Source organism: Pogoniulus pusillus, chromosome 4 (assembly GCF_015220805.1).
Source record: "Pogoniulus pusillus isolate bPogPus1 chromosome 4, bPogPus1.pri, whole genome shotgun sequence".
In the NCBI taxonomy this organism is placed as follows: Eukaryota; Metazoa; Chordata; class Aves; order Piciformes; family Lybiidae; genus Pogoniulus; species Pogoniulus pusillus.
In genome coordinates this window covers 3,594,296-3,729,129 of record NC_087267.1, presented here as the reverse complement: position 1 = coordinate 3,729,129, position 134,834 = coordinate 3,594,296, and the positions used below count along the sequence as shown (strand labels likewise).

Sequence of the window (134,834 nt, the reverse complement as noted above, 5' to 3'; positions counted from 1 at the left end):
CAGGGGTGACCTCATTGCTGTCTACAACTACCTGCAGGGAGGCTGTAGCCAGGTGGGGTTGGTCTCTTCTGCCAGGCAACCAGCAATAGAACAAGGGGACACAGTCTCAAGTTGTGCCAGGGGAGGTCTAGGCTGGATGTTAGGAGGAAGTTGTTGGCAGAGAGAGTGATTGGCTTTGGAATGAGCTGCCCAGGGAGGTGGTGGAGGCACCGTTCCTGGAGGTGTTCAAGCAAAGCCTGGATGAGGCACTTAGTGCCATGGTCTGGTTGACTGGATAGGGCTGGGTGCTAGGTTGGACTGGATGATCTTGGAGTTCTCTTCCAACCTGGCTGATTCTATGATTCTATGAAAGGGCTTTTTTTTTATGCTGAAGAATCTTTTATATGCTTAAGGTGCTGTGGCAGTCACTGGTTCCTTTTGTTTGCACTTCAGAGAAAGTAATTTCCTGTTAGTCTGGGCCAGACAAGGAGAGCCTGCAAACTCAGAGTCTGCCAAAATATATTTGCAAATACAGGTTACTCTAAAAATACGCTGAAATAATTGCTCTGTATCAAAGAATGATACTGTCTGGGAACAGTGTAGCTTCTCAGAGGCAAAAGTCTCATCCTTCAAGAAAAAAAAAAATCACAAAACAAGGGAAAGCAATACATCACATGTGGCTTAATGAGATTAAAGCCCCTATCACAGTATCATCAGGGTTGGAAGAGACCTCACAGATCATCAAGTCCAACCCTTTACCACAGAGCTCAAGGCCAGACCATGGCACCAAGTGCCACGTCCAATCCTGCCTTGAACAGCTCCAGGGACGGCGACTCCACCACCTCCCCAGGCAGCCCATTCCAGTGTCCAATGACTTTCTCAGTGAAGAACTTTCCCCTCACCTGAACCTAAACCTCCCCATAACTGTTCTTATGCAGTAATTCCCACGTAATGTGTGATTCCCACATACCATAGCACCCAGCAGCAAGGAGTAGTTGCAGGCCACTTCGGAAAAGAGGGGAGAGCTCTTTCAGTAGCTTCCTAAAATAAATGTGCATTTGAGAGTTAACTCTGCTGCTTTTCATAGCTCCATCACGCCAGTGGCCCTGTTTAATGTCACCAGAGTAATTCCAAGGTAGCATTTTTCTGATGGAATGAATACTTTGTTTAAGCTGTAATAAGAAAACAAGGAGATGTGTGTGTGTGTTACTATAGATATGTATTTACATGCACATGTGGATATGAATGAGCAGATGCATGTGTTCCTGGTAATGCCTGTGTCTGTAAGCTGACCCAGCAGCAGCAGCAGAGTCATGAGGGGAGTGAGGCTTTGTTTTCTGCCCGGTGGGAGCAAGCTGGAAGGCAGTTGCGTAAGTGCATAGCTTAGCATGTATGGCCCCAGCTGCCACGCAGATTATGTCTGTTATGTAACCACATTCATGCAGGAAGCTAGCAGTATCTACCCAGCTAAAAATAAGCAGACTTCTATACTTTCAAAGGACAATACTTTAAACTTTGCTCATGCAGCTGCTCCTATGTCAGCACTAAATGTGACCTCTTCTGATATTTTGTTTGTTTTCTGATGATATTCTAATACACTGGCAGCTTGTTTTCTCAGGGAGACTCAGAGCTCCTTCCTCATCTTTCCATTACAGCAAGAACTCTTCTGGCTTTTGTTTAATGTGCTCTCCAATATGTGCAAGAAGCAAAGCAGCCCAGAGTATGCCCTGATTTTTCTCTTCGGATAATGAAGCAGTCTGGCATCTGTGGGCGACTTCTGGAAAAACAATGTTTGTTCACATGCTGGTAATAACCTTCTCAGTCAATTAGACAGCAGATTATTAAGAATATTTTTTATATTGTCCCTTCAGATGCTGGGTTTCCAAAGCAGAACAAAAAACATTTAGTTTTTCCCTTTCCTAAGGTTGCTCCATACCTCGGCTTTGTGTCTGCTCAGTCTATGTTCTGTAGAAACCCTATAGAGCTGATGCTTTTCTCCTCCCACAGGCAGTGGGCTGTGAACCCAGAATGCAGCTGCATTTTCTTAGGTTGACACTTGCATTCCCTTTGTGTTGTTACCCCTGCCCCTTATGTATGACTGCTTGTTCCTCTCCCCATAGGGAGTGGAATCATTTTAATGCCCAGGGATTTTCTGCACAGGGTTCTCGATAGGGATGTTTAAAACAGGCTCATGCCAGATACCACCTCCCCCATGCAGTGCTGCCTTGGTTCTCTGAGCACAAGGGGTCCTCCCAAGACACTGTTGGGAGCTCTTTGATATAGGACCCCTCTATGTGGGTGAGCACAGGCCCTGGTGGCAATGCTGTCACTTCTCACACTCAGTGGGCTACAGTGGGAGTTGGAGATGAAGGAGCGCTGCTCCCAGGTGAGATGCAGACTGGCCTTGGAGGGGACAGGATAGAGGCAGGGTCATTGCATACCACTCTACTTCTCTGTCAAAGGTGTCTCTTCAACCTTGGTGAAACTGATTCATGCACAAAGATCCTGCAAAGTACCTACAATGGTAAGTGATGCCAATCACACAGGGTTAATTAACATAAGCATGAACAGAAGCCCTTCAGAAACTTTGGACTGCTTCATGAACAAATTATCTTAGTCTTAGTATCAAAGCTTATTTTGTGGAATCTGAACAAATAACAACCTTGTCTAAACCCAGAAGAAAGGAGAAACAAAACAAGCTCTCCTTGGGCCTCTGCAGGAATTCAGGTCTCATTTCATAGGGAGGATGCTCAAGACCCCCAATCATCCTTGTGGCTCTCCATTGGACTATCTCCAGCTGGTCCCTGTCTCTTGAACAGGGGAGACCAAAACTGGACAGAGTATTGCAGGTGTGGTCTCAACAGGGCAGAGTAGAGGGGGAGAAGAACCTCCTTAGAGCTGCTGGCCACTCTTTTCTTCATGCACCTCAGGATGCCATTGGCCCTCTTGGCCAACAGGGCACATTGTTGGCCCATGAAGAACTTGCTGAAAGACCTTGCACTTTGTGAGTATATATATAAAATTTGTACTTTTTTCATTTTTATTTCTTAGTTTTCCTCTTTATTGCCTCAGTTTTTCCCTCTTAGACAGATGTGATTTCCTCTTCTTCAGTCAATATAGTGAGCCAGTGAGGGCATCTGGTTACTATTCCAAGAAGAAATGACAAAGGGTTGGTCATGAAAAGGGTGATTTCCATGCAAATATTACAGTCCATTTTTCTATTTTCACTTCCCTTCTTCCCCATCTCCCTCCTGTCCTCTCCATCTCTTATCTTTCCCCATTTTCCTTCTTTATTTCCATCTCCTTCCTTTCATCTTCATTTTCCTCTTTCTCCCCACCTTTCTCTTTTTGTCTTCCTCCTTTTCCTCTCCATCTCCCTCCTTTCAGCACCACCTCACCTTTTCCACTACATCTACTCCTTTCCCATCCCACACTGCCTTTTCCCCTTTCATCACCCAAACCCAGAGCACCTGGGTCCTGTTGGAGTCTCCTCCCACCCCAGGTGTGAGTACTTTGCCCTCCCTGCCTCTCCCCTTTATAATCTGCCCCAGGAAAGGCACCAGCCCAAAGCTTGCCTGACTGAGCAGAGGCATTCTCCTCATCTCATCACTGGTGAGTCTTCATGGTCCACACTGGGTGAATGGTGAAGGAGATTAAAGGCTGGGGGGCCTGGTGGCCCCCCAGTTAAATAGGATGCAGAGTTGATGGTTACTCTAATGTCACCCAATGGTGCTGGCTGGGTCTCCTTACTGGGGATGAGCTCCTCTATGTTTAACTGCTTCTTTCTGCTTGCTTGTGAAACTGTAGAAAGGACTGGAAGAAGTCTGTGGAATGTTTGGGAAGAATTGAATGAGTATGGAGGGAATGTCTGAGAATCCTTAACAAGGAAAAGAGATTCAAACTCAAGTCTTATTGATACACTTTTATATCAGAATAGCTAAAACGCTGTCTTGTTTTGTACCTAAGTTAAGACTGGCTTCATTCAGTATGAGGTGAGATCCTGGCTGTGTTAAGCCAAGTCAGGGCAGTCAATGACTATGACAGAGTTGAGGATTTTACTCTGTTAAGCTGCTTGGCAGCCAGGGGCTTTTACAAATTGTTATCTCAAACCCTGTGTGTTTCTGCTTCAAAGTGTACTAGTTTTCACATAGGCTAAGCAGTCATAGAATCAGTCAGGGTTGGAAGGGGCCACAAGGATCATCTAGCTCAACCACCTCCCTGGACAACCCATTCCAGCATCTCACCACTCTCATGCTCAACAACTTCCTCCTCACGTCCAGTCTGAACCTACCCATCTCTGGCTGTGCTCTATTCCCCCCAGTCCTGTCCCTCCCCAGCTTTTTTGTAGACCCCTTCAGATACTGGAAGGCCACAATAAGGTCACCTGGGAGCCTCCCCTTCTCCAGCCTCATTTCACATCCTTATGGCTGCAAGTTGCAGTTCTTGAGATGCTCTGGGTTGGTTGGAGGATACACTGCTTTGTTCCCAGGTGGATAAATGTATAATAAAGCTACTGCATGGCTCACACCACAGAACCAGGTCTTTATTAGTGACTTGTGCTGGGGATGGGGCCAGGCCCCATGATTTCTCTGCTCTTAAAGGGGCACAATCTCATCTGCTGAAAGATGATTTATCTTCATTGATTTTTCAAGAGTTGAAAAGCAGGCATAAAACATTCATGTTTGTGTTGTTCACCCTTGTATTCTTCCTTTTTAGTCCATTAGTTCCCAGCACCCACCATCTGCTGCTAGGACAGTCAGCATCACCATCCCTAGAGGTGTTCAAGAAAAGACTGTCTGAGGCACTTAGTGCCATCGTCTAGTTGACTGGCTAGGGCTGGGTGCTAGGTGGGACAGGATGATCTTGGAGGTCTCTTCCAACCTGGTTGATTCTATGATCAGTTCCTCAAAATATCCCCTCTGTGCTCCCAGTGAAGCATCAGATCCTACTGCAGCTGATGAGAGCTAGATGGAGGGGCTCAACTAGGGCATGGCCACTGAGCAAGGCTCTGTTAGGTTTGCCAAGAGTCTGTGTCCATATGTGAGGCTTCCTGAGGTTTACATGGTGCCTGTCTTAAAAGCATTGCTGCAATTCCTTAGATTGACACCAGGGAATTGATGTATTCCTTCCAACAATAACATTCGGTTCTAATTAAATACTCAGCTGGGGGCAGGGGGGCAGAATCAACTGCTTTATTATTGTTGTGTTACAGCTATTCTGTAGGAGTGGGAAGAAAGGAATGTTGCCTGAATGTGCTGGTACTGGGTGCAAGCTGTAATCACTCCAGTGTGTGCGGGGGTGTTTGTTCTGAACGGCCTAGGGGGTACCAAGGACTCAGCTGCACTCCCGGTACAGTTAGCGGGAGGGGACTCAGCTCCTTCCCATTGTGCAGGGGTAACTGTTTCATTTCTGTGCAAAGACTATTCTTAGAGCAGGATGCCAATGGCATCCTGGCCTGCATCAGGAACAGTGTGGCCAGCAGGACAAGGGAGGTTATTCTGCCCTTGTACTCAGCACTGGTCAGGCCACACCTTGAGTGCTGTGTCCAGTTCTGGGCTCCTCAATTCAAGAGAGATGTTGAGGTGCTGGAAGGTGTCCAGAGAAGGGCAACAAAGCTGTGAGGGGCCTGGAACACAAACCCTATGAGGAGAGGCTGAGGGAGCTGGGGGTGTGCAGCCTGGAGGAGGCTCAGGGGTCACCTCATTGCTGGCTACAACTACCTGAAGGGAGGCTGTAGCCAGGTGGGGGTGGCCTCTTCTCCCAGGCAACCAGCAATAGAACAAGGGGACACAGTCTCAAGTTGTGCCAGGGGAGGTCTAGGCTGGATGTTAGGAGGAAGTTGTTGGCAGAGAGAGTGATTGGCATTTGAATGGGCTGCCCAGGGAGGTGGTGGAGGCACCGTCCCTGGAGGTGTTCAAGAAAAGCCTGGCTGAGGCACTTAGTGCCATGGTCTGGTTGACTGGCTAGGGCTGCGTGCTAGGTTGGCCTGGATGATCTTAGAGGTCTCTTCCAACCTGCTTTGGCCACCACAGCATTGAGGCACAGACAGCTTTGTTTTCTTGCTACCCACTTACTGAAAAGTGCCACAATCATGCCTCTGAAGATAAAAATTCCCTGATGGAGATCTTAGCTGCAGCAACACAGCTGATCAATCTGACCAGGTCAGAGGCCACTCCCTGCATCTGTAGGCTGCCTCCAATTTTTGTTTCCTCACACCCTGAGATTCTCCTCCTTTGCAAGCATCAGGACTCTGAAAAGCCTAAGAGAAGCTCCCTGCTACTCTCCCAGGCAGACACCCAGAGTCCAGCCACAGGTTCCTCAGCACTTGGAAACAAATCCAAGTATGACAAACCTGCCACATCTGCTCTGGCCAAACTCTGCAACCTGAATGTGCCAAATGCTTTGGTGACAATACTGCCCTCTCAGAGCAGTACATTTTGCATCAGGTCAGAGGCTTGACAGCCAGCCCAAGCTCGATCTGTCTCATCACACAGCAGGAGAACAACAGGGGCCAACAGAGACAGAGAACAGCAGGTACCAAGCCCATGGAGAAGTTAATTTCCTCCAGGCAAGCTCTAAGGGAGAAGTTAAAGGTGGTCAGAGGTCAGTCCCCAAGGCTGGCACTTCACAGCAACAGAGACGTTTTTGTCCCCATTTTCCAAAGGAAATGCAATTCTGAACCACATGCAAGGAGAAATTGGGTTTCTAACAGCTCCACGTTCTGGTACCAAAGCATCTCCCACAGTCAGGGTTTGTCGCTGAGGCCAAATGCAGATCTGCAGCTTCCTTTCAGGCAAAGCAATTAAGCTCCCTAGAAAAAGCAGGGTTAAAAAACAAAGCAAGAAAAGAAAGAGACAATCTTCAACAAAACCCAACAATAAAACCCAGAGGCATTTCACAGGAAGCCTCATCCTTTAACCCATCTCATGCTGGAACTGCCACTCCCTGTGGTTCCTGGATGGCCAAGAGCTGCAAAATGTAAAGCAAGGCACCAGCCTGCTGATACCTGCTGCCCTGTGGCCACTAAATGCAGAGACCCCTCAGAAGCCCCCAAAGGAACCCCCAGAGAACCCCAAACCAATTTAGATGCCCAAGGTAACTCTTCTGATGCCTCCAAAACCTCATTTCATACCTTCAGACCCACTTTAGATGGCCCTCGACCCCACTTAGATGCTCACAGACCTACTTCAGGTGTTCCCAGACTCATTTTAGATCTACTGTCCACTGATTTAGAAGCCCTAGATAACCTCAGATGCCTTAGACCCTCTTAGATGTCCTCAAAAGACCTTTTGATAGACTCAGACCTGTTCAACATGCCCTTAGACCACCGTTGTCATCCTCAAACTCCCCTCTAGAGGCTCCCACATAACCTTTAGATGCCGGGGGTGGAAAGGTGGGGGGGGGGGGGGGGGCACAGCTGGGTCTCCTAGGCCAGCAGGGAAACTAACAACCAGAGTGAGACCCCCTTAAATCCTGTGGGACCCCTTGCCAACTCCTCCAGTACCCTCCAGGCACTCCCAGAAGCCCCCAAGGGAGGTTCCAGAGGCCGGCAGACCAGTTTAGATGCCCACAAATCCTCTAGATGCCAAATAAACCCTGACATGCCTCCTAAACCCTTCAGATACGCTCAGACCCCTCAGCAGCAAGTTGCAGCAAGCAGTACCTCGCTATGGCCACAAGAGGGCAGCAGCCACCGTGAGAGTCCATGGCGCTGGGATGCTCAGTGCCCAGCAGCGCCAGAGAAACCCCCAAAACCACACTGAGGACCCTGCAGAGACACCTTTATATGTCCCCAGAACCCTTCCGATGCACACAAATCCCCCTTTGATGTCCTCCAGACCCATTTTAAATACCCACAGATGCGCTTAAGGCCGGGCTCCCCCTGGGAGCCCGCAAGGTCTCCCAAGACTTCCTTAGATGTCCTTCTAACCCCTTTTGATATCCACACATCTACTTTGGATGCCCACAGACACCCTAAAGAGGGCCCCAGACCTGTGCTAGATACTCAGAGAACCCCTTCAGATGCCCTCAAAAGCCCTTTTGCTACCCTTAACCCATTGTAGATGCGTGCAGACTCCCCTGTCACCCTCCAAACCCCTTCAGATGCCACCAGATCCCTTTTAGATGATGGTGGGGGCAATGGCTGGCACCTTTGGGCATGTGTGGACACTAAAAACCAGAGTGAAACACCCTAAAATCCAGCAAAACCCCAAACCTGAGGCTCCACTACCCCGCAAAAGAAGCCAGAGGCCTCCATAACCCTTTTGTCGGCCCCAAAACACCTTCTGATACACCCAAACCCACTTTAGATGGACCCACACCCCCCCTTTAGAGGCTTCCAGACCCTTTCTGCAGCCCCCAGAAAAGAAAAAAAAACACAACAAAACCCTCCAGAGTCCTTTTACAGGAAGCCTCATCCTTTAACCCATCACATGCTCAAATTCCCTTCCCCTGGGGTTCCTAGCTGGCCAAGAGCCATGGAACATAAAGCAAGGCACCAGCTCGCCACTGCCAGATGCCCTGTAGCCACCAAATACGGAGCAGTTCCTCCCAGCGGCCACACGGCGGCAGCAGTGAGGCAGAGGGGGTGCGGCGCACCGCCCTATGCGCCCTGCCCATAGCAACACGACAAGTGTGGAAGCATCAGGAAGAGTCTGGGATACTGGGAGGACATTGGCGCCGCCGTGGAAGCATTGGGAAGATTTGGAGATCTGGGGGTTACTGCAAGCACTGGGAAGGAAGTTTGGGGTTACCGGCAACAGCAGGCCTGACTGTGCAATACTGGGGGTCACTGAGAGGCACTGGGCAATACTGGGAAACAGCAACGAATATTAAATACCTGCCGGGTCTGCTCTGGGCAAACTCAGCCTCAATCTGCAAACAGCTTGGGGTGAAAGTGCCCCTTTGAAAGCACGAAGCAGCGCAGCTGGCATCCGGCAGCGAGCAGTGCCCGCCCATGGCCACAGGGCGGCAGCAGTGAGGGCGAGAGCGCAAGGCAGCGGGGCGCATGCGCAGCGTTCATAGCAACGCGCCGCGTTCATAGCAACGCGCAGCGCCACGGCCGGGGCTGTGCCCATGCGGGAGGAGTGCCCGTCTGGGGCAATCGGCCCCGAGCTGGCATGAGGAAAGGAGAAGAGGGGGTTTGAAAGGATTTCGCTGTCTGGAATAGAGAGACACTTAGAGAGAAGGGTCAAGGTTTCAAATCCTTGCTGTAAATAGCATTTGTGGGTAGTTTAGAAACCTTCTTCCAATTAGATACTAGACCAGTTCTACTAGATTAGTTCTCTAGTTACACTGATCCACGGTCTCTGGGCTGCACAGAACAGCTGCTTGGGCTGACTGTGGAGCACAAGAAGTGCAGGCAGCTCCGTTTCAACTGTTGCTCTATTTAAACTAAAAGGAAGCTCTCTATGGAGCAATTGCCAACTCCACTACTTACGGGAGAGTGGTGGAACACTGGAAGAGGTTGCTCAGGGAGGTGGTTGGGGCTCCTTCCCTGGAGATATACAAGATGAGGCTCAACAGGGCTCTGGGCAACCTGATCTAGTTGAAGATGTCCCTTTTGACTGCAGAGTGGGTTGGAGTAGATGATCTTTGGATGTCACTTCCAACCCAGGTTATTCTATGATTCTATGATGTCTCATGATTGCTGGTAGAGCTGATTTCACTTGCTAGCCTTCTGACACACACAGACCAAGTTGTATGCCTTTCTCATGCTTTCTAATACAAACTTTTTCAGTCTTGCTGCAGTTGATAAATAAAGCAAAGGTAATACAAAATTGGCTTTGGACTTTTTGCCTGCTTCATTTGCTCAGGCACAGCATACATTTTGTGTTTACATTTGCAAGTTAGATTTATCTGGGCCATCATGGAAATGAATACACACAGAGAAAGATAGAGAGACTTGGCTGGTGAGCCTCTGCCTGTCTTTGCCTGATAGAGCAGTGCTCAGTTACTAGGGTCTGGTGTTGAAGCATCTATCAGGTTTCCTGCCTGCTCACTTGCTTGCTTTCTGCTGTGCTGCCCTGGAGCAAATCAGTTGTGGGAACAACTGTTTAAAGGCTATCATGTGAAATCAAGTTTTGGGTGCAGAAAAGCCAAACATCAGGAAGGGACTATTTACCTGAAATAAATGTGTCAAGGTCTTACAGTTTGCCCTTGTGAAGGCAGGAGAGAAGTAGTCTTGATTTTTTTGCTTATTTTTGTCTGACTGTGGTGCAGCCATTGTTGCAGTACAATAAGAAACGTTGCTACATCATGTCTCAGCAGCTGACCATGAACCTGTTAAAGAACACTGTTTGCATGTTTAGTAAGTACATACTTACTGTGCATTTCCTAATCTTGCAGGTCTATTATGTATATCCAGTGAGCATTGATACATCACTTCCACAAATTACTTCAAAGGACAGTCCAAGCAGTAGCAAAATAAACCTCTTAGCTTTTTTAGGTGTCAGTGAATGCTTTTATCAACTATGGCAATTTAAAGCCCCCTGACCCTTGAATTCAAGACAGCTTTCATTTCAGACAACATCAGGAGAGCACACCTTGTTCTGATTGCTTTCCAAGGAGAAACAATATGGCAATCCACAATCTCATAACCAAAACAATCTTTTTTTAAAGCTGATTTTTTAACGCGTGTCGATTTTGGGAGAGCGCCAGTAAGCAGTACCTCGCTATGGCCACAAGAGGGCAGCAGCCACCGTGAGAGTCCATGGCGCTGGGATGCTCAGTGCCCAGCAGCGCCAGAGAAACCCCCAAAACCACACTGAGGACCCTGCAGAGACACCTTTATATGTTCCCAGAACCCTTCCCATGCACACAAATCCCCCTTTGATGTCCCCCAGACCCACTTTAAATACCCACAAATGCACATAAGGCAGGGCCAGACCCCCTCTATGTGCTCCTCTAGATGCTTACTACACCCCACTTTGTCAACCTCAAACTGTTTCAGATGCCCCTACATTGCCTTTAAATAGAACCATAGAATGGTTTAAGTTGGAAGGGACCTCTAAGCTCATCCAGTTCCAACCCCCTGCCATAGGCAGGGACACCTCCCACTAGAACAGGTCACTAAAGGCCTCATCCAGCCCAGCCTTGAACACTTCCAGGGAGGGAGCAGCCACAACCTCCCTGAGCAACCTGTGCCAGTGTCTCAACACCCTCACTGGAATGAACTTCTTCCTAACATCCAGTTTCAATCTCCCCTCTGCCAGTCTAAACCCATTCCTCCTCATCCTGTCCTTACAAGACCTTGTCAATAGTCCCTCCCCAGCCCTCCTCTAGCCCCCTTCAGATACTGGAAGGCCACTCCAAGGTCTCCTGGAAGCCTTCTCTTCTCCAGGCTGCAGAGCTCTAACTCTTGTAGCCTGTCCTCATAGCAGAGTTGCTGCAGCCCTCTGAGCATCTTCGGTGCATCCTCTGGACTGCCTCCAACAGATCCATGTCCTTCTTGTGTTGGGGGTTCCAGAACTGCACACAGTACTGCAGGTGGAGTCTGGCAAGAGCACAGTAAAGGGGCAGAATCCCCTCCCTTGCTCTACTGGCCGTGCTGCTCTTGAAGATGCCAGGAGGGACATGGCTGGGGGTCCTGGGCCTGAAAGGACACCAAAAACCAGAGTTAGATTCCCTCAAATCCTGTGGAACTCCACAATGTGAGACCCTACAACTCCATAGAAGACCCCAGAGAAACCACTGAACATTACTGAGAGCACCCCGAGCTTCTTCAGGACCCTCCAGAGACCCCCTGGGAGCCCGCAAGGTCTCCCAAGACTTCCTTAGATGTCCTTCTAACCCCTTTTGATATCCACATATCTACTTTAGATGCCCACAGACACCCTAAAGAGGGCCCCAGACCTGTGCTAGATACTCAGAGAACCCCTTCAGATGTCCCCACACCCCTTTAGATGCCCTCAAAAGCCCTTTTGCTACCCTTAACCCATTGTAGATGCCCCAAGACCCTTTTAGATGCCCCCCAGACTCCCCTGTCACCCTCCAAACCCCTTCAGATGCCACCAGATCCCTTTTAGATGATGGTGGGGGCAATGGCTGGCACTTTTGGGCATGTGTGGACACTAAAAACCGGAGTGAAACACCCTAAAATCCAGCAAAACCCCAAACCTGAGGCTCCACTACCCCACAAAAGAAGCCAGAGGCCTCCATAACCCTTTTGTCAGCCCCAGAACACCTTCTGATACACCCAAACCCACTTTAGATGGACCCACACCCCCCTTTAGAGGCTTCCAGACCCTTTCTGCAGCCCCCAGAAAATTAAAAAACAACAACAACAAAACCCTCCAGAGTCCTTTTACAGGAAGCCTCATCCTTTAACCCATCACATGCTCAAATTCCCTTCCCCTGGGGTTCCTAGCTGGCCAAGAGCCATGGAACATAAAGCAATGCACCAGCTCGCCGCTGCCTGATGCCCTGTAGCCACCAAATACGGAGCAGTCCCTCCCAGCGGCCACACGGCGGCAGCAGTGAGGCAGAGGGGGTGCGGCGCACCGCCCTATGCGCCCTGCCCATAGCAACACGACAAGTGTGGAAGCATCAGGAAGAGTCTGGGATACTGGGAGGACATTGGCGCCCCCGTGGAAGCATTGGGAAGATTTGGAGATCTGGGGGTCACTGCAAGCACTGGGAAGGAAGTTTGGGGTTACCGGCAACAGCAGGCCTGACTGTGCAATACTGGGGGTCACTGAGAGGCACTGGGCAATACTGGGAAACAGCAACGAATATTAAATACCTGCCGGGTCTGCTCTGGGCAAACTCAGCCTCAATCTGCAAACAGCTTGGGGTAAAAGTGCCCCTTTGGAAGCACGAAGCAGCGCAGCTGGCGTCCGGCAGCGAGCAGTGCCCGCCCATGGCCACAGGGCGGCAGCAGTGAGGGCGAGAGCGCAAGGCAGCGGGGCGCATGCGCAGCGTTCATAGCAACGCGCCGCGTTCATAGCAACGCGCAGCGCCACGGCCGGGGCTGTGCCCATGCGGGAGGAGTGCCCGGCTGGGGCAATCGGCCCCGAGCTGGCATGAGGGAAGGAAAAGAGGGGGGTTTGAAAGGATTTCGCTCTCTGGAATAGAGAGACACTTAGAGAGAAGGGTCAAGGTTTCAAATCCTTGCTGTAAATAGCATTTGTGGGTAGTTTAGAAACCTTCTTCCAATTAGATACTAGACCAGTTCTACTAGATTAGTTCTCTAGTTACACTGATCCACGGTCTCTGGGCTGCACAGAACTGCTGCTTGGGCTGACTGTGGAGCACAGGAAGCGCAGGCAGCTCCGTTCCGACTGTTGCTCTATTTAAACTAAAAGGAAGCTCTCTATGGAGCAATTGCCAACTCCACTACTTACGGGAGAGTGGTGGAACACTGGAAGAGGTTGCTCAGGGAGGTGGTTGGGGCTCCTTCCCTGGAGATATACAAGATGAGGCTCAACAGGGCTCTGGGCAACCTGATCTAGTTGAAGATGTCCCTTTTGACTGCAGAGTGGGTTGGAGTAGGTGATCTTTGGATGTCACTTCCAACCCAGGTTATTCTATGATTCTATGATGTCTCTTATGATTGCTGGTAGAGCTGATTTCACTTGCTAGCCTTCTGACACACACAGACCAAGTTGTATGCCTTTCTCATGCTTTCTAATACAAACTTTTTCAGTCTTGCTGCAGTTGATAAATAAAGCAAAGGTAATACAAAATTGGCTTTGGACTTTTTGCCTGCTTCATTTGCTCAGGCACAGCATACATTTTGTGTTTACATTTGCAAGTTAGATTTATCTGGGCCATCATGGAAATGAATACACACAGAGAAAGATAGAGAGACTTGGCTGGTGAGCCTCTGCCTGCCTTTGCCTGATAGAGCAGTGCTCAGTTACTAGGGTCTGGTGTTGAAGCATCTATCAGGTTTCCTGCCTGCTCACTTGCTTGCTTTCTGCTGTGCTGCCCTGGAGCAAATCAGTTGTGGGAACAACTGTTTAAAGGCTATCATGTGAAATCAAGTTTTGGGTGCAGAAAAGCCAAACATCAGGAAGGGACTATTTACCTAAAATAAATGTGCCAAGGTCTTACAGTTTGCCCTTGTGAAGGCAGGAGAGAAGTAGTCTTGATTTTTTTGCTTATTTTTGTCTGACTGTGGTGCAGCCATTGTTGCAGTACAATAAGAAACGTTGCTACATCATGTCTCAGCAGCTGACCATTAACCTGTTAAAGAACACTGTTTGCATGTTTAGTAAGTACATACTTACTGTGCATTTCCTAATCTTGCAGGTCTATTATGTATATCCAATGAGCATTGATACATCACTTCCACAAGTTACTTCAAAGGACAGTCCAAGCAGCAGCAAAATAAACCTCTTAGCTTTTCTAGGTGTCAGTGAATGCTTTTATCAACTATGGCAATTTAAAGCCCCCAGACCCTTGAATTCAAGACAGCATTCATTTCAGACAACATCAGGAGAGCACATCTTGTTCTGATTGCTTTCCAAGGAGAAACAATATGGCAATCCACAATCTCATAACCAAAACAACCTTTTTTTTAAAGCTGATTTTTTAACGCGTGTCGATTTTGGGAGAGCGCCAGTAAGCAGTACCTCACTATGGCCACAAGAGGGCAGCAGCCACCGTGAGAGTCCATGGCGCTGGGATGCTCAGTGCCCAGCAGCGCCAGAGAAACCCCCAAAACCACACTGAGGACCCTGCAGAGACACCTTTATATGTTCCCAGAACCCTTCCCATGCACACAAATCCCCCTTTGATGTCCCCCAGGCCCACTTTAAATACCCACAGATGCACTTAAGACAGGGCCAGACCCCCTCTACCTGCTCCTCTAGATGCTCACTACACCCCACCTTGTCACCCTCAAACTGTTTTAGATGCCTCTACATTGCCTTTAAATAGACCCATAGAATGGTTTAAGTTGGAAGGGACCCCTAAGCTCATCCAGTTCCAACCCCCTGCCATAGGCAGGGACACCTTCCACTAGAACAGGTCACTAAAGGCCTCATCCAGCCCAGCCTTGAACACTTCCAGGGAGGGAGTAGCCACAACCTCCCTGGGCAACCTGTGCCAGTGTCTCAACACCTTCACTGGAATGAACTTTTTCCTGACATCCAGTTTCAATCTCCCCTCTGCCACTCTAAACCCATTCCTCCTCATCCTGTCCTTACAAGACCTTGTCAATAGTCCCTCCCCAGCCCTCCTCTAGCCCCTTTCAGATACTAGAAGGCCACTCCAAGGTCTCCTGGAAGCCTTCTCTTCTCCAGGCTGCAGAGCTCTAACTCTTGTAGCCTGTCCTCATAGCAGAGTTGCTGCAGCCCTCTGAGCATCTTCGGTGCAACCTCTGGACTGCCTCCAACAGATCCATGTCCTTCTTGTGTTGGGGGTTCCAGAACTGCACACAGTACTGCAGGTGGAGTCTGGCAAGAGCAGAGTAAAGGGGCAGAATCCCCTCCCTTGCTCTGCTGGCCATGCTGATCTTGAAGATGCCAGGAGGGACATGGCTGGGGGTCCTGGGCCTGAAAGGACACCAAAAACCAGAGTTAGATTCCCTCAAATCCTGTGCAACTCCACAATGTGAGACCCTACAACTCCATAGAAGACCCCAGAGAAACCACTGAGCATTACTGAGAGCACCCCGAGCTCCTTCAGGACCCTCCAGAGACCCCCTGGGAGCCCGCAAGGTCTCCCAAGACTTCCTTAGATGTCCTTCTAACCCCTTTTGATATCCACACATCTACTTTAGATGCCCACAGACACCCTAAAGAGGGCCCCAGACCTGTGCTAGATACTCAGAGAACCCCTTCAGATGTCCCCACACCCCTTTAGATGCCCTCAAAAGCCCTTTTGCTACCTTTAACCCATTGTAGATGCCCCAAGACCCTTTTAGATGCCCCCCAGACTCCCCTGTCTCCCTCCAAACCCCTTCAGATGCCACCAGATCCCTTTTAGATGATGGTGGGGGCAATGGCTGGCACTTTTGGGCGTGTGTGGACACTAAAAACCAGAGTGAAACACCCTAAAATCCAGCAAAACCCCAAACCTGAGGCTCCACTACCCCACAAAAGAAGCCAGAGGCCTCCATAACCCTTTTGTCAGCCCCAGAACACCTTCTGATACACCCAAACCCACTTTAGATGGACCCACACCCCCCTTTAGAGGCTTCCAGACCCTTTCTGCAGCCCCCAGAAAATTAAAAAACAACAACAACAAAACCCTCCAGAGTCCTTTTACAGGAAGCCTCATCCTTTAACCCATCACATGCTCAAATTCCCTTCCCCTGGGGTTCCTAGCTGGCCAAGAGCCATGGAACATAAAGCAATGCACCAGCTCGCCGCTGCCTGATGCCCTGTAGCCACCAAATACGGAGCAGTCCCTCCCAGCGGCCACACGGCGGCAGCAGTGAGGCAGAGGGGGTGCGGCGCACCGCCCTATGCGCCCTGCCCATAGCAACACGACAAGTGTGGAAGCATCAGGAAGAGTCTGGGATACTGGGAGGACATTGGCGCCCCCGTGGAAGCATTGGGAAGATTTGGAGATCTGGGGGTCACTGCAAGCACTGGGAAGGAAGTTTGGGGTTACCGGCAACAGCAGGCCTGACTGTGCAATACTGGGGGTCACTGAGAGGCACTGGGCAATACTGGGAAACAGCAACGAATATTAAATACCTGCCGGGTCTGCTCTGGGCAAACTCAGCCTCAATCTGCAAACAGCTTGGGGTAAAAGTGCCCCTTTGGAAGCACGAAGCAGCGCAGCTGGCGTCCGGCAGCGAGCAGTGCCCGCCCATGGCCACAGGGCGGCAGCAGTGAGGGCGAGAGCGCAAGGCAGCGGGGCGCATGCGCAGCGTTCATAGCAACGCGCCGCGTTCATAGCAACGCGCAGCGCCACGGCCGGGGCTGTGCCCATGCGGGAGGAGTGCCCGGCTGGGGCAATCGGCCCCGAGCTGGCATGAGGGAAGGAAAAGAGGGGGGTTTGAAAGGATTTCGCTCTCTGGAATAGAGAGACACTTAGAGAGAAGGGTCAAGGTTTCAAATCCTTGCTGTAAATAGCATTTGTGGGTAGTTTAGAAACCTTCTTCCAATTAGATACTAGACCAGTTCTACTAGATTAGTTCTCTAGTTACACTGATCCACGGTCTCTGGGCTGCACAGAACTGCTGCTTGGGCTGACTGTGGAGCACAGGAAGCGCAGGCAGCTCCGTTCCGACTGTTGCTCTATTTAAACTAAAAGGAAGCTCTCTATGGAGCAATTGCCAACTCCACTACTTACGGGAGAGTGGTGGAACACTGGAAGAGGTTGCTCAGGGAGGTGGTTGGGGCTCCTTCCCTGGAGATATACAAGATGAGGCTCAACAGGGCTCTGGGCAACCTGATCTAGTTGAAGATGTCCCTTTTGACTGCAGAGTGGGTTGGAGTAGGTGATCTTTGGATGTCACTTCCAACCCAGGTTATTCTATGATTCTATGATGTCTCTTATGATTGCTGGTAGAGCTGATTTCACTTGCTAGCCTTCTGACACACACAGACCAAGTTGTATGCCTTTCTCATGCTTTCTAATACAAACTTTTTCAGTCTTGCTGCAGTTGATAAATAAAGCAAAGGTAATACAAAATTGGCTTTGGACTTTTTGCCTGCTTCATTTGCTCAGGCACAGCATACATTTTGTGTTTACATTTGCAAGTTAGATTTATCTGGGCCATCATGGAAATGAATACACACAGAGAAAGATAGAGAGACTTGGCTGGTGAGCCTCTGCCTGCCTTTGCCTGATAGAGCAGTGCTCAGTTACTAGGGTCTGGTGTTGAAGCATCTATCAGGTTTCCTGCCTGCTCACTTGCTTGCTTTCTGCTGTGCTGCCCTGGAGCAAATCAGTTGTGGGAACAACTGTTTAAAGGCTATCATGTGAAATCAAGTTTTGGGTGCAGAAAAGCCAAACATCAGGAAGGGACTATTTACCTAAAATAAATGTGCCAAGGTCTTACAGTTTGCCCTTGTGAAGGCAGGAGAGAAGTAGTCTTGATTTTTTTGCTTATTTTTGTCTGACTGTGGTGCAGCCATTGTTGCAGTACAATAAGAAACGTTGCTACATCATGTCTCAGCAGCTGACCATTAACCTGTTAAAGAACACTGTTTGCATGTTTAGTAAGTACATACTTACTGTGCATTTCCTAATCTTGCAGGTCTATTATGTATATCCAATGAGCATTGATACATCACTTCCACAAGTTACTTCAAAGGACAGTCCAAGCAGCAGCAAAATAAACCTCTTAGCTTTTCTAGGTGTCAGTGAATGCTTTTATCAACTATGGCAATTTAAAGCCCCCAGACCCTTGAATTCAAGACAGCATTCATTTCAGACAACATCAGGAGAGCACATCTTGTTCTGATTGCTTTCCAAGGAGAAACAATATGGCAATCCACAATCTCATAACCAAAACAACCTTTTTTTTAAAGCTGATTTTTTAACGCGTGTCGATTTTGGGAGAGCGCCAGTAAGCAGTACCTCACTATGGCCACAAGAGGGCAGCAGCCACCGTGAGAGTCCATGGCGCTGGGATGCTCAGTGCCCAGCAGCGCCAGAGAAACCCCCAAAACCACACTGAGGACCCTGCAGAGACACCTTTATATGTTCCCAGAACCCTTCCCATGCACACAAATCCCCCTTTGATGTCCCCCAGGCCCACTTTAAATACCCACAGATGCACTTAAGACAGGGCCAGACCCCCTCTACCTGCTCCTCTAGATGCTCACTACACCCCACCTTGTCACCCTCAAACTGTTTTAGATGCCTCTACATTGCCTTTAAATAGACCCATAGAATGGTTTAAGTTGGAAGGGACCCCTAAGCTCATCCAGTTCCAACCCCCTGCCATAGGCAGGGACACCTTCCACTAGAACAGGTCACTAAAGGCCTCATCCAGCCCAGCCTTGAACACTTCCAGGGAGGGAGTAGCCACAACCTCCCTGGGCAACCTGTGCCAGTGTCTCAACACCTTCACTGGAATGAACTTTTTCCTGACATCCAGTTTCAATCTCCCCTCTGCCACTCTAAACCCATTCCTCCTCATCCTGTCCTTACAAGACCTTGTCAATAGTCCCTCCCCAGCCCTCCTCTAGCCCCTTTCAGATACTAGAAGGCCACTCCAAGGTCTCCTGGAAGCCTTCTCTTCTCCAGGCTGCAGAGCTCTAACTCTTGTAGCCTGTCCTCATAGCAGAGTTGCTGCAGCCCTCTGAGCATCTTCGGTGCAACCTCTGGACTGCCTCCAACAGATCCATGTCCTTCTTGTGTTGGGGGTTCCAGAACTGCACACAGTACTGCAGGTGGAGTCTGGCAAGAGCAGAGTAAAGGGGCAGAATCCCCTCCCTTGCTCTGCTGGCCATGCTGATCTTGAAGATGCCAGGAGGGACATGGCTGGGGGTCCTGGGCCTGAAAGGACACCAAAAACCAGAGTTAGATTCCCTCAAATCCTGTGCAACTCCACAATGTGAGACCCTACAACTCCATAGAAGACCCCAGAGAAACCACTGAGCATTACTGAGAGCACCCCGAGCTCCTTCAGGACCCTCCAGAGACCCCCTGGGAGCCCGCAAGGTCTCCCAAGACTTCCTTAGATGTCCTTCTAACCCCTTTTGATATCCACACATCTACTTTAGATGCCCACAGACACCCTAAAGAGGGCCCCAGACCTGTGCTAGATACTCAGAGAACCCCTTCAGATGTCCCCACACCCCTTTAGATGCCCTCAAAAGCCCTTTTGCTACCTTTAACCCATTGTAGATGCCCCAAGACCCTTTTAGATGCCCCCCAGACTCCCCTGTCTCCCTCCAAACCCCTTCAGATGCCACCAGATCCCTTTTAGATGATGGTGGGGGCAATGGCTGGCACTTTTGGGCGTGTGTGGACACTAAAAACCAGAGTGAAACACCCTAAAATCCAGCAAAACCCCAAACCTGAGGCTCCACTACCCCACAAAAGAAGCCAGAGGCCTCCATAACCCTTTTGTCAGCCCCAGAACACCTTCTGATACACCCAAACCCACTTTAGATGGACCCACACCCCCCTTTAGAGGCTTCCAGACCCTTTCTGCAGCCCCCAGAAAATTAAAAAACAACAACAACAAAACCCTCCAGAGTCCTTTTACAGGAAGCCTCATCCTTTAACCCATCACATGCTCAAATTCCCTTCCCCTGGGGTTCCTAGCTGGCCAAGAGCCATGGAACATAAAGCAATGCACCAGCTCGCCGCTGCCTGATGCCCTGTAGCCACCAAATACGGAGCAGTCCCTCCCAGCGGCCACACGGCGGCAGCAGTGAGGCAGAGGGGGTGCGGCGCACCGCCCTATGCGCCCTGCCCATAGCAACACGACAAGTGTGGAAGCATCAGGAAGAGTCTGGGATACTGGGAGGACATTGGCGCCCCCGTGGAAGCATTGGGAAGATTTGGAGATCTGGGGGTCACTGCAAGCACTGGGAAGGAAGTTTGGGGTTACCGGCAACAGCAGGCCTGACTGTGCAATACTGGGGGTCACTGAGAGGCACTGGGCAATACTGGGAAACAGCAACGAATATTAAATACCTGCCGGGTCTGCTCTGGGCAAACTCAGCCTCAATCTGCAAACAGCTTGGGGTAAAAGTGCCCCTTTGGAAGCACGAAGCAGCGCAGCTGGCGTCCGGCAGCGAGCAGTGCCCGCCCATGGCCACAGGGCGGCAGCAGTGAGGGCGAGAGCGCAAGGCAGCGGGGCGCATGCGCAGCGTTCATAGCAACGCGCCGCGTTCATAGCAACGCGCAGCGCCACGGCCGGGGCTGTGCCCATGCGGGAGGAGTGCCCGTCTGGGGCAATCGGCCCCGAGCTGGCATGAGGGAAGGAAAAGAGCGGGTTTGAAAGGATTTCGCTCTCTGGAATAGAGAGACACTTAGAGAGAAGGGATTGTACAATACGGCAATCCACAATCTCATAACCAAAACAATCTTTTTTTAAAGCTGATTTTTTAACTCATGTTAATTTTGAGATAGCTCCAGTAAAGGATCACTAAGAAAAAAAAATGTAGTGCTACCTGAACCTTTGTAGGACTTTTTAGTGTGTCAGGTAGTGGTAGGACTGAGGGGAAATAGATCCAAGCTAGAGGAAAGGAGATATAGATTAGACATTAGGAAAAAGTTCTTCACCAAAAGGGTGTTGTTTACCTTTTACTATTTTGTTTCTATTCAGTGTCTCTAGAATTTTCCTATTTTTTGTTTATAGTTTAGAATTAGGCTAGAGGGTTAGTTTTCAACTACCACAGCCTCTCATTCAGGCATTGGAATGGACTGCCCAGGGAGGTGGCTGAGTCACCAACTCTGGATGTGTCTAAAAGTCCTTTGGATGTGGTACTTGAGGATATGGTTTAAGGGTGAACTTTGTAGAGTAGGGATAGCAGTTGGACTTGATAATCCTGGGGGGTCTTTCCCAACCAGAATGTTTCTGTGATTCTGTGATTCTGTTTTCAAGGTTCCCATGCATATTCCTAAGAGAATCCAGAGTTTAAGATGTGTAAAACCATGCAGCAGTGATTGCAGATAGGTAAAACTTCTTATCTGTAGATCATAAATGTGTCCTTTCTGGGGACTATTGCTTTCATGCTTACAAAGGAGCAGCTAATGCCTAGTTCGTGGCATGGATCTTTTGCAAAACCAGCCCTGATCTAGCTGGCAAACTGCATCACTGCAGCCATGCTACTGTGGCTCCGGAGGGTGCGCTGCACTGTCACCTTCACTCCAGTGAATTTACATCTCCAGTAGCATGTAACTATTATTATCTTTAGGGACGGATGGGGAGATTCAGTCAAGAGGTGGTAGTTTTTCTGAGGTCACGTAGCGAGTGAGGATGTGTCTCATTCCTAGGTTCCGCCTGCAGCAGCAGCTTCATTTCTAAACACTGCTGCTGTTTCTGGTTTCTCTTTTTGCTGTGTGTGTGTGTCTGTGTGTTTTTCAGATTGCAAGTACACCTGCCATGCTCACTGTCGAGATCTGGTGCACCTGGGCTGCTGCCAGAATGGAAAATTAATGGACTGCCTCACTCCACATGACACCTTGGATTCATCTTACAGCAATGGTCAGGTAATAGATCTCATGTTCATGCAATTGCTGCATTGTCTCAGCTCTGTGGTGAAGAGCTTGCCTCACCCAGCTGCTCGGGCCAGCAAAGCTAAATTTCCCACCTGGTGCTGTGATTTTACAGTGCAGCTGGGTCGAGCTGCAACTGGCTGCTGCCAGCTGTGTCTCTCCTGCTCCAGTTAGTTTGCAGCTAAACTGGCTGAAAAGTAGTTCCAGAAAGGTATTTTTCCTGCTGGTTTGGGTCAGTATGGGGTCAGAGCAGGCATGTACAGCAGGAGAGGACAGAGCTCCTCTTTGGATAGACTCAGCCAGACCTTGAAGCAGCTCATAAAGTTTGACATCCCAGGTGCCCTGTGCTGCTGGGTGTAGTGACATAGGGAGGCAAATGGGCTTGGCTGTTTGTGGCCATTCAAGATCCATTATATGCTGTAAATGATGAATTCTACAAGGGTGCTGGGTGATAAATCTATGATAACCTCTTGAGTGCCTGACCCAGCCCTCTAAACATGCAAAGAAAATGAATGCTAGCTTGAAAACTGGTAAATGGAGAGGTGAAGTGATCTTAACACTGACTTTTCTCAAAAGGCCATGTCCTGTAGTTGACAGATGGGCAACTAAACTTCACCTCTCTAACTGTTAGAGATAGGCTGGTAAACAGGGTGACAGTGGCTTTGTTTTTTGATTCCTCTCTTCATAGGCTGCCTGATTATTTACTTTGTATCCATAAACCACCTTGACCTAAATGGAGTTAAGAGCAGCCACATCTGATCTGTCCTAATCTATTAATCTGCAGGGGTGGCTAGTTTCCAGGTGGTAGGAGGGCCCAAAGAAACAGCCAATGTCACACACTTATTCACAAGGCTGATCTTATTATGTATTTGAATGTTGAGGTAGGTAGCTGGGATAGTGATATGGCTGCAGACGATTCTCTTTGCAGAGACCTGCCCTAAGCAAATAACAGCAAGAGCTGATTAGAAGAGAAAGTCCCATCTGTTGTGAGACTTGCACCCCCTTTTCTAACCAAGATTGCCAAACCCATTTTCTGCTGGAGGTTTTTTCTTTGGGCTTTTTTTTTTGTTGTTGTTTATCTGAGGGTGAGTTCTTTCCAATATCAGGCTTCTTATCTTGGTTTATGGCATTAGCAGATGTTGCAAATGTACGGAGAAGGATTGCTGCTGCCATTTGACTCTCTGCAGGAAGGGCATGATGCAAAACCTTCTCTGGTGGGGAAGGAAGGTGGGGAGTGGTTTTTGATTGTTTTTCATGATAACATTGCTGGGTGAAGATATGAAAATATTAGTTCCCAGCCTTTGATCCGAGTAACTTGCCAACTAGCAGCTCCACAGACAGCTGTTAGGAAAACAGGTAGAGAACAGAGTGCTGTGTTGTTCTGCTGCAGTCCTGTTTATCTTTTAGGAATGTAAAGCCTTATTTCCCAGAGAAGAGGAATCAAACAATAGGAGGTAGTGTTTTTCCTTGCTGATTCATGGCTTCCTCTAACTGGGAATACTGCCTGAAAACTGCCTTCCAGGCTCTTCCTCAGGGCAGAGGAACCCACTCCTTTACAAGAGCTCAGTTTCTGCCCAGCTCCACGTGTGCTGTGTGGTGGTTCCTTTTCTGCCAGGGATCTTGTTCTGCAGTGAAGCTCCACTCCTGTATGTGTTGTCTCAAGTCAGTGTGCTCTACAGGAAGCATGGATAAGAGCTTAGATTTCCCCATTTACTCTGCAAATAGTGTATATAAGCATGTAAAAATACACCTATGCAGTGTTAATGCTGCAACATAACTTACTGTAAAGGAGGAGACTGTCACCAGTGATATGTCATTTAAAAGCAGTAACAATGAAGTCATACTAGTTAAACTTCTTGGGAGTAGTGCTCTTGTTTCTGCTGAAGGCTTAAAGGAGGAACTGACTCTTCTAGACTCAAAACATGATGGATTCTCATGGCACTTGTGAGTGATCTCAAGCAACAGTGACTCTGTTGTGCTTTCTTCTCCCTTTTAAAAAGCTGGTTTAAGTCTTCATTGCTGCAGCATAGGTCCCAGTGGGGACCCTGCACCTCTGGTCTCTGTGACCTTCTGATGCTTTACTGCCAAGCAAAAGAAGCTGCCCAGATTCAAAAGTCTGCTGTGTTTTTTCTTCTGAATACAGAGACAGAGCTACAAAACATAGACTTCTACAGGGCTTTTAGGTCTGGTATGTTCTATACAGAATATGCTGCTGATCAGTGGGGTGTTTCTCTTTAGTTACATGCATTTTTATTTCACAAATGGTGTAGCCAAAGTTTCAACACCCCCCCTTCATCACTTCATTCAAGATACACACCTTACATTATGGTTGAGACATTCCAGATGAGATTTTTGACAGTGCCAAAGGCCTTGCTCAGGTCCAGGTAAATGACATCAGTTGCTCGCCCCTCGTCTATTCGTGTTGTGACCTGTTCATAGGAGGCCAGCAGGTTTGTCAGGCAGGATTTGCCCTTGGTGAAGCCATACTGATTGTAGCCAATCACATCTCTACTATTCTTCTGTTTCAGTAGAGCTTACAGGAGGATCTGCTCCATGATCTTACTGGGCACAGAGGTGTGACTGCCTGGCCTGGAGCTCCCTGGCTCCTCCTTCCTACCCTTTTTGACAATGGGGGTTATGTTTCCCTTTTTCCAGTCAGTGGGGAGTTCACCAGGCTGCCATGACTTTGGGAATAGAATAGAAAGGGCTTTAGCAACCTCATCTGCCAGCTCCCTCAGCACCTGTGGGTGAATCCCATCAGGTCCCATGGACTTGAACACTTTCAGGTTCTTCAGGTGATCACAAACCTGACCTTCACTTATGATGGGCAGCTCTTGCTTCCAGCCCCTGCCATTATCTTCCATGGCTCCAGGAGTGTTGACTGGAGGCCTTTGCAGTGAAGTCTGAGGTAAAGAAGACCTTTAGATTTTTTATGACCTGGTTTTTAATTTTAATCAAAACTCTTCCTTAGGAGAGGCCTCTCCTAAGGAGGAGTTTTGGATCAGCTTCTGACCCAGATGACCTGTGAGCCATGCTGCTTGAAAGCTGGACAGTGCCCTAAGAACACAGGATCAGAGGATGTTTGAGGTTGGAAAGGACCCAAGGAGATCATCAAGTCCTGCCAGAGCAGGACCACACAATCTAGCACAGATCACAGAGGAACACATCCAGACAGGCCTTGAAAGCCCCCAGAGAAGGAGACTCCACAGCCTCTCTGGGGAACCTGTGCCAGTGCTCTGTGACCCTTACAGTAAAGAAGTTCCCCCTTGTGCTGAGGTGGAGCCTCTTGTGCTGCAACTTACACCCATTGCTCCTTGTCCTATCCCAGCAAATGAGCAGAGCCTGTCCCCCCCCACTCCTGACCCCCAGCCCTCAGATGTTTATAAACATTGATTAAATCCCCTCTCAGTCTTCTCTTCTCCAGATTAAACAGCCCCAGGTCCCTCAGCCTCCCCTCACCAGGCAGTGCTCCAGTCCCCTAATCATCTTCTTCTCCAGCAGATCAGTGTCCCTCTTAAAACTGGGGAGCCCAAACCACAGAATCATAGAATCGTTTTGGTTGGAAGAGACCTTTCAAATCATCAGCCTACCATTAAACCCAGCTGGTGTCTGCTCTGCATTCCTGCCTTATGTGGATAATCCCTAAAGAAAATTAACTTTTGAGAAGAAAACTTTCATGATGGGACTCCAAGAGGTCTTCAAACACATATATTACTACCAGTCTTGTAAACAGAGCTGCAGGGTGTCCATTTCAGGTATTTTGCCTACTGATGTGCTGCACTCAGCTGGATAACTGCATACAATTATTCACTTTGCCTGAATCATATCCTATACTTCTCCATCTCTTTCTCTGCCAGTGCTTGCAAGTGTGTGTGTAGCCAGGGTCAATCCCCTTTTAAGGCTTTGTCTTCTCTGACAGTGTTTGTTCATAGCAAGATAAATACCATCATTGATTATTTTGCTTTACAATCCTAGGTGGGAACAAAGCAGTGGTGATAGTTACCATGGGGCAGCAGGATGAGGTCAGCACTGTGCATCCTGCCTGGGGCTGACCTCACCTAGCTGACTCCAGGGTAAAATTATGCTGTCTTGATTTCACTGAGTTTTTTTCTATCACAACTACTTTATTAGACAATTCTGCAGCATTATTCTCCAGGAGAAGAAGACCACCATGTAGCAGGGCTGAATGCTACTTTTAGATTTCCCAGTGCTCATAAACTTGTTCAGAAGAGCAGTGCCCAGTCCACGCTACCCTACATTTGCACTCTCTTCTCTCAAACTTCCTTTTTGCCATCCTGAGTAACATATTCCTTTACAGTAATCTTGAGGAGAGATTTCCTTATCTGCTCATGTGGCTAATCAGCAAGGTCTTATGGTTGTTATAAAGCAATTTGTTGGAGGTAGGAATTAGAGCATGAAACTGGGACTGAGGAAGCCAGATTTGCAGTCCTTGCTCTACTAATGACTGATTAGATGTAGCCTTCAGCAAGTCAATTTGGCCTTGGCTTTCAGATGTGCTGATTTAATTTTTAGTCTTGTGCTTCCAGCTTTATCTTTTTTCCTTCTTCTATGGATTGGGAGGTACCCACACTATGCAATCCTCCTATTTTACCTCAAATATCTCAGTCTGGGGGGTCAGAAGTAGAAGTTTTTCAAACTGGCATTTTCACAAATAATGTTCTTTGCCTATCTGCTGCTCATAGTCACACAGAGGATGAGCCCTTTCTTCCAAATTATTGCAGGCAAATAAAAGCACTGGGTGGCATGGAGGTACATTGTGAGAACTTAATATCACAGAATCATTTTAGTTGGAAAAGACCTTTAAGATCATTGAGTCCAACCATTATCTAACTCCAGAAAGTCTGGTGCTAAACCATGCCCCTTAGCACCACATCTGTGCATCTTTTAAACACCTCTGGGGATGGTGATTCAACCACCTTCTTGGGGAGACTATTCCAGTATTTGAGAAGCCTTTCAGGGAAGAAGACTCTTCTACTATCAAATCTAAACTTCCCCTGCTGCAACTTGAGGCCATTTCCTTGCATCCTATCACTTGATACTAGGGATAAGAGACCAACACTCAGCTCACTACAATCTTGTGGGAATGCAAAGTGGAGGATGTGAGAATGGAGTGAAGAAGAATACCAACAGATGTATCCTGACCTTGGTTCCCGCCAGCTGCTGTCTGCCTTATCTCGGAAGGGATAGATAATGGACACCTCACTAATGAGGGAAACAAGGCATGGTTTATGCAGATGGAGTGGGTCGTCCTTGCCTAATTATGCTAATGTGTAGGTATGTGCTCTACTGGCTGAGTGTGTATATATTCAAGCTGTAATGCAAGAAAACTGTCTCTGGCATAATTTACATTGGATCATCTGGAGCAGTGTGATCAAGGCAAGGCCTTGGTCACACTGCTCTGCAGGCCTTTGGCCACAGTTCCCATGGCAAGCAATCATAACAAGCAGCAAAGTCTGCAGCACAATCTCTTTCAGGTAGTTGTAGACAGCAATAAGGTCTCCCCTGAGCCTCCTCTTCTCCAGACTAAACAACATCAGCTTCCTCAGCCACTCCTCCAAAGACTTGATCTTCAGACCCTTCACCAGCTTTTTCATCCTTCTCTGGACTCACTCCAGGACTTCAAAATCTTTTTTGTAACAAGGACCCCAAAACTGATCTTAGTACCCAAGGTGTGGCCTTACCTGTGCTGAGTACAGGGGGCACTTCCTTGGTCATGCTTGTCATACCATTCCTGATACAAGCCAGGATGCTCTTGGCCTTCTTGGCCACCTGAGCACACTGCTGGCTTATGTTTAGCTGACTGTCAGTCAACACCTCCAGGTCTTTATCTGCTGGGAGGCTTTCCAGCCATTCTGCCCCAGGCCTGTAGCATTGCATGGAGTTCTTGTGACTGAAGTGCAGGACTCAGCACTTGGCCTTTCTGAATCTAAAGCAATTGACCACAGCCCATTCATCCAGCCTGCTCAGGTCCCTCTGTAGAGTCTTCCTACTTTTGAGCAGATCAGTGCTCCTTCCCAGTTTAGTGTCATCTGCAGACTTACTGAGGATGCACTCAATTCCCTCATCTATGTAATTGACAAAGATATTAAATGTGAGCCCTGGGGAGCCCTACTTGTGACTGGCCACCAAATGGATTTATCTCTGCTCACCACCACTCTTTGAGCCTGGCCATCCAGACAGTTCTTAATACAGCAAATCATCCACCCACCCAAGCCATGAGCAGCTGGACTCTCCAGAGGGATGCTGTGGGAGATAGTGTCAGATACTTTACTGAAGTCCAGGTAAACAACATCCACAGCAAAGCTTGATTATTTCTTCCTGAATTTGTTAAAAAATCTACAATCTGTGGAAAGAAAGGAAGGGCAAATTATTAAAACTGAGGATTACAGATAGGGTAAATTCAAAGGTGACTCAGTATCAGAGCAGAAGGAGTAAAATCTCTTGAAAGCTCCATTTGTTTTCACTGCATTCTTTTTGTTCTCCCCCTCACAATGAGAAGATACAGCTAGAGACAGGAATGATTTATTGGATTGACTGAATGCAAGAAATAAATGCTTTGGAAATACCTAAGATACATCTTTCCAGTTGTAATTAGGCAGCTGCTCTCTGCCTGGGAAGTGTCTGTAACATTACACGTTGGAACTGGGTCAGGAGCCCTCTCCTTTGGCTGAACCACCTCTTTGAGATCCTGTGCTCTGTCTCCCGGGAGGCACCTCCCAAGCTATGCCAGGCTGCACAGCTCCCGCAGATTCTTGCACATCAACCTGCACTCCTTAAGATGCTGGGCTTCACCCCCTTGATGCCAGCTCCTTCTGCCCTGTGCAGGAGTTCCTTGTCGCACATACCTGTCCCCCCATGGTGAGGCTGGAGAGAGGAGAGACCTTGACTGAGAGAAAGAGAAAGAAGGAAACAGAAAATGGACAAGAGGGAATGATGTGAGCCATCTGGATTTTCTTATTGTTGTCTTCCTCTGCCTCCAATCCTCCCAGACCTCCCAGAGCAGCCCCACTCTTGAGTTTGAGCATCATTGCATTAAGTTAGACAGCAAAGAAGCAGAATTTTCCTGCAACTGATCCAGTTTCACTAACAGCTTGTAAACATCTATTAACTATCTTCTTTTTTCTTTATCATGTCTTCAACTTACAGGTTTTGGCCTTCTTTGGACTGAGATTTTCTACTAGAGAAGTCAGTACAGCATGTCCCAGAGCTGGTGGCAGGAACTGCCTCACATTCTGATTCAGAAAGACATTTAACAAGGCCAATTGCAGGGTTCTGCACTTTGGCCACAACAACCCCAAGCAGCACTACAGGCTGGGGACTGAGTGGCTGGAGAGCAGCCAGGAACAAAGGGACCTGGGGGTACTGATAGATAGTAGGCTGAAGGTGAGGCAGCAGTGTGCCCAGGTGGCCAAGAGAGCCAATGGCATCCTGGCCTGCATCAGGAACAGTGTGGCCAGGAGGACAAGGGAGGTTATTCTTCCCCTGTACTCAGCACTGGTCAGGCCACACCTTGAGTGCTGTGTCCAGTTCTGGGCTCCTCAATTCAAGAGAGATGTTGAGGTGCTGGAACATGTCCAGAGAAGGACAACAAAGCTGGTGAGGGGCCTGGAACACAAACCCTATGAGGAGAGGCTGAGGGAGCTGGGGGTGTTTAGCCTGGAGAAGAGAAGGCTCAGGGCAGAGCTCATTGATGTCTACAGCTACCTGAAGGGAGGTTGTAGCCAGGTGGGGGTTGGTCTCTTCTGCCAGGCAACCAGCACCAAAACAAGGGGACACAGTCTCAAGTTGTGCTGGAGGAGGTCTAGGCTGGATGTTAGGAGGAAGTTCTTCACAGAGAGAGTGATTGGCATTGGAATGGGCTGCCCAGGGAGGTGGTGGAGTCACCATCCCTTGAGGTGTTGAAGAAAAGCCTGGATGAGGCATTTAGTGCCATGGTCTGGTTGACTGGCTAGGGCTGGGTGCTAGGTTGGACTGGATGATCTTGGAGGTCTCTTCCAACCTGGTTGATTCTATGATTCTATGATTTAGCTGGCAGGCCTTGGACGTGAGGGAAGCATGCATGCCTCCATCTCACCCACCCCTAGGCTACCTGAATTTTGAGATGAGCTGGCCGTGGTGCAACTGTTCACAACATTTCACAGACAAGTCCTCTAGACTGTGCTAAAGCACTGTGCATAAGAGCAGTCTTTCCTGGCCATTTCACAGTCTTCCCCACACTTTATTTTGAGTCATCTGTGGCTTTTGGCTGCAAGTAAAGGAAAAAAAAACTCTGGCAGCTCTGCTGTAGTTGGCTTTGGCAGTTTGACCAGTTACTTCCAGTAATTATCTCCATCTCCCTCATATGCCCTCGGTGCCAGTTTCAGGAAAAGCTTCCACCTTTCTGGTATTTGAGTAAGGCAACTGAGTTCTAAGGAAATTGCTTTCCTCTGAGAACAGCCCCTCCTTTACAAATGCATTTGCTGTGGTCTGTTGGAAAAGGCTGCATTTGAAATGTGAAATATGCTGATGTGCAAATAATAGCTGACCTGCAGAATCTCTTGGCAGAGCTGATGGGGGCAGTTTGCTCTGCTTTGAGCCGCCTGCTGCATTTTGGCAGCTGCACACCTTCTGGCCCAGATGCCTGCAGCCTCTTGCCCAAGTTAGGAGCTGGATGAATTTTACACACTATCCTGTAAATTCACTTCAGCTTTTTATCTGTGTGAAGAATTAGCTTTAGAGCCTATGCTGCCTTTTGCCTCCCAAAGTTATTTTAAATGGACCCAGTGAAAGGTGGATGATGGACTTATGGTGGTGGATGTGCCAGCCTGAGTCCCACTGAGCAGGGGAGCAAATTATTGTGTTTCCTTGTAAGGGTATCTGCCTGAACACAGAACAATGTTGAACACTGCCAACCAGCCAGAACAATAGCAGGCAGGCCTTTGGGACCAACAAACATGTAGAGATAGATCCTCCTGAAAGAGCAGATGCTAAAGCAGATATTAAGACCACACTGAGGACTGATGAGTGCAGCATAGTGGGGTTGTAGCAGGAGGTTGCTTCCCGGGCACAGGTGTGAAATTCCTAAGTACAGCTCAGAGTGCTGGCGTGCTGCTGTTTCAAACCCTTACAGCCTGACCACAAGCCTCCTTTAAAAAGTTTTGCAGAGTTTTTCTAAGCTAACTCAAAACCAGGTCTTTGAAACAATGTGGAAGGGTTAAAATTACCCCCCAAAATAAAATCACCCCCCAAAATAAGATCACCAGCCTGGCTCAGAAGGTTTGGAAGCAAACCAAAGCTATATATTTATAGCCAAACTGAATTGTGAAAGCATATAGTACAATGCATGTGTACAAAATAGATTTACATATATTTATAATGATTTACAACATAGAAATAACCCAGAGATCCCCCCCTGGACAAACCCATAAGGGGCTAACAGTCACCTGCTTCTCCCCCTCTAGACAGAAAACCAGATCCCACCTTACCTACTCAGCCAAGGTTAGTGTAGCATTGCAAGATCAGGCAGCATGGGGAAAAGAAGAGGAGGAGGCAGCAGAGGCAAGAACAATTTGTACAAGAAGCAGTCCTCTATTTTATTTACTTTCTAATTAAAAATGTTCAGAAAGTTCCTATTTCTTATTTATAATTGAGGATTCAGCTAGAGTGTTAGCTCTAAACCACAGTTTTAAAAAGGCTTTCAGACTCAAACAAAATGAAGATAGATGTCCTCATGCATACAGGAGCAAGCAGGAGCTCTTGTGCATTGCTCTGCTGTGATGTTAGAGTCAGTGATGTTTCTGACACATTGTGATGTCTGCAAATAGACTGCAACTTCAGTGATGGTTTTCTGACCTTGAGACACAACCCATCCTTCAGTTACCCTGTGACTCTGCTAATTGGGTCTCATGGCAGGGCAGGGGAGGGGAGAAGCACCTGAAGTCTTAAATTATCTGCACATATGGACACATCTGCTCATCTGTCAAGTGACACAGCCATAACCTTTCTTTGTTAGTGCACTGCTGTGGGTTCTTCCCAGGTCTGGCATGCCAGACACTGAGTGCGGGCAGGAAGACACAGTGCTGACCCACAATTATGTGGGGGTTCTGGTACTGCCCTTGCAGGAAAAGAGTTAAATGGTCTGGTGAAGAGAAAACTCACAGGGGATCTGATAAATGTTTATAAATACATGAGGCCTGGGTGTCAGGAAGGAAGGGACAAGCTCTTCTCAATTGCACCCTGTGATAGGACAAGGGGCAATGGATATAAACTACAGCACAGGAAGATCCACCTCAAGATGAGGAAGAACTTTACTGTAAGGGTGACAGAGCACTGGAAGAGGCTGCCCAGGGAGGTTGTGGAGTCCCCTTCTCTGGAGACTTTTAAGCCCTGTCTGAATGCATTCCCATGTGACCTGCACTAGATGATGTCCCTCTCTGGTACTGGGGTGGGACTCAATGATCTCCGGAGGTGCCTTCCAACCCCTAACATTCAGTGATCCTGTGATGAGACAGCTTATGACTGATGAAAATAAGCACTGATGAGCAGAACTTGAAGACTAGAGGTGAGGAACAAAGACCATCTCCTTAAAAATAGAAGTCACACACTGGTTTTGCCAGATGTAGTTTTTTGACAGGGGGAATCATAGAATCATAGAATCAACCAGGTTGGAAGAGACCTCGAAGATCAGCCAGTCCAACCTAGCACCCAGCCCTAGCCAGTCAACCAGACCATGGCACTAAGTGCCTCATCCAGTCTCTTCTTGAACACCCTCAGGGATGGCGACTCCACCACCTCCCTGGGCAGCCCATTCCAATGCCAATCACTCTCTCTGGGAAGAACTTCCTCCTAACATCCAGCCTATACTTTCCCCTGGCACAACTTGAGACTGTGTCCCCTTGTTCTGTTGCTGGAGAGTTGGTACAGTTGCTTTTGTAATGGCAGCTACCCAGACAGAGCTGGGACCCATGTAGCATACAGCACAAAAGAACATGCTTGTGTGCAGGCTGGTGCTTCGTGCTCCAGAGTACTTTGTGCTCCTCTCCTACATGAACTTTTCTAATCTCTGACCAGTGACATCTTGCCTTGGTTATTACTATGGTAGTCTCCATCTGGCCTGGTGCAGAGTTTCCCTCTTGGGAAGCTCCATTTCGCCTGGAGGGATGGCTCAGCTATCCAACAGCTGCTGTAGTGTGACAGATTTCAACTTAGTGCTGTTAAAAAAAAATTGGTTTGAGTTCATCCTAACCATCTAAGACCTAAACCGAGGCAATTCAGCAGCTGCTTGAACAAACAGCTGATCCTGCTGGGCAGAGGGACTGGGAACCTCTGGGAGAAGTGCAGCTCAGACTGATAGCTACGGGCAAGAATCACAGAGTGGTGGGGGTTGGAAGGGACCTCTGGAGATTATCACAGTGTCCAGGTGGGTTTGGAATCTCTGTGGACAGCCTGCTCCAGGGCTCTAGCATCCTCACAGCAAAGAATTTTCTTCTCACGTTCAAATGGAACCTCCTGGGTTGCAGTATGTGCCTTTTCCTCCCCTTTTTCTGTCACTGGGCACTACTGACAAAAGCCTGCCCCCATCCTCTTGCTCCCCTTCCCTCCCCCCTCTTTTAGGTCTTCCTGAGCAAGAGTAACTACTTCTGTCAAACTTAGGTGTAGTGGTTGTGTGGCACATCTCAACACAGCAAGGAAAATCAGAGTTGAGAGAGATGTTATCCTGAGTCTGCGGCAGAGTGGTTTTATGTCAGTGACAGAACAGAGAACATGTTGAAACAAAGTCTTCAAACGTCGGAGGAAAAACAGCTATATTTAGCTGCTCTAAAAATTGCTTAGTGGGAGACATGAGCAAAATGGCTGTGGCAGCCTACACTCCCTTAGTTTCACCTGTTTCTTAAGTGTTCCTTAAACTTAGAAATATGTATAAAATAAGCAACAAAGCAGTTAAAAGTTCCCCAGAACAAAGCAGTTTCACTTGCTGTAGCAGCTATTGCTGCACCGTGAATTGACCTTGAGCTGTGTCAATTTACTGCAATGCAAACCATCTGCATGCTGAAACAATTAAAGCCCTCAGATCTCCTAGAAGTTTCCTTCCTCTGATTATAACTTATGTGCTGTGGCAAAAGCAGAGAGGTAAACAGCTAGTTAGTGTGGACCTCTGTGTCTGTGTAATTTTATGGTGCAGCACATACCAAACTATTTTCATTTGAAGTGGCTGTTGGCTTTCAAGTAGAAAATACAGCATATGCTTGGTGCAGAATGCTGGAGTCATAGGTTATAAAACAGCCTGAGTTAGACACATCTGCTTCACCTCCTCCACTTCCCTCCCCCCAGCTTCTCTGGCCATATACTGTGATTTTTAAGCATGTTTCTGTTGAGCACAGGTCTTGCTGGAGAAGCAGGGCTCAAACACAGACCCTTCTTGTGTAATGCTCCTGTGCACATACCTAGCTTTAAGATAACCCCACCTGCCTGCTCAAACAGCAGCAGGTAAATAGTGCTGCTGTGCAGTGAGTCTGGCCATACCTGATGAAAAAGTAGTGAATAATAATTGCAAGCAATTTTATCAAAGTCTTGCTTACTTGACAATGAATTTGATTTCCAGAAGCTCAGGATTTACACTTGTCAATAAGGACAAGTGCAGGGTCCTGCATCTGGGGAAGAACAACAGCAGGCAGCAGTACAGATTAGGGATTGTCCTACTAGAGAGTGGCTCCCTGGGGAAAGACCTTGGAGTCCTGGTGGACAGCAAGTTCTGCATGGGACAGCAATGTGCCCTTGTGGCCAAGAAGGCAAATGGTAACCTGGGGTGCACCAAGAAAAGTGTGTCCAGCAGGTCTAGGGAGGTTCTTCTCCCCTTCTACTCTGCCCTGGTAAGGCCACACCTGGAGTATTGTGTCCGGTTTGAGACTTCCCAATTCAAGAGAAACAGGGACCCACTGGACAGAGCCCAAGGGAAAGCCATGAAGATGATTAGGGGACTTGAGCATGTCCCCTGTGGAGGGAGACTGAGAGACTTGGGCCTGTTTAGTCTGGAGAAAAGAAGACTGAGAGGCAATCTGATCGGAGTCTATAAATATCTGAGGGATGGATGTCAGGTGGAGGGGGCCAATTACTTTTTGGTGGTGCACAGCAATAAGACAAGGAGCAAGAAATACAAATTGGAACATAGAAAGTTTCAGCTCAACATGAGGATAAACTTCGTTACAGCGAGGAGGGTGGAGCACTGGAACAGGCTGCCCAGAGAGGTTGCGGAGTCTCCTCTGGAGACTTTCAAGACTCACTTGGATGCATTCCTGTGCAAAGTAGCTTAAGGCATCCTGCTTGATAATCTCTGGAGGTCTCTTCCACCCTCTAACATTCTGTGATTCTTCTAAGCCTTTCAAAAGATCAGTCTACAGCCATGGCATCAGAGTTTGGACATTGCTTCAGTGGGAAAATACCAGACATTTTTCCTGTACAATTGACTATATCCCACAACTGTCAAAATTTCATAATAAAAGCTCTGCAGTGTAAAACCTCTTTTTTACATATTCTTTCACCATTTCTGTCCATCCAGGTGATTAAAAAGCATTCAAATCTCAGATAACTCCTTTTCAAATCACAGGGAAGAGCAATTGCACAGCCTCACTACAGTACGAAAGAACAGGTCTGGTTTGGTTTTAGGTTGTTTTTTCTGGTTTGAGGAAACGAGTTTAGAAACAAGTTTTAGAAACAAGTTGTTAGATAGCAAGCTTAACATCATAAACAATATGAACACAAGCAATTGCTGTGAAATTCAATTAAGTGTTTTGCTTTGAAAGTTTAGATTGAAAAGTAATGAGTAGGCGCAGTGCAGCTTCTGAGCCAGTCATGACTCTTTGTGGCTTAAAGTCTCCATCCCAGGGAGTAACTCTTGGGCCTTGGTAGTGCAAAGCAGCTCAGGTCAACATTTTGAGAGCAGGCTGTTTCCTATTCCCCCCCCCACATGGACTCAAGACATGGATTCATTCTTTGATATTGTGTGTGTGTGTTTTATTGGTTCAGATTGCCTGAGAATTGTGAGGAGAGGCTGAGTAGTGTGACACTGGCTGCTATAGTGTAAGAAGTTTGTGAAGAGCAGAGGAAGTCAGAGGGATCTATGCTGCCCAGATGGTGTGATTCCTGGTGCTAACTACTCCTGGAATCATCTCTGAGGTTTGTTTTAAGGGAAATGCACTAATTTGCTGTAGAAGAGGGCCCACAAATGAATAAACATGTAAAATAAGACTATTGCAGCACCAGACCCCAGGACCAAGCTAAGAATAGAATAGAATAGAATAGAATAGAATAGAATAGAATAGAATAGAATAGAATAGAATAGAATAGAATAGAATAGAATAGAATAGAATAGAATATAGACCAGGTTGGAAGAGACCTCCAAGATCATCCAGTCCAACCTATTGCCCAGCCCTAGCCAATCAACTAGACCATGGCACTAAGTGCCCCATCCAGGCTTTCCTTGAACACCTCCAGGCCCCATGGGGTCTGGAGCTCTGCTGGATTTTTGTTGACATAAGGCATCCATTCCCTCCCTTATTCATTCCCTCCATATGTGAAGCCAGGAGGCCAACACTAAATATTCTAAATGGAGAATTTGAGATGCTGTTTGTACATCATTCCACAATTTTGAAAGCTCCTCTGTTGCCTGCTGGACTTGCAAGTGGGCAGGCATGAAGATACAGAAAGGTTGTCCTGCTACAACCCCCGATACTTATCTGGCCTGGCTGCCTCAGCAGGCATAGGACACTGCATTTCAAGGGTAATTTTTCCAGATTCTTCCAGCTAAGGGTGGACTAGATGGATCAGACAAGCATTTTGGCAGCAAGTTGTGTTGCATACACTGTCTTCCCAGGATGCTTGTCTCCACAGACGCCTGTAAAGATGATTTACTAGGAAGTCCAAAGCTTGTGCAGACAGTTTCTAGGGAATTTCTACTCTCTACCACAATTGGACTTATGAAACAGAGCAAAATGTCATCTCATATGCAGTATGACAGGACAATTTCTTGGTATTTGTCAAGGCAATTACAATGTGGATGTGATTCCCTGCCCAAAAGGCCCCTTCCCCCACCAACTCATTGGTTTGAGGACAGATGCTGGGAATCAGATTGCAGCTACAGTGCATTAGGGCTCCCAGTTTCATGTTATCCACAAAGCATGCTGAGCTTCCACAGTTGTGGTTTCTATACTTATACCATAAGGTCCTAGTTAATTTTACTGCCCCAAGTATTTTTACATACTGTTAGCAATTAGGAACAGAATCAAAAGTAGGAGAATGTCTGTTTTCTGTACACTTTATTATAGAATATTTCCTCAAGATTATGTTTTCTTGTACAATGGCTCTCCTGCTTACCCAGGCAAGGCCTGGAAGCTTACAGAGAATTAGATGACAGCACTCCCAAGCCTCTAAGCTTCCCTTACACCAACCTCAGCTTATACTGATGTCCAGCTATTCACATCAATGGGTCTGTGTGAGTAAGAATGAATCCCTCACTTGTTTATTGAGTCAAGGTTTCTGGACTGCATCTGGGTGCTGGCAGACTTGTGATCTGACATTGTTAGGACTAGCTACAGCATAGGGTAAAAAGGCCATTGCTGCAGGGAAGGGATTGCCAGATGTAACATGGCTCTCAGATTTGAACTCTTGTCACTACTGGCACATCCCTGATGTGTGCCACGGGAACCCAGTCTTTGAAAGAAGAGCGAGGGGCAGGGCAAGCCTCACTTTGTTTACCACGTTTGCACAGCTCTCTGAAGCCTGATTAAATCTATGACAGGCATGCAAAACATTTGTTCATCATTTATAAAAGGTACTATAAAATACACCTTTTATATCACAGTATCACCAAGGTTGGAAGAGACCTCATAGATCATCAAGTCCAGCCTGTTAACACAGAGCTCAAGGCTAGACCATGACACCAAGTGCCACGTCCAATCCTGCCTTGAACAGCCCCAGGGACGGCGACTCCACCACCTCCCCGGGCAGCCCATTCCAGCCTAGACTTACCCTGGCACAACTTGAGACTGTCCCCTTGTTCTGTTGCTGGTTGCCTGGGAGAAGAGACCAACCCCACCTGGCTACAATGTCCCTTCAGGTAGTTGTAGACAGCAATGAGGTCACCCCTGAGCCTCCTCTTCTCCAGGCTGCACACCCCCAGCTCCCTCAGCCTCTCCTCATAGGGTTTGTGCTCCAGGCCCCTCACCAGCTTTGTTGCCCTTCTCTGGACACCTTCCAGCACCTCAACATCTTTCTTGAATTGAGGGGGCCAGAACTGGACACAGTACTCAAGCTGTGGCCTGAGCAGTGCTGAGTACAGGGGCAGAATAACCTCCCTTGTCCTGCTGGCCACACTGTTCCTGAGACAGCCCAGGATGCCATTTGCTCTTGGCCACCTGGGCACACTGCTGGCTCATTTTCAGCCTGCTATCTATCAGTACCCCCAGGTCCCTTTCCACTTGGCTGCTCTCCAGCCACTCAGTCCCCAGCCTATAGCGCTGCTTGGGGTTGTTGTGGCCAAAGTGCAGAACCCTGCACTTGGCCTTGTTAAATATCATCCCATTGGCCTCTGCCCACCCTCTTCAAAATAAGGCAGGTCTCACTGCTATGAGCACAAGACCTAGATGGCACAGGTGAAGTGAACTTGCTCTGAGTTCCATTATATTCTGAACAGACCAGGTATAGTAGATGATGTGGTGGGTTAGGAACTTCCTCCTCCCCCAGTTAAAATTTACCAGACCAGCTCAGATGGCTTGGAAGTAAGACAAAGTTGATTTTACTGCACAGCTAAATTTGCAAGCATATATACACAATATATTTACGTGTATTTACAATGATATTCAACTTAGAAATAATACAGAAATTCAATCTTCCCCCCTGGACAAGCCCAGAAGGGGCCAACACTACCCTTTCTCTCCCCACAAAGCTCATGTGGTATCTAGTCAGTCAAGGTTAGTGGAGGAGTTAGAGAAAGCAAAGAAACAGCAAACAGATCCAGTGCCCACGAGAAGAAAATGATTTATACATTGGCTTTTTATACCTTTCAGCACACCAATGAATGATATAGACTTGCAAACCAGCGAATGATATAGACTTTATCATTATTATTCTTTCACAACCAATGCCCTTCTTATTCAGACTCTGCACTGAACTGTCAGGAAAGTACCAATTTTCTTCTTAGAATACTCCAGTAAGCCTTAAACTACCACAGATGAAGACCACGAGTCTGGTGCATGACTGCAAGTGTGTGAGCACCTGAGTAAGACAGCAATTGCATGAGTGATTTTCAGTTTCCTGGTATCTTGTTTTATTTTGAGGACTTACATGAGGGGGGCTTAAGAGTTGGGGAGACCTAATCACTTTAGAAGCTGGAAAAGGATTCCCGACAAGGCTGTCTAAGGTTGGCATTTCTTCATCAGGAGTTGGAGAGAGGCTGTTTAGTTGGCTCCTGATTGTTTTCAGTCTGCATTCATGCCTTTGTGGCTGGAAAGACTGAATAAGCAGGTCACTGAGTATGAATCAAAGGATAATTGTCATTGCTGACAGTGGTACTAAACAGACCTGAGCCATTAACTCCAGACAAACAGGAGAAATGAGTAAACAGAAAGTTTACTGTTGTAAGGAAACTACAGGCCTGAGTGGATGTTCTGTGTTGGTTGTCTTTCACCTTCATTGCTTTGCTTTGATCATTTGAATTATTACTGTTTTCAGCTAGAATGTAGAAAAAAAATAAGCCAACATAGTTTTGGAGTGATTTATTCTGATTTTAAGGGACAGTCTGTTACAAACTGTCTTTCCTCCTCTGCAACTTGTTTTCGGGTAGTCCTTGCTATAGTAGCCATAATTTACATAATGAACAAAATAGAGTAATTATATTTCCCTGTAAATATGTTACAAAGAAGCCTAATCCAATCTGTTATAAGGTAAGAACCCTTTTGGATTTGATTCTTAAGTATATCTTAAAATTCATTATGTCCCAATGGGACTAATCATCAATAAATCTTTGTCTGTGGCCAAGACTTCACAGGATCAGGGGCAGGGTTTGCAAAGACATGTGAAGGCAGAGAATGAGAGGGAGAGGGAGACCTCCAGAAGTTACCAAAAGGTTTCCTGAAGCAGCCAGGGGCTGGGGACATTTTGCAAATTGATAGTAAATAAAATAATAAATAATGCCAGAGTAATTCATGAAACTTCCTGCAAAACACTGGTGTATAAAAGGGAATACTAATGCAAGTTTAGAGAGGTGTCAGGAAGCTTAGTTCCTGCACTGACCATTCCTCTCCCACTGTTCCTGCCTTGTTGGAGGCTGCTGCTTGTGACTGCAGATGCAGTACAGGTTTTGCTTGCTGGAACATATAAAAACTCTTGAAGGGCTTCACCTGGTGTGTGTGTGTGTGTGTTTGGTGTCTGAAGTAAAGGAGGAATCTGCAGACTCTTCTCTTGAGATCTCCACCTTACAGTTTTTATCTTAAAAGAAATGTAGTCTTAAATGCTACATGACTCTTCAAGCCCATGTCCTATCTTCCTTTTTGCTTTCCTGTTCATTTGACCCAGTGTCTGGTGATACAGCCTGCTAAAAATCTGTAGAAAAGACCTAGGCTTATGTGCAGAAGTGAGCATCTTGGTGCTGGAACACAAAGCAGCATTACTGGCCCAATGAATACTTAGCAATGTTCCCATTTTAATGAACCCTCACAGTTTCTATGTCAGAGGGCTGAGGGGGTGTTTCAGAAACATGTAAACACCATGCAGTTGCTGATGGAGTTAATATAAACTCTATAGGATGTTTTATCAGTTGTTCCTTTGTTTAGTCTGGGAAGCAGAAGAAGCTGGGGTGGTGGGGGATCAAAAAGAGTCCTCAAACACACAACAAGTTCCTATAAAGCCCAGCAGTGGACTGTTCTCCCTTTCTTTTGCTGAGAAGCAAATGAGCAAGATTAAAGGATTTAAAATGAGGTATTAAGAAAAACTTTCCAACTAAAATAGCTTAAACATTGGAAGGGATGGTCTATAGGGGACTGTGCTTCAAGAAAGGGTTAGTTAAAGGTCTGTAGAGATGGGACAAAGCTCTTGGATCTTTTCCAGAGGAGATAAATTTACTGAACTAACCCCTGTAATTTTTCTTCAACCATACTTAGCTGTGGCATTGTGATCACTTAAATAAAGTGATATCTTAATGCAAATAAACAAATGAAGCTGCAGGACCTTGTTAAACAGTCCCTCTTTATGCAATTTGATGTCTAAGGGTTACTTCAGTTATAGTAGTAGAAAGTCCTAATTCTTGCCAGATTCATAAAATTATTCACACCTGTTCTGCCATTTAGGAAGTTCAGCTTTCATTTCTCCTTTTCTGGAAGCTATGCTTGATGTTTCAGTTCCCTAAACTGACTCTCCAAAACCACAAAGGGATTTGAATTTCATTCTTGAGTGTAGCAGTGACTTTAAATATCGAAGGGGTTTCCTCTATACAAAAAAAAATACCAGACCAAAACTGTTCTTGTGATTGTTTCTTTTTGTTTGTTTGTTTGTTTGTTTGTTTTTAATTTCAGGAGACTCTTGGTTTGGAACACAGTGTACCCATTACTATTTTTGGTTGTGTTACTTGAGTCACTACTTTTAACTGGCTTGAATGGGCTTTAGTTCAAATATATTCTGGAATTCTACCTGTGTCATCAAGCTTTAATAAGTAATAATAATAAAACAACAAAAAAAGGTTACTCTTTTATTCACAGGTGCATTCGTAGCACTACTTGCTCCTTGAACTTATTTTTTAATTGAAATAAACCCCAAAGAGCTCCCTCTTCTTATCAGTTGCCTGTGTGATCCTATGACAATGGATTGCCAGCTTAATTTCTCACTGGATTAAATTATTTATTGAAAGGATGGACTGAGAGCCTCAGTGCTCATCTATGCTTTGAATATCTATCCTCTGCCACGTTCTTTGGCTTTTAACTTCATTATTTCTACCTAATGCTTCAATAATTCTCTTTAAGAACAGGGATGCTTTGAGAAGGTAAGCAGACAGGAAGAAAGGGACCTAGGGGTACTGATAGATAGTAGGCTGAAGATGAGCCAGCAGGGTGCCCAGGTGGCCAAGAGAGCCAATGGCATCCTGGCCTGTATCAGGAACAGTGTGGCCAGTAGGACAAGGGAGGTTACTCTGCCCCTGTACTCAGCACTGGTCAGGCCACACCTTGAGAACTGTGTCCAGTTCTGGGCTCCTCAATTCAAGAGAGATGTTGAGGTGCTGGAAGGTGTCCAGAGAAGGAGCTGGTGAGGGGCCTGGAGCACAGCCCTGTGAGGAGAGGCTGAAGGAGCTGGGGGTGTGCAGCCTGGAGAAGAGGAGGCTCAGAGGGGACGTCATTGCTGTCTACAACTACCTGAAGGGAGGTTGTAGCCAGGTGGGGTTCTTCTGCCAGGCAACCATCAATAGAACAAGGGGACACAGTCTCAAGTTGTGCCAGGGGAAAGTATAGGCTGGATGTTAGGAGGAAGTTCTTCCCAGAGAGAGTGATTGGCATTGGAATGGGCTGCCCAGGGAGGTGGTGGAGTCACTGTCCCTGGAGGTGCTCAAGAAAAGACTGGATGAGGCACTTGGTGTCATGGTCTAGTTGACTGGCTAGGGCTGGGTGCTAGGTTGGCCTGGATGATCTTGGAGGTCTCTTCCAATCTGATTGATTCTATGATTCTATGATTTTTTTTCCATCATTCTTTGTTGCAGCAGGAAAAAATGACACTAAATTGTTTGGTGTTGCTTTGCAGACAAGGTGAATGCCATGCCTTTCTGCCAGAGAACACATAAACTCAAGCCAGGACTTGCAACTGATCTTGTACAGATGGACTCAAGCTCATCTACAGCAGCTTATTGGATCAATAATCTTGTTTGCCAGCTTGCTGGTCCACCTACACACTGTCAGGTTTGAAGCTGCAGCCAAACAAATGAGCTATACACACATTGTCTTTTGTTACTGGGAAGTCCATCAAGCGTGCCAGTGGACAACTGTTAAAAACACCTTTGTAGTTTGAAAACACAACCCCCAATTTGTCCCACACTGGAGTCACTTGAAATCTGTCATCTTAACCATCACCCTATCAGGGGCATTTTATCCAACACCTTTCTAAAGTGAGGTTACTAGGTCTTGAACAGGTTCAGAGGCAAGCCCAGTCTATCTTTGGTGGGGCATCCCTTCTAGCATGGGACTGGTCTTGCCAAGCCAGCTAACACAATGCTCATTTGCCTATAGCTAGCATTTAATACATTTTAGTCACATACATTTGCGTCTGGGAAAGAAAAAACATCTGCACCAGTAGAGACTGGGGACTGACCTGTTGGAAAGCAGCTCTGACGAACAACAGGATGGCCATGAGCCAGCAATGTGCTCTTGTGGTCAAGAAGGCCAATGGTGTCCTGGGGTGTATTAGAAGGGCTGTGGTTTGTAGGTAGTTCTCCTCCCCATCTTCTCTGTCCTGGTGAGGCCACATCCAGAATACTGTGTCCAGGTCTGGGCCCCTCAGTTCAGGAAGACCCTCAGGGAACTGCCTGAAAGAGTCCAGCACAGAGCACAAAAATGATGGAGTGGAACATCTCCCTTATGAGGAAGGCTGAGGGAGCTGGGTCTCTTTAACTTGGAGGAGACTGAGAGTGACCTTATTAATGTTTATAAATATGTGAAGAGCAGTGTCAGGAGGGTGGAACTAGACTCTTCTCAGTGATATCCAACAAGTGCAGCCCAGAGCATAGGAGATTCCGTATGAATATAAGGAAAAGCTTTTTCTACTGTGAGGGTGAGAGAGCACTGGAACAGGCTGCCCAAGAAGGTTGTGGAGTCTCCCTCTGGAGATATTCAAAACCCACCTGGATGCATTCCTGCATGACCTGCTCTAGGTGATCCTGCTCTGGGAGGGGGATTGATCTTTTGGGGTCCTTTCCAACTCCTAACCTTCTGTGATTCTGTGTGATTCTGTGATTCAAGTAACTCGGCATTCAACTTAAAGCTATCTTTAATACTATGATGCTTTGCAGTGCCAACAAGTAGGCTTAGATCAGACACATTCTCGTTTACACTGTTAAACTCAATTATTTGTTTTAAAAGCTATCTAACCTTCTAATCTGCCAGATGCCAAATACTGGAAGAAAATCTGGAAGAATCCGAGTTGATGGGAAAGTAAAGATTTGGCACCTCCCAAGCTGTTAACTGATTCCTGTCCTCAATGTGAGTTGTTTTGCTGATGTTGAGGTGATTTTATGAATATGTATGGCATACTGGCATGGGACCAGCATCTAACGGACAGAAACAGACCTTGTGCCCACTTGAGTGGAGTCTAGGAATGGCTACACATAGCAGATGAGAAGTTTATGAGGGGTTAGCAAGGTGGGGATAGGGAAGAGGTAAAGGAGGTGTCATCTAATGATGGTGTCCTTGATACATCTGTGGCTGCATACTGAGACTACAGGCACTGATGTATTGATTTAGACAGTGACTTGCTAAGCATGCAGCTTTAAATCTCTGTAAGTCTGTGCAGCTGCTGAAAGGTGTAGCCTGCCCTCCTTCCTGATCCCCACAGCCTTGTCTCCAGGGATTTGTGCTGGCAGTGGTGCGAGTCACTTCCCCTGGTGGGACCACTGCCCTGGCACAAGGGGATGACAAGAATGGCAAGCTGAGGGCGTTCAGGAAAGGCGGCTCTGCTTTTTTGGGGCAGCCACGTAGTCTTAGGAAGCCATACCTTAAATCCAGTATCCTGTCTGTGACAGTGACCAGCCCTAGATTAATTAAGGGAAGACATGAGAAACCCTGAGGCAGGTGATTGTTGGGGTGACTTGGCCTTCTGGCGTCGCCTGTCATTTCCCTCTCTGATGATGAGTTTGGTGTACACCCTCTGCCTTATCACAACGTTGGTGCTTTTAAATGTGTGTCCCAGTTGCAGCTCCGAATATCCTTGCTATCTGTACACATATCTAATCTCTTCCGAGCCTTCGGGAGCCTGGCTCCTTGCTGCATCCTGGGACAACGAATCCCACTGATTTAAGAGTCAGTTAAATGGTGTGAGGAGGGCCAGGGCCAGTCACCCGCAGCAGCTGCAGGAGTTCCAGGTTTCCGTCGCTCGGCACGCCTGGGTTTGCCACCACTTGCAAAGCTTGAGATGCAGGAGAGGCTTTGTAATTACTTCGACATAGGGTCATTTTTCATAACTTTTTTCTTACAAGTGCAGGGGTGAAGCCGGGTATTTATTAGGGAAAAGTTCGGGAACTTCTCTCTTTAGGAATCCCCCCGAGGCTGCCGTAATTAGTGAGTGGGGGACGCCGAGGCCTCCGCACAGGGCCAGCGGAGTCGCAGACTGCGGCCCACACCCGTGCTTTGATCTGCCGCCTCCGCCCATGGCGCTGCAGCCGAGCCCCGGCGCTCGGCCGGTGGGCTGGCCGTGCCGCCGGCATGCCTAACTCGCACAGGCTGGAGTTTCGGAGGCGGGAAGCCAGCGGTCTCCGCCCCCTCACCTGCCGCCCGGGGCGGGCGGGGTGTTGCCGTCTGGCCGGGCTCCGAGCGGCGCTGCCCGCGGAAACTTGTGCAGCAGGAAGGGAGCAGAGGGCGGGAGCTGAGCCGCCAGAGCCGCCGCAGCTCCTCCTCCTGCACCCGGGGAGAGGAGCGGCAGCGGCGGGGCCCCATGCGGCGGCCGGGACGGCGCTCTCCGCCGCCGGGCCCCATCACCATCGTCACTAGCAGCCGCCACCGATGACCTGGACTAGCAGCATGAGCAGCGGCTACAGCAGCTTGGAGGAGGAGGAGTCCGAGGAGTTCTTCTTCACCGCCCGCACCTCCTTCTTCAGGAGGCCGCCGGGCAAGACGCGGGTCGCCCCAGAAGTAAGTACCTTGTTCGTGGCTGAGGGGCGGCCTCGCCATGTGGGGCAGCAGCCGCTGTGCCGGGCCGTGCTGGCTTCCTCTCGCTGGCCTCGGTCTCCACGTGTCCGCCGCCCCCTCCCCCACGGGGGCGAGCTCGGGGAGCCGCCCGGGCCCTGTGCCGGAGCAGGGAGGAGGCGGCGAGGGAGGGCTGCTCTTCCTGGGCTTCGAGCGGGGCTCCACTACGGGCGAGAGCCTATCTGGAGTGGTCTCGATAGTTTCAAGAGTCCGCCGGGGTGCCTTGCTCGGCAGTCGGCTTGTGAGGGAGTCCAGCTGCAGGGCCGACCCCCTGGAATCCGGCGAGCTGGGGATGTGATCTGAACTCACATGTTTCAGTGGTGAGTAACAGTGCTACCAGCCCTGCTATCGGCTCTGCGGGCAGCTCTCTGCTGAGGTATGGCAGGGTCTGCCACTCCTCTAGGAGCTCATTTCCAGGTGAATGACAGGCTCTTCAGCTGTTTTATTGGCAGAGGGAGGCCCTCGGAGGTGTTTAAGTGTCTTGGTTTAAGCATTCACGCTCGGGAAATCAACTGCAAGTGGCCTTTGCAGTGAAGAACTGCTCAAACCCCACGCGAACCCCCGTTTGTGTGATGTAGAGAGAGTGAGAAGTATGGGTGTGTTGAGGAAGCCTTGTCACAAGGGAAGCAGCCCCCTTCGCTTAGGACTAAAACTCGAGTTCAGGGATGCAGAATCGAACTGTCCCTGACCCATCCCGAGCAATCTTTAAACCGGGTAGGGTAAATACCACGTTTCTTTGGCAGAGCAGTCCAGATGCTGTGGCTTTTCTGTTCCCAAAGTGCGGGACACTTTTCTAGAGGTGGTTTATTACTTACTCACCTGCTTGCACCAGCATCTGTGGCCTCTCTCTGTTCAGTGCCTGTTTCATTGTACAGATGTTTGGTGGATTTTGGTGTCGATATTATTGCTGCAATGGAGACCTTGTTGTACACTTGCCTCTCAAAGTCTGCATACCTTGGTGGTGCGCTCTCTTCCCTCCCCAACAAGCCCCACCGTTCATTGCCCACTGACTTTTTTCCTAGGCTATGTTGTGCTGTAGAAAGCCAAACTTGGTTGCTGTTTCTCTGAGGTTCTCCATCTGTTATGCCCTGTTTATGATTTACTTAAAACTTAAGCCCTCTAACGGCCCCTCAGGAAACCCATGCTTCTGTTCAAGGAAGTGCACGGAGCTTTCTTGAGCTTTATCTTCCTTTGCAAAGTTTGGCAGGGAGCCTGGGCACAGCCTCTCCCTACACCTGAGCTCAGGCGCCTTGTGTAAATAAGCTGGGACCAGCTTTGTGTCATACTATGACTGCTTCCGCAGGGTGCTTCTCATGGCAGCCCTCCTCAAGGGTTGTCTTTTTCTCATCCAGCTTGAGTTTCAGCCTCCTACTAATCTGAGGGACTCCGGGGAACTTGGTAGGACTTGCTGGATGTCCTTGAACTTCGTCTGCTGACCTATTTGGCCATTACGGAGGAGGGCCATGATGTGATAGAATCATAGAATCAACCAGGTTGGAAGAGACCTCCAAGATCATCCAGTCCAACCTAGCAATAGTGCAGTAGGAGCAGAGACTTCATAGCTGTGTGGCTGCTTTGACATGAGATGTGAGAAAGCCTGAGCCTTGATTCAGATCCTTAAGAACACGTGTTTATAATGCTGTTTTATGAGTGATTTTACTAAATACTAGTCATGTAAGTAGTAAATTGTGCCAGCAAGTAAGCTGATGCGTGTGGTGCTAGTGTTTTCAAGCAAGGGTGGGTGGAAAAAGAACCACACCCTAAAATTTGATATTGTGCTCTAGTAGTGCTTTCCTAAAGAATACTGATGATGAGGTGCTTCAGGGTACGTGTTTTAAGTATGCACTGAATAGTCCAGAACAAATTCATCTGTGTTGCTGACTCTGCAGCGTCAGAAATGCTCAGCTACATGTTTCTAGCTGTGAAGTTATAACCAGTTGCTTTGAGCTTCTGAGTCAACTCAACAGTCATGTGGCCAGCAAGAGTGAGTTTCCTCTTCCAGCTACAACAATTGTGATAAGTCTCTTTGTACAGATGAGGATGTTACTTTTGGTTTGTATTTGAGGCTTAGTAAAAAAATGCACACTATGTCCCCTTGAGTGAAAAGAGGGGAGCTGTTAGTTATTCACAACTGTACAGATACTAAGCTTTGCAGTGTGTGTTTTCTCTTCTTATTTTTATCCTTCTTTTAGAAGCATTGAGTGCTGGCAGTTGTTGTCTTTGGTGTCTCTGTGCTGGGGAAGAAATGGGTTAGAGCATTTGACTTGCAGCTGTGCCTGCAGAAAAACTCAGTAGTAGTGTTTTCTTTTGTTTAGGGACTTGTTTTGTGTGCATTTCTAAAGAAAATAAAATTTCAAGGGCAGTTAAGTAGCTGGGTAAAGTTCTGGCTTCCATGAAATGGGGCAGGGATGGACTTAATTATGTACCTCAGCTTCTTGCAGCTAAAGCAAGATTAATGGATCAAAACCAATTCTGGTATAAAGATCTTGTGATAGTACCTGTAGACTTTGTCTATGATGTTCACCTTCTGTAGGGTGGTTAAAGATTTGTCTCTTAATCTCTCTCTCCTAAAATATGGAAGCATAAACACCATTACAGCATATGACACCCAGCATGGTGTTCCGGGGCCAAGCAATGGCCTCACAGCAATTTCCTAAGCAAGAAATACTTCAATCTCAGAGCCAGGTGCATAAAATAGAGACTGCTTTATGCTCTGGTGGTGTTCGTGGAAGTCTAGCTTTACTTAAGATTTGCTTCTGTGGATGTTGGAAAATTTAAGTATCAAAAGCTAGGTTAAGCTCAGTGTAGTCCTGTTTCATGTTTGCAGTGACTCAAATAAATGCAAAAGGAGGAACTGGAAATACTTCTGTCCTGTCAGTGTGACTGCTCATGTGATGTAAAGTTAACCATGGTCATGGCCTCTGCAAGATCAGGCCTGTGCTTCTGGGTGAACAAGCCACTGGAAATTGTCCATTGCTTCCAGAGAAAATAACAAAATAAGCTGTTTAGCAAACTTTGGAAAGCTGACCCCTTTCTCTCCCTCCTTCCTCCCGCTGACCCCCGTCACTTGAGGAAAAGGGAAGGCAGTTGTGCCTGCCCCACAAGCCGTGCTCTGTGTTGGAAGGATACACATCTTCCCGCACATGTCTGCTGTGCTTCCTCCTTCACATGTGTCAGTTCCTTGTGTTCTCCCACTTTGAACAGAGTTGATGCAAATCCTTGGACTATTTCTTCTTCCTCAGGCAGCTTGATGGACAGTGGCTTTCCAGCTGCTGTGGCTGGCAGCTGTGTTAGCGTCCTTCCTTTCTTATTAAGCTTATGTCTTATGTGAGAATCACTGCAAGCACTGCAGGACATCTCTGTGCTTGGTTCTGCCTGCTCTGTGGTTTGACATCCTCTTTCATTAACTGTAAGCATGAGGAACATGAGAAGAGGCTATGGGCAAAATCTCTCTGCCTGCCTTTATGTGTGAGGGATCTGAGAGAGGATGCCATTGTGCTTTAGGAAACACTGTTTTGGAATCTGGTGGTGCTGTGATGATCCTGGATTCCAGTTAGGGTAAATCCTTCAGCTTATACCAAGCATCTGAGTCATGAAAGATCTGCTCTCAAAATGTGAGGGAGCTGCAGGTTTATAATGAGAAAGAACTTGGGGGTAGGAAATTTGATGCTTCAGTGCTGCTCTGCTCTTTAAAGAATAAAAGTAACTGTGTGTTTATGCTCTCTCACCATTTCATATAGGGTAGGAGAGCCCTGCAGAGTGACCTTGTCATGATGGATGGGTGGGCAGAGGCCAAGGAGATTTAACAAGGTTAAGTGCAGGATTCTACACTTTGGCCACAACAACCGCAAGCAGTGATACAGGGTGGGGACAGAGCGGCTGGAGAGCAACCAGGAAGAAAGGGCCCTGGGGGTACTGCTAGGTAGTAGCCAAACATGAGCCAGCAATGGGCAGGAGAGGCAATGGCATCCTGGCCTGGATCAGGAAGTGTGGCCAGCAGGACGAGGGAGGTTATTCTTTCCCTGTACTCAGCACTGGTCAGGCCACACCTTGAGTACTGTGTCCAGTTCTGGGCCCCTCAATTCAAGAGAGATGTTGAGGTACTGGAATGTGTCCAGAGAAGGGCAACAAGGCTGGTGAGGGGCCTGGAACACAGCCCTGTGAGGAGAGGCTGAGGGAGCTGGGGGTGTGCAGCCTGGAGAAGAGGAGGCTCAGGGGTGACCTCATTGCTTCTACAACTACGTGAAGGGAGATTGTAGCGAGGTGGAGTTGGTCTCTTCTCTCAGGCAAGCAGCAACAGAACAAGGGGACACAGTCTCAAGTTGTGCCAGGGGACGTCTAGGCTGGATGTTGAGGAAGTTGTTGCCAGAGAGAGTGATTGGCATTGGAATGCGCTGCCCAGGGAGGTGGAGTCGCCATCCCTGGAGTTGTTGAAGCAAAGCCTGGCTGAGGCACTTACTGCCATGGTCTGGTTGATTGGCTGGGGCTGGGTGCTAGATTGGACTGGATGATCTTGGAGATCTTTTTCAGCCTGGTTGATTCTATGATTCTGAAGGGAAAAAAAAATCCTCTGCTTTCAAGAAAAATGCAATTGCTGCTCTTGGCAGTTTCCAGAACTGCACACTTACCTCCTGCACCTGAGAATGTGTTTGTTGCTTCACTATCAGTGCAGGGCCTTCTGTGTCTGAAGTCTGATTTCACCTTCCCTCTTCCCCTTACTGGTCTTGATCTTCACGGCATTCAGACCTGCTGTCGTAGTTCCTTCCCCTGTACCCTCACCCAGTGCCTCCTGCCATGACATTGTTTTTGTGGCCGTATTTTCTGCACGTTAGTGGAATTTGCAGGTGTGGGGGGAGTGGGAAAGGAAATTCATAAGAAAGCTGACAATGAAAAACGGATATGAAAGAGCAGGAGAGGCATGAAGGGGAGAGAGGCAAAAGGCACAGAGTGAAAGTCTCTTCCCTGACTACTCACGGCATGGTAACCAGCCATCTCGTTCCACTGTTGAAGGAAGAGGTTTGCAGGAAGAGTTGTGGGTTGTTTGTTTTTGCTTTGCTCTGTTTTGTTTTTAATAAGTGAACTGCTGCAAGCGTGAAAAAGTAGACAGCCTAGTGAGTGTAGAAGCCCTTTTTTAGGTCTGTTCCACGTGAGTTTTCGCAGTGGGTTAGGGCACTTCATTGAGAGGAAGAGACAAAAAAGACATTTTATTTGGAAAGTAAATGGTTTCTAGGGATAGAATACAATTTGTAACTGCTTAGGTCTAGTTGAGATGTCTGTGTGTTACCAGTGTCCATTATTAATAAGTTCCACGTTGTTTGTCCATTACAATTCTTCCCAGGTTTCCTTTCAGTAACATTCCTTAGGGAAAATGGCTCTCCTGACTAGCAGAACAAATGAGAATTCTAATTATAGGCTTGCTTTGGAGCCAAGAAGTTTAGGTTTATGTTTGACATGAAACTTACTTAAGAGAAAACCCAAACAACTAAAAATATCCACTGATTTTTTTTTTTCTTTTTAAATCTTTGTGGCAGTTGGTGGATATTATGAGGCAAACATTGTCACAGCTGAAATGCTTGGAAGTTAAGAGCCGAGGGAACGAGCAGGGTAGATATTGTGTCTATTTTAAGCCTGTGTCACTGTCATAGAGTAAACTAGCCATCCTTATTTTACATTTCTTCCTCATTCTTGGAGCACTCGGTGTGGTGCGAGCGTGTCAGTAGCTTAAGGGAGTGTGGTGGCCGTTTTGAGGGCAACTCTGAGTTCCCTTCTGAAGTTTCTCAGCCACTGGAGGTTAGAGGTTGCTGTACACTGATTTATCATTGCTGCTGATTCTTAGAATCATCAATTCAGGATCTGGGGACTTAGCTATGTGAAATGGTAACTGCTAGCACATGCAAATTTAAGAGACAAGTTTGAGAGATGGATTAATGTACTGTCCCAAGAAGAGTTTGAGTCACTAAAACATCTACTGAGTGGTGCTGTGTTCCTCATTGTAGGTGCCATGTGCACAGCAACGGCAGCAGGTTGTATTCAGACTACTTGACTAACTCTTACTTTCAACTCTTCTTCAGTCTGCTGTCTTAGCACTGTATTAGATGCAGTTACTTCTCTGTAAGCATAAACATTTGGACCACCAGCAGTATCTTACTAGCTTTATCACTGGCATTGGTTTGAACATTGCCAGGTAAACACTGGATTTTTTTATTTTTACATTTGGAGGAAAAAAATTATTTACCTCTCTGAGTAGTGGAGTATAGTGCCTAGGCTTTTTGCTGGCAAGATCAGGAGTACCTACTGTGTGTGAGTGTTCTGTGGTATAAGTGGTGTAATAACCCTGTAGCTTTAAGAGCAGCAGCAGAAGAGTAGAACATCTGGAGCTTTGGACTTTCTCTGAAGCCAGAAAGTGTTGGCTACCTATATGGTCCAAAGTGTTTAGACTTAAGCTTCATTCGATACATGTGAATAGCCATGGAGATGCCAGGAGTTTCAATTGAGGAGTTTGAATTGAGAGAAGTGCTCTGCAGAACCACTGAGCTCAGGATCATCACTAAAGAGACTGAATACTGACCCTCGTTAGATACATGTGAATAGCCATGGAGATGCCAGGAGTTTCAGTTGAGCAGTTTGAATTGAGGGAAGTGCTCTGCAGAACCACTGAGCTCAGGATCATCACTAAAGAGACTGAATACTGACCCCCCGAAACAGTTACATAAGGAAGGAGAGAATTTGGTACTCTCTTTTCCTGATATCTTAGTTCAGCTGTAGATATGTGTGTAAAATATGTATCAGAATAAGATTTTTTTGAAGAAATTTTTGCTGTCTGACAGCCAGCCACTGCTGAAGTGCAAAATAATGAAGGAAAACTGAAGTAAAAACTGATCCTGCAGTTCATCTCTCATGTAAAAACCCTGCAGCTCCAGTGATGGATTAGCAGCTGCAAATAAACTGATCAACAGAGGATTTTAGATGAGGTGGTAGATCTGTAATGCGGTGTTGTGGCAGTATACCTGTGAGCCAAGCCAAGCAATATAAGCATCAGGAAGAAAGAAGAGTGACAGATCTCTGTCCTTCAACTCTCCTTGGGGACAGATACAGTAAAGGTCCTTGGGACATCGGCAGGCGGCACACTGGAATTACTATTCAGTGTGTACTGCACTTTTCTCCCAGGTAGAAATAGTAGGAGTTTAATGTATGCCTGTATACACACACACAAAAGGTATTTCTATTTTAAAAACAAACAAATGAACCCTCCAAACAAACAAAACAAAACCCAAACAAAAACAAACAAAAAAACTCCAGAACACCCCCCCACACACGCTCAGAGATTTGTACCTTTTGAGGCCAGCGTTCAGGAAAGGTCTTAAAGTGGGCACATCCCATAGACTTGGGACACGCCCTGGTGGGAGAAACTAGCACAGTGTGCTGTCATCCCCTGCAGTTTCTCTACAGCACTTACCAGATGACAATATTATCAGGTTTTTATATGTGTTTAGGTGCCTGTAAAAAAGCCTATACCTTTCTGTAGGCAGATATGAATATACTTGGGATGAGTAATTACTGTTTCCCTTCTGTTTTTTCAGCACACTTGCAGTTTTGTGAGGTTGATGAAATACTGCAGACACTTTTGAGGAGAGTGCTTGCTATGCAGGCATGTATTTGGCTGTGCCTAAGCAGCCACATGTGATTTATGTAGCAATTAAGATCACTTTCTAGTTACTCATCTCTGTGGGTGCTGGAAAGGAATTTGTGTTTCCGTACACTGGGGAATCTGTGGTATACTCAAAATAATAGTAAAAGCAGGAGTGGTTCGTCTGCCTCAGAGGAAGCACCAAGTGTTAATGCTTGGTGCGCTGCTTGTCAGCTTCTCTGTCTCACTCTTTACCCACAGAGTAATTGTGGAAAAATGATGTTTGCAAGTGCATTTCTTTTAGAAATTATATACAATAATACAGCAGGAGCAAATTACAAAGGCATTTGTCTGTAATATTTTATCCCTGTGCTTGTCTAGTGTTCTGTCTCCTACTTGATCCAAGGTGTGATCAAGTATATGGATGCACAATGGCTAGCTGTGCTATCCTCTTCCTCATAGTGTACAGCCATTGTAGCTGTGATCTTGCTTGCATTGTCCAGTTGGTATGATCATTCTAAAGCCATTTAAATTTTATTAATTGGAAATAATAAAAAGTGAAGGTGAAATTCTGCTGTGACTGAAGATAATCTGGGTCACAACAACCCCATGGGAAATTACAGACTTCTGGATGTGTAGTTGGGAAGCTGCAAATTGGAGAGGGGACTGTGAGTATTGATTGATAGCTGTCAGCAGTGTGTCTCAATATTAGAGAAGCTATTTCCTCCACTTTTAATCTCGGCCTGTATATTGTGTCTACCAATTCATCCAGCTCCTCCTTAGGTATTTCTTCTGGTGAGTAAAACCACTCTTCATCGCTGACGCTGTAATCTGGGCAGCTGGATTCGTTGTCACTTGAGCAGCATGAACTGAGATCCCCATCATAGCTGGGATCATAACTGTGGATCCCTAACCACTGTATTTAATATTAAAAGGATTCTACACGGTCATGGAAACATTCTAGGATTAATACCACACCATAACTTATTAATAACTAGCAAATATTCAAACTATAAACAGAGAGAGGATTTTCCCCCGCGGCTTAGTGCCACTTGGGGTTTATATACTATTCGCCTAGCAGAGTGGGCTGAAAACTCTTTCTGCTTTATGGCAGAGGCAATAGATATTACAGAGGCATTAAAGCATTTACTCACAAGTCTTATTAATTATCAGTCACCCTCCAGGGCTATGTCACAGCCTATTACTAGTGTGCAAGCTTCAGGGGAGTCTTTGGGCAGAAAAACATGTCCAGGCAGGGCAAGGTGTAAATAAACCTATTTTCTAGCCTACAGGCCCTCCACAACAGTTCTCTTCCAACCAGACATATTGTGTGATTTTGTAAATAGTTTGCTGAATAATCAAGTGCTGAATGTTATTACCACTGAAGCAGGGATCCCATGGTTTAACTTGCTGTCTCTGAAGAAAAGATTGTTAATACTGCAAAAGTAGCATAAAGCCTTTGTTGATGTTTAGTGAACTCTGTTATAGAGGACTTCTCCTTAGTGACTTCTTACATATAGTTGTGCCTAGGATCATCCTAGACTGTAAACTTGGAAGAGCTTAGTTCATATATTTTACTTAGAGCACTACTTTTGCTGCTTTACTATCTTCTGAAGAATTCTACTTCTCAGGAGAGAACTCTGTTCATCTGGCTGATCAGCTCACCAGCAGCTTATGTAAGCTAAGAGTATGAAAGTCTTTTTGTTCAGAGCTACTGGTTTTTGTTGTGAAATATCTTTATGGTTCATCTGAGAAGCATGCAGTGAAGCTATATAAACTAGGAACTGCACTAGGGATTTCAGCATGGCCAACAGTGCTTACGTGTACAGAAACTGGCATATTCTTTGGCACTGCTTAAAAGATCAAAAATACGGTGGTTGTGTGTTGCATAATGGTTGACTTGACCGTCATTGTTTGTCCTAAAATCTGAAATGAGTGAGTTGAAGGTTCAGTGGTGTGAGGACAGCAAGCAATTTTTTTTCACAATGGGTGTAATTTGAACTATTGTGTTACGGTTTCTTTTACTTTGTTACTGATGTGTGCAAAGATTTTATAGTCTAGACATAGACAGGCATCTTACATTAGAGGTAGAGTGTAAATACATTGACTTTCTTTATGTCTCTGATTAGTTTGCTAGTAGTAGGAAAGGTGACACATGGCAAGTGACCCAGACTGTGCCTAAAGTGCACAGCAAATACATCCTGGGAGTCCTGGTGGATGGAAGATTGAACATGTGCCAGCAATGTGCTCCTGTGGCCAAGAAGGCCAATGCCATTCTGAAGTGTTAGAAGGGCTGTGGTTAGTAGGCCAAGAAAGGATCTCTTCCCACCCTACTCTGCCCTGGTGAGGCTGCATCTGGAATATTGTGTCCAGTTCTGGGCCCCTCAGTTCAAGAAGGACCTCAGGGAGCTGCTTGAAAGAGTTCAGCGCAGAGCCCCAAAAATGCTGAAGGAAGTGGAACATCTTCCTCATGAGCAGAGCCTGAAGGAGCTGGGGCTCTGTAGCTTGGAGAGGAGAAGACTGAGAGGGGACCTCATCAGTGTTGATAAACATGTTAAGGGTGAGTGCCAAGAGCATGGAGCCAGGCTGTGCTTGGTGATGCCCAGTACGGCAGGACAAGGGGCAGTGGGTGGAAGTTGAGGCGTAGGAAGTTCTGTGCAAAGAGGAGAAAAAATGTTTTCAGTTTGAGGGTGAGGGAACACAGGAGCTGGCTGCCCACGAGGATTATGGAGTCTCCCTCTGTGGAGCTATTCAAAACCTGCCTGGATGTGTTCCTGTGTAGGTGATCCTGCTCTGGAAGAGGGGTTGGACTGAATGAGCTTTGGAGACCCATTCTAACCCCTAACATTCTGTGGTTCTGTAGCCAGTTGCAGGAGCTGATTCCCAAACTTTCCAGACTGGTCAGGTCCTTTTCTTTGGCACTGTGTTTTCAGTTTGAAAGCAGTGGGGGGAGAAGCATTTCTGGATTTGTCAGGGTGGATTGTAACCTAGGTTGAAAACCAAGAAACAGAAATATGAGCAGGAGAAAAGTTCATTTTAGTCCTGTCAAACATGCAGGCTCCCCATTTGCAGCAGCAGGAATACTTAGAGTCACAGAATAAAAATAATTTAGTTGTCAGGGCTGGAAGAGACCTCAAGAATCATCTAGTTCTGTCATCTAGTGATGCATGTGATGGCTCTTACCTTTTATATAGTGCAGGAGTGAATTCCTCAATAGGTAGTGCTCCTGAAAACTGCTCCAATTCTTTAGTCTGTGGTATGGACCTAACAGTTGAAGATTTAGATTTTTTTTTTCCTTTTATAATTAATAGACAAGAAGGAAGGAATCTTCATACAGGAGCCTTGCTCCACGTGTTGCAGGATGATAAATAGGAGCTGCTGAGAGCAAATTGGAGCAAATTGTCCTGGTTGGATGTGAGGCATCAAATAAGTGAAAGACTTATTTGAGATGGGGAGTTCATTTGTGACTTGGGTGCCTTTCAAGAGCTCTGACTGAAAAAAGAAAGTATTATATCTATCCTACTATAACTGTAGGCTGAAAAATAGGCCTGTTCATGTTTCCACACCAGGGAGTGATGTTTTGTGGTTTGGACAGAAGTGGACAGTTTCGTTGGAAGTTTACACTTGGAGCAGTTGCTGCATCAGGTCTCCATATACAAAAACTGGCAGTGGAAAAACACCAGAGTCAGGCAAGCATCACTTGTGCAGGCAACCTGATGCAGGCAGTAACCAGACTTCTACGTAGTCTGCACAAAAGTAGTCTGCTTTATTAAGGAGAACTCCATCTTTCATTGAAGAAATCTTCCTCTGGTCATGATACTCCTGCTTCCATGGAACCAAACTTAATACATCACCTTTCTTATGCAGTGCTACAATGCTACATAAACGGTGGCTTGGCAGATTTTTTTCTAAGTATTTGAGCTACTTTTGATGTAAAATCCAATGTTAAGGACAGTTTGCATTTTTCACATTGTTTATTTTAACCTGACCTGCTAATCCAAAATTCTGGGAATATTTAACTGGATATTCAGTGGGCCTTTAGTTGTTGGATTGCTGGAACACCTTTTTCCCTTTCAAAGGATATGCAGTGTGGGATAATCATGGAATCGTTGGAGGTCCCATCCAGCCCAGACCATTCTAAGGTCATCTAGTCTAAGCCCCCTGCCAGTCAGCAGGCACATCCTCAACTAGACCTGACTGACAGGAACCTCAGCCAATACTTTCTGTAATGAAATCCATTTAGCTCCTATTAAATGGATCCCACAATCTAGCTGGTTGGATTCACAGTAGCTAGATAAGATATTCTCACGAATTGAGACCATTGCAGAGTTCAAAGTCTGGACTATGTTTTTCTATTTGCTAATACAATTTAATTATTTCCTGAGGAGGTGACTCTTAGTTGAATCACCTTTTAAATCATTGTAGTGGTAAGAGCTTGCTCCCTGCATGTCTTTGAGGAGACAGCAAGTGCTTGTGGACATCAGTCAGATAAACTTCTTAATTGGATCATCACATTTTCAAATGCTTTTTTATGCTGTCATTGAACCTGAAGTTGTGTTCATTTATGTAAAGAGTTGCCTTTCGTAACTGTGTTTCCTTGAGTTCTGTGGCTGTCAGTATGTAAAGAACTATTTTGAACAGAATGATTGAGGTGTTTTGTTGTTTTTTCTTTTTCCTCTGTTTTTTTTCCTTCAAAGTCCTGGCCAAGTGAGAACCTGTTTTATTCTTTGGGTACAATTTAGTTTGCCTTTTCCTTTCTGTCTTGCACTACTGTCAGAATCACTGACAAATCTAAATACCTTCTTTCAACATTCACTAAGTCAGCTACAAAGAATCGTTTGGGGTCTGATTTGGCTTTCATGGGAGCAAGTTTGTTTTCATAGAATTTGAAAAAGGGTGTTAGTGTTCAGCCTACCATGTGATCCACTTCTCTGAACTTCTGTTGGTCCCTTGCATGCCTAGGAGCTATTTTTACAGTATTTTAAGAAGTATAATGTAAAAATTCAATTTACTTAAACTCAACATGATTTAACTAGAGTATATTCAAGAAAATATCTTCTACAAGATTAATTCTGTCCTTGAAGTTGAAACTGACTTATTGAGAAAATACTCAGACTGAGTTATTCAAAGAGTAGAAGAACTGAGATAATGCCCTTATTGCTAGCTCAATCCTTTGTGCACAGAGACTTAAAGAGATGAATTGGCTCTGGGATTTATGCCTTTCTATCACCGTGGTCAGCGTTCTTGATCATCTGAAATGAAGCAGACAGCTCATGTGCTTAGTGTGGTGAATTTTTCACATTGTAGATTAGGCTGGATGCCAGCCTAGAGTATATGTATTAGCACAGAGTATAGATATTTCCAACACTTTAGACCTAATCACAGCATACCTAACATCACTCCAAATAAATGCTAAGTGTTTAGGTGGGTAGGACAACCAGTGATTTTTTTGCAGTTGATGAATATCAAATCAAAGAGGTTCTGTTGCTAGTGGAGCATATTCCACCAGGATTTCACACAGTGGGAAGCTTATTTCAGGATGGGGGGGGAACATGATTGTTTATACTACACTAGAAGGATGATATGCCAAGTGAAATATCAAAGCAGTTTCTAATGCTCTGAACTTTAAAACTCACAGCTGATTTAATTAAAACATAATTAAAAGACATATCTTGCCCCACCCCTAAATACTGACCCCGGATATTCTTCAAAGCATATTTCAGTGGTTTCCTCCTTCCTTTCCTAAGTTACTGTTGGAGTATGAAGATATAGCTTGTAATTGTGACAATAATAGACCTTTAGTGAAGTAGATGTTTGCCTTACAAGATGATGAAATGCTGTTCTGTGAAAACGATCTGGTATTGCAAACAACAACAACAAAATTTGTAAACCTAGTGATTTTTCTTGCAACAGCTGAAGGTGATGGCAGACTCCTTTTTTTAATGATTTATAGCTCCAAGGAGCACTTGCAGCAGCTTAGTGAAGCACATAAGGATGCCTGTATGCCAGCATTGCCTGTTTTTTTCTTTTCTTCTTTTCCCATCTTGCCTCCTTGACCCCTGTATAGAATTTTACTTAAGAGTCCTGTTTTAAATTGAGAGTGCTTTTAGCTAGACTTTTATAAACAGTGCTGGCCAAATCTTGTAATGTGTAATACAGCTTTTACTGAACTGTACTTGTGAAAACTTTAGTGGTGTTCCTCAGGGGTCAGTACAGGGCCCAGTTTTGTTCAATATCTTTATCAATGACCTGGATGAGGGCATTGAGTGTACCCTTAGCAAGTTCACTGATGATACAAAACGGGGAGTGGGGGGGTGGCTGACAGCTATCCAATGAAATCTGGACAGGACAGAGAGGGTAAAGGCAAGCCTCATGAAATTCAGTATGGACAAATGCAGTGTCCTGCACCCAGAAAGAAATCACAGCAGGCACTAGTACAGGTTGGGGGCTGTCCTGCTGGAAAACAGCTCTATGGAGAAAGACCTTGGAGTTCTGGTGGACAGCAAGTTCTGCGTGGGACAGCAATGTGCCCTTGTGGCCAAGAGAGCCAATGGTATCCTGGGGTGCAGCAAGAAAAGTGTGTCCAGGAGGACTAGGGAGGTTCTTCTCCCCCTCTACTCTGTCCTAGTGAGACCACACCTGGAATTTTGGGCTCCCCAGTTCAGGGGAGACAGGGACCTGATGGAGAGAGTACAATGAAGAGCCACAGGGATGACTGAGGGACTTCAGCATCTCCCCTATGGAGAGAGACTGAGAGCCCTGGGGCTGTTTAGTGTGAGGAAGAGAAGACTGAGAGGGGATCTAATCAATGTCTATAAATCTCTGAGTCGTGGGTGTCAAGTGGAGGGGGCCATGATCTTTTCAGTGGTGCGCAGTAATAAGACCAGGAACAGTGGATACAAACTGGAACATAGAAGGTTTGAGCTCAACATGAGGAGAAACTTCTTTACAGTGAGGGTGACAGAGCACTGGAACAGGCTGCCCAGAGAGGTTGTGGAGTCTCCTTCTGTGAAGACTTTCAAAACTTGCCTGGATGCATTCCTGTGTGGACTACCCTAGGTGATCCTGCTTTGGTAGGGGGATTGGTCTTGATGATCTCTGGACTTCCCTTCCAACCTCTAATGTTTTGTGATTCTGTGACCTAGAGAAGCCCTGTCTGGGTTTGGTTTACTTTCTGGAGCTCTGCTGTAGGAGGGAGAGTCTCGGTAGGTTGGACAGTGAAGACATGCCTTAGACTGTGCCTATTTTAACTGGATAGAGGATGCTATGGGTAAGCAGAGATGGAAAAGTCTGGAGGTTTTGGGTGTGTGCAATTTTGGTTTGTCTGCTTTAAAGTAATACTTCTGAAAGGAGATAAGGAGAAAGCAGTAGAGTTTACTGAATGGAGAAATCAGTTTGTGCTTTAGTATATGACAAAAAGTAGCATCCCAAGTAGGATTGTAATGTAAACCTTGGATTCGCTTGCAGATCCCTGATTTTAAAAGTGGATGTGTTTGTGTATTTCTAGCTCTTCCTGTTTTCTGTGGCTTTGGAAGCCTCCCTCAGTGGTTCCCTGTAACAGGTTTTATGGGCCAGTGAATCCATTTAGAAGAATAAAGTTGAGAGTGCTATTTCAACATGCTGAAATGTATTTTTAATGTTATGCTACACTAAAAGGTAACTGCGCTCTCTTTCTGTGCCTTAACTAACTTCAGTCTCAAGCAGTTAGAGTTTTCCATTGCAAGTGTTAATGGAAACAGAGTCTTAAGCCTTTTGCTTGCTTTTTAAAACTGCAGGCAAGTTCCCTTGCTTGCCAGTTTTGAGAGGAGATTGGAAGGGATTTATTAACGTTTGACAAAGGTATCATCAATATCTGTTTTTGTGGTGCTTCGCAAATTGTTTCTCAGCTGGAACTGTCTGCCTGTGGTAATTACTGCAGCAACCAACTTTGTGCCTTGATTTCACTTTGCTGTTTTTGGCTTTGTTGGTTATGACATGACAGTTGCTGCTGTGTTAACAAGTGTAAATACAGGCAGCTTTTGAACACAATGCCTGCCTGAGAGGGAGAAAGTGTCTTTTAGTGAGCTGAAGACATACAGAAATGTAGGTGAAGACCAACCTGCAGCAAGGGAATAGGCAGCTCCTCATGGCAGGAGGTCTTGCTTTGCTGTTGGACCACTTGAAGGAAAGAGAGCTGTGCTGTGCACTCCTCCTGCCTTTCTCTAATCACAAAATGGGAATGTTTCAGTGTTTTGGCTCCTGACCTTTTCATAACTTCTGTTTTCAAAAAGGGAGGTAATCTACTAATAAGCTTCTGGGACAAACTGCAAGGTAGTTTTTACAACTTCCCTCTTCTCCTACCACCTCCTTTACCTCCTGCCCTCTCCTTTTCCAGAAAAATAGAACAGGAGCCAGATGAGTAAGACACTAACATAGTCAGGATTGGGGTAAATGGCAGAGCTGAGTATGCTGTTGACATAAGAAAAACACCATGTTTAAAAAGCGCCTCCTTATTTGGCAGATCAGATTTAGTTTTTGACCTGGATTGGTTTTATTGTAGGAGACACTGAGACGTTCCCTCCCTTCTCTGTTCCCTTAGATCTCTCTCTTATTAATGTGTGAATCTGCTTTGGGTACTTTGTTAAAACAAACAGGGAGCAAGTATAGACAGCTGTCGGTGGACTGGGTGGCATTAGCAGGAGCAGAAGGACGCTGCTGAGACCTGAAAGCATTTGGATGTTTGAAGACTCTTTCTGAACTCAGGCCTTAGATAACTGTAATGCAGGAGAACACTGAGAAATGAGTATAAATGTTTAGAGTTACTTACAATGACTCTTGGTTCTGCCTTTAGGAATTAATTGTGAAGTCCTTTGTTTTTTTATGGAGAGCTGAAAAATTGCCATAAACAGCCATCAGACTGGAAGAGCACCTGTGTGCCTTAGCCATCTGAGCATGCAGTGTGTGTCCTGTTCAGGGAAGGAAGGCCAAGGGAAACAACACAGCCTGTGTCTCTTCCCTGGCTTAAAGCTTCTCTGTGCAAGCACCTGCATGTACCTGAGCAAAGGGAATGGTATGAGCAGAGGTAAGAGCCCGTTTATGTGCTTCAGCCTTCCTGTGCCACCGTAGCTGAGCCTCTGCTCCCAGTGGGCACGTTCCTCATGCTGATATAGTGCAGCAGCATTAACAGGGAGAGAGACTGGGACAGGGCGTTGCTGCTGCAGCTATGGGGTAAAGGCTACTCTCCTGCTTTCCAGAGTGCTTTGCCATGAGCTGGGTAGGGGATGAGACATCTCTGTGACCAAGCCATCTGGAAAGAAGCCCCAGTTGAGCTTCTGTGTGAGCAAGGACTGCTGGGGCTAGGAGGAGGTTGTGAGCCCTGTGGTTTGGGTGTTAGTCGTGTGGAGAGCTGGGCAGGCAGCCTGTCAGGCTTATCTCCTGTGTGAGAGATGTCCAGAGGGCTGAACATCAAGGAGAAGGATGGCTCCTGTGTGGAAACTGGAGTGGAGGTTTGCACAGACAATAAGTGCCATGGGTTGCTTTACCTCAGTGGGTCTGGTGGCTGGGTGAAAATGATGATGTACATTGCAGTGGTGCAAGTGATGGGTTGGTAGGAGATCAGAAAATGAAACTGACCTGATCTGGAAGGACTCCTGAGTCTGTGTTATTAAAGCAGCATACCTATGAATGCAGAAGGGTTTTTTTAACCATCTTTTCTTCCACTACCTGTTATGTTTTCTTTGTCAGGACTGCCTGGATTGGCTTTGAGATGATGCCATCAATCCAATCTTCAGTATTTTCCATGCCCTTTTAAACTTCTTCTTTCATGGCTGTGATGGCTGAAGAGATCACAAAACAATACCTGTCTGCATACAAGTGCTTTTAAGATGATGTTTATTGATACCACTTAGCTGGGCATGTGTTAAGCAAACCTATTTGTAAACACTGGTATGTTGGGTAATTATTAATTTCAATTCTCCCCTTTTTTACCTACTGTTCCATTGGAGATTTGAAGATGGCTGCTGCTAATGGACAGATGGTGTAAATATTTGCCTAACCTGAAGTCTAGCAACTGCAGCCTAATGGTCATCTGTTGCAGGATAAAGCAGATAGGCTTTAGAGTTTAGATGTATTTAGACTGAATGTGAAGCTCCTTTTCTCATAGTGTGACTGTGAATGAGAAACTCAACATGAGCTGCCAGTGTGCATTTTCAGCCCAGAAAGCCAATTGTGTCCTGGGCTGCATCAAGAGACGTGTGGCCAGCAGGTCAAGAGAGGTGATTCTCGCCCCCTACTCTGCTCTGCAGTACTCCCACCTGGAGTACTGCATCCAACTCTGGAGCCCCTGTTACAGGAAAAATCTGGACATGCTGGAGTGTGTCCAGAGAAGGGCCACGAGGGTGATCAGAGAGCTGGAGCTTCTCTCCTCTGAGGAGAGTCTGAGAGATGGGGTTATTCAGTCTGGAGAAGAGAAGGCTCCCAGAATTATGTTATTGTGGCTTTCCAGTATCTGAAGAGGGCCTACAGGAGAGCTGGGGAGGGACTTTTTAGGGTGTCAGGTAGTGATAGGACTAGGGGAAATGGAACAAAACTAGAACTGGGTAGATTCAGACTGGATGTTAGGAAGACATTCTTTACCATGAGGGTGGTGAGACACTGGAAGAGGTTGCCCAAGGAGGTGGTGGAAGCTTCATCCCTGGAGGTTTTTTAAGGCCAGACTGGGTGTGGCTCTGAGCATCCTGATGTAGTCAGAGGTGTTCTTGCCCGTGGCAGAGGGGTTGGAACTGGATGATCCTGGAGGTCCCTTTCAGCCCTGATAATTCTATGAAATCCAATGGACTTTCTCTAGTGGACTTCAGGATGCTTTGGCTGTTCTCTAGAGAACTTGTCTGAAAGCAAATGTGGGTAGAAGGACTTTTCTTCTTCTCTGTTTTCTTTTTTTTCCCTCAGTTAACAGATACTGTTATACTTAGCATGTACTTCATGCATTGAAAATTCCAGTCTTGACATGGAGTGATATTGTGTGAAAGTGGGTGAGTGACTGAAGTTTGCTGTGAACTAGTTGCACTTTTGTATTGCCAGTAAAAAGTGTAAAGTGCACCATTTAATTTTCTGCATTTGCCTGTCTGGCCAAACAGTTTCATGGAAGTGTTTGCTCTGGTACCCTTCATTGCTTACGAGAGTCTTTGCTTGTGACCTGAATTCTGGGAAGGTATCCAAGCCCTGTGCAGGCTGAAGTACTTATCTCTCTCTTTCATTACTTTGCACAACAGAACACACAGACCTATTTAGCAAATGCCCATGCAAGTAGAGTTGTGTGTGCCATTTCAAATTCCCTGCAGAGTCTGTGCAATTAAAGCTCTTCTTCCAAGGAGGTTTTGTTCTTCACTTTCAGTTTGTTCTTTTGCCTTGAACCGTGATGTTGTCTCTCTTTTTTCTCTTAATGAAAATGACTTATTTTCAAAGTCACATGTCATTTTACATTTGTCTCCAGAGGAAAAAAAGAATTATCTGAGCAAAATAACTTACCTTTGGTTTTTATTTGAATGCTTACACAACTCACAAATGTGCACAAGGAATTTTTACTTTTTGCTTTTGGGTCCGCATTACTGATGTAAGAGTAGCCTCTTGGAGGAAGCTTCTGCAAGGGGTGGTGTTCCTTAAGCTCTTTACCTCCTTTTTCATTGCTGTTAAGAGTCGTGTGGCACAACAGAGTCCTTAGCTGGTGCCTGGAGAGGCTGAAACTGTTTATACATGGCACAAGTAGAAGCATAGGTGGCAGAAGTAGTGAGGGGGTTTGTGCTGTCTCTCAGCATCGTGTGTAGCTGTTTCACAAAATCAGTTGTTGTTCTGGTGGAGTTACAGCTGAGCACACAAACCTCTCCTGAGTTGCTGCTGGTGGTAGCATCTCAAAAGTGTCCTGGCTACCCATTTTTAGCTCTTTCCCACAGAAATAAGACTTCTTGTAATCCTTTATTTCCTCTTCTGAGCTTAGGGAACTTGTGAGATGGAAACATGCAGGTACTGAAGCTTCTGCAGATCTTAAATTAATCTGTGAGCAGATTTTGTGGAGATACCATGCTGGTGCTGTGCCTGAAAGAAAGACAGGAGTGGAAGCAGATGCCATTTGAGGCATTAAGGCATCCACTCAAAAGGCAGCTGTATAGGCCATGCAAGGGAAAAGAACTTCAGTCACAACTTGCCCCTTTGTAGCCATCCGCGTGAAAGTCTTGAGCAGTTCAGTTTACAAGTAGGTCGTACCATAGACTATAGGAAGCCAAGGCTTCACTAGCTCCTTTGCTTGCAAACCACTGGGGGTTTCTTGTTGCTCTTTCAGAGGCTACTGAAAGAATTTTCAGTATTACATGGAGCTGATGCTGTCCCTGACCTTGGGTCATTTGAGTCAGAAAATGTTTTGAGAGTGGCCTTGCTGTTTTAGAACAAAGGAGAACCTGGAAATTCTGAAAAGTTGTGTAAATAAGACTGTGTTTGTATGGCCTGCAGCAGCTTGGGCTCTAACAGAGACCATAGCAGGCACATTGTTTTACACTTCTATTCTGGCTTGCACTTCCAGCCCCCTTCCTCTGCTTTCCCTCTGGCATTGGTGGAAGGCAGCCTGTGCATGCTCTGCAAGGGGACAGGAAAGAGGTCATGTCCATCGCTGCTGACTGAAGCTGAGCTCTTGTCAGCTCTGTGTTTATCTAGAGAAGAGTAAGCATCCTCTGCCTGTTTACAATTGTTTGCTTTTAACTCGGAACAGCAGAGAGCTGTGAATGGTCCCAATGAGGGAGAGCAGGCATTACCTTTTCCCTGGACTTTCGTGTATTCATTGCAGTGCAGAGGTCACCCCTTTACTGCCTTTCCCTTTGGAGTGGCGCATACTCGAGCTTCCTTCCCGTCCCCTACTTGTGCCTCCCAGCGCTTGCATTTCTGGGATGAAGTGCTGCAGGACAGCCTTCAAAGGGCTTTTTTTGCAGGGAAGCTCCAGGGCTGGCTGTCCTGAGCAGCAGGCCTGTTCTGTATTCTGGCAGGGTTATGAATGCCTGCTTTCCACTAACTGTTCTATCACAAGACACAGATAAAAATGGACAGATACATCTTCAATGAATTTATAAACCTCAAAGGGTTCGGCTTTCTTTTAAAGCAGGCATCTGGCTTTCCATTCTGTGCTTCAGCTTCCCTCAGTTACTTCAGAACCACTGCATGCTCCTTCCCCTGACTCACAGCACAAACCTTTTGCACGGTATTGGAGATTGTTTCCAGTGAGGGCTGGTGCTTAGGAATGGGTCTTAGAAACAAGATGATTTATTTCTACAGAACTGATTTTCTGAGACAGCTTCATTTGTTGGTCATCAGTACTCTACTCTACTCCACGATACCTTATGTGATACATCTGCATGTAGGTCTGTTTTACACTATATGGCAGAAACCAGATAGCTCCTCACCAGGCCAGATACCTCCAGATGAAGCAAACCATGGAAAAATCCATTGTTAGGAAGAGCAGATCAAATCTGTCTTCATCGTAACCATCTCAGTCTTTTCTAGAATAAAGCAAAGGGAACAGCATGTTTGATTTCTTTTTTCCAATCATCTGACCTGAATAAGCCTGTTTTTGTTTTTTTTTTTAAATTAAAAAAATGTAAGAAAGAATTGATGCAAGAAGGACAAGGTTGAGAAGTTTATGGTTTATAAGGAAATACACAACATGTCCTTTCATTTGATGCAGACTTCTGTATTTCCAAAGGGGGAGAAAAGAGTTGTAATTTCAAAGTTTGTGTATGACCCAAGGTTTAGTCACATGTGGGAGATTCTACATGTCAGAGCTAAGGATACTGGGTTCTTTTCCTCCTGTTGGCTGCTTCTGCCACTTCAGTCTTTGGAAGATGGGTTTCATTTTGGGTGCTTTCGTTATTTTAAGCTGCTGATTATGTGTCTTAGCTGAATCATGCAGATAACTGTTTGTCCTTAGCAGCAAACTGATAGGAGCCACATTAAATACTTACTTTACTGACACTCCACAGTGCAATTAAAAATAAACTGAGAGGTGTTGAGGAAGGCTGAAGTATTTGTAGTGTGAGTAAAAATATCTTAAAAGCAGGAAAATACTTTTGAATAAAATAATAGAGTACTCAAGTTTTCCATCCAACTAAATTTCAATGTCTTCTGCATGCCTGCCTTTTACAGCCATGCTTCCTTTCTCATTGAGGATGTGTTGCTTCATTGCCACATCTGATCAATAGCAGAAGTTAACTTTGATGCTTTGAAGAAAGTTGGTTCGTTCTGCAGGGTGGATTATAAACAAATTAAATGAATGTAGTCATTATACTATATGACTATAAACAAATCATGAAGCACCAGGGGAAACTCTTTTAAACTTGAGGTATGATTAGAAAGATTAATGAAGGAAATGCTTCTGAATGTGGAAGGACAGAATGACATTTCCAATTATGTAATTTAAAATCATTTCTGGATAAGCATTTCCCATTATTGACAGTAACAGTTGTTTTTACTGTTAATAGTCAGCTCCTGAATATGTGAGATTTGCATTTAAATGCATTAAGCATATACTTTTCTAAGTGAGTGTGTGAAGGTTTCATGCATTCAAAAACCCTATCTCAGTGACCTTTTAATACTGTAAAGGGCATGTGGTGATTTGTGTCATTTCAAGTACCATTTTCCCATGCGAATTCTCTTCACTGCAAGCCTCACGTCAAAATTTGAATGGTTCTTATCTAATAGACATCACAGCTGTCCCTTTTTGGAGAGCTGACAGTTCCCTCTGACTGCAGAGGAAATGTATTGCCTTACTGAACTATTACAGGCTAGAGTGGGTAAAACCACACAGGCTTGACTCCTCTGGTGTAGAGGTGACCTGCGAGGTTGTCCATTAGCTGCTAGTGGGGAAAAAACCTCTCAGTTAGAGAGGTTTGTTAAGTTTGAAGGTGCATGTTGAATTTCTGAGGCTGTTGAGTGCCTGTGTAAGCATGCCTAGTAGCTCTGGCCTCAGTAGTTAAAAGTTCTCCTGTTTTGGGTTTGCAGATCTGGATGAGCAATGTCCATGCACAGGGGCTATTGCAGTCAGTGTCATCTTATGTTGCTGTTTGGGCTCTTGGGCTGTCTCCTGTTAATGAGATGAGCAGCTGCAGTCCAGATGTTCACTGTACTCTCCTATTACAGCCGTTCTTTGGGACCTTCAATCTCTTGAAAGTTTAGAAAAAACAAAACTAGGAAGGAAAAAATTCTGTGCACAGTCAATATAATACTGCTTTCCTAAACGGCTTCACTGACAGTGAACACATCCCTTCAAAACCAACAGCAGTATGCCTGAAGTCTGAGTTTCTTTCTGGATCTGACCAGTGCATGTCCTTAGATTTAAACCTGCTCAGGCAGCATTTCAAACTCTTCTCCGAGGGAATCAGACTCTTCAAAGAGGGAAGCAACACAAAGGATTCCAGTGAAGATTAGGATGTGTTATCTGCAGTTTTGCTTGGAAATGCCATTTGCTTCTTGTTTTTGAGAAGTGACCAACCCAAACCGTAGAAACCCTGATATGATATTTGGCTCAGGTAGTGTGAGTGGGTAAGGAAGCTGTTGATGGGTAGAGCAGTGTGCGGCTGCTGGGGAAAACCCTTACCCACTTTGTCCATGCTCCTGTACTGCTTGAGTCTTTGTTTTTCTAGTTTCATGTTTATTTCTGAGTTAGTTTCATAACAGGTTACTGAGCTTAGTTTCTCAGCTGCAGAGGAAATGTAGAGCAAATAAGATCATAAGGGTATGGTGTGATGTGAATTAGTGGCTATGCTGCCCAGTCTAACACTAGTTCCTTCTATCCCTCACTTATGCCAGTGCAGCTTTTGGTGGGGCTGGAGTATGCAAGATAAGGGAACTCCAATAAAAAGACTCAGAGTGTGAGAGGGCTGAATGGGGTGTGAAGGGTTCAGCAATTTGTGGCGTTGATTCTGTGCTGTAGCTCTGCTGTGACGTGTGTTACAGGCTTGCCTTGGTGTCTGTGAGGAGCTGGCTTAGGTCCAGCAGAGGTTACTGAGAGTCAATCAGCATCAGCTATGTCACAAAATCAGTCAGATTGGAAAAGGCCTTCGAAATCAAGTCCAATCTGTTGCCCAACATTATTGAATCAACTAAACCTTGACACCAAGTGCCACATCCAATCTCTTTTTAAACACTTCCAGAGATGGAGATTCCACCACCTGCCTGGGCAGCCCATTCCATTGGCCAGTCATTTCAGTCTGAGTAGGCTGTATCCACAGCCATCCCCACCTCCGTGTCAGAACATGGAGCCAGTTTACATGGGATGTTTTCTGCATCATGCTATTCACTACTTGTGCTTTGCCTCTCCCCATTTTCTCCTTCCAGCTCCCCCAAGTAGAGGATTGATGATACAACATCTTTGGGGAAATGTGCTGTTTTCTTTGCTTGGTTTGGGGGTGAGGGGTGTTCCCCCTTTTAATAGTCTAATTCATTTCTCCATGTTTGTTTAAAGTGAAGCACTACACCATGTAGTGTTACCTACTGCTTTCAAGTCTTACCATTAAGGAAATAAATGGTAACATCAATTTTGAGTTGCTGCTGAGAAATCTTAAATGCACGGTTTCAAATCTGAATACTCTAATGAGGAGTTGTGTGTTTTCCAGAAGAAACTTCCACTGTTAGTCTGAACTGATATTGTAATACATAACTAATAGGTCCATCAGAGCATTTGTCATCTGATAAAAAACTCTGGAAGTGCTCACTGTCTTCTTTCTTGGCTAGTGAAAGTGACAGAATGAAGACGAATCTTTCAGCAAAATTAAACTGGCAGTGGATAATAGCATAAAGATGGAAGAAAATCTATATTTTTACTTCAAGGCATAAAAAATTTGGGTCAAAACTATCACATGGTCCTTTTCAGTGTGTTCAGCTTTTACTTTTTGCCATTGGAAATGGCAGTTAGAAAAAAAATATGCATTTCATTGTTGAAGCTTAACCATTCATTGCTTACCAGTTCAAAAGTACCTATCAGCAGGTAGTCTGCACTCTGCAGAAGTAATTTGTAAAGCATAGTAATTCTGTCTGCCATTTTTCTGTCTGAAAATTATGAAACATGCACTGATATCAAGCCCTTGGTATAGGAAGGACATGGACTTGATGGAGCAGGTCCAAAGGAAGGCCATGAAGCTAATCAGGGGTTGGAGCACTTCTGTTCCAAATACAGGCTGAGGAGCTGGGGTTGTTCAGCCTGGAGAAGAGCCCTTATGGAGACATTACAGTACGTGAAGGGGGTCTACAGGAAGGATGCAGAGAGGCAGTTTAAAAAGGCCTGTGGTGACAGCACGAGGGGCAATGGCTTAAAACTAGAGAAAAGCAGATTGAGGTTGGATGTTAGGAATAGATTCTTTACTGTGAGGGTGCTGGAACACTGGAACAAGTTGTCCAGGGAGGTGGTGGGGCTTCCATCCCTGGAAACACTCAAGGTGAGGCTGGATAGGGCTCTGGGCAGCCTGATCCAGCTGAGGACACCCGTGTTGACTGCAGGGGTGGTTGGACTAGATGAGCTTGGGAGGTCCCTCCCAGCCCATTCTGTGAGGGATGTTCAGTTTTCACAAATTTTTTCAGGCACTTAGAAAGGTGAGACAAAATGTTACTTCTAAAATTTATATTCCTTTTGGACTTGACTGTGAAAATAAGTATTGTAAGCAGTTTATTTTGTTCTTGGTCTTCTACAGAAAGGATTAAAGGATCTTTTTTTATTTAGTGCAACCGACAGCTCTTTGACCTGCACCTTCAGAAAAGTTGATGACAACTGCAAGCACTTAACACCTGTGAAAATCAGGCTTCAAGCTCTTGAAGTCTGGAAAAACCTCTCCCTGCTCTGCCCTGTTGAACATGATATTGAAATGAAAGTTAATTTGGAAAATGCTCTTAAAGTCTGTAAGCCTCAAATTCAGCACACTAAATTAAAATCATCTAAATGTGAAGTACCTGTCACACTATGGGAAGCGTTAGAAGAGGACAACTCAACAGCAGTGCTTTCTTAGAAGCTTGCTTTACATGCAGCAATAGGAACAACCTTACTTTTTGGCTTGTCATGCTTTAATTTGATGCTAGTCAAGTGACAGGCAGCAGCTTCCTTCAAGACACTTAAGATGCATTATGTGCTTGCTAGAAGTAGTAGCTGCCTCTGGGTATTTAAGGATTTTGTACGAATTAAAATGTACCTCTGTAGGAAAGAAATCAGCTTTCTGTTTCCTTTTTAATGTGCACTTTAAAGCCTTTTATCTTTTTAACTGACAAAACATGAAATCCTGCTTTTCTTTCCCCTTGGCTTTCATAGTGAGGAGAGACAGACTCCTCTGTCATTATGAGCAGCAGCGATGTTTGCTGTTCTTTTTGGTACCCTCAGGTCACCAAGCTGTTCTCCCTGCAGTTTGCTTTTTGTTTATTCCATTCTGTAACCAAGCAAACTTTACTACTAGACTTACTAGTCTGTAGACTGATTGCAGTCAGCTCCTCTTTATCTCTGTTTTCTTTTATGCTTGTTATGCAGTGTGAGTAGTACCTTTAAAGCGGGGAGGATTGAAGTGATGTTTGTGCAGGCCAGGTAACTACAGCTTACCTCCTTCCGTGTCCTCTCGAGAGTGGCCTAGCAAGGGCAGGAAGCCACCAGCTGCTGTAGGGAGATCAAACCATATTTTTTTATGCTGAACTAGACAGCAGGGTAAGTTGCAAGTCAAGGCAGAGCTTTCCCTGGGGTGGAATTTGCTTCTGGAGAGCTGCAAGGTAGAAATGTAGCACTCAGTTTCCTGGCTTCATATAGTAAATGCTTAGCCTGAGTTTGAGGAGAAGTATTGGTATGTCCTGTACTGCTGGGTTTATACTGGGTTAAAATATAGATGGCTTCTTGACTGCTCCATTAATATGTTTTCTGCCCTGGGCATGGAGGCTGTGGTGATGTGACTTGGCTAGAAGACATATTTGACATGGTGGAGCATTGCTGTATCCAAAGAGCACCGAGATGCTGAGGCATTTGTGGTGCTGGGAAGTGCTTACGATGTTGAAACAGTGAGCAGTCACCTTCCACTCACACCTGTGGTTCATATCGTTTTGATTGCTCTTCCCCAGCTCTGCCCTGGCTGGTTCTTTTGCTTCCTGTAATGACCTCTGCTTGCATGTCTCTTGGGTGCAGCTGGATGCCCTTTTCCATGAGGGTTTGAGCTCTTCTTGGTCTTTTCCATGCTCTTGTACTGATTCAGCCTGGGTTGGGTGGGTGTCTGCAGCTCAACCCTTTAATCTCCTTCTTGCTGTAATTACTGTGTCTTTGATCTCTGGTACTTCCTAGAGCCACTCCTTTCCCTTGTCAGGTGAACAGCTATTTGCTTTCTTTCCATCCAGGTACTTGCTGCCCTAAGTATTTACCCTCCCAGCTGCTTCCTTTCCCTAGATGCTAATGTTTCTTAATCCCTGAGGAATAGGTCGGATGATAACCTGCAGTTTCTTTCTAGCCCACTCTTTTTTAGGATAGCAGCCAATTTACATTCATGTCTCCTGTGTCTTTCAGAAGCTCTGCATAGGAGGCTACTGTTTCTTTTACAACTGGATGAATTTACAGGCGTCTTCACACCCTTACTGTGCCTGTGCAGCCACATCATAGGATGAGACACTTGGACTTGACCTTCCTGGAATCTCCAAATTGGCTCCAGGGAAATGGGCACAGAGCCAGTTGCTCTGAGGGTGGGTGTGAGATGTCCTTCAGAGCTCTGCTGGTGAAAACAAGATGTGGCAGGTGAAACCTGTCCTGTGGAGAGGCTGTCAGAGACTGTCACTCTTCTTCCTTCTGTTGGAGGGTAGATATATTAGGCATTCACTGTGCATGTCTTTGCATCTGCCACCACTGGAGTAGTTTTTCAGTTTATTCTATCCCTAAGTAGTATTGAGCCCTTCTGTCAGCTGCTTGGAACAGCTCTAACATGATACACTGTCTGCTGTTCTTTTCAGGAGAAATTAATGTTCTATCATATCTCTATGTATGCCTCAGTTCAAGGGTTTTCTGCAGGAAAGTTACAGAATTTGGGCTGTAGCAAGATGTACAGAATGCTGAGAGTTGTTGGCTGATTCCAGGTCAAATGGAGGATACTTGTCTTCCCTTGTCTCATCATTGCCTGGGATGTGCATGTGTGCTGGTGCTACTCAAGGCAGACTTCTGTGAATCATACAAGAGGGGCCAGTGAGTGGAGCAGCATGCCTTGGAGACTGTATGATTGAAAATAACATCTCTGCTACAAATCACGACAGATTGTGGTGAGGTCCTGGTGGATGGAAGATTGAACATGTGCCAGCAGTGTGCTCCTGTGGCCAAGAAGGCCAATGCCATTCTGGAGTATGTTAGAAGGGCTGTGGTTAGTAGGCCCAGAAAGGATCTCTTCCCACCCTACTCTGCCCTGGTGAGGCTGCAACTGGAATATTGTGTCCAGTTCTGGGCCCCTCAGTTCAAGAAGGACCTCAGGGAGCTGCTTGAAAGAGTTCAGCACAGAGCCCCAAAAATGCTGAAGGAAGTGGAACATCTTCCTCATGAGCAGAGCCTGAAGGAGCTGGGGCTCTGTAGCTTGGAGAGGAGAAGACTGAGAGGGGACCTCATCAGTGTTGATAAACATGTTGAGAGTGAGTGCCAAGAGCATGGAGCCAGGCTGTGCTTGGTGATGCCCAGTAAAGCAGGACGAGGGGCAGTGGGTGGAAGTTGAGGCATAGGAAGTTCTGTGTAAAGATGAGGAAAAATGTTTTCAGTTTGAGGGTGAGGGAACACAGGAGCCATCTGCCCACGAGGGTTGTGAAGTCTCCCTCTGTGGAGCTATTCAAAACCTGCCTGGATGTGTTGCTGTTTGATCCTGTATAGGTGATCCTGCTCTGGGAGGGAGGTTGGACTGGTTGAGCTTTGGAGGTCTGTTCCAAGTCCTAACATTCTGTGATTCTCTGGGGGAATTTTATTCAAAGAGTACTTTCAAACTTTCCCTTCCCTCATTGATACAGATTTCTGGAATGAGTGTGAGAATTGACAGAGTAAGGTTGACTTTTGTTTTGAAGTTTCAAGGAAGAGGTTGTTGGACCTTCAGTTACCTTTCTTTTTGGTGCTAGAAATAGCTCTTTGGCCACTATCAGTACCACTCTGCTGCATCCCCAGTTTAGGGAAAGTAAACAAGTGTGCGGGGGGGGGTGTTTTATGGAGTTTATCTGTATTTTTAACACATAAAACATATGTTGTAGGATCTGCATTCACTTCTCTCATTACTCTTACTTTCACTTAGTTTGCCTTGTAAAAAGGGCATTAACTGTGCTGATAATTAGCTGCAGGCTGTGCTTGAAGAGCTGGCTGGGGACTGCCTTGTAAAGCTGGGTTTTGCCCCTCCTGATACGCGGGAACACAGAAGCTGTCCTGTTAGCTTCCAGCCGTAACTTTTGCTTGCACAAGAAGGGCACCTCTGTTGGCTTCCATGCTGTATCTCATTACCCCATTAGATTTGAATGAAGTCTTCAACTCTTGACCAGATACCCTGTCTTCATACTTTAAGTGGTTTTTTTATTTGGTGGTGGGTGGTTGTTTTGGTGTTGCTTTGTTGCTTTTTGCTTTAGTATCCTTTGCAGCAAAATGAATGTTAGTTCAGCCAAATCTTCTTTTGGGCCACCCTCTATTTGGTAGCCCTGCTTAGATAAAGTCATAGTTACAGGCTTAAGTTTCCATATTTCTCTCTTTTTTTTTTTTTTTCCTCTGCCTATATTTAGGGAGAAATGATTCCCTGGATTGTTTTTTATCTTGCTTTGCTTTTTTTGTTTCTTTTCTCTTCTTGTAGTTTTTTGTTTGTTTATTTGTTTCTTTTCTTGTAGTGGTTTTGTGCTGTTTAATGCTTGCTGCAGTTGAAAGGCAGGTCTTAGGAAATAATGTCTCTGTATGCCTTGAAGGTTGTAAACAGAAGGAGTAATTCTTGCTTTTCATTTTGCCCCAGGCAGATAAATTAACTCTCTTGTGCTGTTAAGTGTGGAGGATTTGCAGATCTCTCTTGACCTGTCAAAATTAAAGCCAGCTGTAACAATTTTGTATCAGCCTCTTGGATTGAAACAAGGGCTGGCTTTTCTGAAGCTGGTCTTGGAGTGCCAGACTTTCTTTGTGAATGAGTGAAAGTGTCTGGCAATTACTTATTTATTGGTTTATTTACTTCTTTTCTTCAACAGACCTCTCTGAACATTTGTGAAAATGTTTTCTGTACATGTGGGTTAAATACTTCCTTCAGATAGGGCATCAGATTATTCAAAAATCATTTTGAGAGGTTTCTCCCACTGTTCCTACTTCCTTTGCTGGCCTGCTTCTAGTTTCTGCAGCTTGAATTCTTGCACACCCAGCCTCACAGTTATGATTGATTCATGATAATGATGCAACCAAACACTTTTATTTGCAAGCATGCAAGGAAAATAGTGCTGTGTGGAGAAAAATAGACTGATGATACATATGTTTGCTCTAAGATTTTATCTTGTTGCTGATGAGAACAAGTATAATGATGCTGCTTAAAAAGCTGTATGTATTTATTTAAGTAGTAGGTGGTCCTTGAACTGAGCAACAGTTCTGAAACAGCTAGATGCATCTCCTTCAGCATGTCATGCTGACTTGCTGTGCCTGTGCTGCCTTTACCTTCTGGTTCCCTGTCATCCTCCTGGACTCTGCAGACCTACCTTCGTGGTCACAGCTGCTCCAGAGTCATTCAGATGAATTTGTTGTGGGCAAACCCACTGTTTCCCTGCAGCTTCTTGCTCTGATGTTTGGGTTGGAGTTTTGAGAGGGCAGCAACTATCTTCATGAACCTTGGCTTAGGCTTTTCAGCATGTGTTGAAGTTGTGGCCAACTGAAAAATAGCTGTTGGTGTCTGCTACTTCAGTCAGCACATACTTGTGCACCATAGAGGTAATGTTTTGTGTTCTTTTTAGATTATCTGTTTGCAAATCATTGTTGCAGATTTGACACCGAGGATGTGTTGTGTTTCTCTCCTGAGAGTATTTTAATACCTTTCCTTACCCTTATTTTCAATCAAGTGTACGTACACCCATTGCTTGGTGGTTGTGTTCAGTAACCTGCATTCACTCAGCGCTTGACATCCAAGCCACACAATTTAACTCCTAGATTAAACCTCATTTCCTTTAAAGCTACACATGTATTCATGGCAAAATCGGGCTCTTCATTCCTGATGTGAATGCAGGAGTGAAAAATAGACATTCCCCATTATCCAGCTGCAGGGAAAGTAAATGAGAGGCCTCTTTAGGGGCCAGGTGGCCCTTGGCAGTGTTTTGATGGCTCATATTTCTAATAAGCAAGCTGGATGTTGGGAGGTTCTAAGTCTGGGTGTGGGGAGAGTTTTGTTCTGTTGTTTGTTTAAAATCTAAATGAGGATTGCTATGCCTTTTTTTTGGCATATGTTAATTCTTAGTTTTTAATCCTGCTTACTGTGTTTGTTCAGTGCTTTTTCTGCTCCAGAGCTACCAGCAACACAGAGTCACTTAAACAGCTTGATTCAAGACAGCAAATAACTGCAAGGGTTTGGATGCAGGCAGAGGTCATGGTTTGCAAACAGCTGTCGTGGTGGATGGCAGCAGTAGCAGTTTGTCTCGGTTCTAATTGAAATTCCCAGAGACTCAGATAAATTTCATAGAACCAATAACAATTTTATAAAGTGCCCTTCCCTCTTCCCCTTCTTTCCCAAAAGAAAGGGATTAGATGGAGAGAGAGAGAGAAGTAAGCACACCCAAATAAATGAAATCTCACTCGATTTGGAAGTTAAAAAGAAAACAAAGTTTAACAATAACTTAAAAAGGTGTCTGAGGTAGGGAAGTTACAGAGGATATAGGGAATGGAAAGCAACTACAAACATGTAGAAATACAACCTGACTGTGATGGTGATGGCTTTGTCTGCCTCGTGGTAGATGACTGTGATGGCCACGTGGTAGAACAAAAAGAAACCAGGAACAGATGGTGATGCTGGTATGCAGGGAGTGCAGAGTGGTGCAGGGTGGCACAGAGAGAGAGTGAAACAGGACGTCCCCCAACTTTTATGGGACAGGAAGAGGGAGTGGGCTAACCATCACCTGCTGGTGTTCAGACCTACCCCTGGGGAGGGGTCAAGACCACCTAGGGTCAGGTTCAGGGTTACTCCCCCCTGGAGTGTTAACCCTATACACAGTTTCAGTGGGAGTGCTCTTTCTGAGCTGAAGAAGTCAAATCTGGAAGATCTCAGAATGTTAGAACAGTTAATGTGAAAATCTAGTATCCTATTGCCAGTATTCCTGATAACCTAGTGTTTCACATGCCCTGCTAAACCACTGCATAGGATTTACTGTAACCTGAAACCCAAGGATGCTGAGGTTATGGGTGCAGAAATAATCTTAACATGTAATATTTAGAAAGGGTTTGCTAGAGCCTACTGCTCACAGATGATTAGAAAAATATTCCCAGAAATCTCCAGTTGTGCTGGCAAATTACTCTCTTAGCCAGCAGTGGTTTGCAAAGAGATCCCAGAGGGAATAGGAATGCAGGTTATGAGCAGTCCTAATGCACAGGGGTGTGTTTGATGCTTTCAGTTCATGGTCATCACAAAGGGCTGGTGCTCAAGTGCCTGCCAGCAGAAGGGCCTCTCTCTCCCCACCAGCTCTGAGTGTATCACCAGTTAGAGCAGTCAGTTGATTATCTGCCTGTCATGTATTACTAGCTCATAAAACAATCTCCTACTGTGGTGAAAAATCACTGATACTCATTTTATTGACAGCGTCTGAACTGATGAAAACAAGAACATAACTCTTTGATGGCCTTACTGCTGCTTACTTGCATGAATTCCCTGCACAGTGTTCTAAAATCAGGTGGAGTGCAGGTGTCCAGTATGGATAGGAGAAGCAAATAGTGGTGGCTTATGGACTTTCAAGATAGACCAAGCAGGAAAGGAATGAAGCTTCATAACTGACACTTAACTGTTGGAAAAGGTATATATTTCTTGCACTCTACTGGGGCCTAGCCTGTGGCTGAGGCAGGCACCCAGACATCACCTCAAGATACCTGCATCAGGAATGGTGTGGTCAGCAGAAGCAGGGAGGTCATTCTGCCCCTGTACTCTGCACTGGTTAGACCACACCTTGAGTACTGTGTTCAGTTCTGGACCCCCCAGTTTAGGAAGGACATTGAGATGCTTGAGCGTGTCCAGAGAAGGGCGACGAGGCTGGGGAGAGGCCTTGAGCACAGCCCTACGAGGAGAGGCTGAGGGAGCTGGGATTGTTTAGCCTGGAGAAGAGGAGGCTCAGGGGTGACCTTATTGCTGTCTACAACTACCTGAGGGGTGGTTGTGGCCAGGAGGAGGTTGCTCTCTTCTCTCAGGTGGCCAGCACCAGAACGAGAGGACACAGCCTCAAGCTATGCCAGGGGAAATTTAGGCTTGAGGTGAGGAGAAAGACTTTGATCAAGGGGCTGGCACATCAACTGAGGGATCAAAGTGAGATGGCACTTAGTGCCATCGTTTAGGTGTTAGGTTGGACTTGATGATCTCTAAGGTCTTTTCCAACCTGGTTAATTCTGTGAGTTCAAGCAAGAAGCAGAGACTGTTTGGTCCTTCACCTCAGCACAGCTGAGAGACATTCACAAGGATTACAGCTGCCAACCAGGAGAGCAGACTGCTGCTTGGCTGCTCCAGTGATGGGATAACTGATAGCCAACTGCTACAAGGGAAAGAGGCCCAACAACTGAGACCCATTGCCAGAAATGGAGGGATCAAGAAAGGAACTGAAATAGAAACAGGCATATGCAGTCTCTGGAGGCACCTTCTGTTAAGTGTGAGGAGAAGGTACTCATGCAAGGAGGATCTTTGCATCCTTATGGAGCTTGAGCTCAGATTGTAGGAAGGGACTGTGGTAGAGAATCTGCATGGTGCCTGCCCGTTGGTTGGCACTGGAGTGTTTTGGGAAGCTGTATCCCAGAGCAGGCTCCTTGGCTGTCCTGTGTGTAGGCTGTATGACCTGAGACAGTGTCCATGTAGGAGGCTGGCTGACAGCTGGTGTGCTTCATTTCTAGTAAAATTATGTGGCCATGTAGAACTGCTTAGGAGTACAAAGAGGGGAGTGCACAACTCTCCTCATATTACCAGTAACAGATGCTGTTGGCTTTGATCAGTGTTTTTCCTTAGGATAGCACTAAACTGCTTACAACTTACTAGAAATGTGGTGTTTCCTAGTCTGGTTAGGCCCTGTAAGATGTTTGGAGCTCTTAATTAATTTTTCAGCCATGTAAATTAGTAATAGGTGCTAGATTGAGAAATGACAAAATGCAGCTTACTAAAGCAAAGCTTTATCTTTTCTTAGGATCGCTTGCATCCTTTTTGTAGCTTGCTTGCTGAGCTTGCTTGTTGGGTATTTGGGGTTGGTTTGTTGTTATGTTGGCTTTGGGGTTTTTTTTTTTGTTGTTGGTTTTTTTATGGTGGTTTTTATAGTAGTACAGCTGGCTGTGGTTGGCTTCTTCCCACTTTGCATCACGTAAAAAAAAATGATACAAAGCATGTAGTAAACTCCCTTGAAGGGTTTCCTTAAGCTGACTTTCCACATTCTGATGCTGCTGTTATTTTTTTTTTTTCTAGAAACATCTTTAATGCTCATGTGTGTACACAAGCAGGAGTGTCACCTCAATATGTGTAACTACCTGAACTGAATTTCATTGAGATCTAACAACTAATTCACAGAATCACGGAAACACTCAGGTTGGAAAAGGCCCTCAGTGTCACCTGCTCTACAAGGTTCACCCCTGCACCACATCCAAACGACCTTTAAATGCATCCAGGGTTGGTGACTCCACTGCCTCCCTGGACAGCCCATTCCAATGCCTGACCACTCTTTCCATGAAAAAACTTTTCCTAATGTCCAGTCTAAACCTACCCAGTCACAGTTTGAGACCATTCTCTCTTGTTCTATCTCTAATTATCTGTGTGAAGAGACCAGCACTAGCCTCTCCACAGGGTCCTTTCAGGTAGCTGTAAACTCCCCTCACCCTCCTCCTCTTCAAACCAAGCAGCTCCAGCTCCCTCAGTCACTCTTCATCAGATTTATTCTCCAGGCCCTTGCCCAGTTTTGTTGCCCTCCTCTGCACTCACTCCGGCACCTCCACATCCCTCTTGCCTTGAGGTGCCCAAAACTGCACACAGTACTTGAGTTGTGGCCTCACCAGAGCTGAGTCCAAGGGCACAATCACCTCCCTACTCCTGCTGGACACAGCATTTCTAATCCCAGCCAGGCTGCCATTGGCTTTCTTGGCCACCTGGGCACACTGCTTGCTCATACTCAAGCTGTTAATAAATAACTGCATGAATAAGTCTACTGATTTTATTAGGACTTGCTAATAAACAGTTGAGGACCAGGCTGTGCCATCTTGAAGGAGCTTCCTTGGGCTCAGAGGATGCCTTGTAGTTTATGTGCAAAAGTGACACTTTTTACTGTGCTTCTGTAACTTTAAGCACTCATAGTACAAGTTGGTGAGATAGAAGTAGTTGCTGTGTGCTAAAGGAATGCCCTTTGGAACAACAGAAGACCAAGTACATTCTCTGCACAGTTCTGTTGTGTGCAGTGTGGGAATCTTCTCCCTGTGTCTTTCATTGTAGTATTTTCCTCTTGCTGTTCCCTACCCTGTGTAGCTAGGCATTACAGACTTTTTTTTTTACATGAACCCATCATGTGTGTTAATTTGAAGAGGTTTTGTAATAGAGTCACGCTAAGTAGCTACTAAGAAAAAAATGATTGAATTTTGTAGAATCATAAAGTCATAGAATTGTTGGGGCTGGAAGGCACATGAGCAGTAGACATTGAACTATAAACAAAGGTATTTGTAGATAATTGCAGTCCCTGAATTCTTAAAGCATGTCAGTGTATGAGAGCAAAGGTCCACACTGTTCTAGGAAAGGAAAAGGTCCTTTAGCACTGCAGATACAGTTTTATTGGTTTGCACTTAGACTTCTTTTTATGGTATCATAGAATTGTCAGGGCTGGAAGGGACCTCAAGGATCATCTAGCTCCAGCCCTCCTGCCATGGGCAGGGACACCTCACACTAGATCAGTTTCAGTGATCTAGATTTCAGTGTTGTGGATAAATTGCCTTTAGAGATTTGGAACAGAAGGAAAAACCTTTTTAATTCATTAAATGTTTGATTGAGGTGTGTAAAGCTGAGGTCCACACATGGTTGCTTTTGCAGTTAGCGAGGTCTTGTTAGTGGACCAATGGTGTTGTATTTGCTCAGCAGAAGAGTGGATGTGAGCTGAGTGGTGTACTTACAGGACTAATCCTTTTGTGTTTGTCAGAAGGTCCAGAATTGTTCTTATTTTTCCATCTCTTGAAGAGATTTCCCTTGACTGTGTAGTGTTAGAAGTGCATGTGTGTGTTTGTAAGCTAGGATGCCTCCTGAAACTGATACACTTCTAATAAGTTAGTGTTACAATTACTTTCTGAAGTTGATAGGCATAGGTAAATGCTGTGTTTACAGTTGGCTGAGAGTTCTTTCATTTTTTTAAACCCTTTCCTTTTAATCCTCTGTGAAGTGGAGTCAATACCAGGTTTTGCTTAATGTTGCCCCCTAAAATGTGAACTAAACATCCAGATTTATTGCACTTTCTGTTAAAGCACAGGAAATGTTAATGAAAGCATTTCAGGGGCTTCCATTTAAAAATAATCTGTGTTTTTTCTCTGCAGAATTTGTTGTTTGAGGAAACAGATTCTGTTGTTTTCAGATGATCTTGTGCTTGTCCATAAGGTGACCCTGCTTTATTTTATGCATTCTGCCTCCTGAGTGCTTTTTCAGGTGTGGAGTTGTCTGGTTCTCCCTATTCTCTTTAACATTAACAAAGGTACTTGTTTTTAAGAAGAGATCTGGTAAGCTCTCTCCTCCTTCTACCTGAAATGAGTATCAGCTCTACCAGATCTCATGCCTTCATGACTGTCATGATGACATTTCCTGGAGCAGAAGCTGGGTGTAAGGAAAGGTGGAGTAGCAGCAGTGTTTCCTTGATCGTGTAACATCCTGCCCATAAAAGCAGGGAAATAGCTGTTTAGGAGTAAGAAGAACTAAAAAAAAAACCAAAAACTTTTGAACTTTTTGTTATAAAATCAATACCTTCTCCCGTTTGCTGCTTAAGAACAAAGCATGTAAACTTTTTTTCTCCCTTCCTTGGCTTCCTGGTGGCTGTTCTCCAGCATGGCAAAATAACTCATGTTTGGAGTTGGGCCATGGCATCAGATTGTAAGCAATCAAGCCCTGTCCTCCAGTGCAGCCTAATTGCTGTTCTGTTGACCTTTCCTCAGAATAAAAGCCTGTTTATCCATCTTTTCCAGTGGGAAATTCGATGACTAACTGTGTTTTAAAGTCTTCTGTTCACACCTCCTTTGAAAGCCTATCCATTGTGACCTCCTGCTCCATTCTCTCTTCTCTACTGTGTACTGTGTAATGCCAGTGTTGATCTAAATAGCACAGAAACCACCCCACTCTTTATGGATGCTGTTAAAAAGATCTGATTGTAATTCTGAAGTGACTCACTACTACACAGCTGTCTGTCCCATGACAGAAAATTGGTTGATCAGGGCTGTTGCCTTCGCAGGTGTTAGTGATGTAAAGTATTTGCTGATACAGGGCACCAGGCTAGCAGAGTGGCTAAGTCAGGCCCGGAGTGGTAAAGTGTTTATTGCACTGCAGTTCTGTTGCAGATCTGTTTAATGATTGTTTATATCATCTGTGGCCTGTTTGTTTGTTTTTTTACTTATCATAGAATCATAGAATTAACCAGGTTGGAAGAGACCTCCAAGATCATCCAGTCCAACCTAGCACCCAGCCCTATCCAGCTGGTCAACTAGACCATGGCACCGAGTGCCTTATCCAGTGCCCACATACACTTGCTAATCCTTTGGGTTTCTTTCAGTTTGTTTATTCTACTCTTTTTCTTCTGTAAAAATAGCTTCATTCTAATTAAGAAAGGAACCTTTGGGGTTTGTAGAGTTTGTCTGCAGTTTGATCACAGTTCTTGCCCAGTAACCAGACCTGCTACGTGTGACACTGGTTCCTGAGGCAGCAGTGGCATCTAGCAGAGAGGCAGGCATGCACCTAAAAGCAGTAACCTTATAAGTTGTTGCAGCATGGATGCAACTTGAGGCATCTGGCTCCATTTGTGAGAATAAAACATGTATGTGTGTGTGTGTGTGTGTTTTGGAAAATAAGTTCATACTGAAAGCAGGCAGCAAGTGTATTTTTGCAAGAATGTCAAAGAAGTTGGTGGCAGTTTTCTGTTTTCATAATGGTGGCAGTGTGGTGCTGTTGGAGAAACTTGTCCTTTTGTCAGTCCCACACTGCTTGCAGCTTGTAGCTTATTGAAATGTATGTGAGAGTAATAGAAAAAGGGTGTAGAATAAAGCAAGTGATTAAATCTCCTCAGAAAGCAGGTTATTACCACCATGCTGGTGAGTTTATTCAAGGCAACCTTACTGAATAATTTGGTCAGTCTCCTCACAATGCAGACAGAGATCATAGAATGGTCCAGGCTGGAAGGGACCTCCAAAAGTCATCTACTCCAACCACCCCTCCAGTCAGGAAGGGTGTCCTCGGCTGGATCAGGCTGCTCTGAGTCCTGTCGAGCCTCACCTTGAGTGTTTCTATAGATGGAAGCCCCACCACCTCCCTGGGAAGCCTCTTCCACTGTTCCAGCACAGTCATAGTAAAAAATCTGTTCCTAACATCCAGTTACAGCCGTCACCTGTACGTGGTAGTGTAAATAAAAGGTGGTGGAGCATAAAAGGAATGTGTCATGCAGGCTAGATGGCAGAAGTGCCTCCTTGTGTCTGCACTGTGTGAAATCTAGTTTGGATGCCTCTTTGAAGAGACTGATATCACAGTATCACCAAGGTTGGAAGAGATCTCGTAGATCATCAAGTCCAACCTGTTACCACAGAGCTCAAGGCTAGACCATGGCACCAAGTGGAAATTACATAGAGTATTAGAGTACACAACAGCAGTGAAAAAAGATGAGGTTGGTGTAAAAGCTTTCCTATGGGCTTATTTCATGAGTGGATGTTAGGAAAAAGTTCTTTACAGTGCGGGTGATTGAGCGCTGGAATAGGGTTCCAGAAAGGTGTTTGGGGCCCCATCCGTGGAGATACTCAAAGCGAAGCTCGACAGGGCTCTGGGCAACCTGAACATAAGGAAAAACATTTTCACAGAGTGGCAGAGCACTGGAATAGGCTACCCAGAAAGGTTATGGAGTCTCCTTCTCTGGAGACATTCAAAACCCATCTGGGTGCATTTGTCTGTGACCTGCCCTGAGTGATCCTGCTCTGGCAGGGGAATTGGACTCCATGATCTTTTGAAGGTCCTTTCCGCTCCCTGCGATTCTGTGATCTCTTGGTCTCCTTGTCTCCAGTCTCAAGAGCCCCAGCTCCCTCAGTTTCTCCTCCTAAGGAAGATGTTCCACTCCATTGTTGTGGCTCTGTACTAGACTCTCTCAAGCAGTTCCCTGAGGTTCTTGAACAAAGGGGCAGAGAAATCATTCGATGCATTGCTTTAACAATGTCATAATGGGGGTGGGATAGGGGAAACTAGGGAAGTACAAATCTGCATAAAACCTGCTGTGTCTTTGAGGACAGAATCTACTGCCAAGCCTTAGATACTATTCTTTGTACAGTTGATTTTCACTTTAAACATAAGAGTGGCTTTTCAGAACTGGGTTGCATGCCTGTAGTTCAAGTACAGCCATATAGGGTATGACAGAGTTTGTAACTAGGGGTTTTCAGAGGTGAGGTCATGATAAACTTAGAGAAATTGAAGCAGCAATGCTAATGTCATCAACAAATAGATCCTTTTTCTATCCTTCCTTCCCAGCACCCAAAAGTTAACTGTTTATATTGCCTCTGGATGGAAATAATTTTGTTAAAGGAAATAAAGGGCAGATGGGGTTCTTATTTTTGTTTCTCTGCTGATTGCAAATACTCACCATATAAACATCTGAGTGTTTACATCAGAGAGGTCAGACAGGAGCCATAATGTCTTACTTTACCCTTTGTCATTCAGTGCTTTTTGTTAGTATGCCAAGCCACACAGCATGGATGCTTAGGGAAAACCGTCGGGAGGTACCAAGTGTTTACTTAATAACTGTGGAATACTTTGTGAGGTCGTGCTGAAATTATAAGGTGTGGCAGTTGCACAGGGATTTCTGTAACCACTGTGGAGGTGGCCTGGAAGACAGACAGTGTTGCATCACAGGTATTTTAGGTAAAGATTTTTCATAGACACATAATGAAGTTCTTCACTGAGAGAGTCATTGGACACTGGAATGGGCTGCCCGGGGAGGTGGTGGAGTTGCCATCCCTGGGGCAGTTCAAGGCAAGGTTGGACATGGCACTTGGTGCCATGGTCTAGCCTTGAGTTCTGTGGTAAAGGGTTGGACTTGATGATCTGTGAGGTCTCTTCCAACCCTGATGATACTGTGATACTGTGATGTACATATTAATAAACTCACCTAAGCTTTGATGTGCCTCTGTCCTGAGTTCTGTGTGCAGCAGTGGTCACCTAAGGAAGGGCTTACTGCAGTTACTCTTCTCTAAAATGACTGAGAGGGTGGAGCAGCTACCTCAGAAAGGACAAAGGAATCCAGGGCTCTTTAGTTTGGAGAAAAGATGTACGATCATGTTTTACCAAATCACAAAGGTGTTGTGTGAGCTGAATGTCACACACAGGTTTGTCACATCCTGGATTAAGGGGCATTCGATATATTTAACAGAGGCGATTTTCTGTCTTAATAAAAGATCAGCTGAAAGTAAAGGGTTGGACTTGATGATCTACGAGGTCTCTTCCAACCTTGGTGATACTGTGTGATACTGTGTGTGTGAAAGCAGGCAGTGGTGCTTCTTCAATCTGCCATTGCAAATTTCTGGAGCTTGCTGCCATGGGAGGTGTAGAGTCTGGCAGTTTCGGCAGGTCCCAAAAGGGTTTATGTGCATGCATCCTCACCAGGTCCTTAAATGGACACTAAACAGACTCAGAAGGGAGGTGCCCTCTGAATTCCTGCTACGAAACTTGTGGGTGCCAGCAGAGAGGCTTGCTCACGTGCTTGCTCAAAATAGCATTTGTTTTTGCTGCTGTCAGAAGTGGAATGCCAAGCTGGATACACTGCACACCTGACCAGGGAGGGTGCTGCTTGTCTTGCTACCTTCACTAGTGCCTGACACAGACTGTTCTTGAACTCACTGAGTCAGGATAATTGTTTAAGACTTGGGTCTGCCAAACCCACTTAGAAAAACAAAATCTCTTTTCTAACAAGAGTCTGCTTCCTGCCCCGTGTGCCACTGACAGGAGTGGGAACTGGATCTCACTGAATGCAGAAAGCAAAAGTTACTAGAGACAAACAGAGATTATTTTGCCCACTTCCATCAGGTCAGAAAGTTCCCCTTTCCCTGACTCACAGAGCAACCTCAGCTCATTCAGGAGGACACAGACATTTCAGTGTGCAGCTGTGTGAGAAAGTGTAAAGCTTGGAGCTGCTTGAATGCTAGTTCTTCTCCCTGGCCACCCTACCCCTCTTTGGTCTTCTCCATACCTTGCTGGCTTCTGGTGCCTCTCACTGACCCTTTGTGGGTGGACATGACCAGTTGCTCTACCTGATGATTCTCTGGCTTTCAAAGAAAGAAGTAGTACCTCTGAGTGCGGGCTTGGCCCAGGATGGAAGGAGAAATTACTGTGGCTGGCAAAGCCTCTCTCTTCTTGGGAGAATTAGGATGAGAAAGAAGCAAGATGCTTGTTTCAAAGTAATTTAACTTGCAAGGTTTCAGTTTTTTTCTGGGGCAGTGTTGACAGGCCATAGAAGAGAGTGTTCTTGCTCATAGAAGTAGCAACAACTGAGCTCGGAAGCTCCTTTCTGTTTTCCTCTCTGTATTCTCTGCTGGGTTTTTTCATTGTGTGATAGCACTGAGTTAAATCTTGTTTTTAATATAAACATAATGTAAGTAGGATACATTGGCTGCAGTTGTTATGAGTAAGCAAGAATTGGATCTTTATTTGTTCGTTTCCACTGTAGATTAGGCTGCATTTCTTATTTGTCAAAGCATAAACATTCCTGGCCACAATTCACAGCAACGTCAGGGCATCTTCATCGCTGAATCAAGCATCACTGTTTGTGTGGGACTAATACAAAATGTGGGAGCAGAGGATAGGGACTGGCATGGCTTAAATGTTGGCTTGGGCCTCACAAACTTTTTTGGTTTTTTGATTTCTTAATGTATTTCAATATGTTCCTGAAATGGGTTGTCCTTTCATCCACTCCATTTTCCTTTGTTTGTCAAGTTGAAATGTGCAGAATAAGTTGGTTCCCCGAGCCTCAACTGATGTAAGTTTTGTGGCTACAGGAGATTGGATATAAGAGGTTTTCTTGTTTCCCCCCATAAACAGAAGCCCACAGTAACTGTTTGAGGAAGTCATGCATCTGTCTCAAGGCAGGGATGCAGAGGAAACAAGCTTCAGGGGTTTGGGTCTTTCTTTGTTTATCAAACTTTTTCTTGGCCTCATCCCTTAGCAGCTTGCTAGCTGTTGAGCATAGCACTTTCTTATGGCATGCAAGACTAAGGTTTGGCAGTAACTGCAAGAGCTTCGTGGAAGCCCCAGCTGCAATGTGAGTCTTCTTTTTGGGGAGCAGATCTTGATTTGCTGTTCATTTTAATTGTAATCTGTGCCGTTTCAGTTGCATTCCTTGAGGTTTCATGCTGAGCTGATGCCTGGGGGGCTTTGCACAGAGCATAAACGATGGAAAGAGGGTGCTGCTTCTCTAAACATCTGCGATACAATAAATGAGATGTACATGGGGGGTAGAGGTGATTAAAAAAACCCAACAACAAACATTTTCTGCCCTTTTTGTTGAGGGGAAGCTCAACTGTGAAGAGGCATTGCATCATGAGTTCTAATGAAAAGACCAGCTATTCCCCTGGGAAAATAAAAGCACTTGCCTCATTTCCCCTCTCAATGGCAGCTGTTGCTTAGGAATTTCATTTAAGAATGAAATTCTTCTTTGGTTGACATGAGGAATGGCTTTAGTACAAATGGCCACCAATAGCGTATGCTGGCCTTACCGACACAGAAGCTAATAGCTCAGACTAGAAGTGTTCTGGGCCCAGACATGGTATCTGATGTATTCAGCTGAGTCCTTGTGATAAAGTTTTATTTTTTGGCACCTGTGCTGGGCTGAGGAAGTAGTGAATAATGTAAGAAGGAGGGAATAGAAGGGGATCAGGAATTCCGAGGAGAACACACTCAGTTTGGCTGAGAGGAGGAAGGAGTGGTGACATGGCAGCCATTAGTGAGAATATAACTTGGTTAAGTGATGGAGGAGTCACACCTACCTCAGGCTTGGTTGATTGATTTATTTTCAGTGAAAGTAACACTGAAATGTTTGTGCATTGTTTTATAGAGAAAAATCAGGATTTTTAACATTAGCACCCAAAAGTGCTGTTGGTAAAGCTCAGCAACATCTAGGTCTGGGCTGACTGAAGATGAGTGTGAAGTGCTCTGCTGACTGCACTTACACTTGACTCTGCTGCTGTGATACACACAAGGATCTATGGCTAGGAAACTCAGCACCAAGCCTAGTTTTTGAAGGAAGGCAGTTTCACAATTCCCAGCATACAGCTTTTGCAGGGTGTCCATGCTGGGTGTTTGTTAGGGAGCTGCATCTGAATCAGCCTAGAGATGAATGTGCTGGCTGGAGGAGCTGTGCCTGGTGTCGCAGAGCATGACTTGAGGGCATGGGTGTGCCACAGTGGGAAAAGGCAGCTGAATGAGCCACCAGGTGACACGTAGTAGCTTGTCCCTTCACCAGACTAGCATTTGGTGACCAAGCATCTGTCACAAGAACTGGTGACGGATTCTTGGTTGTAACATCTCACCTGTGTAAAATTTCTGTGACTCCCTTGCTCTTTGGTTGGAGCAATTAGTTTCCCAGGAGTACCCACCCCGAGAAGGTTTGGCTTCAGCCACTTGGTGGTCATTTGAGAGCAACGTGTTACAAGCGTATTAGAAAGCATGGTAGAGATGAATGAATTATTGTTCTTCCTCTGCTATCTAGTTACTTGAGGTATTCTATAGGTAATAAATTTATCTGATGAGATCACAAGGTGGAAATTGACCTGCTGGACCAAAAAAGAGTTAGCAGAAGACTTTACTTTTTAGTGGGCCCTGTTATGAGGTGAGAAGTACAGAAGGAAATAAGAGAACTGTGGGAAATGAGTTTGCCAAGTCTTCCTCCAGTTACCTAAGTCTGCTGGTCAGAAAACTTACTTTAACTTAAAGCATAGCTAGACAAAGCTGTATGGCAAAAGTGAAGTGCCACTGTGGCCTGAGAGCAAGTCAGCTCCAGGAACACTGGGGAAAAAAATTGCATGTAAGCTTCTGTTGGCATGTGGGTTAAGTACAACTGGGAAAATTAAAATACAGGTGCCTCAGATCTGGGTGCTGCTTAATAACACTCACTGAGAGCAGCTGACCCAGTGAATCACAGTGGGCTAAGGCTTTCTGCTTTGTAATAAACACAGTGAGGTGTTCCTTTGTTGGTTTGCTCCTGACAGTAGTCCTGTGGGTTTTACTGTCTTTGCAGTCTGTGACAGCAGTGTGGTGAGGGAGGAGTTTTTGTTTGCTTGGTTGAAGTAATATGTCCAGATGTTGGAGCCTTTGAGCTTTAGTTTGGGAGCAGGAGGCTGTCTCCAGATTGATTCACACGGATTTGGGTCTTAGGTTTCTAATGGGATAGAGTTACCACAGAACGCTAGAGCTTGGAAGGGAACTCCAGAGATCAAGTCCAACTCCTCTGCCAGAGCAGGACTACCTAGGGCAGTCCACACAGGAATGCATCCAGGTGGCTTTTGAAAGTCTGCAGAGACACAGACTCCACAACTCTCCTGGGCAGCCTGTTTCAGTGCTCTGTCACCCTTACTATAAAGAAGTTTCTCCTTATGTTGAGGTGAAACCTTCTGTGTTCCAGTTTGTATCCACTGATCCTTGTTTTATTACTGTGCACCACTGAAAAGAGCATGGCCCCCTCCACTTACACCCACCCCTCAGATATTTATAGACATTGATTAGATCCCCTCTCAGTCTTCTCCAGACTAAACAGTCCCAGGTCTCTCAGTCTCTCTCCATAGGGGAGATGCTCAAGTCCCCTATCATCTTTGTGGCTCTCCCTTGGACTCTGTCCAGTGGGTCCCTTTTTTCTCTTCAATTGGGAGGCCCCAGACTGGATACAGTATTCCAAGTGTCTCACCAGGGCTGAGTAGAGGGGGGAGAAGAACCTCCCTAGACCTGCTGGACACACTTTTCTTGATGCACCCAAGGATACCATTGGCCTTCTTGGCCACAAGGACACATCACTGCCCCATAGAAAACTTGCTGTCCACCAAGACTCCAAGGTCTTTTTTCCATGAAGCTGCTCTCTAGTAGGGCAGCCTCCAACCTGTACTGGTGCCTGCCGTTATTCCTCCCCAGGTGTAGGACCTTGCACTTCATGAAGTTTGCCTTCACCCATCTCTCCAGCCTGTCCAGATCTCATTGGATGGCAGCACAGCCTAATGGGGCATCAGCTACCCCCCTGAGTTTTGTACCATTAGTTATGTTTCCCTTCTGTGACAGCTGTCCGCTCTTGCAAACACGTTTGGCACTATCAAGAGCTGTTTCATTGCTTGATTCTGGTATCATAGAATCAACCAAGTTGGAAGAGACCTCCAAGCTCATCCAGTCCAACCTATCCCCCAGCCCTATCCAGTCAACTAGGCCATGGCACTAAGTGCCTCATCCAGTCTTTTCCAGTTCTTTCTCCAGTACACTTTGCAGACCTGACTCCAAGGCACTAGTAGAGTGAGTCTATCAGATGTTATATTTTGATTTTGCTTCTCACACCCAATTCTGTGGCAGTCTAGAGATCTAAAGTGATCTCATGGGGTTGTGTCCTTTCTAACCTCTCTTTGCTAGAAAGATGTATCATCTTGGGAGAACAGAAATGTACAGAAAAACTCTACTAGATAACATGAGAAAGTTACTTGCTGTTTGCTCATACTTACTAATTTGTTTACCAAGATTTTTTTTCTCTCTGTTTCAGTTTTGTTTTCATGGTGTTGTTTTCTGTTTGTTGTTTTGGGGGAGCGTGCATTTGTTTTTGTTTCACTTGTGTGGTGTGTTTTGTTTGTTCGAGGGGATGTGGGGTTTGTTTTTATAATGCATACAGGCTGTTTTCTAGCTATCAACCTTGTGAACTTATCCTATGCCATATTGAAGTCAATCGATTCTTTGCATCTGCAGTTATTCAAAGTGTGTTTTGCCAAATTAAACCTCTTGAGGTGCACAGCACTTAAATAGAGTGGGTTTTTTGGTGTTTTTTTTTTTTTGGGGTGGGGTGTTCTTGTTGCTTTTTGAACAAAGGTTGAGGATTGAAGATAGGAAAGGTAATAAGGGTGTTTCTCTGCTGGTTTGTGTTTTAATGATAATGGGTATTGCAGAAGACTTTGGTAGTCATGGTGATAATCAGCTCCAACAGGGTAGATGAGAGGTACCTACTTAGAGAATCAGCAGTGGAATAATGATAAATATGAAAACTGAGGTGTCTGCTGGAGGTTCAGTATCCAGTAGTGTTAGGAGTTTGGAAATGTATGAACTCCACAACATGCTCGTGTCTCAGAGGGGGATGGTCTCACCTGATATCCATATGAAGGGGCTTGTCTGCAGCTGGGAGAGTTCCCAGACTAGGAGACTTCCAAGTTTAAAGCTTTGGTTCTTAAAGTCAGTCATACAGATGGCAAGTGCTCTGTAGGACCTTCACGGCCAGAGACCTGCAGACTCTTGCCCGGCCCTTCAGTATCTGCTCTGAATGTTGTCTTTGCCCACTCTCACAATGTTATTTGAAGTCAGCACATTTCCAGACTGACTATGGGTCATTGCTTTTGATACTCGTTTTAAGTGTGAAGCCAACAATAATGTTTGCTTCTATTTCAGAGGGAAAAAATTACCACTTAGTTACTGTTTTTTTTTCTGTGTCTGTTTTATGATGTAACTATTCATTTGCACCCAAATAGAACACTAGTTGTAAGAGCTTCTGGGGAGATGAAATTGGTGAGACTTCAGCTGGAGTACTATGTGTAACTCTGGGGCCCCCAGCGCAAGAGAGGCACGGACCTGTTGGACCAGGTCCAGAGGAGGGCCCTGAAGATGGTCAGAGGGCTGGAGCATCTCTCCCATGAAGACAGGCTGAAAGAATTTGGGACTGTTTGTTCTGGAGAAGAGAAGGCTCTGGGGAGACCTTATAACTACATTTCAGTATTTGATGGGGACCTACAGGAAGGTTGGGGAAGGACTATTTAGAAGGGCTTGTAGGAACAGGGTGGGGGGCAATGTTTTGAAACTGGAACAGGGTAGATTTAGGTTGGACATAGAATCATAGAATCACAGAATCAACCAGGTTGGAAGAGACCTCCAAGATCATCCAGTCCAACCTAGCACCCAGCCCTAGCCAGTCAACTAGACCACGGCACTAAGTATATAATACACATGCTGTAGAAAGTAAAGCATTATCTAACCTGCTAAGGAAGATGTTCTTATGATGAGAGTGATAAAATACTGGAACAGATTTCCCAGGGATGTGGTTGAGGCCCTGCAGACATTCTAGATCAGGCTTGATGTGGCCCTGGCCAGCCTAATCTAGTTGGAGGTGTTCCTGTTTACTGCAGGATGCTTGGAGAAGGTGACCCTGGAAGGTCACTTCCAACCCAATGCAATCTGTGACTCTGTGAATAGAGCAGTGTCTCGGTTCTATCTGAAATTCCCAGAGACTCAAATATATATTTGATAGAACCAATAACAATTTATAGAGTGCTCTTCCCCCTTCTTTCCCAAAAAGAAAGGAATTAGATGTAGAGAGAGAAAAGGTAAGCACACCCAAATAAATAATCTCACTCTGATTTGGAAGTTAAAAGAAGAAAAGTTTAACAATAAATTAATAAGGTGTCTGGGGTAGGGAAATTACAAAGGTGAAGGGAAGGGAAAACAAGATACAAAATGTGTAAATACAACCAGATTTTGGTGTCAGTGGATTTGTCCACCTCGTGGGTGATGGCCATGTGGTAAAACAAAGAGAACCAGGAGCAGGCTGGTGATGCTAGTAAGTGGGGAGTTAGGGAGTTCCAAGAGAGAGAACAGGAACTCACCCCTGCTTTTATAGACCTTTAGACAGGAAGGGGGAGTGGGCTAACCATCACCTGGTAGTGTTCAGACTCACCCCTGGGGAAGGATCAAGACCACCTAGGGTCCCGTTCAGGGTCACTCCTCCTGGAGGGTTAACCCTGTATAAGCAGTTTAGACAAAGCTGTATCTGTCATTGTGGCAGAAGAAAACCACAAATGCAAGAAAGCTTAATTTCTGTAATGAGACTAGAGACTTGGAGTTTTAGAACTATTTAATATGGGTTCCAGCCACTGTGGAAGGTGCTACACAGTCTTAGACTTGCTCTTGAGGAACTAACAGAGTTGGATTTTACTGGTGTGGTTTTTTGCCTCAGATCTGTGAAATACAAGTGTGTTCTCTGTGTTACACAGGAAAATCAGTATCTGAGCCCAAATCAGAATTCAGGGTTTCTGGTTTCCAGTTCTCCTTTCAGACTACACCTTTCTTTTTATAGCTATGGGAAAAAAGGTCCAGTTCAGGATGGCATTTAGTAAAATACCATATAGGAAAAGGAACACTAAGACCCAAAGAGCTAAAACCGGATGGTTTTAAATTAGGAGACAGAAAAAGGTCTGCAGATTCTTTCTGGCAAATGGAAATTAGCAGTTCCACACCAGATGTGTTCGTCTTTGGGGTTGTTTCTGGGAAACTGAAGTGTCTGTGAAGGTGTGTGCTGAGTCCAAAAGACTATGACACAGGACTGGACAGTGAAGTCCATAAAGTCCTCTCTTGGGATAAGCTCTGCTTGTGAGGGTGAATTGAAACCCTGTTGTTTGGCAGTTGGTCCACACAGTGAATGCATATTCCTGTGTTCAGATGTATCCTGAAAGCCTTGGGGCTCTTCAAAGCTTCTCCATTTTGAAGTGAAGTCTTAAATCATTAAAGCTGAGAGATGAAAGTCTTTCATACTATATATGGCGTTTGTGCTGGTGATAGAAACTGGAGTGTATTTATAACGCTAGTTTGCTGCAGGAGTATGCATGGGGAGCAAATGTTTGTCTGGATAAAAGCCAGCTCCAGGGATTAGTTTTAGTGCTGCACGTAAAATCTGCAGCAAGCTCATAAAAGCAGCAGATGAAAAATCAAGTAGGGCCTTCCTCATGGAAAAAAACCATGAATTTGGTGTAATGTTACATAGCCAAAAGAGTTACTTGTGGTGCTTCACATAGTAGTCAGTGACCCTGTGTGTATAACATGCCATCTGTCATGGTGGAATGCAGGGGATGTTCTTCTGTGGTTGGCACACGTGGGGATTGTTGGTGTTACTTTCTAGTAACTGCTTTTTGATGTTGCTGTGTTAATGTACATTGATTTGTTCAGAAATACCCATTTGTGCTCTAAGTAATATTTCATGATGTTGGCAGGTGTATACCTTACAATACTGCATAGCACTGACATAAGCAAATCAAGCTGTGACATGAAGTTCTTCACACAGAGAGTGATTTCCCATTGGAATGGGCTGCCCAGGGAGGTGGTGGAGGCACCATCCCTGGAGGTGTTCAAGAAAAGACTGGATGAGGCACTTAGTGCCATGGTCTAGTTGACTGGCTAGGTCTGGGTGCTAGGTTGGACTGGATGATCTTGGAGGTCTCTTCCGACCTGGTTGATTCTGTGATTCTATGAACTGAGCTGTTTCAGTGCTTGAGTGGCCTATGAGAAAGGTGGGGACATATGTTTTAGCAGGGTCAGTTGTGACAGGACATGAGGGGTAGTGGTTTTGAAGTAGGGGAGGGGAGATTTGGACTGACTAGGGAACTTTTTTTTTGCAAGGAGAGTGATAAAACTCTGGAACACATTTCCCACAGAGGTGGTAGATAGTCCCATCCCTGGAAACTTGTGAGGTCAGGTTGAACAGGGCTCTGAACAAACTGATCTAGTTGGAGATGTCTCCGCTGACTGCAGGAAGGTTGGACTAGATGACCTCTAAAGGTCCCTTCCAACCCTAAACGTTGTATTCTATGAACTGGATTTTATTTTCCTTTCTAAATCTCTGTTTCTGTTGCAGGATGTTCAGAAAGAGAGTGATCCTCATGTTTATCTCAGTAAAGAAGAGGTTAAAGAGAAGATAGAAAGCTATAATTCATCTGTCACTGATAAATTAAAGATGACCTTGGTGAGTTTTGCATAGGAGTTCTGTAATTGTTAAGAGGAGCAATTAGTTGAACTGTATCTTTGTAGTGTATTCATATATAAGATGTTGGGAACAAAATGATTTATGAAACTGTGTTAATTACTATAAGAGACTTTATCTTAGATTTGCAAAGTCTCACATCTGAAATGTTTTTGTCCTTGTAGCTCTTCTGTGGATTGAAACTGTAGTAGAAACAAATGTACTTGAAACATGTTTACGAGAAACTCTGAGCATCAAGATGTAAATTTGTCGGATGAAACCCCTCAGCTGGTAAACAGGAAGATTAAAACATACCTTGTTTGTTTAGATCAGGTTTTGTGATCTATCTCTCTGGTAAAGATGCTCAACCAATGAGAAGAGTTAAAAACATATTTATTATTGTAGATTTGGTTTTCAGAGTAGTCAGATTTTCAGCATGAGGAGAATTTCTTCCTCCTACCACTGTAACACACAAATGGTACACGTGATGGAATGCAGACAGACTTTTTATTTCCAAGGACTGTGGACCAGGTCTAAGACTAGGTCCAACGTACTGCAAACTGTGCTAATAAAATTCACACTACATGCCTGGCAAGCTGTTACACAGTTCTCCTGTTGTCCAGATTTCCTCATATATTATGTATTCCTATGGGTGTTTAGCATATGGAAAATTTGAAATTCCATTATATCCTAAACTACCAAAGTATGACTGTGTGCTAAAAGGATGTTTGCAATGTATTTGCCTGTGGGTCAGGACTTGTTATGCCTAAAATTAGATTACCTAAAGTTTTTTATCTCAATATGGTTTGATAAGTTTTGTGAATTTGTCTTAGAAGCAACTGAAATAAATACTTCAAAATGTTGGTTAAGTTGGCATTTAATCTGGTTCTTTTTAAACAATGTGAGCATCTAAATGCCTTAGACCTCTTCAAGGAGCATGGGTAAAATGTGGGAGAGAATTTCTGTATTTCTGCATAAAATCCTTTGTTAAGTTGTCTCTTTCACTTCATACTTCTCACATAAAAACTTGCCTTTAATTTGTGGAACTTCTTGCTTGATGAGATCCTCATACTCCTAGAATTCAGTAGTTGGTATTAAGGAAAAAAAACAAAACATTCAGATGATATACCAGAAAGAATGATATTTTTGTTTGTCTGTATTACTGAAATGAAGTCTTTCCATCGAAATACCACCTATCAAAGTGGCATTTAAATTGCTCACTGTGGTCACTTTCATCTTCTTTCTCCGCTCATCTGCAACTGGTCATTGCTAATTCTAAGCTGTTTGATACTTTCCCCCTGCTGCAGAATGCGAATGGGATTTACACTGGCTTCATCAAAGTCCAGCTGGAACTATGCAGACCAATTACTGTGCAGTCTTCCCAGAGCCAGGGGAGGTGTGCTCACAGCAATAACGAAACTGCTTTCTACTTGCCGGATGGCTGCACGAATACCCTGCACATCAGCAGCACCAACACTGTCCGTGAAGTTATTGAGGCCTTGCTCAAAAAGTTTTTTGTAGCTGACAACCCTGCCAAGTTTGCACTTTATAAACGCTGTCACAAGGAAGACCAAGGTATAAATTAGTGTTTTTTGTGGCCTTTTGGTAGTGGAAGGGTTTGGAGGACTTGTTAGGAATACTTGGAATAAGCAGAGTAGAAGAGCTTAGGTAGTAAAGGTGTGACATCTTGTTCTCTCAGTTCTCTTTTGTAAAGTTGCATGTGTCAGACAGTAGATGATCTGAGGGTATTTTGGGATAATATACCAAAGAACCCAGTAAACCATCTACAGAGATCCCTTTGCCTTCGAACTTCAGACTAGAGAAGAGCAGATTTAGATTGTGTGTTAGCAACAAGTTCTTTACCGTGAGGGTAGCGGAGCATTGGAACAGGTTTCCTAGGGAGGGGGTTGGGGCCACTTCCCTGGAGATATTCAAGGTGAGGCTTGACAGAACTCTGCACAATCATGGAATCGCAGAATGTTAGGGGCTGGAAGTGACCTTGAAAGATCATCCAGTTCAACCCCACTGCCAGAGCAGGATCACCTGTACCAGATCACACAGGAATGCATCCAGGTGGGTATCTCCAGAGAGGGAGATTCCACAACTCCCCTGGGCAGCCTGTTCCAGTGTTCTGTCACCCTCACAGTGAAAAACTTCTTCCTCATGTTTCCATGGAACTTCCTATGCCTCAATTTCCACCCATTGCCTCCTGTCCTGTCATTGGACATCAGCGAGCAGAGCCTGACTCCATCCTCTTGGCACTCACCCTTTACATATTTATAAACGTTCCTGAGATCCCTCAGTCTCCTCCTGTCCCATCCAGTCTTGAACACCACCAGGGACAGTGACTCCACCACCTCCCTGGGTAGCCCATTCCAATGTCAATCACACTCCCTGGCAACAACTTCCTCCTAACATCCAGCCTATACTTTCCCTGGCACAACTTGAGACTCTGTCCCCTTGTTCTGTTGGTGGTTGCCTGGGAGAAGAGACCAACCCTGGCTACAATGTCCCTTCAGGTAGTTGTAGACAGCAATGAGCTCTGCCCTGAGCCTCCTCTTCTCAAGGCTGCACACCCCCAGCTCCTTCAGCCTCTCCTCACAGGGCTGTGCTCCAGGCCCCTCACCAGCCTTGTTGCCCTTCTCTGGACACCTTCCAGAACCTCAAAATCTCTCTTGAATTGAGGAGCCCAGAACTGGACACAGCACTCAAGGTGTGGCCTGACCAGTGTTGAGTACAGGGGAAGAATAACCTCCCTTGTCCTACTGGCCACACTGTTCCTGATGCAGGCCAGGATGCCATTGGCTCTCTTGGCCACCTGGGCACACTGCTGGCTCATCTTCAGCCTACTATCTACCAGTACCCCCAGGTCCCTTCCTTCCTGGCTGCTCTCAGCCACTCTGTCCGCAGCCTGTAGCACTGCTTGGGGTTGTTGTGGCCAAAGTGCAGAACCCTGCACATGGCCTTGTTGAATCTCATCCCCTTGGGCTCTGCCCACCCATCCAGCCTGTCTAGGTCCCTCTGCAGGGCTCTTCTGCCCTCCATCAGATCAACACCTGCTCCTAGCTTGGTGTCATCTGCAAACTTACTGATGCTGGACTCAATCCCCTCATCCAGATCATCAATAAAGATGTTGAATAGGCCTGGGCCCAGCACTGACCCCTGGGGAACACCACTAGTGACAGCTGCCAACTGGATGTGGCACCATTCACCACTGCTCTCTGGGCTCGGCCATCCATCCAGTTCTTGACCCAGCACAGAGTGAATCTGTCCAAGCCATGAGCTCCAGCTTGGCTAGGAGCTTGTCCTTGAACTGAGGGGCCTAGAACTGGCAACCTGATCTAGTTGAGGATGTCCTTGCTTACTGTACAGGTGGTTGGACTAGATGATGTTTGGAGGTCCCTTCCAGCCATTCTGTGATTATATTTTATTTAAGATGCCTTCTCCTCAGGCTCTAAATTTCAGCTAGGCTGATACACAACAGATTTGTTAGATTAAAAGGAAAACACTGGTGTCCGTGACACCTGGAGTCCTTGCATTTATAGACAGCTCTTGAGGTGACAAGCATCATGAGTATGTGAGTTGTGTTCATGTCTGTTACTCAGTAGATGTGTGCTAACTGCTGTTAGAAGATTGTTGCATATTGTGTTCTGAAATAGCTGGAGGCACAGAAGGTATTTTTTTTGTGAAGACTGTTTTGCCAACATTGTGTTCTTGCACTGAGAATCTACCTTCTTTCATGGACCTTGAGAGCAGTTTCAGGAGTTCAGATGTTTCTGGCTGTCAGTCACATTAACCATGTCAGGCAGGCAGCATTGTCTCTTAGACTTTGTGTATGAGATTTTAAGTGGAAGTGGCATCAGAATAGGCGATACCACAATTCTGATGTCTGAAGTGCCTAGTTATGGCAACAGACCTGTGTTCTGTTTGTTTTCTTGTTCTTTTTGTCCATGCATTTATTCAGATGGTGCACTGTGGTGACTACAGGCCGTTCTGCTCCCTTGTGCATGTAGTGCTGCACTGTTACCATCAGTCATCTGTTCAGCCCCTGATTAAAGCTCATGCTCAAAAAGCAGCATGTAGACTAATATGTAGTATGGATGCACATGCCTATCTGAAATATTCCAATGTGAGCTAGCATTACTTATTGTTTGAAACATCATTAGTAAAGACTCTAATGGCTGTGATTTCTTTCCCCTGCAGTTTATACATGCAAGCTGTCAGACCGAGAGCATCCCCTCTACCTGCGTTTGGTGGCAGGTCCTAGAACAGAAATGCTCAGCTTTGTTCTACGCGAGCATGAAACTGGAGAAGTTGTGGTATGTTACACTCCTGCTGGCTTTGTGTACGTCTAACTTCTTGGATGAGCAGTCCCTTGTTTGATGCATGCTGACAAGACAATCCATTTTTTGGAAGCAGGTGTTGTTTTGGTTTTGGTTTGGTTTTTTATGTGTGTGTTGTATTTATTTTCTGCCTGTTGTAAACATTTTGTTTGTGGTTAGACAAACCTGACCCACTGCTACTTGCAGAACAAAAAAAAAACCCAACCCAAGCAGTTTAAAAGAGTAAAAGGTTTTCAGATGCCTAAGATTTGCAAGGTGCCTGATTCTGTGGTGCTATGCTTGGTGCTGTTTCAGTCTGGAATTGTTTCGAGTGCCTGAGTCTTTGTTTAAAAATCCTGTGTATGTATAAATGACCTGTCTATTTTCTCTTCATCTCATCCACCCCTTTTCTCTTTCTCCAGTGGGAAGCTTTTACTATTCCTGAACTGCAAAACTTCTTGCGTATACTGGACAAAGAGGAAAATGAGCAACTGCAAATTCTAAAGAAGCGTTACGCAGCTTACAGAGACAAACTTGAAGAAGCCCTCAGCGGGGTGTGGAAACCTGGTTAAAAAGGGGGGGCCAAAAGACACTCAGGAAAATGCTCCCTACCAAATGTCAGTATAGCATGCCAAACCCAATCCACAGAGAGCAGCAGAGAGTAGTTTTCATCATTCAGAAGACTGTTTTGTGATGCCAGGGTACCTGAATTTTGCTATAGGTGTAGTTTAGTAAGCCAGGTCACTTAACATCTTGCGTCCACAAATAAGGGATTCTGCATGTTTGTACATCAGTTTGCAACCCTCTGTGTGCCTAGAGAGTTTTCCAAGTTATCTTGGTGCAAGCTGTGAAATTGTAATCCATTTTCTAGGATGTTACGGAATAAGTTGGGCTGGAGTTTTGTTTTGGTTTTTTTTTTGTTGTTATTTCTTTTCTTTTTTTGCTTTAATGGTAGCTTTACAAGTAAGGATGTGCAAATTGATAGGTTAGAAAAAATACTACAGCTGTTTGGACAAGAATTACTTGGAGCACTATCTTTGAGATTTAAGTTGATTGCACTACCTTTCTGTTTTCAAATAGTTACTGTATAATTTGTGGGGGGAACGTTATAGATATGAGATCCTGTGGTTTGTTCTGTGAAATTTATGGAAGGTTTTAATGGTAGTCTGGAGGAAAGGAAAGAGAAAGTTGAAAAGAAGGTAAGAGTTGAGGGAGACCTCTTAACAGCTGGCAAAGGACTAGTTTTAAATGGAAATAGTATTTATACAGAAGAAAGCATACTAAATCTACAAGATGAAAGTTTTAGGATGTTAGAATATTGTGAATAAATTTTATTGTTTAGCTGTATAAACCCACACTGGAAAAGAAAGAAAGATAATAGAAATAATGGGAAGGAATGAGAGGCAAACACTAAGTGAAAGTGGAAGTGGAGTTGCACATAGAAGTCGTTATTGGAGAAGCTGGTTCTGTAAATGTGTCATGGGGGTTTGAAAGGTGCAGTAAAGATGAAAACACGGCTGCTTACTTGAATTCTGAAAAGTGGACATTGTCTCAGATGAATCTGTGAGAAATGCCCATCTCTAAGTGTTTAGACATAAGCTATATGCATTTGGTCTTTATTGTAAGTCAGACCTTTCGTCTGGCTTAGCAAGCCATTTTTAGGCTGGATAGTGCTGAATTGTCATAGTTGAGAGACAAAAATAACTTCCTCTGCTTCTTTGTTGAAGGCTCAGTCAGGCAAAGAAAGTAGACTTTCTTATTCACATTTCCACTTCAGCAGAAGAATAACATTTATTGTTGTGTGGGTGACTGAGCTTAGTGACTCTTAGTAATTCAGGAGGTTTTTTTTCTGTGTGTTTTTTAAATTCTTGATTGAAAAACTTAATACCAAATTTTTCAGACTGATTAATTACTTGATTTAAACATAGAAAAAAAAATGTAGCAAGAAAACTTTACTGTAAATATAATTGCTGTTCTTAATTTACCTTTAAAAAGTGTATTCGAATGAAACCAAAGAAAATGGTGTGCAATAGAAGCATGAGGCCGATTTGAGTAACTGATCCTTTATCCATCATCTTCATGCCAGAGAGAAAATGAGTTATATTTTGGGGGGGGAGAGAGAGGCAGGAGTACCAACGATTTCAGAGCAGCAGTTGCGAGGTGACTTTTTCCCTCTCCATTCTTAGGGTGGATGCTTTAAATTCCCAAGGAATTGTTAAAGCTGTGGTGACATCTAACGGATACTGTGTGAAACTTCAAGGTGCTTCTGTTCCTCCCCTCCGTTCGATGTCATTGTGCCTTTGTTTCCTTTCGTTAGTAAGCCTTTTAAACTCTCCACAGGTTGTTTTGGTTAAAAGAATGTTCAGGCTTAATGAGACAATCATAACGTTTTAAAGTGTTAAGAGAAAATTAAGGGTAGGACTAACTATAAAGTATATATAAGGCATATCTTGTTTATTTTCTTGATTTCACATGTAACATTATAATGCATGTGTTGAGTTAGTAACATTATCCTCAAGTGAGTCACTTTATAATGGTTCAGGGAGTGCTTTTACGTCATGGTGCAGTTTGTTTTACTACAAACACAGCAGCATGTCGGTGGCTATTTTGTTAAACATCATCTTAATTTATCTAGCTGCCCCTAACTATGTAATCATTACATAATTGCTGTTGAACCATTTGTTGCTCAGATTTAAACACTGTTTGAGTCGAAAAGTGGAGTATAAGAAGAAAAAAAAATAAGGATATGTGAATTTTAGTTGTTTGGTTGGGTTTTTTTTTTACTTGAACTATACTATCAGTCTTTTTTAAGTAGGTGCATCTGCATTTACTTCAGCCAAAAACCTCAATCAGTGTTGTATGCACTAAGAGTCTTGATTTGGGGTAAAGGGGGTGGGGGGACCAAAATTAATATACAAGTTTATTTTGTTGTAGTCTTGAATTCTTGTAAGATTTTGTGTATGGGGTTATATATATATATTTTTTTTTTCCTTGGGTGGGTTTTTTTTATTAAACACACTGGCAATTTTAATTTAAAAGAAATGGTCATACCTAGCCAGCCAGTTTTGGGTTTGTTTGATTTTTGTTTCATTATAGTTTATTTTAAACATCGAATTTAACTGTTGCAAATCACTTTTAATTTCATTATCTGATGGTACCAGACTGATTAAATGATATGAGGGAGGAAGGGGAAATGCAGGGAAACTTTAAAATATATGTCTTTAAAAAAAAAAACCAAAAAACCGAAAACCAAACATTGAAACTATTTATAATTTTGACAAGCTTAGTTTTATTTTTGTAGGGAAACATTTATTCCCATAAAGTTATTACTGAAATAGAGAAAAAAAAAGGAAAAAAAAATGGTTACTTTATTAAAGTTGAAGTTGGCAATAATTAGAGATGTGAAGTGTGTTTATTTCCTCCTCCTTACCCCTTTTGACCAGACTTCCTCATAACAATAAATCATTGCTGGGGGAAGTACAGGCTGGATGTTAGGAGGAAGTTCTTCACTGAGAGAGTGATTGGCATTGGAATGGGCTGCCCAGGGAGGTGGTGGAGTCACTGTCTCTGGAGGTGTTGAAGCAAAGCCTGGCTGAGGCACTTAGTGCCATGGTCTGGTTGACTGGATAGGGCTGGGTGCTAGGTTGGCCTGGATGAGCTTGGAGGTCTCTTCCAAGCTGGTTGATTCTATGATAGGGTGGAGATGCAGCTTACCTTAAGCATAAGCAAGCTTTACCTAGAACAGCACAGACTTTTTGTCATAGTTGCATACGTATTTTTGTCTCCTGATTTTGATAAAGAATAATAAAGGAAAAACTAAATCAATTGAAACAAGCAAAAAAAAAAACAGAAACCCAAACAAAAATTAACCCAAAATCCAACCCCACTCAAAAGCCCAAACCAAAGCAAAGTGATTTGCTGTTGGAATGGGCTGCCCAGGGAGGTGGTGGAGTCACTGTCTCTGGAGGTGTTGAAGCAAAGCCTGGCTGAGGCACTTAGTGCCATAGTCTGGTTGACTGGCTAGGGCTGGGTGCTAGGTTGGGCTGGATGATCTTGGAGGTCTCTTCCAAGCTGGTTGATTCTATGAAAATCCTATGAACCCAAGCTAGAATCACAGAATGCCTCGTGTTGGGAAGGACAGTCAGGTTGTTTTACGTGCCTGGCTCTGCAGTGACATGCAGTGAAAGTCACCGTGTCGCAAGAGGCACCTGCAACTCTGCACACAGCCTGGGAGGAGCCACAGACACAGGCTTCTGGATTACTCTTTTAAACCCATAATCCGAACAGACGGCGTCTGAGCGCTGAGCACGGCGTGAGGGAGGAGCGAGGCCGGCGCAGGGGCGTGAGGAGAGGCCTCCCGCGGGCGCGCTGCCGCAGCGCAGCTCTGCCTTAGGAGGGCAGCGGAGAGGGCGGCAGCGGCGCTTGGCGCTCCCCTCCCCGCCAAAGGAGCGCAGCTGTGGCCTGCCAGGAACTGCTTTCCCACCTGTAGTTGGCTGGGGAAGCCCACGGGCGAGTGATTTCTCCTTGGAAGAGAAGCTTGCCGAAATGCAAGGTGAGTACTGTAAGGAAGTGGCTGAAGGCTGTCCCCACCCAGGGGCAGGGGGACAGGCTCCTCTCACTTGCTTCCTGCGATAGGACAAGCAGCAGTGGGTGTAAGTTGCAGCAAAAGAGGTTCTGCCTCAACACAAGGGGGAACTTCTTGACTGTAAGGGTCACAGAGCACTTGAACAGGCTGCCCAGGGAGGCTGTGGAGTCTCCTTCTCAGGAGCCTTTCAAGGCCTGCCTGGATGTGTTCCTGTGTGATCTGTGTTAGATAGCATTGTCCTGCTCTGGCAGAATGATCTCCTTGGTCCCTTCCAACCCCTAGCATCTGTGAGCCTGTGAAGTGTCCTGGGCTGGAAGCAAGCCCCAGTGTTCCTTTCTTAGTGAATGCCTTTTGCCTCTCTTTAAAGGTTTTTTTAGAGGTTTTCCTCTTTATTCGTTTAATTTTATGGATATTTATTTTGTGCTTCTCAGAAGTTGTTTGACAGTCCCTAAATGAGTTAGAACCATAGAATTGTTAAGGCTGGAAGGGACCTCGAGGATCTCATAGCTCCAACTCCCCTGACATGGCCAGGGACACCTCACACTAGACCAGCTTGCTCAGAGCCACATCCAACCTGGCCTAAAAAACTTCAAGGGTGAGGCTAACACCGCATCCCTGGGCAACCTGTTCCAGTGTCTCACTGTTCTCATGGTGAAGAACTTCCAAATGTCCAATCTGAATTCACCCACTTCTAGTCTTGTTCCATCCCCCCCAGTCCTATTACTACCCAACATCCTAAAAATTTCCTCACTCTCTTTCTTGTAGGCCCCCTTCAGATACTGGAAGGCCATAGTAAGGCCTCCTTGGAGCCTTCTTTTCTCCAAACTCAACCCCAACTCTCTCAGCCTGTCCTCAGGAGAGGTGCTCCAACCCTCTGATCGTCCTTGTGGCCCTTCTCTGAACACATTCCAGCACGTCCATATACATCTGATACATCTTCTTAAGTTACTACAGGAGAAGACTTTAAGAAGTTAGATCCAAGACTTAAAAATGTTGCTAAATGATTACTCTGAAAACACAATGCTAATTGTATGCTCTTATGTATCTTCACGTTTGTGAATGTTTCCCTGGCAATATTTCATAATGTTTTCTTACCTGCTGCCAAGGATTTCCCACTGGAATGGGTGGCCCAGGGAGTTGGTGGAGGCACCGTCCCTGGAGGTGTTCAAGAGAAGCCTGGACGAGGCACTTAGTGCCATGGTCTAGTTGACTGGATAGGGCTGGGGGATAGGTTGGACTGAATGATCTTGGAGGTCTCTTCCAACCTGATTGATTCTAAGTAGGACACACATCCTACTGCTCTACTGAAAAACACAGACCCACAAATTGGTAACATACAAAACTCTTACTAAAATGCTGTTTTTAAAAGAAGCATACATGATTTTGCTATAGGAATCAAATGGTGCAAAGTCACTCTTGCCAAGCAAGAGCTGGGGAGCTGGTTATTATTATGAGCCATGCTTCTTTTTCTAGGAGCACAGTCCCCTTCACTAGTACTTGAAGAGGAACAACAGTGAAGTGGATGATTCACATTCCAACAAGCCTCTCATTCCTGGTTCTAGAAAACAGGCAGCTTTTGGCAGTTGGAGCAAGTTCAAATTTCCACACCTACGTGAGCAAGGAGGCATTGACCATACTTTAAGCTTAGTGAGCAATTACTGGACTGCCAGTTTTAGGCACAGTGGAGTGAATATCATCAAAAAGTGGCACCTGAATTTCCCCTCAAATGAAATACTAACCCTGTCTATTTCTTTCTGAAATAGGCAACTCCTTTGTTATTCTACAGTATCTTTAATAAAGATGGCTTGTTCTTAGACATTAATGACAAAGGGAGACACCATAGGAGGCTTCCAGGCCCCTGATGGTAGCACCACTTGGGCTGTCAGTGGTGCCATTCAGGATGATGGGAAGCTGTATCTAGGTAATATGGAGCTGCCTTTTCTTGTGGTGCTACTGAAAGCTTTATAGTTTTCCTAAGCTGAAGCACCACAAAAAAGAAAGATAGCAGCAGCATTGTTTCAAGCAGCTGTTAAGTGTTTTTCTCTCTTTAAAGGCAGACTTCTACATCACTGAAGGAGAAATGAAACTGATATGACATGGTTAATCAGAAATCAAAACCGTGTGGAAGCCTCAGCCTTCAGTCAAAGGTACCACAGTCACTTTGTTCTATAGCTCAAACAAAATAATTATGTGTATCTTTCTTAAAAGAGTTGCACAGAATCATCCAAGGAATTCAACTCTAACCAGGACCGAGGTGAGTAATAAGCATATCTGACTGTTGCTCACAGCTTTCATTTTGGAAACAGCCTTATTACAGGATCACAGGATGTTAGGGGCTGGAAGGGACCCAATTTGATTGAGTCCAAACCCCTGGCAGAGCAGGACACAGATCACAGAGGGCAGGCCTTGAAAGTCTCCACAGAAGGAGACCCCACAACCTCTCTGGGGAGCCTGTTCCAGTGCTCTGTGACCCTTACAGTAGAGTTCCCCCTTGTGTTGAGGCAGAACCTCTTTTGCTGCAATTTACACTCATTGCTCCTTGTCCTATCACAGGAAGCAAGTGAGAAGAGTCTGTCCCCCCCTATTCCTGGCAGCTTTCAGATACTTAGGAACATTTATCCAATCCCCTCTGTGTCTTCTCTTCTCCAGACCAAAAAGCCCCAGGTCCCTCTCCTCATAAGCCATGCCCTCCAGTCCCTTAATCATCCTTAGCCCTCCACTAGACCCTCTCCAGCAGATCCCTGTCCCTCTTCAACTGGGGAGCCCAAAACTGAACACAGTATTCAAGGTGAAGTCTCACCAGGGCAGAGGAGAGGGGGAGGAGACTTTCCGTGGATCTGCTGGACACACTCTCTCTAATACACCCCAAGATGTCATTGGCCTTCTTGGCCACAAGGGCACATTGCTGTGCCATGTTAACTTGTTATCCACCAGGACCCCCAGGTCCCTCTCCACAGGACTGCCCTCCAGCAGATCACCTCCCAGCCTCTGCTGGTGGGGTTTATTATTCCTCCCCAGGTGCAGGACTCTGCACTTGTCCTTACTGAACTTTATCTGGTTCCTCTGTGCCCAGCTCTCCAGTCTGTCCAGCCACATTATGAGGGATATTATTCTTCCCCTTTCCCCCAGACTGAACATGCTACTGTTAATAATTAACAGCAGTTTCTCCATTGTCTCTTTTGTTAAAGTTTTCCATCTATTCAACTAGATCAGTTTCCAAGGAAATATGAGCAAGTAGAGTTCACATTTATATTTGGTCTCTCACCTCAGTGTTTCTGGAGCAAAGTAGTCACATGTTGTCTTGCTATGCACTGCACATAAGGGTCCCTGTGACCCATAAAAGTTCACTAGTGGTCACTGTCAGGTAGCAGGGCAGTAAGCAGAGAACAGGCTTACAAATAAGGAAGTCGGTGTTTAGAAGTGCAACAGTTTGATCCTATGGAATGGTTTAACTCAAATTCAGTAACAAAGAGGTAGGAAGTGTGATAGGCAGTTTATTTTTTTTATTTCCCCAAAAGTGCAGCAGTGAACAGGGTCCTCTGGAAGGGCACTTTCTAAACAAACATTCCAAACAGCAGAAGGTAAGTATGCTCACAACATGCTACAGCAAAGTATGCTCACATACAGAGAGAAACATAAAAGTCACTTTAATTGAATCACAATGATAGCAGTTTTGTTGAGATGAAATACTGTAACTTGTAGAATTTGGCTTAAATTTAACTTGATTGGAAAAGTATTGTACCTGCTTTGGGGAAGTGTTTGTATTTATGTGTCCCTGCTACAGCTTTATCCCTCAAAATGAAGCGGTCCAATTTACTGAGCCTGGGGTGGGTAAGCATGTACTAGCTGTGCTCACTCATCTTAAAGTGCTGATACTGATTTTTTTTTTCCTGTATAATGTAGTAAAGTTATTAAATCTATTTCTCCCTGTGCAGTATCTGTTTTACCAGATAAAATTCACAGCTTTACTTTTGATGAGTATTTAAAAAAAATAATTAAAAGGATCACATTTTACCTAAACCTGACTCTGTACCAGTAAGGCTCTTCCATTTAACATGAATGCCTTCAGTAACCAAGTACAGACACTGCCATGGTTAAATAGTATATGAAATAGAATATCCAGGAAGACCACTCAGTTTTAAAATGACTTAGGATTTTAATCTGGATAAAAGTTAAAGTTCCTTCATAGTGGGTTTTTGCAATCATCAAGGATCAGAATTAACACTGTTCATTCAAGGCTGGAAAAAATACTCACAAATAACTGTTTCATGGACCTAGACAGTAGGCAAGTGACAAGATCCTCTAAAAAAATCAATGGACTGGAGCAGGTATTTCCCTGGACTGACTAATTTTATTCAGAATTTCAATTTAATACAACTCTTACTACCTATGACAGGTGCCAGGTATAGTGTGGCTCTCTGACAGTTACTGGGTTACAAAATGCTTTACAGGCAGATGCAGACAGCATGAGTATTAATTTGGGTAAAACATCTGGTTACACATACTGAATAATTTGTGTCGATTCTGTCTACTCGGGCAAAAAGCAAATAGTCCAAAAGAAAATTTCCTTGTTATGGCTTCAGATCACTTTTAAAAGTGAGTGTTAGACAACTGTCCTGTAAGTGGTTTTGTTTTGGTTATTTTTTCCCCCTCTTAGGAAGCAACATGATGCTCATTACTTGCACTGAAACTTAACTGAAGTAGAAATCCACATATGAACTCCATTTGGTAGAGTTGAGGGTTTAATATGCATCATGTATTTCATGCTAGCCTCCACACTTAGCAAAATGTGTCAAAGAACAAGTCTAAGTCTCTACAATTATCTAAGCAAAAACACTACATAAATGAACTTCAGGCTTAGCTCAGCATGAAAACAACTTCAGTTTTGTTTTTAAAGACAAAACAGGCTGAAGGATACTGATGGACAATACTAAGGCTTGAGAAACAAAACAGGATAAAGCTACAGTTGCAGTGGAAAAAAAAAGAAGTCCTGAGTATTTGAAAGCATGTAAGTAGTTTAAATATAAAAAACTGCACTGATACAGCAGAAAAAGTCATTTCAAGTGACTATTTTCTCCAAATATTTGGTCACTAGAGAACTGAAACAATTACTTATATCTGAGATAAAACCTTCATAAAAATCTAACCTGTAGACCACCACAGAAGTTTGCAGTTCTAAGCTACAGGAGCTTCTGTGCTGTGTGACAAAAGTTGAAATCATGGTATTTGGGTAAAAGATCTGAAATAACTGAAAACTAAGCACTTGTGCCACAGTTTGACAAGGGAGCAGCTATCTTTCCTGATAACACAGTCTATTTGCCCACAAGCAAGGTGAACTTGTCTTGCAAGAGAGACACAATTCAGTATTTCTGGAAGATGTTTTGCAGTGAATGTGTACAGGAGTCACATGCTGACGCAAGTCTGGGTGTTCTTTCAAGATCTGGAAAGATACTCAAGTTTGGGTGCAAATGATGGCTGCACTTCAGATAAGCCTTAATCAGAAGGTTGAAAAGACAACATCACCCTTCCAAAGGGGAATCAAGTGATAACATACTGCAGTCAGACATCTGACATGCAGCCCTTTGGTATGAAGGTCACTTACTGCAGGTTCTGAGTACTTATGTCTCAACCTAAGAAGAACACTCTATGAAGCACTTAACTGCCTAAAACATCCCTCTTAGCTTAACTTCTAGAGAGCAATTATTCATTTTTAGCTAGTTGCTTTCAAAATAATTTACCTTGAAGAATCTCAGCAATTGTCTAAGGTGTTAGACAATTCAAGACATTGAGGAGTTAAGAGATGCATCAACCCTGCTGTGGTGTCTTGGTTGTTTGGGGGTTGTTTTGTGTGGATTTATAGTATTACTTCTGTTTGTGGTATTAAAACAGACTTAAGAGTTAACTCAAAACACAGGCACACTTATTTAGTACTTGTTAGCCTCACTCTTGTTTAACTAACTAGAAAGCCTATGTTAAACCTTAAGAATTTTTTCAGTGGTACATAGTTACCCATTCCAGCATTTCAGACTCTGAGGCTGACATTACATTCTTTTTTGAAAGCTATCAAAGCTGTCCTACAAAATTCATTAGTCTCTTTCAAGGAGACCAATTAGTGTATGGATGTTAATTCTGCACAAGCCTCTTGCTAGTCAGATCCTCGTTTTGGCTAACATCTAACTATTTTGGCCTCATTTGCCATCGTCTTTAACAGCTTTACGGTTGATACAAGAAGCCTATAATTAAACATAGCTTTCAAGAAAGTCTGTGACACTAATGCTAACCCATATTCACTGTGCAACAGCACCTGCCTATCTAACCTGACTCCAATATACATTTATTGATTTTTAGAACAAAATAAACTCTTCAGATACATAGGCATAGGTTCACCCCTGTGCCTGTGATATGAAAAGGAAAGACAAAGGTGGTCATCAACTGAGCAAGACAGATCAGCCGTGTCTAATGATTCAGAGTTAGAGATCAGCTGTAAAATACACATATTGCACAAGGCAACCAGCTAAAGACAAAGGGTTTCCTTCCAAACAGAGTTTGAATAGCCCATTAAAAGTCTTCCAGCTGTGATCAACAAGAGTTAGAGACAGACCTGCTGCAGTCACTGGAGAAACTGGTCAGTGGGAGCCAATTGCAAGAGGCTGTTAAGTGCCTTATAAAGACTCTGTGGAAAACCTCCGAGCCCGAATGCCGTGATTGCCGAACATGAGCCGTGGGTCAAACCTGTACCTAGAGAAGGGAACAGAGTCTGGATGAATGACAGCCTGCCCACAGTGACCCACACTTCTAGAAACAGCTTGGTTCTAGAAAGGCTCTGGTGCAAGGCTACATGAATAGTTGTTTTCTTACCAGTGTGCAGTAGGGACAAATGAATTACATTGATGTGCAACTAAGGATTTAATAGTCTCCAAAGAAATAAATACACACCAGTATGCTGTTGGTATGCTGCAGCTAGGAAAATATTAAATGTTCAGGAGATGCATTGCAACAGAAAGTTTTGCTGCCTGTAGCACAACTGTAGGGACACTTTAAACAGTAGTTCAAAAAAATGGCTTCAGCTCCAAGTGATTACCAACTGAATTTTGAAGTATTAAGTGCCATTTACTTTTAACAGCTGATGACCACACACAGGTTAGGTTCCTCAGGAAACATTCTTTGCTGACAGCATCTCCAGGAACAGTCAGAGCAAGTAGTTGGAAAAGGCCTGTCTACAGAAATCTGCAGAGCTTTTCCTGGTTTGCATGCAAACCTGAAGTCATTTGCCTCTGACTACTCAGCACAGCTGTAAGCTTCAGCCATTCTAAGTTGGCAGTGGCCGAGATGAGATGGAAGCAGCAGTATTAATACCATGGAGTTCTATTTGGTAGTTTAAAGAGACTAAACATTCAAAACAATAGAAGCATTAAGAAAGCATGTCTATTAAATAACAGTATGTATTTTCATCACAAGTGCCCACTAGAAAAGCTTAATTAAGTAAAAAAACATATCAGTTGTCTTTAAGAGTATCATAGTAGTGAGTGAATCAGTGTTTACCCGGGATCAAAGACACCTGGTGTGCGGCAAGTTGCTCCTGAACACGACTGCAGCATCATCAATCGATAGTTCATCTTTTCCAGGATTTCTTGATCAATTGTTTTAGCAATGTTATTGATCTGGTGTGGATCTGCAGTCAAATTATATACTTCCACAAACACCTGTAGAAGAAGTACTTGCATTATATCCTGAATGCTAGTTAACATTTTATCATACTATTTCTACTACTCATAGCAGAATATAGCCTCAAATGTTATTGTCGCCTACATTGCAGCACATGAGCTGTACTTAGCCACGTGGCCAAGTGCTTAAAGACAGTGTGTAGCTAAAATTGAAGTATGGTGACAGCACACTACTGTTAAAAAGGTTTTTGATTCCACCTAAAGTACCCACCTGCTGTACTGCAGCTTGTTTTCTAACATGTTGGACTGGATGATCTTGGAGGTCTCTTCCAACCTGCTTGATTCTATGATTCTATATAAATGGAACCCATAGTATGACTAAGACCACAAGTGCTAAGGTGTCTGTCTTTTCATTAATGGGTCACAAAATACATGATTTCATCACAGCTGTCAAACTGCTAATGTCTTGCCTGCACAGACAAAACACACTGAACACAACTATGCTGACTATGCTGTAATTGTAATACAAGAAAGCTGTTCTGTGCACACATGCTTTGACAAGGTTTGTCTGAAGGATTTTAGGGCATATTTGGTTTGTACATTACATCTCTAAATAATTAGTGGCATAAATACTAGTCTAGCATCTCCTGAGAATTCAGCTGAGGTTGTGTCTGTGCTGGAGTAGGAGGCCTGACTACTGAAAGTTGATTAAAACTAGCTGGGCTCCGTCCAGCTTAATGATACATCCAGATAGACTTTGGTTATAAGCTCTCATGAGGCTCAATGCAAGGTTTCAAAATTCATATGCTGCATCTTCCCAATGTTGTTAGTCTTAGTATAGCTGACCTAGGTAAGCTGTGTGACCAAAAAATGCCACAGCAATACCTTCTTACTGGAAATAAGCAGCATGCGCTACATTACTGGATCAACTTCAGAGTCTACTCCTGAAGAAGGCTGCCCCACTCATTTCACTTCACTAACTCAACAAGTGGAAAAACCAAAGGGCAGAGTCTGCTAATGAACATGTCTCATGTACAGCCTTCCTTGCCGTCTTACTGCAAAAACAACCTGGTTTAAGTCGTTCACTGTCGATTACCAGAAAATGTTGTGTGGTGACATGGTTAAGTGGGGATACCTGCTGTTCATGCATTTACTGCACACTGCTGGCAAGGCAGTTTATTAGGCTTGTGACCCCACTGCCTCAGCCCACCATGCTCTCTGGAACAACTGTGTGCAAATAGGCATGAGTAGAGATCAGCCCTGTAACACACCAAGTGCTGTGCATGAAGCAGGTGCTCTACTATTCAGATCTGAACAGTTTCTGAAGAGGGAGATATTGAGTCCCTTATTCCCAAACAGCTCAGGATATGGTTAGAGATCTCTCACAGTTCTAACATAAATACTTGTTTTGCCAAGGAAACATGTGAGCAATACAAGAGAACTGACCAGCCTGGGATCTCAGATGTTTCCCAAGAGAGTTGCAGCTGAACAAGAGAAGAGCAGAGGTAGAGAGAAAAAAAACAAGCAAAAAAAAAATCTGTTTGTACAGAAGACTCAGCCACATGGAATTTGAGTAGGACAGAGAACTGAACCCAAGCCCAGCACAGTTCCCTATGAACCTATCAGGTGATACCAGAAGGCAATAATCATAGTGTAGGCTACTGTCCCTTCCTCACTCCCTTCCCACTCCCTAGTATGTTTACTTTTTCTTCCCAGGATTTCACCAGAGCTTCAGTCAAACATTCTCACCAGTGGATAAACACCACACTGTTTGTGCTGCAGGCAACGATAGCCTGCTTTTCAGAGTGCTTTATGGAAACCTTGAGAGCAGATAAGAGTGCAGATAGTCCCTCAGTTGTGAACGGCTGGCATCTGCTAGTCAGAGACTTACCTCTCGGTCGTCAAATTCACAGTACTGCAGGTCCCAGGAAGTTGACAGTGTCCTTACACAAGCATATGTGTTGTTGTAGGAATCTTCACAGACACAGTCTGGGAAGCAGTGCTGTGCAATGACAAGTGAAAAAACTTAAAGAGCAGAAGAGATGAACTAGCAGCCTTTTTCCTAGATTTTGTACCAGCTCAAGTCAACTGCAGTTAGCTGATGAACACCAGAATCTTAGTCTAACAAACCTTAAGTGTCCACTGAGGATTGAGCTAAAGCTCACCTCTAAGTACAACAAAATGCTTATTCAACTCACTATGATTAAGTGCATTTTGTCTGGGAAGCTAACATACATACACTACAGACAGCAATGCCACACACACTACTGAAGATGACACCAATGGAATGCTTTACTTCAAGCAAACTTTCTTTGATCCATAAAGTAGCTAGTGACTTAGTAGTCACAGGTAAGACTTGTGCAACAAGGCCACTGGAAGTTTAGAAGGGACATGCCATCATTGTAACACTTCGCCAAGCCCACACCTTCCTGTGTATTTCTCCAGCACTGAGGCTGTGTTCTGTATGGTGATGTGGACATACCAGCCATGCACAGCTATGTGTCTCCCTCTACTTCTTAAATGCTTCACAGGACCTACAGAGCTAGCTCCTACTAAGCAAGACACGCAGAGTTTACTTATAAAACCAAGTTAGTCCATACAGCAAACAGGTTTAATACAGCAGCTATTTTCTAGTATTAACACATCTTGTCTTGCTTACTGTGACTCCAGGTCCTAGGCCAGGACAGGTAGGATCACTGCTATTGTATCCTTCTCCTTGATACTCCACCAAGAAATCTGATCTCCACGTCACATTTTTGTCTCCTCTCTAGGACAAGAGGTTAACACAACTTAGTATCCACTGCTCTATGAAACTGAAGGAATTCTCTGGACTGCTGATGTAACACTAATGGGGCCCACTGCTTGCAAGGCAGTCATGGTCCTTAGTTTGATTTTGTGTTAATATTTAGCCTTAGGTTAGAGTGTCACGCAACTAGAAGACAAGGATCCAGCTCCAAAGACATTATTACACCTTCTTGTGAGGATTTAAAGTACTGTCTTCAATTTATAAAGACTCATGAGGCAATACCAAATAGAAGCCACATGTGTAGGAATAAGGGAATGGCCTGTTAGCAGGGAACAGCTGCCTAAGACGAAACAAAACACAGTATAGACCTTGGGCATGTAATGTGTGGGTCAGACAGACCTCAGAAGAGTAAGATAAGTAAGATCCTGCGGTCAGGACTGCTCAGATAGTTGCATAGCAACTTCTATCAAGGAGCAGAGAAGAAAGTAGAAACAGCGTCTTCGGTCTGAGCAGAGTATCAGCCAATCATATAGTAGTTACTAACTTTTACTGTAATTCTATCCAATCAGTGAGTAACATGCTAGTCCTTCTGATACAATATATACCTGCCTATTTTTCTAATAAAGTGGATTTTTGGCTTGCATCAAGCCGTTGCCCCGTCCCTTCATTGCGGCAAATGGTGACCCCGACGTGATATCGGTGCTTATCGTCCGGGATATGAGGACGACCGGCCGCAAGCCTCTGGGAACTGAAAGCTGCTGAAAGGAAGCAGATCGCGGGCCCGCACTTCATCACCTCCTCGAGATTGGTAGGTGAGCTCAGAGGAACTTAAACATGGGGAATCAAACCTCACATGAAGAAAGGGACGTTTATAAGCTCATGAAAGATTTTGTATATGAACATAAGAAAGATGTATCTGGTTATGAGCTGGAATTACTTATGAGATGGGTCAAGGATAAATTCCCTGACACTACAGAAATTACGGTTTTTGAGTCGGAACTATGGGACAATGTAGGGGACTGTTTATGGGATCTTTCTACAAATGGTGATTTAGAAGCACAGCGCTTGCTTGCACCGTGGCGAAAGGTGTTTGAGGCTGTTGAAGAACAGGAGGGGAAGTCGGGGAGAGCATTTAATCCCTTAGATTTAAAGAAGAAGGGAATGCAGACGAATGCTCCGATTCAACCCTCTGCCCCTCCCTTGCCTTTTGATGCTAACGACTTGCCTACTCTATCGGCGCCTAAGCCGCGAGTGCGATTTAAGCCCGCTGTGGGAACTTCGCAATCAACATCATTTAGCGAAGATCATTTTGAGTTAGATCCCTTTGATCCCGAAAAGGAACCAGACCCGTATCTACCGGATGGTCATGATCCCCGTGTGGTGTGGGCAGCAATTAAACAACGAGCTTTAGACGAAGGGGATGCCGACATGGCAGGGCGTATTACGATTCCGCCCCGACCTGCCACAGTACCAGCCCGCATCGTCGCAGCACCGGTGATCTATCCAGGGCGTGGCGGCAACCCCCAGTGGGAAGCTCTCAGCTTTTCAGTTACCAAAGAGCTGCGCCGTGTTGCCGCTGATAATGGACTGGGTTCACATTATTTCGCGGGACTGTTTGAGTCTGTTTGTGAAAGTTACGTTTTAACACCTTATGATCTGAAGACAATAGCCAAATTGCTTTTAAATTCTTCTCAATATATGCTTTGGGAGTCGGGATGGCGTCAGAGTTTAGAAACTGTTTTACAAAGGTTTGCAGCGGGGAATAATCCAGCCCTGCAAGCCTTAACTATGGATCATCTGATGGGCATGGGGCCGTTAGCCGATCCCGTTGCCCAGGCGAGAGATTGTCCGAGAGAAGCTCTGGATGCCACTAAGGAGGCTGCTAAGCGAGCGCTCCTTAAGATTCCAGACACCCGTAAACCCCAAAAGGCTTTTACGACTATCATGCAAGGACCAAAGGAGTCGTTTATGGACTTCGTAGCAAGACTGCAGGAAGCTCTTGGAAAGCAGGTTGAAAACGAGGAAGCTAGAGAGATTTTACTTCAACAATTAGCAATTGAAAATGCCAATGTGGACTGTAAGAAGTTGCTGAAATCGTTACTGAATCCAAAACCCTCCCTGGTTGAGATGATGGAAGCTTGCAATCGCTTCGGGATGTCCGATTTTAAATGCGAGACTATGGCGGCTGCTTTTGCCGCTGTGAACACAGGGGGGAGGGCGACTGTTTGTTTTGGCTGCGGGAAGCCAGGTCACATTAGGAAGAACTGTTACGCTCAAAAGGGGCAAGTGAATAAGCCTGTATCAATATGCCCCCGGTGCCAGAAAGGTCGCCATTATGCAGCTCAGTGCCATTCTAGATACGATAAACAAGGGAAGCCGCTTCAGGGAAACTGGCGGAAGAGCGCGGACCGGCGCCGCGCTCCGACACAAATGATACAGCCGGCATACCAGATCTCCGAACGCCAGTCTGCGGCTTGCAACGAGCCACATCAGGCAGTGCAGGACTGGACTTGGAAACCAAATACGCAGTGACCTTACTCGATTCTTCAGTTCACTTATTAGACACGAACTTTCAGGGACCTTTGCCAAAAAATACAACAGCTTTGATTTTGGGAAGATCGTCAACTACTCTGGTCTTTTTGTATTACCAGGAGTTATTGATAGTGATGCAAAGGAAGTGAAAATTATGGTTTGGACACCACTCCCTCCCTGTACGATTGCAAAAAATAGCTGTATAGCTCAGTTGCTTTTACTTCCTAGGGATCCATTTAATCCTCAAACAGTGAAGAAACGTGAAGGAGCTTTCGGTTCAACGGGACTTCCAGAGGTCTATTGGACTCAGTCGGTGTCTAATGAAAGACCTATACAAAAATGCATAATGAAAAAAGCAGAGCAGCAGGTTGTTTTAAATGGCATTATTGATACTGGTGCTGATGTTACTGTTATTTCTTTGGCCAAATGGCCCCCGGTATGGCCACTGGCAAAAATCTTACAGCCACTGGCAGGAATAGGGGGTGTGGGGAAAAGTCAGCAGAGTGTGGAATTTATACAGATTGTTGGGCCTGAGGGAAGGATTGCAACTGTTAAATCTTTTGTGTTGCCGGTACCTATGGTCCTGTGGGGGAGAGATGTCCTGTCGCAATGGGGTCTCACATTGGAAACACATTTTTAGAGAGGGCTGCTGATGGGCGCGATACCCCAAAATTATCTTGGAAAATACAAATTCCTATATGGGTAGATCAGTGGCCCCTCCCTGAGGAAAAACTTCGCGCCTTGGAACAGTTAGTACAGGAGCAGCTAGAGCAAGGGCACATAGTACCTTCTTTTAGTCCCTGGAATACTCCTGTTTTTGTGATTCAAAAAAGGTCTGGCAAATGGCGTTTGCTTCATGATTTAAGAAAAATTAATGATGCTATGGAATCCATGGGAGCATTGCAACCAGGGCTCCCCTCTCCCACAATGATTCCTAAAGATTGGGCTTTAACTGTCATAGATTTGAAAGATTGCCTTTTTAGCATTCCTCTTCACCCTGAAGATGCTCCTCGGTTTGCCTTTTCCATCCCAAGTGTTAATATGCGAGCACCTCTAAAGCGTTATCAATGGACTGTATTACCACAGGGAATGAAAAATAGCCCCACAATTTGTCAATGGTATGTGGCTAAAGCATTGTCTCCAGTACGTGAGCAATTTCCTCAGGTGTTGCTGTATCACTACATGGATGATTTGCTTATTGCTGCCAAAGATCCATTTGACATGGAACGGGCGGTACAGGAGGTTTGTACAGCCATTGAAAAAGCCTGTCTTTGTATCTCTAAAGAAAAGATACAGAGATTTGAACCTTGGCAATACCTGGGATGGAAAATAAGAGCTCAAACAATAACACCTCAGAAGGTTCAGCTGCAAACTCAAGTGAGCAATTTGCATGACATTCAAAAACTACTAGGTTCTATAAATTGGCTACGGCCTCTTCTGGGTATTTCTAATTCTGATTTGGCCCCACTATTTGAACTCCTAAAAGGTGACATTAATTTGTCTGCCCCCCGTTCTTTGACTCCAGAAGCAAAGAAAGCCATTCAAAAAATTTGTGAAGCCATACAATCACGACAGGCTCATCGTTGGGACCCTGACCTGCCACTGTTTCTGATAATTTTGTGGGATGATGTTAAACCTTTGGGTCTCATCTTTCAATGGGATTTGAGCCTGAAAGATCCATTGCTACTTCTTGAGTGGGTCTTTTTACCCGATCAGCCTTCAAAAACTATTTATTCCCAGCCAGAAATGTTTGCTCATATTATCATGAAAGCTAGGAATAGGGTAGTTACCCTAACGGGCAAACAATTTTCAGTCATTTACACCCCACTTACAGATGCTTATTTTATCTGGCTGATGCAGAATTCCTTACCATTTCAAGTGGCAGTCCAGGGGTATGTGGGTCAGTTTTCAAATCACCCACCACCCCACAAATTGTTTCATTTATCTTTTGCTCTGGCAGAGGAACCTAAGAGAAGCTTTCAACCACTGGATGCAATTACCTTTTTTACAGATGGGTCAGGAACATCACAAAAGTCAGCAATAGTTTGGTGGGATGTTAATATGCAAGGTTGGAATTCAGAAGTTTCTTTATGTCCAGGTTCCCCTCAAATAGTGGAACTAGCAGCAGTAACACGTGTGTTTCAATTACATCATGATAAGCCTTTCAATTTAGTCACTGATTCTGCCTATGTGGCAGGGATTGTTATACGTGCTGAAGCTGCTGCACTTAAAGATGTTTCCAATCCTCACCTTTTTGATTTGCTGCAGAAATTGATTTTTCTTTTAAATAACAGACAACATTCATTTTTCATTATGCATATTAGATCTCATACTGACCTCCCAGGATTTCTTGCAGAAGGGAATCGTCAAGCAGATTTACTAACTTTACCAGTTTTGACTTTACCTGATCGAATAGCTCAGGCCAAGCTCAGTCATATGTTTTTCCATCAAAATGCAAAAGGCTTAAGAAGGCAATTTGAATTGTCTGCTCAACAAGCAGCAGATATCATTGCATCCTGTCCAGATTGCCAACGTACTATTGTACCTACAGGCAGCGAAGGTGTTAACCCTCGTGGATTAAACAGCTTAGAAATCTGGCAGTCAGATGTGACCCATGTTCCAGAATTTGGATTGTTTAAATATGTACATTCTTCTATTGATACCTTTTCTGGAGCATTATATGCCTCCTGTCACAAAGGAGAAAAAGCAAAGGATGCAAAAAAGCATTTTCTTAGAGCCTTTGCCATGTTAGGAGTGCCTCGAGCTATTAAAACTGATAATGGCCCTGCCTATATTTCTCAATTCTTGCAAAGCTTTTTTTCAGAATGGGGAATTCGGCATGTCACTGGGATTCCACACTCCCCTACAGGGCAATCTATCATTGAGAGAGCACATCAGACTTTGAAATCTCTTTTGCAGAAACAAAAAGGGGGAGGAGGGATTTCAGTGACACCTGAAGAAAGATTACAAAAGGCTCTCTATGTTTACAACTTTTTGAATTGCACAAGGACAGATGATATGCCACCAATAGTGCGGCATTTTGCAAATAATCACCTTTTTGAGCTTCAGGAAAAGCCACCAGTTTTAATTCGTGATTTAGAATCAGGTAAAGTCAAAGGTCCTTATCCTTTGATAACATGGGGAAAAGGATATGCTTGTGTTTCCACAGAGTCAGGTCCTAGATGGATACCAGCAAAATATGTTCGTCCTTACAAGGGATCGATTCAAGAAGATCAGACGGACAAGGACAAAGTAACAGCTTTGACTCTAGGATGAAAGTTGCAGTTATTGTGATCTTGGGAATATGGGAGGTTGGATTAGTTGTTAGTTTACTTTAGTTAAAGTCACTGAATTAGAATTGCTTTGTTTAGTTATGGTCACTTTTTAGAATTTCTTTTTGTAAAATCTTTTGTGGGATGGGGACTAATTGGATTTATTTGTAGTGTGTAAAAATGCTTTGTTATGTATTGCTTATAATATTCTTGCTACTTATATTGCTATTATGTATTTTGCTGTGTATTCAACGAATGATTGGTTGTGCTACTGTTAGGTTCTCCTTTGTATAACAAAAAGGGGGAGATGTAGGAATAAGGGAATGGCCTGTTAGCAGGGAACAGCTGCCTAAGACGAAACAAAACACAGTATAGACCTTGGGCATGTAATGTGTGGGTCAGACAGACCTCAGAAGAGTAAGATAAGTAAGATCCTGCGGTCAGGACTGCTCAGATAGTTGCATAGCAACTTCTATCAAGGAGCAGAGAAGAAAGTAGAAACAGCGTCTTCGGTCTGAGCAGAGTATCAGCCAATCATATAGTAGTTACTAACTTTTACTGTAATTCTATCCAATCAGTGAGTAACATGCTAGTCCTTCTGATACAATATATACCTGCCTATTTTTCTAATAAAGTGGATTTTTGGCTTGCATCAAGCCGTTGCCCCGTCCCTTCATTGCGGCAACATGGTCAGGGGCTACCGCATTACAGACAAGATCCATGTAACAAGGCTGTTTCTCTTTGGTTTATATCAGACTACTGCAACAGATGGAAAAAGGTACCCCTGGCATAAGAAAAGATAAACAGCTTTAAAAAGCAACTAAGTTTTAAGCTGCTCTATTTGTAGCTGCATTTTAGAAGGCAGAGAGAGAGGGAAGCTGAAAGTTAATATATGGCATCAGAGGCATATACAGCAAAACAGCGAGTTTCACAGTTTAGCTTCCATCAGACTTTGAAGTAGAGGCCTTTTACCTGCTTCTGTCTAAAGAACAGCTTAAGGTTTCAATCCAAGGTTTTGAAAGCAAAGCACTGTTTTAAATCGGGCTGATCCCCTACATTTCCAAGTAAGCTGCCTTCAATTTAGAGACTAAATTTAATTAAAACTAAAAGGATCAACTACAAGCTGCTTTATTTAAATAGACTTCTGCTCAATTACTAGAAGGGTCAGGTTTACTTCATGAAACCACAAGCATTTTTAAACAGAGTTGAGAGGAAAAATTAGTTCTACTGAAAACTGATGCAAATCAAAGATTTAAGGAACAGTCCAGCTTTTCTCCTAAGTCTGTAGTAGGAAATTCCAAGGAAAAGGGGATGAGCAATGGAATGTGGAAACAAGATACAGCCCTCAAAGTAAGAAAATAGGTATCTTTTTTCACTAAGCAATGAACATCCCACATGAAAATGACATCAAGGTGATAATTTCACTTACAAATGGAACTATTCTGTTAAATAACAACCTCTGCAAGGGTTACTAGTGACTATCCCCATCCACCTACTTACCAACAGCGGCAACAGTGACATCCCATCCATCTGGGTCTTATTCAGGTCATACCCCGCAATATCCAGAATAGTAGGACCCAAATCAATATTTGCAACAAGCATCTGCAGGGTGAAGAAAACTTAGTTCAGGAGACCAGCAGAAAAGGCTGAGAGAACTGGGATTATTCCCCCTTGAGAAGGAGAGACTTAGGGGAGGCCTGATTACCATGTACCAGTACCTAAAGGGACAAGGAAGACTCCCTTTTTGGGGAAAAGCCAAGAGGCAGTGCATGCAAGTTACTCCAAGGGAGATTCTCCATTGGAATCCAGAAGAATATTTACAATGAGAACAGTTAAACAATGAAATAACCTAAGAGAAGTAGCTGATTGCCCTACATTGTTGATTTTAAGATTCAGCTTCAAAGGGTGCTGGGTTACTTTTAAAAAACACTATCACCTAGAAATGTTGGACCAGACGATCCTTGGCATCCCTTCCGACCTGACATTCTGTGACCAGAACCTTGGAGATGTACTTAAAATACAGAAGTCCCATTGTTACCTGTGATTTTGGATACACCCAAGTACTACTTAATTTCATCTTCACAGGCTAATGGACCCTGTAACATTCAAAAGCAATGTCAGGGTCTTTGGACTGTGCATTTCACAATCTACTTCCGTAGCCTGCAAGTACCTAAATTTACTGCTTTTTTAGAATGACATCTCTGCACTACTACCACTCCATGTATTTAATGTCATTGACACATACATATGCAACAGGATAAATTACTACCTAAAGCTGATCACTGCAAAGTAATGTTAGTAATAAATGCATCCTCTGATTTCACTTCTTACCTTGTTTGTCTGGTTCGGTTTTATCCCTGGTCCTCGAACAAGCAGTGGAACTTTGATATCAAACTCATATAGCTGCCGTTTGTCTATTGGCAAAGAAAACTGGCCTAGACAATTGAAAAATGGTAAAAAGTTAAATGGCTTCTTGGTTGTTTTTTTTCCAAGACTGCTGTGTTATATAATACTTCCAGCAGACTCTTTTTCCAAGTAAGTCAAAATTGGTTCTTAACCTGAATTATGCTAAAAGGGGAGGATAGGAACAGGTAACTCAAGTATAAACAGCATCTGCTGAAGTTTAGATACTGCATTTTTAGTTGTACAGTACATACAGGTCTTGGACAGATTTTTACTGGTTAACTTTCATGGCAACTCTTCCTGCAGAAGAGAGACCCTTTCTTCATTTCTGTCCTAAGTTTACATATACTGGGATACAGAGGAAAAGATTAATACTGAAAACTGCAAGCAAACAACAAAAGCTCCTAACACCCTACACTGCAACTCTAGATTGCTTTACAACTCAGTCTTCTCCTCCCTACACCTTCCCACAGCTGCCATTTCCATTTTCTCAAGTGGTTATATGGGTGAAAGGTTATGCAATTCCTGGATCTTCTACAAATGCTCAGTAGTGAATATTTTACCAGTGTGGAAGCCATTGTCTGATGTGTAGAAAATGTATGTGTTGTCTAATTCTCCATTCAACTCCAGTTTCTTCACTAGTTTCTCTATCAGGTCATCTACTGACAGCAGAGTTTGCCACCTATACAGAAACAAAACAATTCATTTGAAGTATATAAGGTAGAGTAACTTGTGTTCTGCCTCAAGTCAGCAGCGTACGCACTCTAAGTGCTTGCAGAGTCTCAAAACAACCTTCACATACTACACCACAGTACTTTGAGTCTGCAGTTTAAGATAAACAGAATGTCTTCAGTCCTTGTTGATTTTATTCTGTAGTGTCTAACAAAGACAAATGCTGATTACTTCTTATCCAGAGACAGCCAAGAACAACTTTGAAGCAGCACAGTGACGAAGAATCAGTTATCTCCTGCAAAGCCACTTGCTACTAGTTATTTACACATGAATTACAGTATTAGAATACAAGACTGCCATGAATTTAGTTGTCTATATGGGATCTTTCCTGCTTGGAAACTGCATCAGCTGTTTTTGTACTACTCATGTAATATCAGGGTCCATTATTCCAGCTTATAACTTTAAACAGCTACAAATAATTCTTTCCTCTGTCACAGGGTTTACAAATGAGACCAGTAACTGCTTCTGGTCAGTCAGTAACAAGCCCATACAGGGTAGTATTATGCTGAATTAAATGGTTACTCACTTTTTGGACCCTGTGGTCTCCAGATTTAATATAACCTTCATTTTTTATAATGCAAGAGCCTGAAAAACACTTAATTTTCCATCTCCAAAAGTGACAAGCTAATGCCTGATAACTGCTCAAAGTGGAATTTAACACTTAAGATAGTATCTGTCTCAGGTTTGAAAGAAAATATACATCCAGTGCACACAAATAAGCTTCTACTTAAAAACTCATTGTCTTCACATTACTCCCCAAATTCCCTTTATAAAATGAATGAAGCACCCTCCTGTCTCAGTCAAGTATTCTCATGGAAAAGGACCAGAGACAAGGTTAATAAATCATATCAGATGGCAGATAAATCAGGCACATCTGGTGTGCATTGCATAAGATCTAAAATTAAAGTGAATAAGAAGATAAGGACATGAAAAGTCTGTTGTGCACTGAACAAAGCAGAGACACTGAGCATGACTGCTCTTTCTTATGACAAATGACAGCAGCATTTGGAAGCAAAGTGTTTCTAAAGTTAATGACAAGTTTCTTTGCAAAAAGTTAACAAAGGCAGGTCTGCTGAGACAGATGCCAGAGGTTAACCATAGAATCAACCAGGTTGGAAGAGACCTCCAAGATCATCCAGGCCAACCTAGCACCCAGCCCTAGCCAGTCAACTAGACCATAGCATTAAGTGCCTCAGAGTCTTTTCTTGATTTGCCATCTCATAAGAATTATAACCACCCTTTGAAAAAGTCCAACCTTCTCTTTTAGGAAGTGCTGAGTACAAAATCTTAAGCAACAAAAATTCTTACCGCTTTCTGTAAGCATTATCAAGAAATTGTATTGAAGAGTTAGTCATTGGAGTCTTTGCTTGTCGAATTAACCAGTGCTTGTTCTAAAGGAAAAAAAATGTGTTTAAAAGATCAGGCTTTTTAAACCTTCTTAGACCAATTGCAAGAGAAATTGCTGCACATAAAACATTCACGTGATTCCTGTGAAATAGCCAGGCAATGCTATCGAACTGACCCAACTTCAATGTTCAGCTTCTCTCTCAGAACAAATTACATAGAACACTTATGGGCTACCAATACTCCTGCTTGGGAGACCAGACAGATCATCATTTGATATCACAGAATGTTAGGGGTTGGAGGGAACCTCTTCTAGAGAGGGAAACTCCACAACCTCCCTGGGCAGCCTGTTCCAGTGTTCTGTCCCTTCACACTGAAAACACTTCCTCATGTTTCCACTGAACTTCCTATGCCTCAGCTTCTACCCAGTGCCCCTTGTCCTGGCACTGGGCATCAGTGATCAGAGCCTGACTCTCTCTTCTTGGCACTCACCCAGTATTCATAAACATTGAACAAGTCACCCCCTCAGTCTCCTCCTCTTCAAGCTACAGAGCCCCAGCTCCCTCAGTCTCTCCTTGTAGGGAAGATGTTCTGCTTCATTTCTATGGCTCTCTACTGGACTCCTTCAAGCAGTTCCCTGAGGTCCTTCTTGAACTGAGGCACCCAGAACTGGACACAATATTACAGATGCAGCCTCATCAGGGAAGAGTAGCAGGGAAGAACCTCTCTCAACCAACTAACCACAGCCCTTCTAATACACCACAGGAGCACATTGTTAGCTCATAGCTGAGGATCCTAAGCAGAAAGTAAAGTGCACATCACCAGCCATAATCTGACAAGAGCTCAACTCTTTTCACACAGAGATTCAGCCTAGATGGCTCCTTTGAGCACACCTTGTTCATACACCGTGTAAGGAAGCTAGGCAACATTCATTTAGGAATCAAGGCAATGCAAGACTGTCTAGCAAGGATTACAACATCAGTGACATGAGTCTGAGCCTACACACACACTTCTTGCTATTGCAGGGATTGTGTTTGCCCTATAAAACAGTGAAGCACAAAGAAGAGTTAGGCTTCAAGATCACAACACTGCCAATTATAGAAATGCACATTGTTAATGATCACAGCTATTGTGTCTAGCAAGAAATGCAGTGCTTGTCTGTTCCTATTATGAAACCTAGTAAAACTGCTGTATACACAGATATTAATGGCCAAACATCAAGCCTGTAATTTTGCTTTGTGTTATATAGGTACATGCAGAGTTTTTGCACTGTATTTTTTGGCCAGCTCACAAGTCAAGTTATTTCTGCCTCACTACCTTAAAAGTCTTCGGTTATTACAGTAATGGAGACCAAGACAAAGTTAAGGATTCTTTTATAGGGAAAAAGAAAGTGTGATTCTCATGCCCTAGTCCAAAAACTTAGCAGGCTGGGCTGAAGTATTTGTGACTGCCTGCAGCCCTTTCCTCCCCTTCCATTTGTGTTTTTTTATCACACTGATAAGCACATGATCATTTTGTGAACCACAATCTTCAGACAGAAAGTTACACTCTGTAATACACAAGCCACAGTGACCTTCAAAGAAGTATCACTGGGCTCCAGACAGGCATTTAGGAATTGTTGTCATTTAGTCTCAGTATTAGGGGCAAATAAGTTGAATACCAGACAGAAAGGTTTATTTAACACTAATAAAATAAACAGTACAAAATTAAGTTAAATCTCACACCAGATTAACTGTTTGAGACTTCCACTTATTGGCAGAGTAAACTGAGCTCTAGTTTGAGCTAGACCATATTTTGCCAAGTTTACTGGTAGTGGAAGGTATTGCCCTGCCACAAGGACACCTGCAAGGCTCTACAAGTTCTGCAAGCTCAGCAGTTCTGGTTACAGGGTATTTTAACAAATGAAAGACAAGTTCTCCAAGTCCTTAGTGACCCTGGGGCCCTGTGGTTCATGATTTCATGAAGTCCTCTGGTTAGTCTGATATGCTAGTCACCTACAGGCAGCTTTGCCACAAGCTGAAGTAACAGACCACCCACCCAAGCATATGTGCATAGGAAGACAAGGCTCACTCCTCACCTGAGCCTTTGTGTTTCACTGCTTATGTGTTCTCCTGAAAATACTGAGCCATGAAAGAACACTTTAAGAGCCTGAGAACAATCTGGAAATTGGACAAGAAATTAACTTTTTTCCATTTACCAATCACAACTTCATTGCATTGCCTTGCCACTTTTGCCAGTACTTCATTTCTTAGCTATTGCTATGCAAATATCTCCAAGTCTCAATAAGCGTATCTTGTCCTGAGAGACTAACAGATCTGAACAACTAGTAGTCACAGTAATTAGCCTTTCCTCACTGTTTAAGCTGAGCGTGCAAGCCTACTGCTCCCAGAAACCAGCAGAATAACCCGTGCTGAGCTCCTGCTAGCTGGCTTACCTTTCCATGAATATTGAAGTTGCTGTTTCTAGGTGCGCTGACATTCTGAAAGCTATTGGTATACTGTGGAGCAGCTGTCCAAGGGGAGTGCGGTGCTGGTGTCGAGATCATCATAAAGAAAGGTTCAAAGTTAGATTTGTACTCCAAGAAGTCCAATGACATGTTGGCCTGTGAACAGTTTTGGAGAAAAAGTCATACCTCCAAAGAGAAGCAGCAAGTATTTGAAAACCTCAAACTGGATACTCGTAACTCAAAGCTCAGTAGTACTGGGAGCATTTAAACTGCTTCAGAAGCTTGCTGCTTTCTCATCTACAAACATCCAGAACAGCAGCTCATGATAAAAATTAGAAATCACAAATGTCCATGTTAAATAATTTGCCCCATATCTCTGAAAACTTTTCTACTTCAGATCTTTATGTTGTTTAGATCTGCAAACCTCCTGGAAAGTTTCTGCCTATTCAAAGTATCAACAAAATCCACCTAAACTTGGTTTTCATAATGTATAATTGGAGCTTTCTTTAACAGGGTCTGCAGCTCTCAAGACATCATACTACCTGACAGATCCCAGTTTAGCAGTTTCAGTTGCCTTCAGACTTTCAAACTTTACTTCCATAGCTCTGAAATAAGTTCCTAATCCCTACTGTTTATCCTGTAGGATCATTCTGTAGCAAGTTTCTAGCTTAGATGAGGTGCTACATTTCTGCTCTACTCATGCTGCATTGCACTTTCATTTTCATTTCACCCTGTACACAGTTCCAAGTAGCAAGTCTGAAGAGACTGCAAGTTCCTTTGCCCTTCCCTTGGTCACCTTTTGAAATTAAAGTTCCAGAAGTTATTATTCACAGATGAGTTCTTGGCTATTCACATCTTGCAGCATCTTCCTTTCCTGATTAGTATACCCCACTTTCAATACCCTTTTCTTTCCCTAGAAGGGGCAATATACCTGGAATTCTCTTCTCTTCCTTATTTTGTACATCCAAGCAAGTAGGGCTGGATTTCAGCTATATGACAGAGTTAAGCAATGATAGGAACTGTGTTAAGTTTGAAAACTGGGTTCAGAAACCAATATGCTTTAGGCTAACTCAGAGATAGCTGACTTAGATTTTGTGATGAGCTTAAATTTCAACATCTCAGGACTACAGTGGACAGATTCAGATATCCAAATTCTTCATACCAGACTTAAGGGCCCAGATGTCCTTTTTGAGGGCAAGGCTTATGCATCACATGAAGCAACACAGGCACACTGCATAAGCAATTTACTCTCATGCACTGCCCATCCAGTGCATCAAACTCAAACACTGTCTTTGAAATGATGAATATTTGGCAACTACAGGTAGATGGTAGAACGCACATACTGAAAATCATGATAGGCTGCTCTATCAACAGGTAAGAGGTTTATGCAACAATGACCTGTTGGCCAAAATGCTTACAAGCTGCTGAAGGATCAAAAAAAGACCAGTACAGTGCCAGTAATAGGATAGTCTCACTTCTGGCTTATCAATTCCAATCTAGCTTTAGATGGTGTAAATCTAAATTTAATCAGGCAGCTGTTCAGTACCCTAAGAAGCATCCATCAGTTCTGTGCCTAGTAAGCAGCTGTCTGTGTTCAAGAACGTGCTGGAAGGAATCTCATTAGGGTCTGACTGGAGTACTACAGAACAACTGCATGAAGAGACTGCTTAGAGGAGAATTTTTCAGAGTGATGCATGTGTGTACTCAGCACTACCAACTTATACCATGCAAGAGCATGTCAAATTAGGACTCTGACTTTGCAGGCAGGGAACACAACCCCCACCCTTCCAGTTGACAGTGCTTGCTAAGCAGGACCTCAAGTAACCTGAAGTAATTATTCCATTTTTCATTTAAGTATTTGGACTCTTAGTTTCCTCTTTTCCTTAAGAGGGTAAAGAGGCCTAAAACTTCCCTAGGCAGCTATGCATCTTGTACAGCTCATACCTTGCCCTCTCACACTACAGAGGATTTATTAGCCTTTCATATTTCCAAGTTAGGAGTCTGATGTAGTTAGAGATTACAAGATACCAGCACATCATAATATCTAGCAAACAAAACATGGTGTAAAGTTATTTTTTACATGCTTAACTTCCACTGAAATCCTGGCCCAGCTAATCTATTGCAGACATGTATTGTAATGAAACACATTCTACTACGAAGTCATTTAAGTCATCACATAGAGGCACCACACTCCTCACACACCACAGCAGCCAATATTAAACTCTCAGTAAGGCTACCAGCTAGCAGATGGGCAGTTGGAATCCCTTTCCTCTCCACATGAACCTGCCATTTCTGAACATACCCAGAATCTTGCTCTGTTGATCAATGCCCTCCCACCACCATGAGAGTACACTCATATATTTATGAATTATGAACTAATACAGCCTAACAAATTAGCATCCCCATCCTTTCCCAAGCCCCTAGTGAGAGGTATTAACTGGTCATAAGTAGTCTGTTACATAGGTGTTGCAGAATGTCTTACCAGTACATCTGTCAGATAATCTACACTGTAGTTCTCACCATGTCTTCGTGCTTTGCCATTTACTGACAGAGTATAGTTGTAGTACTTTGAATTTTTCTCCTGTGAAAAAGAGAAGTCACATGCTTAGTTACACAACCTAACACCTGCATTGATTGCTGCAAACAAAATGCACTGCCACTAAACATTTGTCATAAGGACACTGCAAGAATTCTCAAAACTGATCTCTACCAGCAAAACTTATTTTAGTGCTGGCTCACACTGCTTTGGCTTCATGTCAGAGTTTTTCCTCAGGCACCTCAATAAGAGTAGCCTCTGTAAAAGCCAAGGATCTGATACATAACAGAGGACAAAAAGGGAAGAAAGTATGTACTAAGTTGTTGGATGCTCTTTGCCTGCTCTTTCATAACCAAAGTTAGAATAAATTTGTAAACACAAAATCAAAAAACAAATAAGTATTAAAAAAATATAAATGGTCACATACCAAAGCATACCAAAAACTCCATCCAGGAGGGACATGACCTACTCCCCCTGCATCCTCTGCTCCATACTGAAAAAAAGACAGACTGTGACTCAGTTTCAATTATGATGAACTAAAGCCAGAAACTGTGCTTCACATTCAATGTGCTTTACTCAACACTGGCCAGAAAATGCATTAAGCTAAATTTAATTGCAGAATGGAAAAAAAGCAAATACACACAGGTATAAAAACTAGTGTATAGCCTGTTAAACAAACCAGGGTTAAATGGAAGGACAGTGACAGAAAGCTTGGCATTCACCAGTAAAATTTAAATTGTATTTCTTCTACTTTGTGCATGAAAACATGAAAAGATTGTGGAGAACCTATGGTACCTTTCAGGTAATGGGAATCATGCATGAAGACACTCTTAGGCTTTGTGAGAGCAGGTCACATTACAAATGTTTTCTCATAGACCAATAGCTTCCCACCATCCTCCACCAAAAGGAGGGGTATACATTTTGTGCAGTGCTAGCCTTTTGTCCACCTCAGTGCCAAATAATCTAAACCAACTAGCCTTTAAGACAGCAAAAAGCTGAGTCTGTGCCAAACTGAAAACAGAGTGCTTCAGAGCAACACAACAGATATGCTCAGGGCTGCCCTTTCCCATCTACATAGCTCGCCCAACTGCAGGCAGGAGATAACACTGAGTCAAGGGATGCCCAGACAAAGCCTGTTAAGTTTTCCATCCCCCAGACACCTCAGTAACATCCGCAAAACACAGAGACCAATCAGCTTCAAAGATTCATGTTCCATTATTCTATTCTACCACAATATTTTCCACCAAGAGATGCAAGGAAACTAATGCTGTTAAAAACTGTAATTCATCAAGCTCCAAACATTTCCATCCCAAAAGAGAAACACCTGACTTGAGCTGTTTTCTGTGATGAATTTTACAGCTTACCATAAGGTACTACAAACCACAGCTTAATTATAAACAGAAAAAAAAATACACATAAAAATGATTCAAGAATTCAGTGTTTGGTACTCTCTGTTGAGAGCTCTGACAATATTTGTTCTTCCAATGAATGGGCCTCAATGGATATTTAGCATATAAAACATCATATTAACTGCTGAAAAAGAGAACTGTTCTCTGAAGGGGATACAGCAGTCAGGAATATTGAGACAAACTGATTTTTTCCTTTCATGCTATTCCAACATTATGCCTGTTCTGGCATTGGCTTGGTGGTGTTCTTCAGTACCACATGCCAAACTACTCATTTTCCTTCATCATTAAAATCAGCAGCTCCAAAAATTAACGCATCCAAACACACTAAGAAAGCCTTTGGATTCCATCAGCTTTTCAAATAAAAAACCACAACTGACTTTTGAAAGTGTTCAGGCACCTATAGAACCTGATTTCAATGAAGTTACAGATGTAACCTTCACAGATTTATCACACCTCACAGAGCTGTCAGCATCTAAGTCACACTATTTACAACATTTCAGCGACCCATCATCAGCTACAAATGTAAAAACAGTACTTCAATAAATCACTCAAGTGTTTCAGAAGGATGGATAAATGCAAATTAACTGCATCACAGTGGGGAAAAAAAAAAAAGGCACAGAATACCTCGTTCAAATACTTTCCAGCAAAGAATGTTTGATAACCACACATAGCTTTGAGCAGCGCTGGGAAGGTGTACGGTTCTTGAATCTTCTGCCACAACTTGCTGCTACAGTTCCCTTCCAGAGTGTTATTAACAACATGATGATTATGTGGGTATTTCCCCGTTAAAATGCTGGCTCGACTGGGACAGCAGAGTGCACTGGGTACATACTGGAACGACAGGATGAAGAAACACACAATTGACACTGTAACCCAAATTTTCCTGAGATATCTGTTAATAGGTGGATTAAAAAGTTCACCCACGTTAAAGCAGCCTTCTTTCTGGACACACAAAGCTCCATTCCAAGTATCTCCACTAGTGAAAAGCTGCGCATGAAACCAGTTGCAGGTTCCTGCAGCATGTGCCCTTCAAACCTTCACCCAGTTTAGATGTGGTTCTTACACGGCAGCAAGCAACCAGTGAAATATTATTTGCCACTTGATTTACTCCTTTATTTTAGTGATTACTGTAGAACACGATAAGAGCAAAACAGATTTTCAGCATGCATGAAGCTGGAAGCTTTAAGCAGTTTCTTTCAATGCTTCTCAGTTTGTACCAAAAATACTCAGATTACTCAGTTTTGCTTTACAGCTTAAGGGAAGTTAGCATAAGTAATTCCAGGAAGTGAAACTTTCCCTCTTGAATTCTGAGCCTTGTGCTACATTAATTTTCAGACTTAAGTAGTTAAAGATTGAATTTAGAAAGGCCACACGTACATATGTAAAGATTTAATCAAACTATTATCAGTTTTGAGACCTTGGATGGACCAATATACAGCCTACACAAATGCATGCATCTCAGAAGTTCAGAGAGTTGACATAAACTCTTACTGCATTTAGGAAGGTTATTCCCATCTGTGCAATCAGAGCATTAGTCTTCTTTAGCGGGGTCTGGAAGAAAAACAACAAAAGAAGGTGAGATAAAACCGTAGGACTGCTAGATAACTACAGGAAGCAGAAGCAGGTGTGTGGCTACCTGAAAGAAGGTCCACTACGACAGGTTTCAGACAAGCCACTCTGCCTTTTCGCTAAGGCCACGCGTGTTCGTAGAGGTTATGAAAGTAAGCCCACGAGGGCAGAAGTGCGGGGGGAGTTTTCAGGAACTAGCTACAGAGGCTGGAGAAGCCCCAGCCTCCACCCACTCGAGCTTCAAGGGCTTTCTAGAGAAGCTTCGCTTAGCCAAGTTAGCCCACCATGACGGTCCCTTTTCGAGCCAAGGCGGCCCGAGGCTGCGGAGATAAACCCTAACGCTCCGCTGCACTATTTGTCACCCCGGGCCCAGGCCGCCGCTGGGGAGCGACCCTTCTCTCACGCTGTGCTCTCCCCCGATCCCTCCAGCCGCGAGTTGGACTATGTGATTTCAGCGGCAGGCGAGCGGCAGCCAGCCCCGTGCAAGGACAGGACCTCTCGCAGTGCTCCCACCAGCCCCCACATAAGACCCCGCGCCTCCCGTATCCCTCACAGACGGGCCCCCTGCGAACCCCCCAGGCCGGCCAGACTAGCGGTGGGAGGCCGAGGGCCGGGAGAAGGCCGGGAGAAGCGCGGGGTTACCATGCCACCCAGGCAGACGTCCTGGTCATCAGTGAGGATGAGCACCACGTTGGGCCTCCGCGTTTGTCGGGATGCACCCGTCGGGCTCAGTACCAGCAGCGCGGCTAGCGCCAGGCTCCGAAGCACGGCGGCGGCAGCAGACATGGCGCAGCGGCGAGGACGGACAAACTGCCGGACAGAGGGAGGCAGGAAACGGCTGTCGCCGGGCTCCGCGTCGGGGCACGGCCGAGCCGCAGACACCTGACGGGCGGCAAAGCGACCGCCCCGCCCCGGCATATGACCCGGCCGCGCGGGCAGAGGGCCTCGTCACGTGGCCCCGGCGGCCTCCCAGGGAGGGGCGGCCCAGCCCCTTGGTCCCGCCCCCTTGCGGCCTGGCCCCGCCCCCCGCGCTGGCCGCCCGCTGCCTGCTCCCGGGGGGAGCCGGGGCTGTGGCGGTGCTCTCTGGGCCTGGGGGCTCACCTTCCAGGTGGCTCCCACAGGCCCCTAGGACGGCGGACAACACAGCGCTTTGTTGATGTTTTTAGTGTTAAAATGATGCAGTTTGCGACCAAAATTCTTGATGTTCGTAAGAGAGGTTGATAATCCGACCGCGACCGTCCGGCAGCAGGTGTGTGGCCTAGCCACAGTGCCATCTTCGTCATGCGTCCTGGATAATTCATTCT

At 44.7% G+C, this 134,834-nt stretch overlaps 2 protein-coding genes and 2 long non-coding RNA genes across 4 annotated transcripts; 2 read left to right on the top strand and 2 right to left on the bottom strand.

Moving 5' to 3' along the window:
• The first annotated feature begins 3,553 nt into the window (after positions 1-3,553).
• LOC135174645 (uncharacterized) lies at positions 3,554-10,421 on the top strand. The gene is made up of 2 exons (XR_010302042.1): positions 3,554-3,591; positions 10,327-10,421. It is a non-coding gene; the product is annotated as an uncharacterized LOC135174645 (long non-coding RNA).
• Positions 10,422-45,538: 35,117 nt separating this feature from the next.
• On the top strand, positions 45,539-102,573 carry RASSF3 (Ras association domain family member 3). The gene is made up of 5 exons (XM_064141997.1): positions 45,539-45,932; positions 95,866-95,973; positions 97,278-97,545; positions 100,174-100,289; positions 100,715-102,573. Exons 1-5 carry the CDS (start codon positions 45,804-45,806, stop codon positions 100,862-100,864), a joined length of 771 nt encoding a protein of 256 aa, XP_063998067.1. The 5' UTR covers positions 45,539-45,803; the 3' UTR covers positions 100,865-102,573.
• Positions 102,574-108,351: 5,778 nt separating this feature from the next.
• LOC135174643 (uncharacterized) lies at positions 108,352-111,142 on the bottom strand. The gene is made up of 2 exons (XR_010302041.1): positions 111,017-111,142; positions 108,352-110,968 (listed from the first exon to the last, which is right to left on the bottom strand). It is a non-coding gene; the product is annotated as an uncharacterized LOC135174643 (long non-coding RNA).
• A 168-nt stretch (positions 111,143-111,310) lies between these two features.
• GNS (glucosamine (N-acetyl)-6-sulfatase) lies at positions 111,311-134,496 on the bottom strand. Its single transcript, XM_064141996.1, has 14 exons — positions 134,173-134,496; positions 133,453-133,512; positions 132,586-132,792; positions 130,980-131,045; positions 130,499-130,597; positions 128,005-128,172; positions 125,535-125,617; positions 124,058-124,176; positions 123,423-123,526; positions 122,592-122,693; positions 115,201-115,308; positions 114,433-114,543; positions 112,420-112,580; positions 111,311-111,615 (listed from the first exon to the last, which is right to left on the bottom strand). Exons 1-14 carry the CDS (start codon positions 134,446-134,448, stop codon positions 111,540-111,542), a joined length of 1,740 nt encoding a protein of 579 aa, XP_063998066.1. The 5' UTR covers positions 134,449-134,496; the 3' UTR covers positions 111,311-111,539.
• Positions 134,497-134,834: the final 338 nt, after the last annotated feature.

What these genes read in the sequence shown, in the direction of transcription:
- RASSF3 (XM_064141997.1), top strand. Translation starts at nt 45,804, where the DNA reads ATGACCTGGACTAGCAGCATGAGCAGCGGCTACAGCAGCTTGGAGGAG. An exon ending in ATAAATTAAAGATGACCTTG is followed by an intron (nt 95,974 to 97,277) that starts GTGAGTTTTGCA and finishes CCCCTGCTGCAG; the next exon opens with AATGCGAATGGGATTTACAC. An exon ending in CTGTCACAAGGAAGACCAAG is followed by an intron (nt 97,546 to 100,173) that starts GTATAAATTAGT and finishes TTTCCCCTGCAG; the next exon opens with TTTATACATGCAAGCTGTCA.
- GNS (XM_064141996.1), bottom strand. Translation starts at nt 134,448, where the DNA reads ATGCCGGGGCGGGGCGGTCGCTTTGCCGCCCGTCAGGTGTCTGCGGCT. An exon ending in GGAGTTTTTGGTATGCTTTG is followed by an intron (nt 130,598 to 130,979) that starts GTATGTGACCAT and finishes TCTTTTTCACAG; the next exon opens with GAGAAAAATTCAAAGTACTA. An exon ending in TGTCACTGTTGCCGCTGTTG is followed by an intron (nt 115,309 to 122,591) that starts GTAAGTAGGTGG and finishes CTCTTGTCCTAG; the next exon opens with AGAGGAGACAAAAATGTGAC.